This window comes from Balaenoptera ricei, chromosome 1 (genome assembly GCF_028023285.1).
Source record: "Balaenoptera ricei isolate mBalRic1 chromosome 1, mBalRic1.hap2, whole genome shotgun sequence".
Taxonomy (NCBI): Eukaryota; Metazoa; Chordata; class Mammalia; order Artiodactyla; family Balaenopteridae; genus Balaenoptera; species Balaenoptera ricei.
In genome coordinates, this window is record NC_082639.1 from 32,636,677 (window position 1) to 32,739,679 (window position 103,003).

The following is a 103,003-nucleotide window of genomic DNA, read 5'->3' on the forward strand; positions in this document are numbered from 1 at the left end:
TTGCGGTGGCTTCTCTTGTTGCAGAGCATGGGCTCTAGGCACGCGGGCTTCAGTAGTTGTGGCACGCGGGCTTCAGTAGTTGTGGCACACGGGCTCTAGAGCGCAGACTCAGTAGTTGTGGCACACGGGCTTAGTTGCTCTGCGGCATGTGGGATCTTCCCAGACCAGGGCTCGAACCCGTGTCTCTGCATTGGCAGGTGGATTCTTAACCACTGCACCACCATGGAAGCCCCCATGATGCTATTTCTATCATTATTCCATTTTAAAGGTCTGAGACACAAAAAAATTAAGAGACATCTAAGTGCAGAGCCAGAATTTGTATGCATATTTTAAAAATATATATTACTTATTATTTTTCTTGTCTTAGAGAAGGGTCATGTTGAATGATTTGATTTCAAATGTATTGTTTGAGCAAATTAATCAAAGATCATTTTATACAGCTGAGTGATACTGGGTCATTAAAGATGTTGTGACTGCATAGTATTTGTTGAATTATTTTTTCTCCATGAATAGGATAAAGCAATCCTATCAAGAACCACTAAACTCCTCATAGCTCTGAAAAGGTCTTTGGAACAAACACTAACGACAGATAAGCTCTCTTTTCCAATGTAATAGCCTTGGGGAAAGTGGACCTGGAGGGTTATTGAGCCTGATCTCTTATGGGTAGAAACAGGGGTGGGAGATCTCATAAAATACTGTCTTGGGCTTTTCAACATTCTTTGTTACAGGGATCCAGCACCAGTAAGGCATGTCTCAAAAGGGTCCCGAATTTCACATCTGTGGCTAGTCACGAGCTTTCTAAGGAGACTCTTGAATTATAAGAATGTGTACCAGAGAATACCCTGGCGGTCCAGTGGTTAGGACTCGGTGCTTTCACTGCCATTGCCCACCTGGGTTTGATCCCTGGTTGGGGAACTAAGGTCCTGCAAGCTGCGTGGCATGGCAAAGAAAAAAAAAGGACTCCCCTGGTGGTCCTGTGGCTAAGACTCTGAGCTCCCAATGCAGGGGCCCCGGGTGTGATCCCTGGTCAGGGAACTAGATCCCACATGCCGCAACTAAGAGTTCGTGTGCCTCAACTATAGATTCCCACATGCCACAACTAAAGATCCTGCATGCTGCAGCTAAGACCCAGCACAGCCAAATAAATAAATAAATAAATATTAAAAAAAAAAAAAGAATGTGTACCATTTCTTTCCATAGAAAAATATTTTTTTGATTTTTTTTTTATGTAAAAAAATCATCCTGTGGACTTCCCTGGTGGCAGTGGTTAAGAATCCGCCTGCCAGTGCAGGGGACACAGGTTCGAGCCCTGGTCTGGGAAGATCCCACATGCCGCGAAGCATGCCACAAAGCAACTAAGCCCGTGTGCCACAACTACTGAGCCTGCGCTCTAGAGCCTGTGAGCCACAACTACTGAGCTTGCAAGCCACAGCTACTGAAGCCCATGCACCTAGAGCCCATGCTCCACAACAAGAGAAGCCACCACAGTGAGGAGCCTGTGCACTGCAATGAAGAGTAGCCCCAGCTCGCCACAACTAGAGAAAGCCTGTGTGCAGCAACAAAGACCCAACGCAGCCAAAAATTTTTTTTAAAATAATAATTAATTAATTAATTTTAAAAATTATCCTGAAATTCATATAGAATCTCAAGGGATCCCCAATAGCTAAAACAATCTTGAAAAAGAAGAACAAAATTGTAGGTCTCACAGTTCCTGATTTCAAAGCTAATCCAAAGCTACAGTAATCAAAAGAGTGTGGTACTGGCATAAAGACAGACATATGGGCCAATGGACAAGAATAGAGTGCCCAGAAAAAAACCCTTGCATATATGGTCAAATGATTTTTGATAAGAATGGCAAGTCCACTGGATGGGGAGAGGTCATGCTGGAGGCTCTAGGGGAGAATCTGTTCCTTACCTCTTCCAGCTTCTGGTGGCTGCTGATATTCCTTGCCTTGTGGTTACACCCCTCCAGTCTCTCCCTCCTGCCTTGTCATCTTCTTCCATGTTATCCTTCTCCACCTCTTTCTTAAAAGGACACTTGTGATTGCATTTACAGTCCACCTAGATAACCCAGGATAATCTCCCTATCTCAAGATCCATAACTTAATCACATCTGCAAAGATCTTTTTTCCATATACAGTAACATTTACAGGTTCCAAAGATTAGAACCTGATATCTGTGGGGGCCATTATTTAGCTTACTACCTCCTCATTCTTTGACCACTTCCTTTCTTTAATGAGGAACCAGTAACATGCTTTACTGCCCCAGTCATGGGATCAGCTGTTTCTCCAGAAGTTTTTGTTCCTTTTTAGTGAAGAATGATATTTGAAAGTCAAAATGTAGATGCTAGGTGGGCTTATTGCTACTAGGGTGTCATTCTTGTACGTCCTTTCACTAGGACTAGGAAATAGGACACCAACTAGGAAATAACGTATGGGTACACACACACACATACACATACATACACACATACATATTGTGTGCATTCTGAAGTGTTGGGCTGGAGTCAGCTTGTATAGCCAAAAGCCAATAGTTAAATATTCAGGAATTCTGTGAGTGACTGTTAAACTAATGGCAGTTTGAATAAGCTATGGTGGGAATATTTATACCATGGAAATCAGCAAACATTACAAATCAGTGGGTTTTTTTCTTTTTTCTTTAAAATCAATGTTTTTTTTAAATGAGAAAGCCACTTTACCAGCACACTACTACATATGTATCACACACACATACCCTCTCCCTCTTTATACATAATATTTGATATTATATATGTAAGTATACACACACACACAGATACACACACACACATACATACACCCACTGGGCTCACACCTCTACCTCTAATTCTAGTCCAACATCACACAGTTTGTTCTAGTCTTTCCTGTTTCTATATTTGTAACTATCTTCTCCAGTAGTAAGAAACCTGACTCCCATTATTCTCAGTATATTGACTGACTTACTCACTTTCCTGACTGCACGAACCATCTCCTTGGCCCTGTCTCCGCTGACACTGACCAAGACAACTGCCTCCTTTGCCCTGAGCATGAGGGCCATTTATCTGGCCCTGGACCTACTGGTTCTGACAGACCTTTCAAGCTATACCTAAGCCCCAGCCCTGCCAGCCCAGACCATCGGAATTGCCTCCTTGGCCTGGGCCCCACCTGCCCTAAACTCACCAGCCAAATCTTGACCTTAGCTCCTCATATTTCCTTCTTTGTCTACTCTTCCCATTAAAAATGCTTATTTCCCTATTGTTTTTAAGTGCATGGTGACAAGCCATCAATTTGACTCAGTCATGTGGGTTGCCATCTGGGACATGCTTATAAATAATAAAACATTATTTATTATTTATCTGAACTGGAAATCTAACTGATGTCCTGCATTTTTATTTGCCAAAATCTGGCAATCCTAGTTAGAGAGAACTACAAATAAGCTTCCTTTAATCCTGAAACACCATCTATAACTCAAGACTTCCCTGCCCACGCTGGGCTCCTAGCTCTTCCTATACTGAGTTCTTTCCACCTCACACTTCTGCTTCAAAGGCACAAGGTGTGCCCCTTTCTACGCTTACTTTCTGTACCACACCTTTTCTCTACGCTTGACCTGCACATATTGCTTTTTCTCCCCTCCAAAGAGCTGTCAGAGTTACAGACAGTTGCACACAGTTTAGTCTACAACTAGAGAGTTTAGTTTACTAATTAGTTCATGTGTTTTTATCTCGGAATACTCATAAAGGAGATGCCATCCTCCAGAAAGCTTTACATAGTTAGCCAGTAATTTGTACACCCACGGCATTCTTTTCATTCCTCTACCAGTATTTTTATCTTCTGTTAACCAAAATTTTAGAAACAAAGACCTGATTGAAATGAAAAGGTGTTTGTTTGTGGTTTGTTAGGACTGCAGCCCAGGAGACACAGATTCAAGAAGCACTTGAATTGTGTTCCACCGAACTACAAAATGAGGGAGGCTTATAAAGGCCAAAACTGCAAGGTTACAGTTAGTTACATGAGTTGTTTATCAAGAATTATAATTGGAGCTGGCAAGCAGTAAGGGTACTTGTTAAGTAAGGATTGGTTGGGATCAGAAATGGTTGCATAGTTACAAGGGAGACCTTGAGACCATAAGGTTGCAGCTGGCAGGTGTTGTTCCGAATACAGCTGGTAGTGTTCTTGGGTCTAGTATGGTTCAGAGAAAGTTCAAGTTCTCAGTGGTGCAGAGAGGTGTCTGAGACCAGATCCTCAATGGCCACCTGACTTCATTTTTGTATGCCTGAACTGTGATTACCCCCATTATAATTTCAATTTGTCATCACTTCTTATATTGAAGACTATCTATTTTATATGTTTGTTGTGGAATTATCTCCAGAGTAGACTGTTCAGTGAAAAAATAAAATAAAATAAGGAGAAGAACTAGAATAAAGGGAATAAAGCTACTGTATGCAAAGCTGTGAATAAAGTATCTCTGAAGGGAATAAAGCTACTGTATGCAAAGCTGTGAATAAAGTATCTCTGAAGGGATAAAAATAAACTGTTTTGCAGTGGTGACTTTCAAGGAGGGAAACTATGAAACTGAGAGACAGGGATGTGAGGGAGACACTTTTACTATCTATTCTTTTGTACTAATTTTAAAAACTAAGTGCATATTTTAATTATTCAAAAATATTTAATTTGGCGGGGTGGCGGGGGGGGGATTCCCTGGCCATCCAGTAGTTGGGACTTCCACTGCAGGGGACATGGGTTTGATCCCTGGTTAGGGAACTAAGGTTGCGCATGCCGCGTGGTGAGGCCAAGAAAAAGAGAAAAATATAATTTTTTAAAGGCGAAATTATCTTCTTATGTAGGTGTGCCCCTCCTTAGACAGTAAGCTACTGCTTGAGGTCAGGGACCATGTCCATTTCAATTTGTACTCCAAGAGCCCAGCACTGTGTCTAGGACAGAGTCATAATTTTGGCTCTTTATACGTATATAAAAATAGCCTTCCCCCCACTGATTCATTTCCATTGTATTACTGATATTACCTCAGTTAAATTAAACTGTATTAAATTATTTAATGTCAAACATAAAAATTAATGAATAATAAAAATGATAAATTTCAAATTCAATTATTAAACTAATTTAAATGACATAACTGTTAAAATATAAAGCCTATAAAAACACTGGAATTTTTTAAAAATTAGCTCTATTGAGAATTGGACACAAACAATAAAACACCCATTTAAGTGGGTTTGATGAATTCTGACAAAGGTATGTACACATGTAATAACCACAATCAAGAGATAAAAAATTTCTGTTACCCCAAAAAGTTCTGGGTCCCCCTTCTCAATCAATTTTAACCTCCCACCCTTGGCCACTGGCAACCACTGAATAATCACATTACCATCTATTAATAGATTTCAAATATATTTAACTAAACACATTTAATTTATTAACAGGAAGTCTGTATTTTGCTATTAAATCAAAAAGCAAATGCTGGCCCCCACACACAAAAAAATGCATAGTTTGACCATGTTCTTGTTTCAATTCATTTTTTTTTCTCATTCTTTATGAGAGAGTAAATTTGTCATGTGGCATAAGAAGGAAAAGTGGAAAGGCTGCTGTATCTTCAAGAGCAATAATAACAATTGCCGTTTATTGAGCATCTAATATGCACCAGGCACCATACTGACACTTTACATGAATCCATTTTCTCATTCCATCCTCACAGCCACCCTAACAGCTGGGTATTCATTATTAAAATCATTTTGCGTGTGGCTTAGAAGTACCGCTGACCTAAACTAAGTATGGTTAACACAAATGTATCACACATTTAACAATACCCCAAATCTCCAAGCTCTAAACAACCCAACACATACTTAAGTAGCAGTAAATCCAGTTAAACCAGGTGTCCTCCCTAGTTCTCAGAAATAACCAGAACTACCACTGTCACTCTGTGGCTCAAGGATTGCTGATCTTGTCCAAGTCTGTGCTGCCCTTTCCTTGACCAGTGACCGTTTCACCTCTGGCCCACTGTCTACGCTGGAGCCAACTCCCACAGGGCTGTGCTGGAGCCCTCCTACCTCTCCAGGGTGTGAGGGTTGCTCACAAAGATTCTCCAGTAGTCCTGGGATTCTGAATCCACTATCCCAGAAACACAGATCTTCTAGGGGGCAGTGTAGATTTACTCTTTGGGCTGACCTAAGGAGGTAGCTCTGCACAAGTTGAAATTCAAGTTCACATAAAAGATGAAGCTTGAGGCTCAGAGAAGTTAAAAATCTTGGTCAAGATCACCAGCTGGTCAGCAACAGAACTAGGATTCAATCTCAATCTGCCTGACTTTCAGACAACGACTGCTTTTCACTCTGTTGGGCTATCTTCCTGACCATTCTTTAGACTAAAGGGAAAAGGACATAGCAAGTAAGGAGTAATTAAATAAATATATGCGGAGCAACTGCTCTGTGCCAGGCCCCAATCTATGATGTGAACAAAAGAGAAAAGACAGAACTTGTGAGGAGAAATGTTCTTTGGGGAGAACCAGGTCTCAGTTAAAGCAGAGAGGAGACTGATGCGCTAGGGGATTTTGCTGATGAAAAATTACAAGTTCCATGCATTGTAACCCATTCAATCACTCATGAAATATTCAAGCTCACAATGGCCTGGAGCTGTGTTAGGTGCTGAGATGGAGAGGGGAACAAACAGATATGAACACTGTCTGCAAGTTTACAGTCTCGTGGAGGGGGAGGGATAAACAAATAAATGAACACTCACATGTATAATTACAGATTGTGGTAAGTGCTATGAAGGGAAAAGAACAGGTTGCTAGAAGAGAGAAAAGAAAGGAACCTACTTTAAAAGAAGAACCCCAAAGATTGAGAAGGCACTGGACAGGTGAAGAATGTTTCAGAGAGAACAACAAGTACAAAGGCCCTGAGGTAATAAAAAATGAGGGCTTGAGGAGTTGAAGGAAGGCCAGTGTAGCTGGGGCTGCTCAACCATCACTGGATGATACTGTGTCTCAGTTCCATTTAGTGCAAGTGGGAGGGAGTTCCAGGAAGAGGTGACAGATTGAGCAAAGACACAAAGGCAGGAAAACTATAAAGTGCGGTGGAGTGGTGACATGTTTGGGGAGCTAACAAGCAACTCCGTGCTCTTAGGAGTAGCAAGCGGTTGAACTTAAAAGCCAGGTTGAGTATTTCTTTTCTATTTGAAGCAAGAAGGGGCTAACATGTTTAAGCAATGGAGGTAAATTTAAGAAGATGGTCAGGGAGTAAGTGGATGACCTGGAAACAGCGATATCCCTTGGAGCGCTCTTGCAATAGCCCAAGCAAGAGGAAAGTAAGACTTGCCTAAGGGTAGGTGGTACAATGAAGGAACTGCCCCTTCCTTATATCCAACAGATATAAAATTCCCCAAAAGGAAGAGCAAAGAAGCGTTCTCCAGGGGAAATCTCTGGCAGGAGGGAAAAGGTTGAAACAGTGTCTGTGAGGTTTTCAGAGTTTCCACCTCCTTTGGAGGTTCTCTACCTTTGAGGCCCCTGACTCTTCATCAAAACACAGCAACAAAGCCTCCTAGCAAGGAATACCTAAGTTCCTGGGGGTCCTGTGAGCTGATGAGAGCAAGTCCAAAGGAGAGGGCCTGGGAAGGAGTGGTGACAGTCTTGGGGTATAATCACTCAAAAGGAGGTTCTAGGGTATAAATACTGCTACCTCACGTGGCAGCTACTCCCTCCCACCAAGCTCTTCTTAGACCTTTAGAAGATATGTTCTCCTTCCCTGGGCATGGCTAAGTGGAAATAGGTCAGACATGGGTGGAAGAAAATTTCCTATGGACAAATTGGTAGGATTTGGCATCTAACCTGATTAGATTTTGAGGAAAGGAAAGAGAGAATAGAAAATAATTATGAGAGAAGCCTGGTTGTTGGAACAGGGGTGATTTAAGATCTTCTAGCTGCCTTTACACTGATTCTTACCCTCCGTAAGCAACCTTCTGATGCTAATATTTTTCCCAAGCCAACTTTTCTATAGGTATGCCATTACATTTCTTAGGATAAATTAGTAAATTGGGCTCTTGTGATTTAATCACCACCTAGGTGGAATGACAGAATCAAGTTCTTGAATTTGCAAGTCAGAAATTCTAGCCTGGGACTTCCCTGGTGGCACAGTGGTTAAGAGTTCGCCTGCCGGTGTGGGGGACGCGAGTTTGATCCCTGGTCCAGGAAGATCCCACATGCCATGGAGCAACTAAGCCCGTCCGCCACAACTACTGAGCCCGTGCGTCACAACTACTGAAGCCCGCGCACCTAGAGCCTGTGCTCCGCAGCAAGAGAAGCCACCACAATGAGAAGCCTGCGCGCTGCAACGAAGAGTAGCCCCTGCTCGCCGCAACTAGAGAAAGCACACGTGCAGCAACCTCACATCCCCTTATAGCACAACCCCATTTTTATGCCCTTTTTCACAGAAAAATTTTCTCAAAGGGGTTAATTCTCCCCACCCTATCCCTTTGCTTTTCACTTCTTCTTGAATTAATTCTTCAACCCTCTCTAGTCAGGGTCCATACCAGACAGCCACAGAAACTTCTGTAGTCAAGGTTATCAACAATACTCATGATGTCGTATCAAATGATCACTTTCTGTCCTCATCTTACCCAAACTCTTGTTAACGGTCTACACCGCTGACTATTCTCTTCCTGCTACTTTATTCTTTTGTCCTCAGAAATATCACATTCCTCTGGTTTTCCCTCCACCTCTTTGGTTGCTTCTTCTCAACATTCTTTGCTGGCTGGATCCTATTCTTCTGACATGTCGATCTTGGAGTGGTCCAGGACTCTCTTTTTTCTGTTTGAGGTCACAAACTGTCAACTCATCACCCAAACTGAACTCACAGGTGGGTATTATATGTCCTGCAGTTTTTAAAATGGGGAATTGTGTTTAAGAAAAAACAAAACAAGCCCATATTTCCAATTTCTCTTGGAGAATTAGAAGATCTAGCAAAATAGGGTTTGCATTCTCACACTGCTGTAATTTGCTGGAGCTGAGTACCTTCTGCCTGGGTCATTTCTTTTTGTGTGTGTGGTTTAAACAGCAGAAATTTATTTTCTCACAGTTATAGAGTCTTTAAACCCAAGATCAAGATGTCAGCAGGATTGGTTTCTTCTGAGGCCTCTCTCCTTGGCTTCCAGATGGTCACCTTCTCACTGTGTCCTCACATGGTCTTTCATCTGTGCACATGGATCCCTGGTGCCTGTGCATCCAAATTTCCTCTTCTTATAAAGACACTGGTCAGATTGGGTTAATATCATGCTTTGTAACAGTCAGATTGAATTAGTACCCTAACAACCTCACTTTGACTTAATTGTCTCTTTAAAGGCTCTGTCTTCAAAAACAGTAACATTCTGAGTTACTGGGGGTTAGGGTTTCAACATTATCAATTTTAGGGGGCAAAATTCAGCCCATAACATCTTTATGATCTTTGTTGATTATAAAAGTAATCCATGCTTTTTTTAAATCAAATTATACAGAAATGTGTAAGTAGAAAGCCAAAGTCTCCTGTCATCTCACTTCTCATGACAATATCTCCCAACAGTTAGGCATAATCAGTGTTTCTTGAAAGAATGAGTGAGTGAACATGGGGTGGGCTTCATATTACACCTGAAAAAAATGAGGCACCGAAGAGGCTAAGCAACTTTTTCTAGGTTATAAAACTTGTTAATGAAAAGAGAACCAGGACTTCCTTGGTGGTGTAGTGGTTAAGAATCCACCTGCCGATTCAGGGGACAGGGTTCGAGCCCTGGTCCGGGACATCCCACATGCCGCAGAGCAACTAAGCCCGTTCGCCACAACTACTGAGCCTGAGCGCCACAACTACTGAAGGCTGTGCACCTAGAACCCATGCTCCGCAACAAGAGAAGCCACCGCAATGAGAAGCTCGCGCACTGCAACAAAGAGTAGCCCCCGCTCGCCACAACTAGAGAAAGCCCACGCACAGCAACGAAGACCCAATGTAGCCAAAAAATAACTAAATAAAATAAATTAAAAAAAAAAAGCGAACCATACCCAGTTCTACTAATTTCTCATCCAACGTTCTTTCTACTATCTTATGCTACTCCTTTTTTATATTTGTTGTAATTTTTGAATAAAGACGTGTTCCTCATTTTTAATGTTAAAGTGGGTAAGTTGAAGATTTTATATTTCTCTTTAAAAGTTACCAAACTTGGGAATTCCCTGGCGTGCCTGGGTCATTCCTTAACCAGTTCACTACTTCCAAACATCTGATATCCAGACAGCTTTACTCATTTAGGTCACCTGTCTAAGTCATGTAGGAATATGAGCTTATGATGCCTGATTTACCTTTCCCCAGGTAATCTCATCTAGTCCCACTTAAATACCATAAACTTTTACATTTTCTTCTTTTGTTTAACAAATATTGATTGCCCGCATGCCAGGAACTACCTTACCAGACACTAGGGATATAGCATTGAGTAAAATAAGTTATCCTACTTTCAAAGAACTTACCTTCTAGCAGGTGAGGCACACAAAATAGTGATAATGTAAAGCCAATTAATATGAACAAAATGAAAAGAGAGCAAGGGATAGAGAAGGCTATTTTAGACAGGGTCATCTGCCCCTGTGAGGTCATACTTGAACCTGAACGAAATGAAAAAAAGGAAGGATTCCCCAGAGAGAGGAAACAGTAGGTACAAAAGTCATGGAGCTTGTCTGTCTTGTTTAAGAATGGCAAGGTCAGTGTGTGGCTGGAGCCCAATGAGTGAGGTGAAGTGGTGGGAAGAGCATTTGGAGAGGTAACAGGGCAAATACAGATAGGACTTTGTAGGTTCTGGTAAGGATGATGGGGAGCCACTAGAATGTTCTGAGCAGGGGGGAGTGACATGATCTGAACTATGTTTTGTTTTGTTTTTAATTTATTTTGGTTGCACTGGGTCTTAGTTGTGTCCGGCAGGCTCCTTAGTTGTGGCTTACCAGCTCCTTTAGTTGTGGCATGTGTACTCCTTAGTTGTGGCTCATGGGTTCCTTAGTTGTGGCATGCGAACTCTTAGTTGCAGCATGCATATGGGATCTAGTTCCCTGACCGGGGATCAAACCCGTGTCCCGTGTATTGGAAGGTGGATTCTTCACCACTGCACCACCAGGGAAGTCCCTGAACTATGTTTTAAAAGGAGTTATGTGGCTATCCTGTGGAGAACTGACTGGAGGAGGGCAAGAATAGAAATAGCTGGTTCACTGAAAAGGTTATTACCTAAGTTTAGATGGGAGGTATTAGTGGAGGGGTCTAGGGTGCTATATCTTGAGGAGGTGAGAAAGGGTCAGATTTGAGAATATATTTTCAATTTAGACCTGGGATTAGCTATGGAGTGTGAGAAAATGGAGTTGAGCACGAATCCAACGTCTTTGGCTTAAGCACCTGAATGAATAGAGGGGTCACTTACTGAGAGAGGAGCAGTTTTGACATGTTTTCTTGTGAGATGACTACTAGATTGCCAAAGGAGATAGTTAGGGGGCAGAGGCTGGATTCCAGGGCAGTGGTGATAGCATGTCCACCTCTATTATTTGTAGGGCCTGGAAGCATGAGCATAAATGGAGGCACACACACCATATGTCTAACTATTTAGAGTTATAACCAAGCTAACAACACACTCTTAGATAAAACACGTTCTATCCCTCTAACTTAATAAATGCACCGTTACAACCATGAAATTATAAAAGATACATTACAAAACTGTAATATTTTTGTGTGTGTGACTGAAAATTGGCAAAATATCAAAGATGACTGAATTTAATTTTTATACATTTCTGGGTGCTCTATTGATCGGCCAGGGATTTTTTAAAATGTAAATTTATTTATTTTATTTATTTATTTTTGGCTGCATTGGCTTGCTGCGAGCGGGCTTTCTCTAGTTGCAGCGAGCGGGGGCTACTCTCGGTTGTGGTGCGCGGGCTTCGCATTGCGGTGGCTTCTCTTGTTGCGGAGCACGGGCTCTAGGCGCGCAGGCTTCAGTAGTTGTGGCACGCGGGCTCAGTAGTTGTGGCTCACAGACTCTAGAGCACAGGCTCAGTAGTTGTGGCGCTCAGGCTTAGCTGCTCCGCGGCATGTGGGATCTTCCCGGACCAGGGCTCGAACCTGTGTCCCCTGCATTGGCAGGTGGATTCTTAACCATGGCGCCACCAGGGAAGTCCATGTGCATCTTTAATTTTACTAAGTATTACACATTCTTCTCCTAAATGATGTACCAATTTATACTTCCACCAGCAGTACATAAGTTCCATTTTCCTAACTCCTAACACATGGTACTAATTTAAAATTTCTGCCAATCTGATGGGTATGAAATTATATCTCACTGTTGTTTTAATTTGTACTTTGATAGTTACAGTAAAGTTAAATATCTTGTCATGGGTTTATTGGCCATTTGGGTTTCTTTTTTTGGTGATCTACCTCAATAACCTTTCTCTACTTTTCTATTGGATTGTTTGCTTTTTTCCTTTTGATTTTGGGAACTTCTTGGGATACTAATCCTTTGATGGCTATATATATGGTGAATATTGTCTAGTCTTTGGCTTGTCGTTGTGTGCCATCTTTTAAAACTTCTGTTATTACAGAATTAACATATTTTAATGCAGTAAAACTAACAATATTTTGCCTTATGGTGTGTGCTTTTTGGATCTTATTTAAGAAATTCTTCTCTATTTTGATATCATAAAGATATTTATATTTTCAATTTAATTTTTTTTTTCCCTTTTGGAAAAAAATATTCCAGCGCCATTTATTGAAAAGTTCACCCTTTACCTACTGACTTGTAATGCCCTCTCTATTATAAACCACGTTCCCATGGGCTAGTCTTCATTTCGGCCTCACAACCTCCACAGGCTTGCTTATTTTTCCTCTACTGGGGATGCTTCCCTTTAACGCTCTTCTCAGGGCTGCATCTCTCTCGTTCTTCAGATCGCAGCTCAAATGTCATTCCCCCATAACTAGATTATATCTACAAGTATGTCCGTCTCGGTGACCCCACGACTCCAAAAGGTCTGGAAGAACTGCAGTGGGCAGAAGCCCCCGGTCAGCTGTTGCCAGGCTGTTGCCCAGGCGGCTGTTGTGGAGGCCGCGGAGGGGAGGAGCACCCCGAGTTCCAGTGACGGAATCCAACGGGCGCCGGCGGCGCCCAGGGGTGCGTCACAGAGCGCGGTCGACCGGGGGCGGGCCCAGGTCTGAGTCACGTGGCTTGGTTGCCTACGCGCTGCTGGGCCGTGGGAAGATGGCGGACGGAAAGGGAGACGCCGCCGCCGCCGCCGGGGCTGGGGCTGAGGCTCCGGCGGGAGTCGGAGCCGGAGACGGAACCGAGACAGAGTCCATGGCTCGGGGTCATAGCCCTGCATCTCCGGCGCCGGGAGTCTCAGGGCTGCGGCCGTGTCTGTGGCAGCTGGAGACAGAGCTGAGGGAGCAGGAGGTGTCGGAGGTCTCATCTTTGAACTACTGCCGGAGCTTCTGCCAGGTGAGGGGCGGACTGGCTGGCTGAGGGCGGCGGGGCGGGGAGGCCAGGGGAAGAGGCCCCAGACCCGTTGCTGCAGCCGGGGCCGGACTGAAAGGCGCCACCTCCATGTCTTGCCGCGCCCCCGGGCCGGGAAGGCCCAGTTCGGAAGCCCGACCGCTGGCCCCCCTCAGCCACTGCCCGACTTCGGCCACCGCCAGGGCGGGTTGCGCTGGGTTAGACTGAGAGCCCGAAGGGCGCCGGCAGCTCCCTGGAAGGGCCGTGCCCTGTCGTCGTTGCCTGTCCCCCCGGCTGGTGGTTGGAGCGCCATTGCCTCCTGAGGGATTGATTGCTCGTTCCTTCCCGGAGATGTTTTTTTGAGTAGAGTGCAGATCTCCAGATTGGAAAACCTGGGTTTTCCTAAATAATCCGGAGATATATGTTGGGGCCAGAGACTTATGTTTGGAGTCAACGTCTTCTGGGCCCCTAAAAGGTATGACAGTTGGCTTTGAAAGGCGTCTAGGGCTTTCTGCTTAAGGATTGTGGAGCTGGTTGGTTGTTTGGTTTTTGCTGCCTTTGGGGGGGGGGCATCAAAGCTGTTTTATCGCCTCTTCTATATTCCTTTGAGAATTGTGCTGCCAGAAATGAGGCTCGTGATCCTTGTAGTGGTTATTAGGCGCTTTGAGTAGAAGAGGATTGGGAAAGATGAGGAGTGTGGTCTCTTTTGGCAGTTCTGTCACCATTTCTGTGCCGTAGTAGGTCCTAAACCTATGATTACGTATTTCTTGGTATGCTTAGTTTCGTTTCCAGGATCACGCTGAGATTTTTCTTTATAAATTTAAAGATGTGCCATTATTATTTCTACGTCTGCTTGTTTGTTCTAATCAGGTTTTGGAGCCGCCCCTCTGCTTCTCACCTGGTGCACCTTAGAAAATGCAAAATAATCGTTGGCACTTGGGCTCTTAATGAGTAGTTGAGTGTGCTGAATAAATTGCGGTGTTCCAAAGTTATAATTTTGTGGGACAATTTGCTCTGTTGGTCCGGAGAAGAATCAGAAATGACTTGATTGAATGTTTTTCTCCCTCCTCTCTGCTGAGCCAGAAGCACTTCATCTCTGAATGGATTTTGTCCTTGCTAATCTTTTCCATACATTGTATCACTCCAGTTTTTATGTCTATAATCCTCAACCTTTCCCTGAACTCTTAAGTACTAAGATGTTCTTTGCTTCTTCACTAGCAGTGAACATTCTTAGTACACATATTTACTCTACAAACTTTTACTGACTCCATAGGATGGTGCCAAACACTTTACCAAGTGCTGAGGAAACATAAATAAGACTGCACTTACCCTCGATGAGCTTACGGTTGGGAGGCGGTAGTGGAAATAACAGTATTGCCAATGCAGTTTTGGTAATGATGGAAGAGGAGGCGTTGTAGAAATACTGGGAGAGGCCAATTTAGATGGGGTGGCCTGGGAAGGCCCTATGGCTGAAGGGATGAAAATGAGTCTTGAATATCGGGGAAGGGGGTGGTATTCCAGTGTCAAAGGTAGAGATGAGAAGGAAAACAGTGCTGTGGGAGAAGAGGGAGCTAATTGGACCCGGATTAGTGAGGAGGAGAGCAGAAAAACTTGGTTTTGGGTAAGCCTCCTAAGCTTGCGTTGTCTTCCTAGAAGAATAGCAAGAATGGATATAACCCATCAAATTGAAGCTTGTCAGAGGATAACATATATATATATTCTGCTTTATGCCTACTGCTGGCAGCTCTGATGTTATTTTAACTGAATTTTAATGTATTGAGTCTTAGTGATACTTAGATATGTGAGGGCACAGAAGAATTTTAAAAAGAAAGTACTTTTGTAATTTGTCTTTTTTATGAAGTTCTTTTTTTTGGCCTGAAATTTTCCCAAAACAATTTTTTGCACTAATAAAATAAAAGGAGTATCTGTGACGGTATGTTGTAATAGAAAGCACATTGGATTGCAAGTTAGTTGGGTCTTAATTGTGACTCTGCCACTTACTAGCTAATAACCTGGGACAAACTATGACTGTGAGATTATGTTTTGTTTTCTGACCTTTATATTGTAGTGCTTTATACGAACAGTAGACAGAAAGTTTATATTCAACTCTTCACAGTATTTATCACAATATTTTTGTCACATTTTCCCCATAGCCCAGATAAAATCAATAGGGTATTCTTTCTTACCAGATACAGAAAAGTTTTTAAAAATTTTATGATGAAGTAGGAATAATTTCACTATACAAATTTGGTTGAATAGCTTTTGGTTTCACATTTGAAAGGCAGAATAAAATTTATTCATCTACTGATTGTGTGTGTGTGCCTGACCTTGCATTAAGTGCTGGAGATAGGAGCCTGTCCTGCAGGAGCACCTAATGAATGTGTAGAGAGATGTAGTTGTATTACATTATCATAAAGGCCTGACCTGTACTCTCTGGGATGCTTAACTGCCACAAAATTATTTCCATCATGTGTTTAGTATAGAGATATTGTCTTAAGGACTTATACTGTGCCAAGTAGATCCCTCCTGCAACAGGCTGGGACCGTATTCTCTCTAGCTCTTGCAGCACTTAAAAGAAATGGCTCTGTCTTTGGAATTGCACCAAATCAAGAAATAAACTAACATATGAAAGGATAGAGAAGCTTGTTTCATTCTGGGCATGTTTTCAATTTTCAGAAGTTTGTGAAGATGATCAAAATGAAACTTCAGAAGTAATAGTTACTAAGAAAATGATATTTAGATGAAGTTGTAGTCAGTGAAAATTTGTATTCAGTGATTATGGGATGTGTGTGTGTGTGTGTGTGTGTGTGTGTGTGTGTGTGTGTGTTTTCTTCCCCTTCCCTCAGTTCCTTTTCTGAAAACATTGTCTGCCAGACAGACAGTGTGGATAAGATTAACTCCAGAAAACAGTCTTTCTTTGTTTTGCTGAAAAATTGATGATATCCTCTCAAATTCTTGCTATATTTTGGGAACCCAGATTCCTGAAGTTTTCCAACTGGTTGTTGTATTTGTAACACAAATTTTGAACACTTTTAAAGTAGACTTCATTAACAACTTGAAATTATACTTTGAGACTATCAAGCATAGTTTTATGAGTAAACTTTGTTTGTTTATGAGACACTTTGAGTTCTGGAACTAACAGTGACTTTGTAGATTTTTAAGTGTTAAATTAGGTAAGTACTGAATGTATTTCATTTTTCCCTAGATTAGTGATTGAGTTCAGAGGGTCTAAATCAGATGGGCATACTGGCTTTACATTTAAACTAGCTGTGTGACCTTGGCGCATGTTATTTTCTTTAAACCTTAGTTTTCTCATTTGCAAATGGAATAATAACAGTACTTACTGTTCTCTATGTAAATACACTGTTGTGTGGACTAAATAAAACAATCTCTGTAAAAAACAGTGACCTCAGAATTATCTGAGTTATCCAGATTTCTTGGAATAAAAAGTCTTAACAGCCTTGCCCCCAGCTTACTTTTCAGCTCTTACCTAGCCTATCCCATCACCCCAGTTCTACTGTTACTTATTCAGGAGTACTTTACTTGGAGTTCATGGATCAAAGTGGGATCTCAGTTACTCCTATGATTAAATTTTGCCTGTGAATTTCCAGGTGCATTATTTTGGAAAAGATAATCTTAATTTTCATTGGATTCTTCAAGATCCAAGACACATGTTAGGTTTTCAGTAAATATTTCCCAAGTGACTGATCTACAAAAGGATGGAATTACTACTTTAACAAAAGCTCAGCTCATTAAGCATTTTTATGTCTTTCCCTTTCATTGTGCTGTTCTATCCTTTTCTCTCATTTTCTGCATGGCAAGTTTTCCTTCTCTAGGGCCCAGTGCAAATGTCACCTTGTCTGTGAAGCTTTCTTTGATTTTACTAGATAGATTTCCTCTTAGTTGTTTGTGTTCTTTTGACACTTTGCACACACCTATGGTTTTAACTCCTTTCCTTGCTGTCACCGTCTTAGTTCAGGCTTCATAATGTCTTTTTGCAGCAGCTCGTCACTGATCTTTCTTGCCTTCTTACTGGCCTTATCAGCAATGCATTTTGGTGTTCCTTTTAAATTATAAACATAATCTTGTTAGTCACTTTATTCCCTAAAATTCTTCAATGGTTTTTTCCCCAAAGGCAAGATAAAATTCACACTTATCAGCCTGGCATGCAAAGCCTTTTAGGATCTGGACTTGCTCTACCCCTTACACCCAACTTTTTTTTTTTGTCTACCTTCATCCCAGTGTGCATCTCTCAGTCCACTTGATTAACCCGAGTCACCCCTTCCTCATCTGCTTATTTATCCTTTAAGACCTGGCTCAAATAATACGTTTTTTAGAGCATTTTCTGATTTCAGCAGACAGAATGAGGTGATTCTTTCACTTAGAATATGTACTCCAGTAGCATCTTGTACATCAGCATGGTACCTGAATGTTTTTGTCCATGTTTATCTCTTGTATTGACTAGTAAGCCAACGAGTCTTTGTTGTATACCTGGTACCTAGCAATTAATACAATGCCTGGCCCACAAAACTAATCTGTTGAATGAATTACATTGTAGGAACTTCATAATATACTCAAGACATGAGTACTTCCAAAGAAACACCTAATGTAAAATCTAGTATGTTAAAAGGCAGTTTTACCATAAGAAATTCCTGTAAAGGAACAGGATAGGAGATTTTGGTCATTTCTTCGAGACAATACTTGTCAACTTAGCTTACATTCATATAATAAATATAATAAAATACACATTTACATGTGTGGGTTGAGGGCTAGTGTTGATGGAGGGAGAAAATAGGAGGCATTACATAGTATTGAGGAAGAGTTACCAGTCTAATAGGACAACAGTTTGGAGATGTTGAGATAGGGAGGATCAGTCTTCCTAACTCCTTGAGGTTGTTGGCCATGAAGACTCTTGAGCATTACCTCTTTCATTTATTTTTACCTTTTTCAATTATTTATTTTAAAGGGCTTTTATTAAATGCATTAGCTTTTCTTCTTGTGCTGCCTTCTCCTGGGAGAGGTCTAAATAGGAACTAAATGACAGTTATAACAGCAAAAGCCAGCTTTTCAGTGTGTGTAACCAAAACATATTATAAATGTGACCTGTGAAGCAGAACTTTGGGTGCTGTTATTTACTGTGGTACCACCCAGTCTCTTGTACTGTGGCCCCTAGTGACTTCTGTGTCTACCTGTGGATCATGCTTTTCTGAACAATGTTAGTTAAAAAATCTAGATAGAACACACCACTTATTTCAAGACTGCAAAGGCATTGGCAAACTAAAATGTGCTTTGTTTTCATTCAGTTCTAGACATCTGTCATCTCTCCCAGAGGTCTTCTTTGACTATCTTATCTAAAACAGCACTTCCCCATCTTCTTTCGACTCCTTAACACTGCTTTATATTTCTTTTAATCACTGACTCTGTCTGATACGTGTATTTGTCTGTATCCCCACCTGGAATGTAAGCATTATGAGGGTGTTTATTGTTTTGTTTACCCAGTGCCTAGACTAGTCCCTGGCACTTAATGGCTACTCAATCAGTATTTATTGATCTTTCATCTCCTTCCTTCCATAAATCCCTGACTAGACTTCTTAAGAGTAATAAGCAAGACTTTAGCTTATCTTTATCAAGAAATAGGAACATTTCTTGTCAACAGGTTTATGCTGCTTCCTATTAGGGATCAGGTCTTATTGTTCTTTGTATCTTGATTAACTAAGAGTAGAACCTCATTTTAATTTTATTTATATTTTCTAAGAACTTCTCCTGGTTGCTTATATTCCACAAATATTTAAAGTAATGAATTTTTCAGCAAGCTTTCTTAGCCAGATTGAAGCATTTATTTTGGATATGATTGACATCATACTCTAAAACCCAAACATAGATTGCAAGATGGTATAAAAAATAGATTCCTCAAACTTTCATTGCTGACATAAGCCAACATAGAAACCATATGAAAAAATAGAAGGATATTTAATTTATTGAGCATCTTTTGTGTGCCAGGCACTTGGGTAAGTGGTGGTATTTTCCTTTTACAGGTAGAAAACTGAGACCCAGGGAAATTACGAAACTTTCCCAGGATTACACAGCTGTGGCGAAGTCTTTGACTCCAGAGCCCATGCTGTTTTTCTTATATCAGCATTTCCTAAATTATGTTTTGTTCCATGAAATATATGTATTCATAAGCATTTCTTGAAATAAGGATTATTTGTTCATATAAGTTGGGAAAATGTTGGGATAAACGTTTTTTGTTGTTGTTGTTTTTTAATTAATTAATTTATTTTTGACTGCGTTGGATCCTCGTTGCTGCACGCGGTCCCCCTCTAGCTGCGGTGTCTTTGCCGCAGTGCGTGGGCCCCTCAGTGTGGTGGCTTCTCCTGTTACGGAGCACGGGCTCCAGGCAAGCGGGCTCAGTAGTCGTGGCTCGCGGGCTCTGGAGCGCAGGCTCAGTAGTTGTGGCGCACGGGCCCAGCTGCTCCGCGACATGTGGGATCTTCCCGGACCAGGGACCGAACCCGTGTCCCCTGCATTAGCAGGCGGACTCTCAACCACTGCGCCACCAGGGCAGTCCCTAAACGTTTTTTTAATATGACACATTATGACTCTTCTAGAGAGACATTTAAATATTGTACAACATTTGCCAAAATTAAGGTGTCTAAAACATTTAACATTTGGGAGATTGGGATTGACACATATACACTATTTATACCATGTATAAAATAGATAACTAATGAGAACATACTGTATAGCCCAGGGAACTCTACTTAATGCACTGTGGGGACCTAAATGGGAAGGAAATCCGAAAAAGAGGGGATATGTGTATATGTATAGCTGATTCATTTTGCTGTACAGTGGAAACTAACACAACATTGTAAAGCAACTATACTCCAATAAAAATTAATTAAAAAAAATAAATGAAACATTTTGCCATGTTCTAAACCTTATATCAGCCGCCAAATCGCATGCTTTACTTTCATTATAGTAAAGCAAATTACTGTGGTGAAGAGTTGGTGGCTTTATGTTTCTGCACACCACCGAGTTTTGATTTCCTGGTTTTAGCCTAAACATGACTGAGGTTTTTTTTTTTTTTCCTTTTTGGCTGCATTGGGTCTTTGTTGCTGTGCGTGGGCTTTCTCTAGTTGCGGCGAGCAGAGGCTACTCTTTGTTGCAGTGTGCGAGCTTCTCATTGTGGTGGCTTCTCTTGTTGTGGAGCATGGGCTCTAGGTGTGCAGGCTTCAGTAGTTGTGGCTCATGGGCTCTAGGGAGCAGGCTCAGTAGTTGTGGCACATGTGCTTAGTTGTTCCACGGCATGTGGGATCTTCCCGGACCAGGGCTCGAACCTATGTCCTGGGCACTGGCAGGCGGATTCTTAACCACGGGGCCATCAGGGAAGTCCCAAAACCTTCAACACTCTTAATTTAAAAACTTTTTAAACTGTAAAAGCTATGCTCAAGGCAGAATATATGAAGCTACAGAAAGGTTTAAGGGAAAAGTGGAAGCCCTTTTTTGCCTTCAGTTTCTCCAGTCACTCCCCAGAGCAGTTAGTGGTGTCTTGTGTGTTCTTAAAAATTAAAATGCACACTCTTCTGCAATTTACATTTTAATTAATTTTTGAAAAGATTTAGTTATTTTTTTTTATTTAATTTATTTTTGGCTGCGTCGGGTCATAGTTGTAGCACTTGGGATCTTCCTTGAGGCATGCAGGATCTTTTGTTGTGGCACGTGGGCTCTTCGTTGTGGTGCACAAGCTTCTCTCTAGTTGTGGTGTGCGGGTTTTGTCTTCTCTAGTTGTGGCACGCAGTCTCCAGGGCGCATGAGCTCTGTAGTTTGCAGCACGTGGGCTCTAGTTGAGGCACACAAGCTCGGTAGTTGTGGCGCACAGGCTTAGTTGCCCCGTGGCATGTGGGATCTTAGCTCCCTGACTAGGGATAGAATTCGCATCCCCTGCATTGATTGTAAGGCGGATTCTTTATCACTGGACCACCAGGGAAGTCCCTACATTTTGATTTAATATACCGAGGACAACTTTCTGTATCAGTACATGTTGAACATTACCATAGTTAAATAATTTGTATTCTTTTTTGTTGTTACCACAAATAATGTTGAAGTGAACAACCTTAAACATTAAGCATTATTTATATCCATAGCATAAATTCCTGGCATTGACATTACAGTACTGGACTAAAGAGAGTGTTTTTTTAAAATTTTGATAGATACTGGCCTACGAGAAGTTGAGTATGTACTTCCACCAATAGTGTTATGGAGTCCCTGTTTCTCTATATCCTTGCCAACCCTGGTATTACTAAACTTTTAAATATTTGCCCATCTGATAGTGGCAGATAATTGCTATCACACTATTAATTTGTATTTTAACAGCATTTAAAAAAATTTATATATTTATTTATTTTGGCTGAGCCAGGTCTTAGTTGTGGCACACAGGATCTTCGTTGTGGCATGCGGGATCTTTAGTTGTGGCACGTTGGCTTCGTAGTTGCGGCATACGTGCTTCTTAGTTGCAGCATGTGAACACTTAGTTGCGGCATGCATGCGGGATCTAGTTCCCCAACCAGGGATTGAACCTGGACCCCTGCATTGGGAGCACAGAGTCTTACCCACTGGACCACCAGGGAAGTCCTTGTTACTTTTTCATGTGTATTAGATATTTACTTTTTTTTTCCTGTGAGGTTTGTCTTTCCCTTTTTTTTTTTTTTAACATACTTCTGTTTTAAAATGTTATTATTTAAAAGTCATTAAAATTTGGTTGTGTCTAATCATCCAGTGTGACCTTGTAATCTTAAGATTCCATGCTGCTTTGAGGTTCTCAAGAAGCAGAACATACTACAGAGAGTTAGTTGCAGCCTAACCTGAGGCCATCAGAATGTATGATACAATTTAGTGATTGATTGTTGCTGTGAGAGATTTGTCAGTGTACTCATTTCCGACAAACATTTATTGATCGTTACTGCTTTGGGGAGATTTGGGAATCTTTGGGAAGACTGAGTCATAGCTGAATAAATGGAGAGACCCTAGTGCTTTACATTAGCTAACTTTTTCTTATGTTGTTATCTTTATATGTTTTCAAATAAAGTGTCACTGAATGGATGTATTACCTTGCACCAAATCAGTTTGTTATGGGGCCTCAAATTACTGCTTAAATGAGATGACCTTTTAGGTGTGATTCCCTTCCAAAACTACATAAGTCTATTGGGAAACATTTGCTAAGGATTATTTTCTAAGTCATCTCCAAACATTTGCCTTGTGTATCCTTATTGAAATAAATAAATTTTAAATGTTTTATTTATGCAGTACCAGTATATAAATTACAAGCAAACACAGAAGTATAAAAGGGATGAGACTTTTAAAACTAATTTAAATAAAAGTTTCAATATTATATTTCTGCCCCTTGGTGGGTTATCATTTACACCTTTAGGGTAAATGCCCATCCCAGTGGAAACCACTCTACTAATTTGAGCTGAAATTATTTGTTTACATTAGTTGTTATGCTCACTATCCTTATTTGGCTCTTTCCTTCATAATGAAAGCTTGATTTTGGTAAATGAAAATGTTAAACCTAGAGCAAATTATCCCATGAAGTTCTAACAGTAAATGTGGGTAAAACATCATGTTTCGTCAGTATTATGTTTTATTGTCTTATGAAATGGAGAACATATACAATAGAAAGTACATTTGAAGTCAAGAGGTTTCACTTTAAATCCTCATTCCAACACTTTTGTGATCTTAAGCCTTGCCGTGGGTCTATATTCTTGTCTATAAAATTGGGGGTAATAGAAAGCTACCCCGTAGGTGGTTGTGAGGATCAAATGGGACAATATTACAGTACCCTTAGCATAGTTTTTGGTAGCAGCAGATAGGTACCCAGCGTGTCCATTTCTTTATTTCCTTTCTATACTGAATATTGTTTTAAAGAAGTATTTCATGTAGCGTGGTTTTCCTCCATTTTCCTGTCAATGTAGAGCTCACTGAAAGAAAAAAGTTTCCTAAATGCTTTCAGAGCATTTGCTAACATAGTTTTAGATTCAGAGAGCCTATGATGAGTTTTGTAGACTGGAAGTGTAATTTACAGAAAATTTCTATTACATTGAAGCAATATGAATGCCTTTTGGGGTTTATAGTAGGTATAATGCGTTTGACCTGTTGCAACTAATAGATCATTCTATATGAAATATTTTTTATTCATTTGGCTGTTGGCTTTAACTTGGTTTATTGTTTGGCATTTAAATTATGTGTTTCATTTTATTGAAATGTGCATATATCAAAAGTGATTTGAATTTGTAACATGTTGGATTTGAGTTCTTGGGAAAAAGTTGGCCATGTTTTCATGAAATTGTAGAATCTTATGTTTGGGGGAAGAACTTTGGAGGTTATCTGCCCTATTCCCTTTCCAGCTTAAAACTTGTAAGTTAGAAACTCCCCCTCAGTCGAGGATGTGAGCTGAGGATCAGAATAATTATATCAATATTGTGTGATGTTATATGACAGTTGTAATATCAAAGTTCTGAACTTTGGCATATCTACTTACTATCAAGCAAAATTCAGGATTATCATTGTAATCTGACGTGAGCACCTTTCTAAAAAATACTGTGATCTTAAGCATTTTCTTTTTAAAATTCCCACAAGTGCAGTTTGGTCAACATTATGCTGCTTTCCTCCTTTACAAGGTTTGAAGGAAGCAGTGAGAATTTGGAGTTCAATCTACTTAGTTGAATTTGTCTTAGTATACAGGCATATTTCATGCTAATCAAAGATATGTATCAGAAAAATTGTCTTAATCAAACTTCAAAAATAAGTTAGCATATCCTTTAATAATTGGGCAAAGAATTAAAAGCAAATAATTACAAAATACCTGTTATTTGCTACTTGGGGTTCTGGTCTACAGTGAGCTTATTGTCTAGTGGAGAAGATAAATATTAAGCAGTTTTTCCTGTTATATATGCTTATTGGTACAATAGAGCAGTAGTCAGTGTTTGATGGTTATATGTATTTATCTGCCTTCCAACTAGTTTGTCCTTAGGTAACGCGAACATAAGTAAAACAGTTCCCTTGACTAACTATTGCATAGTAATTTTGAGGTCTAACATAAATGGTTTTGAGTAAGCAACATTATTGCTCTTTCCAATTGTTATAGATTATAAAGAAATGATTTTCCATGCCACTTTTCTATAATCAGCTTCATTAGTGTTTGTTGCCAAACTGAAAATTTGAAGCAAGTGTATGGTGTATGGTTAAGAAGGGAAGACCCTACTAATTTAAGGGAGAGAAGGAATGCCAGGAATCCATCTTGGACTAGATGAGGGCTTTTATAAGATATTTTAGATTTGGAAATGCCAAAAAATAAGTACCCTTTGAACATCCCAGAGCCATAAAACATTTGAGCCCAGGAGATTATTACAAAGAATTAGAAAGCTTTTGTTTATGTATATAAGGCATATGTACCAAATTGTATTTATCGGGGTTATTTGGCGATAGAGAGTAGGGGTAGAATTAGATGGAACACAGGTGTGATCTTTCACTTCTTTGTTGCATAGAAAATTTTAAAGTGGTGGAATTATGAGTGGATTTTCCCTTTTCGGTGTATTTCAGTATTTTTTCAGATAAAATTTAAACAGGCAAAAAGGTAGTACTATATGTATTGGTATGAAAGGATATCCAAGATCTGTTGTTTTAGAAACAGTTAGAAAACTATATAGTATCCCATTTTATAAAGCAATGATGTATAGAAAAAGTTTTGAAAGACAGTTACTAAAGTGTTATCATTTGTTGCATTTCAGTGAAGAATAAGTGGGACATTCACTTTATGTTTCTTGTGTTTTTGTACGGTTTGTACTTATATATTACCCTTTTAAATTAATTTTCATTTTATCAACTATTGTTTCAGTACTTGTCTTTGCTTCTTTCCTTTGGTAGATACTATTTCCTGGTCCTCCTGTCTTTGTCTTGTTTTACTCCCCTATTTGGGGTGTGAGGAGTTACCCTCCAGTAGCTTCCTGAGGAGGTTTCCCCTCTCTTTTGTGTTAGTTAGGCTGGGTATAGGAATCTAGGTTGAAAATCCGTTTTGCTCAGAACTTTGAAGGGTATGTTACTTTTCAAAAAACTCAAATATTTCCAACATACAGGTAGTAAAGTGCACGCTAAAATGAACACAACCTAAGAAACAAAATAATTGAAGCTACCTGTGTACCCTGTTACAGACATCATCTACCTCCCACCATCATCCTGATTTTGATATTTAATCTCTCCTCCATCTCTTTACTTTGTATTTGTGTATTTTAATATAATGTGTAATATTATTTCTTATGTTTTCCAGCTTTGCTTAAATGATGTACTGTATGTATTCTTCTTAAGCTTTTTGAATTCAACATAATGTTTCTAAGGTGTATCTAGTATGTATGTATACTTTTTGATATGTATAGTCTTTTTTTTAAAAGTATTTATTTATTTATTTATGGCTGTGTTGGGTCTTCGTCTCTGTGCGAGGGCTTTCTCTAGCTGTGGCAAGTGGGGGCCACTCTTCATCGCGGTGCGCGGGCCTCTCACCATCGTGGCCTCCCTTGTTGTGGAGCACAGGCTCCAGACGTGCAGGCTCAGTAATTGTGGCTCACGGGCCCAGCTGCTCTGCGGCACGTGGGATCTTCCCAGACCAGGGCTCGAACCCGTGTCCCCTGCATTGGCAGGCAGATTCTCAACCACTGTGCCACCAGGGAAGCCCTGGTATGTATAGTCTTGATACATTCATTTTTCACTGGTGTGTAGTATTTCATTATGTAAATATATCACAGTTCATTTGTCCATTCTTTTACTGATCGATTTAGAGGCATTTACATTAACTGCTGGGGTAGGTATCTTTTCCTTATATGTTTATACATGGGTGCAAGAATTTCTTTTAGGGTATATGCTTACAGTGGAATTGCTAGCTTCATATATAAGCCTATCTTCAACTATAATAAATACTGCCAAGTTACTCTCCAAAGTATTTGTAGCAGTTTATGCAGTTATCAGTGTATGAAAGTTACCATTGCCCTTCATTCTTGCCAATACTTGGTATAGTCGACAGTTTAATTGTAGCTGTTCTGGCGGATAGACTGTGGTATCTCATTGTGGTTTTAATTTTTTTTTCTGTTTACTTGTGAGGAGTTGCTTATCTTTTTGGTTATATTTATTGCTATTCAGATTTCCTCTTTTCTGAATTACTTTTTCCCAGTTTTTGCTCATTTTTCATTTGGGTTTTCTTTTTCTTAACAGTTTTTATGAAATTATATTCTAGACATGAATTCTTTGTTGGTCATTACTTTGGAATTATCTTTTCTTCTGTTTATCTTTTCATTTTTTATATTGTTATTTTTAATGTAATTTTTAAACTTTTTAAAATTTTATTTATTTTTGGCTGCATTGGTCTTCGTTGCTGCACGCGGGCTTTCTCTGGTTGCGGCAAGCGGGGGCTATTCGTTGCGATGCAGTGGCTTCCCTTGTTGTGGAGCACGGGCTCTAGGCATGCGGGCTTCAGTTGTTGTGGCACACAGGCTCAGTAGTTGTGGCTCGCGGGCTTAGTTGCTCCGCAGCATGTGGGATCTTCCCAGACCAGGGCTTGAACCCGTGTCCCCTGCATTGGCAGGAGGATTCTTAACCACTGTGCCACCAGGGAAGTCCCTTATATTATTTTTATGTACAGAATTTTTACACTTTATTGCAGTAAAAATAGTAAATCTGACAATTGAAATGTAAAATTTATTTTAATTCCTTTTATGATTTTGTGCATTTTGTGGAGCATTGTGTTTTTTTAAAAAAAGCTTTATTGAGGTATAATTGACATACAGTAAACTGCTCATATTTAAAATGAACAATTTGATAAGCTTTGGCGTATCTGTGTACCCATGAAACCATAATCAAGATAACAAATACATCCATCACTCCTAGAACTTTCTTTCTACTACCATTGTATTTCCTCTTTCTTACTTTCCTCCCGTACATAACCTTCCATCCTCACTCAGCTATGCTGCTTTCTTTCTATATAGATTATATTGCATTTTTAGAATTTTACATAAATAAATCTGTAAGTCTCTTTTTGGTTTCTTTCAGTATAATTATTTTGAAATTCTTTTATGTTGTTGTATATATTAATAATTAATTTCTTTCATTGCTGAGTATTCATTGTATAGCTTTATCATGATTTGTTTATTCACCTGTTGGTATATTTGGCTTGTTTCCAGTTTTTAGCTAATACAGACAAAGCTGCTATGAACATTCATGTGTAAGTCTTTGTGAGAACAAACGCCTTCTCTTTCTCTTGGGTAAATATCTGGAATGGCTGGGTCACATGTCAGGTTTTTGAGAGTAGTTGTATCATTTTACATTCCTACCAACAATGTATGAGAGTTCTAGTTTTCCACCTCCTGATCAACACTTGGTATGGCCAGTCTTTTTAGTTTTAGCCATTCTAAAATTAGTGGCAGCTCATTGTGGTTCTCATTTGCCTTTCCCTAATGACTTCTGTTGAGTATCTTTTCATGTGCTTAGTTACCAACCATATATCTTTTTTGAGAATGTATCTTTTCAACTCTTGCTCATTTGAAGAAATTGGATTGTTTGTTTTCTTACTGTTGAGTTTTGAGGGGTGTATGTGTGTGTTTCTGGACCCAAGTCCTTTATGCAATATATTCTTCTTCTTTTTTTCCTTTTTTAAATGTTGTGACTTAGGTGGCAAAGGGTAGACAGATTGGGGATGGTGATTTGTATCACTTTTAAGTTACACACATTCTGCCTCTGGTTCACTTGGGATCTCTGGAGGGAACACCCTTGGCTGTGACACAGATTCCATTGTGTTGATGTGGGCATGGAGAAAGCCTGAGGTGCTCTCCACCAGCTTAGAAGGAGCAGATCATGACAAGGATGAACTGAGGCAGAACAACATGGTGGCAGACACACATGTGGACAGAACTGTTCTAAACTCATGAGAGACACTATCAAGAACTTCAAGGAAAAACTGGGTGAGACATTAACAGGAACAAAAAGTCCTGCATTACTAGATGGGCATAAGAGCAGCCAAGCCATGGCTTGTTGGCATGTATTCTCCTAGGCTGTGGTTTGTCTTTTTATTCTCTTAACAGTGTCTTTTGAAGGACACAGGTCCTTAATTTTGATAAAGTTCAGTTTATTAACTTGTTCTTTTATTTTTTTTATTAATTAATTAATTTTATTTATTTCTAACTGTGTTGGGTCTTCATTGCTGCGCGCGGGCTTTCTCTAGTTGTGGTGAGCAGGGGCTACTCTTTGTTGTGGTGCACAGGCTTCTCATTGAGGTGGCTTCTCTTGTTGCAGAGCACAGGCTCTAGGGTGCGCGGGCTTCAGTAGTTGTGGCACACAGGCTCAGTAGTTGTGGCTCGCGGGCCCTAGAGCACTGGCTCAGTAGTTGTGGCGCACGGACACATGAAGTATCATGAAGCTTTTCCACTGTTTTCTTCCAAGAGTTTTATGATTTTAGCTCTTAGATCTATTTTTTCCTTTTTTCTTTTCTTTTTTTAGTTGAAGTGTAGTTGATTTACAATCTTGGGTTAGTTTTAGGTGTACAGCAAAATTATTGTTATATATATATTTTTCAGATTATTTTCCATTATAGGTTATTACAAGATATTGCATATAGTTTCCTGTGATATACAGTAAATCCTTGTTGCTTATCTGTTTTTTTGGTTTTGTTTTGTTTTTTAATTTATTTAATTTATTTATTTTTGGCTGCGTTGGGTCTTCGTTGCGGTGTGCAGGCTTCTCATTGCAGTGGCTTCTCTTGTTGCGGAGCCTGGGCTCTAAGCCCATGGGCTTCAGTAGTTGTGGCGCACGGGCTTACTTGCCTCGCGGCATGTGGGATCTTCCCGGACCAGGGCTCGAACCAGTGTCCCCTGCATTGGCAGGCGGATTCTTAACCACTGCGCCACCAGGGAAGCCCTGCTTATCTGTTTTATATGTAGCAGTTTGTATCTGTTAATCCCATAGTACTCCTAATTTATGCCCCCCTTCCACTTTGGTAACCATAAGTTTGTTTTCTATGTCTGAGTCTGTTTCTGTTTCGTATATAGATTCATTTTTATTATTTTTTAGATTCCCCATATAAGTGATATCATGTGATATTTGTCTTTCTCTGTCTGACTGACTTCATTTAGTATGATATTCTCTAGGTCCATCCATGTTGCTGCAAATGACAATATTTCATTCTATTTTATGACTATGTAATATTCCATTGTGTGTGGTGTGTGTGTGTGTATACACACACACACACATACCACATCTTCTTAAGCCAATTGTCTCTTGGTGGGCGCTTGGGTTGTTTCCATCTTGGGTATTGTGAATAATGCTGTTATGAACATTGGGGTACATGTATCTTTTCAAATCAGAGTTTTTGTCTGTTCAGGATATATGCCCAGAGGTGGAATTGCTGGATGATATGGTAGCTTTATTTTTAGTTTTTAAAGGAATCTTCATGCTTTTTTCCATAGTGGCTGCACCAGTTTATGTTCCCACCAACAGTGTAGGAGGGTTCCTTTTTCTCCACGTTCTGTCCAGCATTTGTTATTTGTAGACTTTTTGATGATAGCCATTCTGACTGATGTGAGGTGATATCTCATTGTGGTTTTGATTTGCGTTCTTCTGATAATTAGTGATGTTGAGTATCTTTTCATGTGCCTGTTGGTCATCTGTGTGTCTTTTTGGAGAGATGTCTGTTTAGATCTTCTGCCCATTTTTTATTGGATTGTTTGGTTCTTTGATACTGAGTTGTAGGTATATTTTGGATATTAACCCCTTGTCAGTCACATCATTTGCAAATATTTTCTCCCGTTCCATAAGTTGTCTTTTCGTTTTGTTGGTGGTTTTGTTTGCTGTGCAAAAGTTTTTAAGTTTCATTAGGTCCCATTTGTTTATTTTTGCTTTTATTTCTTTTGCCTTTGCAGTCTGATGTTAGATCTATTTTGAGCTAATTTATGGTATAAGGTAAGAGTCTAATTCTTTTGCATATGGATATTCAATTTTCCCAACACCGTTTGTTGAAAAGACTGTCCTTTCCCCCACTGAAAGGTCTTGGCACCCTGGAAAATCATTTGACCATATATGCGAGGGTTTATTTCTGGACTCTTTTATTTCATTGGTCTGTGTGTCCGTCTTTACTCGAGTACACACTGCTTTGATTACTGTAGCTTTGTAGTAAATTTTGAAATCAGAAAGTATCAGATCTACAACTTCATTCTTCTTTTTCAAGTTTGTTTTGGCAGTTCAAGGTCCCTTGAGATCCTCTGTTAATTTTAGGATGGATTTTTCTATTTCTGCCCCCCAAAAAAGTCATTGGGATTTTGATAGGGATTGCATTGAATCTGTGGGTTGCTTTGTATAGTATTGACATCTTAACAGTATTGTCTTCCAATTCGTGGACATTTTCATGACATGTCTTGCCATTTATTTGTGTCTTCTTTAATATCTCTCATCAAGTTTTTTTAATATATACATTTATTGATTGATTGCTTGCTACTGCACTGGGTCTTCGTGGCTGTGCACGGGCTTTCTCTAGTTGCTGCGAGTGGGGGCTACTCTTCATTGTGGTGTGCTGCCTTCTCCTTGCAGTGGCTTCTGTTGTTGCGGAGCACACGCTCTAGGCGCGCGGGCTTCAGTAGTTGTGGCACTCGGGCTCAGTAGTTGTGGCTCGCGGACTCTAGAGCACAGGCTCAGTAGTTGTGGCGCACGGGCTTAGTTGCTCTGCGGCATGTGGGATCTTCCCGGACCAGGGCTCGAACCCGTGTCCCCTGCATTGGCAGGTGGATTCTTAACCCTGTGCCACCAGGGAAGCCCTCTCATCAAGTTTTAATAGTTTTCAGTGTGCAAGTCTTTTACTTCCTTGGTTTATTCCTGTTTTTTTGATGCGATTGTAAATGGAATAGTTAACTTCCTTTTCAGATTATTTATTGTTAGTGTATAAAACCACAACTGAGGGAATTCCCTGGCAGTCCAGTGGTTAGGACTCTGTGCTTTCATTGCTGTGGGCCCGGGTTTGATCCCTGGTTGTGGAACTAAGATTCTGCAAGCTGTGCGGCGTGGCCAAAAACAAAAAACAAAAAACACAACTGGTTTTTGTATGTTGATTTTGTATCCTGCAACTTTGCTGAACTTGTTTATATGAATAGTTTTTTGGGTGTGGAATATTTAATATTTTATATATGTAAAATCATGTCATCTGCAAACAGTGATACTTGTACTTTTCTTTCCAATTTGGATGCCTTTTATTTCTTTTTCTTGCCTAATTGCTCTCACTAGGACTTCCAGTACTGTATTGAATAGAAGTGGTGAATGTGGATATCCTTCTTCCTGACCTTAAAGGAAAAGCTTTTAGTCTTTCACCATTGAGTATAATGTTACGGTTTTTCATTCATGGACTATATTATGTGGAGGTAATTTTCTTCTACTCCTAGTTTGTTGAGTGTTTGGTTTTGTTTTTTTTTTTAATCATGCATGAAAGGTTGTTGAATTTTTCAAACACTCTTTCTGCATCAGTGGAGGTGATCATGTGAGGTTTTTTCCCTTCATGCTCTTAATGTGGTGTAGTACACTAATTGATTTTTATATGCTTTACCATCCTTGCATTCCAGGAATAAATCCCACTTGGTCATAGTGTATAATCCATTTTAATATGCCATTGAATTCAGTTTGCTAGTATTTTGTTGATGATTTTTGTATCAGTCTTCATAAGGCATATGGATCTGTAGTTTTCTTTACTTGTAGTCTTTGTCTGGCTTTTGTATCAAGGTAATGCTGGCCTCATAGAATGAGTTAGGATGTAGTCCCTCTTCAGTTTTTTGGGAAGATTAACTGTTGATGCTGTTCTCATCCAAGCTCTCTTCCTTACTGTTATTGATAACTGAAATGAAGATACCATATGGGTGCTGTAAAAGAAACATGAAAATTTTTATTCAACCACAGTAGTAATGAAAGGATTATAAATTGAATAAACAAAATAATGTATTTCCCTTATCCAGTTGACCCTCAAAAAGTTGTATTTAGGTTGTAATGTACAATAATTATGACAGTTCCTCAATCTGTCACTATCTTACATAAATAATAGGAATGTAAATTGGAACAAATTTTCTGGTGCAGAATTTGGTACTATGTAAAGTCTTAAGAATTATGCATCCTTTGACCCAGCAATTCCATTTATAGAACATTGTCCTAAATATTATATATAATAATGCAGAGTTAGAAACCATCATGCCCAGAAACAGGGACTTGAGTAATAAACTGTGATACACACGTGAACTATAAAAATACTGATGTTGAAGAAAATTTTACAAGACAATGTATAGTTTGAGTCCATTAAAATACTGCTATTTACGCATTAAAAACCTCTCTAACTTAATATTACCTGTTAACAGTGGTCTACTTTTGGGTAGTGATAGTGTAGATTGTGGACATTTTAATTTTTACTTCTCTATTGATCTGTATTTTTTAAACAATAAAGGATATTAATTTTATGAAAAAACAGCAAAAGATATTTTTGAAAATGAAATGAAGTTAGAAAGCATAGTTAAATCCCATGACAGAATCACTATCTAAAAATAATCTTGGTAGGCTGGGATGATGAACTGAATCCAGGATAGATGAATAGGTAGGTAGATAGAGTAATAAGTCAGTCATATTTCTGGATTTTAAAAAAACAACTGTAACCAATATAGAAAGTGTGAGGTGGGGCCTAATAGCAACATATGTAAAAGACTTAAAAGTTGTAATTTACTCTAGCCACTTTCTGAATGTAAGCAGCCAGCTGTTCTCTTCCCATTCCATCTCACACCCAGCTTAGTCTCTTCTAGGAAAACCTCCCGTGCTTCCTCACCAACGAATGTAAAGTATTGTCACTGTTTGCCCTATCTGTTCTATTGGTCTTTTCTGACTTTGTTCAGGTTACTGTCTACTTGGAGTCCTGTTCCCCTCACTTTTGCATTTTCAAACTTGACGCGTACCTCAGAAATCCAGCTCAAGTGCTACCCCCTGCTGGAAGTCTATCTGTCATAGTGCAATCATATTTTACTCAAATTTATGTAGTTCTGGGAATTTCACGAGTTGAGAAATTAAAATCAATAAGATTTCTCGCTTTATGTGCAAAATTTGAAATAATGAAAATCCTCCTCTATTAAAAGTCATATAATTTCCTGTTGCCATAGGACGTGCAGCTTTAACAGGTACCAGATATTTTTTGTCATTTCTTTGTGAACCACCGGCATTCTGAACTGTGGAGTGTCAATCAGCACTATTGCTGGAAAACTTTCCCCAGAAGCAGTCACTTTAAATGGAAATTAAATGTTGTAAACTCTCAGGAAGAAGGCCAGATGATGACCATGATGCTACTTGCTGTAAAAGATTAAAGTTAACACCTGGTGGGGGAAGTAGAGTTTTTTTTTTTTTTAATTATTTATTTATTTATTTATTTATTTATGGCTGTGTTGGGTCTTCGTTTCTGTGCGAGGGCTTTCTCCAGTTGCGGCGAGCGGGGGCCACTCTTCATTGCGGTGCGCAGGCCTCTCACTGTCACGGCCTCTCTTGTTGCGGAGCACAGGCTCCAGACGCGCAGGCTCAGTAGTTGTGGCTCACGGGCTTAGTTGCTCCGCGGCATGTGGGATCTTCCCAGACCAGGGCTCGAACCCGTGTCCCCTGCATCGGCAGGCAGACTCTCAACCACTGCGCCACCAGGGAAGCCCGGAAGTAGAGTTTTAAAACACACCTAAAACAGTTGTGAAATTGTGCATTCTGAAAAGTCTTGTAGCAAAGTAATTAAGTGTGGGCTCTGGAGTCAGATGACCCTAGTTCAAATCCTAACATTTACTACCAGGTGTCTTTTGGAAAATAACTTAATCTCTCTGTGCTTTGGTTTCCCCATTTAAAAAATGAGCTGATGATAAATCACCTAGCTCATCAGGTTGTTGTATTAAATGTTCATAGCATGTAAAGCTCTTAGGAAGATACCTAGTGCATACTGTGTGCTCAAAAATATTAACTATGGTTATTCCACTGGAAAAATTAGTCTTGAACCATTTGAGTTTTAAATTGGAATGCATCCCTGCATAAAATATGACCATCATGAAGAAAAAAATTCTCCTTCCTTGATAGTTTCAGAGAATAGTCAGGATGCTACCAACCTCTTTGAAACCATGTAGTAAGGAATGTATGAAACCATGTAGTGAGGAATATAGATAGAATTGGGATAGGGAAGAGATTCTTTCCTTCAATGTAAACATAATAATACTTATTAAAGAAAATTTGGGAAGAATTTCAGAAAATTATAAAAATGGTAGAAAATTGTTTATAATCCTACTACTACTCCAGTGCTAATAACCATATTAGCTGAGTTCCTTCTAGTTTTTTTCCCTGTGCATTAATTTTTTGTGTGTACAAATACGTTATGACTACAACACATACACAGAACTGGAGGATATTTAGCCTAGAGAAGTAAACTGTTGTAGCATTCCAGGTGAGGGATGTTGGGGGCCTGGTCTAGGTCGCTGGCTGTAGAAATCAAAGCATAAGATCACAGACAAAGGTATTTCTGCAGTTGAATCAGCAAACTTCGGTGTGGTGGTTTCAAAGACAGGTTTTTTTAGCTCTGGCTCCTGAAAAGAAGCAGATGGAACATAGGAGGAAGAACATATTTGCTGGGGAAGATGTTTGTTTTCAACATGTTGAATTTTAGATTTGACTAGGACATCCAGATGGAAATGTCTAACAGGCATTTGAGGTATACAGCAAGGACTTGAGAGATAATCTGCCTGGGATATGAATGAGAGCACCCCAGTAAGAATGTTTAAAATAATCAAAAATGGTACCTGATTGGGCTAATTTATCTGACCTCTCAGTGTATTTAGTTCTTTAAGGACAGGATAAGAGTCTTCATCTCTAGTACCCAGCACAGTATTGCCACATAGTAAGCTTTTGTAGCGTAAATGAATTTACTGAAACAAAGAGAAGAGGCCATTAATTTGGTCTCTGAAGAATGCCAGTGAACTTGAGGGAGTCATAGTTATCATTTATTGCCCCTTTCTTATTCAATTTTGTTGGTGTCTAAAATTTAAATGTCTAAAAAAAATAAGAGACTTCCACTTTACTTTTCTGCTTCTGATGGAATTTTGTTTACATGAGGTACTTAAAATGTCATTTGGATGGCTATAATTCATTCATTTTAATCTTGCATTTTTTAAAAAGATGATAATGAAGATTGTTCCAGTGATTCTTCCAATGTCCAGAGTATGCTCATAGTGGACATGTTAAGGACACCTTAATGTGATTAACATGTAAGGGGGAAAAGATTTAGGAATATAAAAAATATATAAATCAGTATAGGGAAAAATGTAAACATAAATAGTCATGGGGTATTGAATCTTTGAAATTGTGTAACTTGTTGGGAGTCTTAATGGAATGTCTGTGTCAGAAGATACTAGATTGGTGGCAGGAGCTTCTGAGTGGGAAGGTGGACTGTGGAAAGAATAACCTCATCTGTATGTACTGTGCCCTTCTCTTTGCATACTTTAGCCAGTAGTGGGTTAATTTGCATGTGTGGTTTCAACTATCATGCTGTGTTGACTCATTCTGAAAGCTCCACGAGGATAGGCCCCCATCTCTTTCCCCCCAGTACCTAGCTCCTTACTAGAGTAGGCTATCAAAAAATATTTGTCAAGTGAATAGAATGATGAGTTTATTCAGTAAAATGGTAAATTTATTCAGTAAACATTTGATGAGACTTGAATGTCCTATCAAGATGGAAGGGGGTAGAAGAGTGTTAGGCCTGTAAAGATTGATAAGATAAATCTGACCTCAGGAGCATAAAATCTGGTACTGAATATAAATTTGTAAAGCCCTCTGGTTTTCAGATTAGCCAATGCAGACCGTAAGTAATTTGCTGACCTAAAACAATTTCTTTCTGACATAGATTTTTTTTTTTTTTTTTTTTTTTTAAATTTAACACAACACTTTATTTATTTATTTATTTATTTTTGGCTGTGCTGGGTCTTCGGTTCGCGCGAGGGCTTTCTCTAGTTGCGGCAAGCGGGGGCCACTCTTCATCGCGGTGCGGGGACCGCTCTTCATCGCGGTGCGCGGGCCTTTCACTATCGCGGCCCCTCCCGTTGCGGGGCACAGGCCCCAGACGCGCAGGCTCAGTAGTTGTGGCTCACGGGCCCAGCCGCTCCGCGGCATGTGGGATCTTCCCAGACCAGGGCTCGAACCCGTGTCCCCTGCATTAGCAGGCAGATAGATTCTCAACCACTGCGCCACCAGGGAAGCCCCTCTGACATAGATTTTAATAAATTTCTTAAGAGAGATTATGTGAAATGTTATTTACGTAACTGATAAGTACACGATTCTGTGTTCCTTCTCTTCACTGTTTTAGCTAGAAAGGATTGGTGTGGGGTCAGTTTTATGATCCTCTGTTATTATTGTTTTTTTCTTATTTTACTAAAATTTGGGATTTGATTAGATGGGGATATAATGCTTTTCTGAAAATAACAGAAAGAGCCCACTTCTCTAGAGTGACTGTGATAAAGCAGCAAGATACTGAATTGAAATGGGTGTACTAATATAGCTTAACTGGCTTGATCATTCAAGTATGCAAAGATCAGATAATCCAATGTGTTAGTTAAGAGAGCTTTTACTGTATATGGTATAATGGTTGATCATATATTTCCCTGTTAAGTTTGTTTGTTTGTTTGTTTTAAATAATCAAGACCAGTCAGTTCTTAATTATCAGAACAGATATAGGGACTGTTATTGTGAAAACTGCAGAAAAAACTGCAGAAGATCAGTGGACTCCTGCAGTGCCACCACAGTTATTTGTAGTTTGCTAAGCAGAAAAATCAGAAGACAGGAAGTTAGAAGAAATTATTATTGAAGTAGCCTTAACTCCCTAGCCCAGTTAGAATGTGTGTTCTAGGGGGGGAAAGTTGCACAATTCAAGTCTTAACCTAATGACATATATCAGTTAAGCATAAGCAAAACCTATTCAGTTGTTAGAGGAAAGAAATATATTAATAGTAGGGAGAGCAACTTTGTGGAACCTAGAAAGAGAGACCCCAAACAAGAATTTGGCAGATTTTCCACACTGTCCAGAGAGAACAGAAGCCAGCTTTCTGTCGTCATTTGAACACATGTAATTTATCAGGCTTTATTGTGGTTGTGTTTTCCTTTGTTTTAGATTTTAAACTCACCAGATAATCTCTTATATCAAAGTATGGGGAATGGGACCTCTTACATCAAAGTATGGGGAATGGGGACCCTAGGTGGTAATATGACTGCCCCCCATTGTAAACAAATAAACTGGCATTTGGCATGTATATTAGTTTTTGAAATAAACTTCATTAAAAATAAAAACCTCAACCTTTTATAAATTGGTAAGTATAAATTAAGCCTAATAAGTTCTACGTGTGTAGAAAAAAGAGCTGAGAGGGCTACACTCAGCAATAAGTCTCTTGTGTAAGTCAGGGATCATATTCTTATCCTTGTATACCCAGTGTATTGGCACATGGTTGGTGTTCAATTTAATGTTGTATTAATGAAACATTACTGAATTTCAGAGATGGTAACTCCAGACCTCTAGTGAGAACAGCTATAGGCGTTTTATGGCTTTATTCTTAGATTTATTCTCATGTCAAAAGAGCAGTTCTGCCTTTTCTTTAACTCAGCAGAAACAGTTCATTAAGTGATGAAAATAGAATCCTCTAAACAAACCAGAGCCTAAAAAGGCAAATAAAAGGTGTATGCATCTGTTAGACAAAAAGGAAGGGGTAGTGCATTTGAGAACAAAGATAGTCTTGTTTGTTTCATTGTCTTTATTTTTTTTTAAATAATTAAAACTCTAACTTTATTTTTTAGACCTTATTGCAATATGCAAGCAGCAAGAATGCATCAGAACATATTGTGTATCTTCTGGAGGTATATCGACTTGCCATCCAAAGCTTTGCCAGTGCTCGCCCGTATTTAACTACTGAATGCGAAGATGTCCTCTTAGTGCTTGGCAGATTAGTACTGTAAGTTTAAGAACTTAAATCCCTCTTAAAATTGAGTATTTTTGGTTGTAATGTTTGCCTGACTTCTCTTTACTATGGCATCACACTGTTCAAAGCAACATCAGGGTCATACCTTTGAATGAAATTTCCTTTGCTCTGAGCACTTTATATTCACATTTTCAGGAGATAAAGTATAAGTGAAGCTCCAGCCAAGCAACATAATCTTTAATTGCCTTGAGTCTCTTTTCCTACTCAGGCTTAGAATGATGCATTTTCTCTCTGTCCTTAGGAATAGATCAAGTGAAGTGACAAGAGTATCTGGAAGCTGTGGTGGTCTTTGAGGAACACTTTGGGGGGAAACACTGTGAAATTCTTCAATACAATTATATTATTTGAACTAAGAATTATACTAGCAGAAAATATCAGGGTACAGTATAAGATTACCACCCCAAGGGTCCATGATAATCTAGCTGCTATTTTAGTATTTGGCTGCCTAATAGCAGAGTTACACCTTTAATGTATTTATTTGCAAATTGAAAAAATACAACAGCTGTTAGTTTTCAGTTGTGGAATCACCTTGATTCAGTTTGCAGATTGTTTGGTGGGATAAATTCTAGTCTGGGTGGTCCATTTTATTTTTCTCTGGTCTTAACATGTTTTCCTTCCTATTTTCCCAAACCCCAAACCTCTAACTTTATACTTTTTTTTTGCAACATAAACATTCCTGGTTTTATAATCCCATTATTCCTCCTCTGAAGCCTCATAGTTTTTCTTTTTTCTCTTTTTTAAAGTTGAAAAGTTAATATAACAATGTTGAATGAAACTTTGAAGAGTGAAAAGCAAATTTAAAATGGTCTAAATAAATGTAAAATGTATATTCAGTATCACTGTCATACTGTACTTGATTATGACTATAACCACCGTTATATACTGACTTAGTTATTCATATTCTAGGAGTTGTTTTGAATTACTGCTTTCAGTGTCTGAAAGTGAACTGCCATGTGAAGCCTGGGTACTCTTCCTTCAGTCTTTACAGGTGAGTTGATGTGGCCTCAAAAAAGGTCTCTGTTTAGGTATTCAAGACACGTAGTTAATTTCTCCCAGCAAACTAAAATTGGAAACTTAGAACAAAAACAAATTCATTATATATTGGTAGTAAGTTCATGAAATGAGAAGGAGGCCTTCCAGATGAAGGGAGTGTGCTAAAAGTTGTTGTTTTTTTCCCTATCATTTGGTTTTGTTAGCCTTTACATAGCTTAGAAATCAACAAAAAAAGTTTTCATTCTTCAGAAACAAAGTTTTAGGCAGAATAAAGCTATTAAAAATGTAAAATTGTATATGTTTATAAGGTAGCAGTATTTGCTTCATTGATAGTACACTTATCTAGTAATTTCCCCCTAACACTTCAGGGACTTACAATGCTAAGTCTCTTAAACCGTCAAAATAGTCATCAGAGATTCTGTGCATGCATTTTTCTTACAGGAGAGCTACGTTGGCTCCTATATTGGCTTGATTATCAGAATTCTTAGATGAGCAGATCAGAAATTAGCAAGTTGGGGAGGGGAGGGTAAGGTAGGAGGAAAAACAATAGGAAGCAAATTTGCCTGTTACCAGTAGAGGTAGAAAAACTATTTAAAGAAAATAGACATAATAAGTAAATAGCTACCATTCATTTATTATCATTAATTATGTACCAAACAGTACTCTACATTGTTTTTACATTTTGTATCTTTTAATCAAATTGCAAACCTTATACCGTAGAGATCATTTGAATCTCCATTTATAAATGGGGAGACAGGCATAGAGAGGTGAATTAGCTTGCCCAAAGTTACACCTAGATTTATACCTAGAGCTTGCTTTGTTTGACTGCTTCCTCGAGGACACAAACTCCATAGTAGCCTGCACCTGTTTCATGAAGGCATACGTAAAGATTTGCATGTTAACAGACACACCTCGTTATCTGGAAATTTCTTTCCTCTAGGATAAAAAATCCAAAATGAAATGATACAATGTTAATCTTTAGATTTTCTGTTTGAGGAGAAGAATTCTTTGTCATGTTCTTGGCCTGATTTAATCCCTATAATGTCCTAACTCTTCACATATTCATACAGCTGCTGTTAAAATCATCTTTCATGCAGAGCATATTGATTTTGTCATTCGGCCTGCCAGTAATTTTGTCCTGGCATACGACATTCTAGAAGGGCAAGTGTACTTATTCTTATTAAGGCTGTTACTGTTATTATTAGTAGTATCCTTTGAAGAGAGAATACTCTCATATTTCTTCGTTCTTTTCTTAGATCGTATGCCTGAATAAAATATTTGCCTTCCCTCCGACCTGTGTAACTTTGCCCGGTATTTATCAGACATTTAGGATATATATATTCACATTTCTGAATATGTGTTTAATAAATGCAGTAGAGGTACAGATAAATACAAGACATGGTCCCTGTAGAAATCTGAAACATAAAACCTTGAGGTTTTCTTATTTTAGGTGATAAATGGATAAGGCAGCAGGTAGTTTTGAGGATACTTTTGGTAAGAGAATAGTTTTACAAGAGCAGGCCACAGAGAGCATTCTCAACCACTGTTTACAGCTTGTGTAACCCTTCCAGACCTTTTCTTTATGGATATAAAAATATGTTCTGAAATGAAATTTTAAATAAAGAAAAATGAGATCCTGTTTTTTTGCAACTTTTTTTAACTTAATGATTTTAACATGGACATGTATCTAGGATTGCATATGTAGCTCTCCCTTGATGACTGCCTGGGATTCTGTTATGTGGTTGCACCATAAATTATTTGGCCAAATCTCTTTGCTGTTTATTGTAAACAGTGCTAGAGTGAACATCTTGTGCTAGTATTTATGTATTGTAGATTTCAAGATAGTTTTACCTTAAAAAAGAAACAAATCTAAGTTTTTAAATTACTTTTAAAATTCCATCATAGTTTTTAAGGACTATTTAATGTTATTTTTTATTTTTTTAAAGTGCCTTCCTCCCTGCCTCCCTCCCTCCCTTCCTTCATTCCTTCCTTCTTCTCTCTTCATTCATTCATTCATTTATTCATTCATTGGCTGCACTGTGAGGCTTGTGGGATCTTACTTCCCTGACCAGGGATTGAACCCATGCCCCCTGCAGTGGAAACGCAGAGTCCTAACCACTGGACCACCAGAGATTCCCTAATGTTTTTAAAAGTAACTTTGCTATAATATATATATGTGTATGTGTATATATATGTAATAAAGGATTACACATCATTCTTACTCAGAATAAACTGTATTTTGAACAGATGAAAAATTAGAAAATTGTTTTTGTTTTTAACCCAAACAGTGGCTTTTTATTTTAGTTGCTATGTATCATGGGGGTGACAGTGTTCTGCTAAAGTGTAATGGTATAGGTCTGTTAGGTATTACAAATATGGTAACCAGACACAGCACATTCTGACATAGAATCTTCATCTTCACTGCAAAGTAAATGCCTGTTGTCCTAAGTTAAGTAAAAAGAAGCCTGAGGACAGGTCAAGCCATTTCAAGCCATTAAAGGAAAATTATAGCATTTAAATATTGCTGTTAGTTAACTGTTAATTGGAAATATCACTTTCTGTGTCAGTTTTATATTTTAAACCCTTTCTTAGCAGAAGATAACTCAGTATATGGTGTGTGTGTGTGTGTGTGTGTGCGTGCGTGTGTGTGTGTGTGTGTGTGTGCGCGCGTGCGTGTGTGTGTGTGTATTAAAACCCTGTCATTCTGACATGAAAATTAAGGGGAAAAAAGCGAACTTTATTTTTTATATTTCACTTAGGTGAATATAAGATTATAGTCTTAGGTCTGTGAACATTTTTAACCTATATTTTATTTTCCAAAGAAATACTGCTACCAGTGAAAGCTTATGTTCCTTGAGAATTTCAGCAGTCTAAACTAAGGGAAAACAAGTTAAAATTTTAGAATATGGAAACAACCAATAATCCTCACTAGTAATAAAGGACAGTGAGATATATGCTTAATCATTTATGTCACGTTAAACTTCTGACCCCTTACCTCCCCGCCCTTTGTGTTTATAAGTATTTTAAAGAATAAACTATTGGCAATTATATTTTGTTTGTTTTCTGAGGAGATAGAATGACAGCTAATAACTTACATTTCCATGACTTTTAGCTAGAGCCATCTATCATTTTTTTGTGTACTTTTTTTTTTTTTTTTTTTAATTTTTTGGCTGCGCAGCATGTGAGATCACAGTTCCCCCACCAGGGATTGAACCCACGCCCCCTGCATTGGAAGCACAGAGTCCCAACTGCTGGACCGCCAGGGAAGTCCCTGGAGCCATCTATCATTTTAAAAGTCCTTTTTTTTTTTTAAAGCGATCTTTCTCTGTTTCTTCCCAAGAGTTACCACTTTTTTTTTTTTAATTAATAGCTACTTTATTTATTTATTTATTTTTAGCTGTGTTGGGTCTTTGTTTCATGCGAGGACTTTCTCTAGTTGAGGCAAGCGTGGGCCACTCTTCATCGCGGTGCGTGGGCCTCTCACTATCGCGGCCCCTCCCGTTGCGGGGCACAGGCTCCAGACGCGCAGGCTCAGTAGTTGTGGCTTACGGGCCCAGTTGCTCCGTGGCATGTGGGATCTTCCCAGACCAGGGCTCGAACCCGTGTCCCCTGCATTAGCAGGCAGATTCTCAACCACTGCGCCACCAGGGAAACCCAAAAGTCCTTTGATAGAAGAATTTAAACAATTAAAAAGATATATAACAATAGATGTCATTAAGTCATACTTCTTTTAGAAGGAATAGGTTGCCTGTGTGAATACTGCAGAATCTTTTTAAAAGAAATCTGTGCCAGTGGCCTTAAAATGATTGAGTAATTCAAGGATGTAAATTAAATTGTGATAATTTTACCTAGGAGAATTCAGGAAAACATTTTAAAGGTACTCTTTAACTTAGTGAAAATGCCCTAGTTTCATTTTTTAAAAAGCAGCAACAGAATTTCACAAAACTTTGATAGTTTTTTTTCTGCTTATTTATTTTTAGGAAATCCAAGATATAGGTCTTTTCATAGACATTCAGATATATTGAAAGGGCAAAATGACTTTTTATATTGCCTGTTTTCTGGATATGCTTTTTTTTTTTTTAAGGAGTCACATGATGCATTATTGGAATTTGGGAATAATAACCTACAAATACTGGTTCATGTTACCAAGGAGGGGGTGTGGAAAAACCCTGTTCTTCTTAAAATTCTGTCTCAACAGCCAGTAGAAACAGAAGAAGGTAAGCTTAAAACTATACTGACTATTGAAGGAGGATTTAGTTCTAAGAGAATTAAAATTTTTTTCTGGGTTAAAATTTTGTGAATTTCACCTGTGTATCTATAGCCAATCATTCTCTTATCCTTTGAATAGTAAAAACTAACCATTAGCACTTAATGTTTTGCTTAAGGATTCTTAAATATTTATGTAGTGTTTTAAAAGTATCCCTTTATACTTGTTTTTAAATGTTGCATTGACTGACAATGTTTATACAGAGTTCCTGAGATAGAAATCAATAATCTGCTTCCAGTCCTTGGTATTTAGTAGAGCTTTGCTTATAATGATATTTTGTTTACTGGTTACTACAGCTGAGGATTATGAAAAAAAATTACTTCTTATTTTAAATTTATGAAACATTGGAATTTAGCATTTTTATAGAGATATGCAAAGAAAGAAAATTCTTACAAAGTTGTCAGTTTAAGTCCAGAAGATTTATGGATTTGAGTTGACATAGTTGACATTTGCATTTTAGACACACAAAATATCTCATTTTATATGTCCAACAATTATGATTTCATTTGCTTTAAGTTAGTGGAAAGTTAAAAAGGATCACGTTCTGTTTTAAGTATGTTTCTGGAATAAGAATGAGTTTCAGAACAGTTTTTATTTACACTTTAGATAGATCTTTTTTAAATTTTTATTTTATTTAAAAATTTTTTTAAAATTTATTTTTGGCTGCATTGGATCTTTGTTGCTGCACGCGGGCTTTCTCTAGTTGCGGCGAGCAGGGGCTACTCTTCGTTACGGTGCATGGGCTTCTCATTGTGGTGGCTTCTCTTGTTGCAGAGCATGGGCTCTAGGCGTGTGGGCTTCAGTAGTTGTGGCACGGAGGCTCAGCAGTTGTGGCTCGCGGGCTCTAGAGCGCAGGCTCAGTAGTTGTGGTGCACGGGCTTAGTTGCTCCACGGCATGTGGGATCTTCCCGGACCAGGGCTCGAACTCGTGTCCCCTGCATTGGGAGGTGGATTCTTAACCACTGTGCCACCAGGGAAGTCCCATTTTTGATAGATCTTTAGTTCAGGTCTCAGGACAGATCTTTTGAATGTTGATATCTTAAAATATTCCAGTTAGCTTATTCATTCACCAAGTTTGATAACCTATTGTATACATGCTGTTTGGGTTTTTCTGTATGGTCAGAAGATTGATAATAAGAGTGTTTAGATTTTCTCTTGGTCCCTTTCCTCTGGTAATTCTACTGCTTATCAGTTATACTGACAAGAAAAAAAAATGAATAAGGAGAATAGCTGTTAAATAGAAAATAGATTGATATTTATTGTTTTCTGTTGAGGTTCCCAGTAAATGGCATCCTTTTGTAAATGTAGGCAGGTGGAGGCTAAATTATTGCCTTTATTATTATTAAAAGTTGTTAGAGGACAGAGCCAAATAGTTGCAAAAGGATCCCAGAATTAGGCAGATCCCAGTCCAGATAAGGCTTCAGGAGTGAAGAATGCATGACCTTTGTAGATAGGCCCAAACCCCAGAGGGAAAAGATGGAGTTGCATTAAATGTCCCCAATTTATTTTCCCCAATGTACTAATCAAATATATCCCCCCCCACCCCAGGAGTTAACGGTACTCAATTTCTTTTCACATAGAAAAAATCAAGAAATGGGGAGAAGCACTGTTTACCTAATATCCCATGGTATCCTATATATTCAATAAAGATTAAGTAAGTACCCACTATCTATAAACTCTGAATGGGTATAGGTTACCTACATATGTAAGGAATTTTTCTGAGAACCACAGTATAAGTGGTGAGCAGCCTGTTGCCTGCTTACTTCTGCAACTGGCCCTTACTAATTTCAGGTCAACAGATTTAGAAAGCCTCCTTTATAGCTCCATTGTCCTTGCAGCCCAGATATCAACATATTTGATGCTAGAAAGCAGTGACTATCATTTCATTAATTGCCTTTTTTCAATAACATAGTAATCAGAAGCATAAAAGTACAAAGTGTTTAGCCTCCAAGTAACTCAGTATTGCTTTTTGGTTTAGTTTTTTGAATTAAAAAAAATAAGTGTATAAGATTTTTATTTTTCCTGCCACGAATTCTTGAATTTTGTAACCCCGTCCCCACCAAAAACCAGTTATTACTGAAGTATGTAATAAGTACCAGCTGTTGACACTTCTGCCTGGCATGATCAGCAGGGAAATGAGCAGGTCCTCCCACCCAGGTATCAAACGCCTTTCTACCCCAGGTCACCCCGGCAGCCTACCACAAAACATAGGGCTGGCAGGACCAAACCCAGCCCCACTGATGGTTCCTGACTTGAGCCCCAGTGCCCACAAACCACCCCTGGTTCCAATGGTGATGGCAGCAGCCCACAGCCCTAAAGACCTCAGGCCCATCAACCTTGGAGACCCCCCTTCCACTGTTCTAGAGTGGTTCCAACTAGAGGAAACCCAGAGCTACCATCTGGTATCTGCCAGTTTTTCCAGCTGACCTGTGCCCTACCCAGTTCCCTCCTCCCCTCCTTAATTCATGACATCAAAGCACTGGCTTTTCCCCATTTTCCTTGAGACTCAGGAGAGCCAAAGCAGCAGCAGCCTTTTGTTCTTTTTTTTCTCTCCCTTACCAAGGGTTGAAGGAAGAGATCCATCCTAATTGTTCAGAGGTACTAACTTCCTCCCCTAAATCAAGCTGAGAAGGAACCAGCCAGCTCTTAATTCTTCCTGGTTGTTTTTCTTTCCCACCCCAGTTCATTTTTTCCCTTCTACCACCTACCTCTGAAGCCATTTTATGAATTGTCATGTGCCACCTGAGCCTTCAGTAAAAACAAAAACACTCTTTTCTGTTAAAAAAGAAAAAAAAATTTTAGCTGGACCTTAAATGTTACCATTTTTTACATGTTGAAGTATATATGAGGTAAACTGTCATGATGTTTGCACCTTACTTTTAAGTGGCTGAGAAAAAGAAAAGCTAGATAAAGAAATATGGCAAAACAGTTCAGTTGTTGAATCTAGATGGAGGAGAGGGTATATGATTAAACTTTTTTTTTGTATTAAAATGTTTAGAAAAAATAATACACAGAAGGGATCACAGTTGGGAGTGAGACATCTTAGTGTACACTTCATTATGTCATTTTAAATATTGAAATGTATGGATGGATTTCCTTTTTAAAAATACAGTTAAGTATTGATTTTAACATAACTTAAAATGATTTTTAAAATGCAAGTTTGATCTGTGTGTTAAAAATTGATATAGTGGTTTAACTGTGGCTGTAATATGTTGAGTAAAATAGTTTTAACTCATAGAAATAATAGCTACGATTTATAGAGTGCCTACTCTGTGATGGGCACAGTATTAGTGCTTTCTATCTCCTGTAATCCATTAAGCAGGCAAGAGATTACACATGCCCAAGGCCGTGTAGTTAAAACTGTGGAGGCAGGATCTGAGCCCAGATGAGGAGATATCTAAAAGTTTTTGTTTGTTTGTTTGTTTGTTTTTTAAAGTCATGTTCCTTGCTTTATTTATTTATTTATTTATTTATTTATTTTGGCTGTGTTGGGTCTTCGTTTCTGTGTGAGGACTTTCTCCAGTTGCGGCAAGCGGGGGCCACTCTTCATCGCGGTGCGCGGGCCTCTCACTGTCGCGGACTCTCTTGTTGCGGAGCACAGGCTCCAGATGCGCAGACTCAGTAATTGTGGCTCACGGGCCTAGTTGCTCCGCGGCACGTGGGATCTTCCCAGACCAGGGCTTGAACCCGTGTCCCCTGCATTGGCAGGCAGATTCTCAACCACTGCGCCACCAAGGAAGCCCTAAAAGGTTTTGATTGATTAAAGTGATAACCATTGGTTGCTAAATACATGGTTTTATTAAACATCTGTAATATATAAAGCATTGTGCTTAGTGCTGTAGGGAATACAAAAGTTAACAAGGCATGGTATTTGTACACAAATTGCTGACAGTGTAATAAGGGGGATATCAGGGACAAATAATAGCAAGTAGTATTGAGCATTTACTCTGCCTGGCCCTGTGCTCAGTGTCTTACTTGCATTCTGGTATTTCGTTTATGATTCTTTCATCTCTTTGGGGTAGATATTACTAACCTTTTCATAGATGAAGAAACTTGAGGCTCAGACAGGTCTACTAATTTGTCCAAGGGCCTCACAGCTAGTATATGTGAGAGTCATGATTCAACCTCAGTTTTGTGATTCCACAACCTGAGATCTTAACCTTCATACACTCTAATCATTTATTATTGCACTTAAAGAGAAAACTAAGTGTGGTAAAAGTAGTAAAATGCTGTGGGAATTTAGAAGGGGGTGGGTTGTATAGATAACATGCCTGTTTTCAGGTGTGAGATTTGTGAAAATGCATACAACTTGGTAGAGCAGATAAATAGAGCATAATCTGATATTAACCAGTTCAGGATGTAGGGGACAGATGTGGCAGGAAATAATATGGAGGAACGAGGTTGGAGAGAATTTAAAAAATAATTGCTAGGACACAGTAACTAAGTTGATTTCCTTAGGAAAGGAGTTGGCAAGGAAGGATAATGCCAAAATTTCATTTCTTTATGATTGAGAGAATACCATTACTGAAAATAGAAGTAAGGAACGAGAAGCTATTTGAGATATGATTGTGAGTTCATTTTGTGGAATTTAGTGCTTGTGGGACTAAAATAGGGAAAAGTCCAAATGCAAATGATCTATTTTCTGTCCATGCCTTTTGACCTTGACTGTGTATTAGAGTATCTATGGAATTTAAAACCAAAACACACACACACACCCCCAAGGTCCAGGCTCTACCTGCTAAACCAAAATCTCCAGGGTTGGAGCTCTGGAATACAGACCTTTCTGAAGTGCCACAGGAAACGGGCACCTTCCACCTATAAGTGCTGGGAGTGTAAATTGGTACAATCTCTGGAGATTAATTTGGCAGTAATTTCATTTATAGGAATTTTTGCTATAGATACAGTCGTGCATGTGTGAAATGGCCTCTGTACAGGACTGTAAATTGTAGCATTATTGACAGTTGTCAAAGATTGGAAACAACTTGCAAGTGTATCAGGAGGGGATTGGTTAAATTAATTATATCCCTACAGTGGAACAATACTTATTTGTTAAAAGTATTGAGGTAGCTCTCAATGTACAGTGATGTGATAGAATGACCCGTATGATATAGTAAGTGGGAAAAGAAATATGTCTTCTGTACTAAGAATGTTTCTGGAAGGATAAACAAAAAATTGGAAATGATTATTGTTTCTTGGGGAGAGAGACTAAGGGACTGGAGTCAGAGTAGAACGGAGACAACTTTTAACTGTATACCTTTTGGTGTGCCTTTTGAATTTTGTGTCATTTGCATATATGGTGTTACCTATTTTTTTAAAAAGAGAATTTTAAAATCTCTACAGTTGATTCTGATATGTAGTTAAGATTGGGCCAGTGGTCTCTCCCTCCCCTCCCCACCATCCCGGTGGTTTATCATTAATATTAATGATTTCTATTCCACATGTGGCCTGTAGACCTAGTAGCATGGCTCTTACCTGAGAGGCTTATTAGAAAAGCACAGTCTCAGGTCCCATCCCAGACCTACTGAATTAGCATCTACATTTTACTACGATTCCCGCAGTGGTTCAGAAGGCACTTTCAAGTTTAAGAAACACTGTTTTAGGTGAACCATCTAACGCAGTTTGTTTGCTTGCCACTCATCTTGACATGTATATTCCCACCTCTGTTCTTTAAATAATACTGTGTAACGATGCCACACACTTGGTAAGTATTTACTATTTATAAATCGAGGGCTTGTCCAGAACACTGTACAAATCGGTGTTCAGGTGCTTAATATTGAGTACTGCTCAGAGCAGCATTTTCCAAAGTGTGTACTGAACCAGGAACGTAGATTTTACGTTGTGCTAATGATATGTGTAAAAGGGTTCTCTGGTCAAATCAGTTTGGGAAACATTGGGTTAAATAAAAGTGAACAGTTTTCTTCATTGCAGGACTGTTCAGAGATTTGACCAAGGAATCCTTTTTTTTTCTAGGACTATCTCTCAGGTCTTTTGGTCGGTGGAACACACTTTGAGAAATGCCTGGTTTAGAGGAAAGACCACCACTGGCTTTGGAATCCTTGGCAAGTTACCTAATTTCTCTGAGTATTAATTTTCCTAACCTTAAACTGGGGATAACAATACTTGCCTTGGTGGTGGTGTGAAGAATAAATGAGAGGTATATAAAAACAGTCAGCTTAAAGCTTGGTACCTCATAAGTGTACAAGTGGTAGTTGTTAATATTACACAGGATACTTGCCTTTTTGCCTTGTACTTATGTTTATAGTTCATTTCATTCTTCCTTACTATCCTTATCAGAAAGTGAGGGAGGAGAAGGTGAAAGAATGAATTTTGATGAAATGTTAGTAGTAGCTTTATTAAAAGGTATGGTATTCAAAATAAAACTACTTAGTAATGTGGGAATAATTAGCAACATTAATTTATTTTGCTCTTTGCTCTGTTAGATGAGTACTGAGATCAGAATAAACTTCCAGTTATATCAGCTGACTTTTTGTCCACTAAAAACAAGCAACAACAAAAGATATCAAACTTTCATCTTTACAACCTTGACATGTTATGTGGTATGTTATCAAACTGTTTTATTTTTCCTTTTTTCTAGTCAATAAATTGATTGCACAAGAAGGACCTTTCTTTCTGCAAATGCGAATAAAACATTTGTTGAAATCTAACTGCATCCCCCAGGCTACTGCTTTATCAAAACTATGTGCAGAATCTAAAGAAATTTCAAATGTGTCATCTTTTCAGCAAGCCTATATCACGTGCTTATGTTCCATTCTTCCTAATGAAGATGCTATTAAGGAGGTAAGTAAAGCAAATAACTGCTGTTGTCATTCACACTAACTATGAATTTAATAGATTTTAATAATTGTATGCCAGGCTGAAACCAAAGACTCATTTTTTTTCAGGCTATGAAAAGTACCATTTTAATTGTATATTTAACTGTTCAACAGATTGGATATAAAGTTATGTCTTGTAGGTGGATTTGAAAAGTAGATAATTAAAGAATATGCAGATGAATGTTTATGTATTTGGGTGATGGTTTGCTTTGAAATCTTTAAATATGAAAGTTGCTTTTTCTTCTTAAGCTAATGATTTCCCTCTGGGAAATGTGGAAATTATTAATACTGGTGTCAAGAGATAAACTAAAGAGAATGTCAGTTAACTTTATTTAAGTTAGTTTATATATTTAACTCTGTAAGCAGAGAGGTGTAGGACTTTAGAAACCATGAATACATTTTGAACAATGATTAAGCAGACAAACAGGGTTTTTTTTTTTTTAACCTGAATCATTGTTTTCCTTAGAAAAGTTGGAATTAGTTTTCTCTAAGAGTTTTTGATAAATTATACAGAGAAAATGAGGAATTCCAAGGCTATATTCCATCATCTACCTTTAATTCTCTTACCTGCCATTCAAGTCTTACACATGGATTCTCATTTTACCTCTACACTGAACTTTCTTATTAAATGTAGGAATCCCAAGGATCTGGTTCTATGCTGTAGTAATTCTTAACCTTTTATGACAATTTCAGCTGTAAATATCTTACTCTCCAAATGAAACTCTCCACCTTTACACTTCACTCCCTTTAATATTCAGACTCCACCAGGACCAACAGTCTATCAGTCTGATCAGCTTTTCACTCTCCTTACTTTGCTTTTCCATAGTCAATCATTATTAGCACTCCTTTGCATACACCCTCAATTCCTCTGCTGGTCTCTCCCTTAATTGTACTTATTTGACTAACCTGTATCCTCATTATCCCTACACCTCCACCTGTTTTGTATCTTTACCTGCGCCAGTGGGGCCAAACTTAGGTGGAGAATAACCTGGCAACTGATTTTACTTTAATTCAGTCACTCTGTGTTTCTTTAGTTCATTCACTCTCCCACTCTCTTAGATTACTATTTCATACTTTTTCCTTTTTCTTTAAACCTATGCTACAATACCTTCTGTCCCATCTCTGTCTCCACTGATGAACTTTCTTCCTATTTCTCTGAGGAAACTGGGACAGTTGGAAGAGAATTTCCATGACATCTATTCACCTACCTGCATTTATGCATTTACACCTTCTCTTCTGTTACTAAGGATAAACTATATCTATTTTCCCCTGCTAAGGCCAACAATCCCCTTGACTTCAGTATCAGATCCCATCTGCGCTTGCCCCCTCAAGTATAATGCTGCAGCAGTTTTCCCTTTCTCTACTGCATTTATCAATTTCCCCCTCTGCTGTAACTATCTCATCAGCATTTATGCTGTTAGTTCTTCCATTTTTAAAAGAGAAAGACTTCTTCCAGCTACCACCCCATTTCTCTCCTGCCCTTTCAGTGTAATTTCTTGAATCATTGTCTGAATTTACTGTTTAACATTTTTCTCCTTGAATGTATTCTAATATGGCATTGACTTGTGCCAGTCCACCACATCACTAAATCCACCTGCAAAAGCGGTTCTAAGAGGGAGGTTTATAACATCCTCAGGAAACAAGAAAAATCTCAAATAAACAACCTAACCTTACACCTAAAGGAACTAAAACAAAAACAAAAACCAACAAAACCCAAAGTTAGTAGTAGGGAAGAAATCATAAAGAATCAGAGGAGAAGTAAATGAGGGACTTCCCTGGTGGCATAGTGGTTAAGAATCTGCATTCCAGTGCAGGGGACGCAGGTTTGATCCCTGGTCAGGGATCTAGATCCCACATGCATGCCACAACTAAGAGTTCATGTGCTGCAGCTAAGAAGCCCACGAGCTGAAACTAAGGAGCCCACCTGCAGCAACTAAGACCCGGCACAACCCAAATAAAAATAAATAAATGAAATGAAGATTAAAAAAACAATAGAAAACATCAGTGAAACTTTCAATGAGCTGGTTCTTTGAAAAAATAAACAAAATTGATAACTTTTAGCCAGACTCATCAAGAAAAAAAGAGGGCCCAAATCAATAAATTCAGATATGGAAAAGAAGTCACAACTGACACCAGAGAAATACAAAAGATCATAAAAAATTACTACAGACAGCTATATGCCAATAAAATGGACAACCTGGAAGAAATGGACAGATTCCTAGAAATTTACCATCTCCCAAGACTGAACCAGGAAGAAATAGAAAATATGAACAGACCAATTACCAGTAATGAAGTTGAATCAGTAATTTAAAAAACTCCTAACAAACAAAAGCCCAGGACCAGATGGCTTCACAGTTGAATTTACCAAACATTTAGAGAAGAGTTAACACCTATCCTCCTCAAACTGTTCCAGAAACTTGTAGAGGAAAGAATACTTCAAACTCATTACATGAGGCCAACATCACCCTGATACTAAAACCAGATAAAGACACCACGGGGCTTCCCTGGTGGCGCAGTGGTTGAGAATCTGCCTGCTAATGCGGGGGACACGGGTTCGGGCCCTGGTCTGGGAAGATCCCACATGCCACGGAGCAGCTGGGCCCGTGAGCCACAACTACTGAGCCTGCGCGTCTGGAGCCTGTGCCCCGCGACGGGAGGGGCCGCGATAGTGAAAGGCCCGCGCACCGCGATGAAGAGCGGTCCCTGCACCGCGATGAAGAGTGGCCCCCACTTGCCTCAACTAGAGAAAGCCCTCGCATGAACCGAAGACCCAACACAGCCAAAAATAAAATAAAATAAATAAATAAAGTAGCTATAAAAAAAAAAAAAAAAAAGAAAAGTGCTTTAAAAAAAAAAAAAAAAAAAAAGACACCACGAAAAAAGAAAATTACAGGCTAATACCACTGATGAACATACATGTAAAAATTCCCAAAAAAACATTAGCAAACTGAATTCAACAATACGTTAAAAGGATCATGCACCAAGATCAAGTGGGATTTATCCCAGGGATGCATGTATGGTTCAGTATTCACAAATCAATCAGTGTGACACACAACATTAAATTGAAGAATAAAAATTATATGTTTATCTCAATAGATGCAGAAAAGGCTTTTGACAGAATTCAACATCCATGTATGATAAAAACTCTCAAAAAGTGTGTATAGAGGGAACATACCTCAACATAACAAGGGCCATATCTGACAAGCCTACAGCTAGCATCATACTCGGTGGTGGAAAGCTGAAAGCATTTCCTCTAAGATCACAAACAAGACAAGGATGTTCACTCTCACCACTTTTATTCACCATAGTATTGGAAGTCCTAGCCAAGGCAGTCAGACAAGAAAAAGAAATAAAAAGAATCCAGATTGGAAAGGAAGAAGTAAAACTGTCACTGTTTGCAGATGACATGATATTATATGTAGAAAATCCTAAAGACAGGATACAAAATCTGTTGCACTTCTATACACTAATGTGAACTATCAGAGAAATTAAGAAAACAATCCCATTTACAATTGCATCAAAAAGAGTAAAGTACCTAGGAATAAATCTAACTATGGAAGAAAATACCTGTACTTCAAAAACTGTAAGACACCAATGAAAGAAATTGAAGATGACACAAACAGGTGGAAAGATATACTGTGTTCATGGATTGGAAGAATTAATATTGTTAAAATGACCATACCCAAGGCAATCTACAGATAAAGTGCAAACCCTATCAAATGCCAGTGGCACTTTTCATAGAACTAGAACAAAGAATTCTAAAATTTGTATGGAAACATGAAAGATCCCGAGTAGCCAAACCAATCTTGAGAAAGAAGAACAAAGCTGGAGGTATCATGTTCCCTGACTTCAGACTACACTACAAAGCCACAGTAATCGAAACAGTGTGATACTGGCACAAAAAAAGACACCTAAATCAATGGAGCAGAATAGAGAGCCCAGAAATTAACCCACACTTATATGGTCAATTAATCTATGACAAAGGAGGCAAGAATATACAGTGGGGAAAAGACAGCCTCTTCAGTAAATGATGTTGTGGCGCATGGGCTTAGTTGTTCCGCGGCATGTGGGATCTTCCCAGACCAGGGCTCGAACCCATGTCCCCTGCATTGGCAGGTGGATTCTTAACCACTGCGCCACCAGGGAAGCCCCATCAGGGAACTTTGAATCAAAACTACAATGAGGTATAACCTCACACCTGTCAGAATGGCTGTTATCAAAAAGACAACAAATAACAAGTGTTGACGAGGATGTGGAGAAAAGGGAACCCTCATGCACTGGTGGTGGGAATGTAAATTGGCACAGCCACTATGGAGTCAGTGTGGAGGTTCCTCAAAAAACTAAAAATAGAACTACCATACGATCCAGCAGTTCTACTCCTGGGTATTTATCTGAAGAAAACCAAAACACTAATTAGAAAAGATATATGCACCCCTATGTTCATAGCAGCATTATTTACAATAGCCAAGATGTGAAGCAGCCTAAGTTGATGAATGGATAAAGAAGATGTGAGATATATATATATATATATATATATATATATATATATATATCTCACATTGTGTGTGTATACATATATGTGTACGTATACATATATGCAATGGAATATTACTCAGCCATAAAAAGGAACGAAATCTTGCCTTTTGCAGCATGGATGGACCTAGAGGGTATTATGCTAAGTGAAATAAATCAGACAGAGAAAGACAAATGCTGTATGATTTCATTTATATGTGAAGTCTAAATAAACAAAACAAGTGAACAAACTTAAAATAGAAACAGAGTTCTAGATGCAGAGAACAAACAGGTGTTTGCCAGAGGAGAGTGGGCAGGGAGGAGGAAAGAAATAGATGGGTGAGATTAAGAGGTACAAACTTCCAGTTGCAAAATATATGAGTCATGTGTATGAAATATATAGTATGGGGAATACAGTCAATAACTATGTAATATCTTTGTATAGTGACATAGCATAACTAGACTTATTGTGGTGATCAGTTTGAAATGTATAGAAACATTGAATCACTGTGTTGTGAAACAGGAACTAACATACTGTTGTAGGTCAATTATACTTCAAAAGCAAACAATGTCATAGAAAAAGATCAGATTTGTGGTTACCAGAGGTGAGGAGTGGAGTGACGGGGAGTTGGATGAAAGCAGTCAGAAAGTACAAACTTCTAGTTAATAAGATAAGTAAGTACCGGGATTGTAATGTACAACATGATAAATATAGTTAACACTGCTCTATGTTACATATGAAAGTTGTTAAAAGAGTCAATCCTAAGAGTTCCCATCACAAGAAAAAAGTTTTTTTTCTATCTCTTTAATTTTGTGTCTATACGAGATGATGGATGCTCACTAAACTTATTGTGATAATGGCCTCAAGATGTATGTAAGCCAAATCATTATGCTGTACACCTTAAACTTATACTGTGCTGCATGTCAATGTTATCTCAATACAACTGGAAGAAAAAAATCCAACGATGACTTCCCAGTTTTCACCTTACTCCATCTGACTTATTAACTCTGTCTTTTAAACTTTTAACAGATTTTTCCACTTGGCTTCTAGGGTACTGTACTCTCTTGGTTTTCTGTCTACCTGGCTGATTGATCTTTCTCATTTCTACTTGCTCTTCCTCCTCCTCTCTCTGATGATTGAATGTTATGTTACTCTAGGACTCTTTTTGTGTCTTCTCTTTTCTATTTACACATATTCCCTCGGTGATCTCATTTAGGCTCACGGTCTTAAATGCCAATTATGGCCTGAATCCCAGATGTTTTATCTGCAGCTCAGTCCTCTCCTCTGAGCTCCAGACTCATATATTCAACTGCCTAATCACTATCTCGACTTGCATGGCTAATGGCATCTTAAACTTAACATGTCCATAACTAAGCTCCTGATATTCCTGGTATTAGGGCTTTGTTTTGTTTTTATGAGCTTTCCTCTAAATGAAGTCAATTGTAAAACAACTATACTCCAATAAAAATTAATTTAAAAAAAGACAATAGTTAAATAAAAATTAATGAAAGAATAAGAATAAATATAAATGAAGTCAATTGCCTTCCAACTATATTCTCATTGTTGGAGGGGGAGGAGGCGGGTAGAGAATAACCAGCTACCACTTTTTTGAGCTTTTACCATGTATTAGGCACTATGCTAAATGCTATGTATACACTGTCACATTTAGTTCTCACAACTCTTAGGTAGCTCCATTTTGGTAAGGAAGTGAGGCTCAGATTAAGTAATATGTTCATGGTTATAAAACTTAAAGTAGATAAGCTGAGATTCAAACCTGAGTTTGGTGTACTACCACTAATATTATATTAAAGATATAGGATGATAAATACTATTCTAGGTGGTGTATACCTAAGTGTCTATATGTCATATGCTGTCTTAGGCATTGGAGATACAAAGATGAATCTAGAAGCCTTTGAGCTGGTGTACTTGCTTTCACTCTTGCCTTCTACATTTTATTTTTCCCCAAAGTAGCCAGAATAATCTCTAAAACTTAAATCAGGCCATGTCACTTCCTTGATCAGAACCACTCAATAGCTTTCTGTCTTGCTCAGAATAAATCCAGAAGTCTTTATATTCTGTGTGCCATGGCCCCTGACTACTTGTCTAACCATCTCTGACTATATCTTGTACAACTTAATGCTCACTCCTCTCCAGCCCTCTTGTCTTTGCTGTTGTTTGAACAAGCCAAACATATTCCTACCTTAGAGTTTTGCCTTAGATCACTCCCTGGAATGCCCTGCCACAAGATAGTTTGGAAAGCTCATTCCCTTACATCATTCACATCTCTCCTTAATATTGCCATATCAGAAAGACCTTCCTCACTGTCCCACCTAAAATAATACCCTATCTCCCCGTACTCAGTCTTGCTTTTCTTTAAGAAATATCTCCTGTAAATTATTATAAATGTATACAAATCCATCTAAAATGGCCCCCATCACTCTCTGCCCCCTTACCTACCTGTTTTTTTATTTACAGTACATACCACTACTTCTGGACGTAATGTTTGCTTATTCTCTGTTTCCTCCCACTAGATTGAAAACATTGTAAGGACAGGGATGTAAGTTTGTCCATTGCTGTATCTCTACATCCTAGACAAATACGTAGCCACATAGTAGGGATTAAATATAAGCCTGTAAATTTATTTGTTTGCAATGTTGGGAAGGGTAAGGAGATGGGAGACTGCTTACCTCTAATAACAGCTGCAATATCATGTGTTTGGGAAGCTTATTCAGAATAAGATGGAGTAATGGTTATTCTCAGCACCTAATATATGCCAAAAGAATTCAGAAGAAGCAAAAATGCTAGATCTTGGATTTGATTCCTCTTTCTCCTATAACAATAACAACTTTTCCTTTAATCTCTCAACCTTTGTTTATTTAAAACCTATTTTGTTTTTAGCATTGTATTAGGCATTGGCAAATACATAAGGGTGTACATGGCCTAGTTTGGTTGCCAGAAACAGTAATAGGAAGATAAGTACTAAGCCATATGATAGTGCCTCTAAATTCCGTAGAAGTGTAGAGGTAGAGAATATCTTTGTGGACTGGCGTATAAGGCTTTATAAAAATTGATCCTTGAGTTGGACCTTGAAATAATGGTGGGGTTTAGGTAGGTAGAAAGAATGGTTTGGGGATAACTGACTGTGGTAGTAAAGGCACAGAAATGAATATGCACTTTGTAGGGAACCACTAGGGAACACCTTGCCTGGGTCAGAGAGTGGATGTTTAGATCTTGTGAGAAATAAGACCTGTTGGGTGGGGAAAAGTAAGGCCTTGGAAACTCCAGTGCATTTGAACTTAGATTCAATGCAGTAGAAATTAGGAAGGTTTTGAAGATAGGAAGTGAAATGACTGAAACGGTGTTTTAGGAAGCATAGACAGAAAGAGTATATATTAGATTTAGGAGAAGAGATTGGAGTTAGCAAGAGGAGAGAGGATGGGACTTGCTGACAGGACAAAAATAAGGGATAATGTGCAGAGATCTCTTCAAGAGACTCATAAGACCTGGGAGACTGGAAGAATGGGGGTGCTCTGCTACTGACAAGAATGGCAAAGAAGAGGGGGGTATGGGAGAACAGGGAGGATATGGGATGCTTTGTACAGGATCTTTCCTGGTTTATTAATAACAAATCAAGAAAACAGGATTTCTTCCTGAAGTTATAGAATTAATTCCTTTCAACAAATTTGTGGAGAATGCAAGGAACCTGGGTTATTGGAAATGTGATCTGATTTACTATGGTCTGTGGATCAAATCTACCCGGCTACTTGTTTTTGTAAATAAAGTTTTACTGGAACACAGTCACGCCTATTTGTTTATTGTTTATGACTGGTCTTGCTCTACTATGGCAGAGCTGAATAGCTGTAACCAAGACCATCTGGCCCACACAGTTGAAAATATTTTCTGTCTGGGTGTTTACAAAAAATATTTGCTGACCTTTGCTATGCAAGATTCAGATTTCCTAGTATATTACAACCATTAAATATCATTTAGTCTAACCTTCCATGATTTACCAATGGTGAGACTGAGGCCAAGAGGTAATGTTTCCAAGGCCCTACCTTCATTAAGCTAATTATTAAGTCCAAGCCCAGGCTAGAACACAGATCTCCTGGCTCGCTGGCCAGCTCTCTTTACACTGTACAACTTACTTCTAGTTGGTAAACACTGATGAGTCATGTTCTAACAGGAAACATTTTGGTGGTATTTTCATTCCATTCATAGTTATACATTTATGTATAGGTGCAACTTAAAATATTTTTATAATGATTGGGATTCATTTGTTAAATATGTCAGTGTGACAACATTTGGCACACATCATAAAATTATTTTAAAAGGAACACTAGTACCATCATAATTAGTCTCTTATCCAGTGATGCTTTCTTTTGCAAGTGAGAGCAGAATAAAATCTTTAAAAATTTGCTTTGGGGAAGGACCAGTGAATCACTAGATGTTCATTAATTGGAGTTTAAAATCAGCACATGTTCTAAGGCAGCAAAGTTATAACACAACATTTGCCATCTACTTCAGCTGTGTTCAGGAGAAGAGTCAAATTAACTTGAGTAACAACTGGGAATAAAAGTACTTATATTTTGGCACCTGCGGGTATCACAATAATGGGTGTGTGTAATAGGAAACCTCTGCTGGGGAAGATTTAGCCAGACACGCACAATTAAGATTAATTGATGGGGTCAGCTTGAAAGCCAGAATTCAGAACCCAAAATTTAGAACTCCATGGAATCCTCAAGTTCTAGGTTGTAAATACCTTATTTAGAATTGGATAAGATGACACTGTTATTAATTTTACATATGAAAGGATTTTTTAAAAAATATTTTAAAAAATATTTATTTATTCATTCGTTTGCCTGCACCAGGTCTTAGCCGCGGCACAGGCGATCTTTGTTGCCGCGCGAGGGATCTTCATTGTGGTGTGTGGGATCCCCAGCTGCAGCGTGCCAGCTCCTAGTTGTGGCATGCGGGATCTAGTTCCCTGACCAGGGATCGATCCCGGGCCCCCTGCATTGGGAGTGTGGAGTCTTTAACCACTGACCGCCAGGGAAGTCCTTTTACATATGAAAGGATTTTAAGGAAAGTTACAGACTTGGCCATGGCCTAGTGTCGCAAGTGGATGTTTCCTATGTGTATATTTTTTATTACTGAAAGAGGAGATTCTTTGCAAAGGTCAAGTTTCCCACATATAGTATAAAGGATAACGATGTTTTAAACATGAAGCAGTTCTATTATTATGAAGAGCAAGTAATCTGTCTGCAGAGTTCTTGGCACAGATAAAGAAGTGGTTCATTTCAGTCTTGATCCCTGAATGAACTGCATCTTCAGTGTCTAATGTGGTTACAAGGCTTGCTTCTTCTCTTGATGAGGAAAGGAAAAGACAAACAGGACCCAGTTTACTCACCAGTCTAACACTGTTGGGAATTGACACAGTCACTAGGTATATAAATGATAAACAGAGCAAATACACTTAAACAGGACCCATTGGGAATCCAGTTTGGGAGTAGAAGAAACAGTAAACAACAGCATAGAGATTCGAGATGTACCTTTTTTTTTTAATTTTTATTTATTTATGTATTTATCTTTGGCTGCGTTGGGTCTTCGTTGCTGCGCACGGGTTTCCTCTAGTTGCGGCAAGCGGGGGCTACTCTTTGTTGCGGTGCACGGGCTTCTCATTGCGGTGGCTTCTCTTGTTGCAGAGCAAAGGCTCTAGGCCCGCAGGCTTCAGTAGTTGTGGCGCACGGGCTTAGTTGCTCCGCGGCATGCGGGATCTTCCCGGACCAGGGCTCGAACCTGTGTCCCCTGCATTGGCAGGCGGATTCTTAATCAATGCGCCACCGAGGAAGTCCCCAGATGTACCATAAATAAGAAGATTAAGATGGATCCCGAACAAGGAATAATAAAGTGTATAATTAAAATTAAAATCGATAATATTACTTTATGTATCCTTATGGTCATATGGTGAATGAGATGTACTTTCAGAAAATACACTAAAGGTAGAAAGCCTGTATGAAGAAGTGGAAGATTTGCCTATTTAAGTATTTTATCTCCGAAAGCAGAGTTCTTTTAAATAGCTTTGAAGAGACATCTTCCTAAAACTTAGTATATATTTGGATCTCACCTCTGCTGTTACTTTCATGGGTTATGTGTGGGTATTTTGGTTGATATATGATTATATTGGAGAGGTCATCATGGAGAGTTAGACACAGTCATGTTCAAGAATTCAGTAGGACAATTCAGGCTTCTCTCAGATACTCAGAGTCATAGGATTTAACTAGAAGCATCAGTGACCATTTATTTCTTTAGGAAACATACAAGTGACCACTCGATAGCATAGTGTTGGTCTGTGGTATTGCTGCAGTTTAAAAGAAACCTGGTTTTTAGAAGCACAACCTTTTTTCCAGGTGATGTCTATGAACCTAACGGGGATGATTCTCTCAAAAGTAGACCCAGGGTTACATGAAATGGAGGCTTGCTAAGTGACTCCTCCCTTTCTCCTACTCAGGGATGCAAGTGAGAGAAATCTTATTATGTGGATAACTTCCACTTTGATTCCTTTTTGAAAAGACCATTTACCAGCTTGTTTTTTAAAATCCATTATTAGGAATAAATTATTTGCATTATACGCCGGAACTGATCAGGAAAATACTAGATTGAAAACCATAGTCCTAGAGAAAGGTAAATGTTAAAATATTCCAGTAATGGCACTGGCCAGAATACTAGTTTACCTTGGTTAGCCTAAGCATGAAGATAACTTAAGACAAATAAGCCATCTCTACCCACCTTCTCTTATGCCAGTTGGCTACCTGTTGTACCATTGCTGTTTAACTCGCTGATTATTATGAAAGCCTTCTAATTGCATCTGTTCTTGTCCCCAAAATTCATTCTCTGCAATAGCCGAGGTGATCTTTTTTCTTTCTTAAATAAAATTAGGCATTTTATTTTGAGATAATATTAGATTCAGATGTTATTGTAAGAAATAATACACGCATGCCTTCCAGTCATTTAATATATATTCACTGGAGACTGTGTTAGGCACTAGGAATACAGAGGTGAAAAGACACAAGGGAGAGCAAAAGCAGACAGTATTCACACAATGTGAGGCTTGGGGAAAGGTCTGTGCTGGAAATTGAGTTCCAAGTTATCAGCATTTAAAACCAGAGAGTGGAGGGCATTAACTTTTTCAGAACTCTGGAAATTAACTAAAGGCTTACCATAATCCTAGGAAGTTTTATTCAAGAAAAATGCATGAATCTCAGAACAGTGAGCTTGGTGGCATTTTAACTTGCCCTACTTCTCATTTCCCTCTCCCTAGCTTCACAGTAACCTTGAAAACCAGCAGCCTAGCAGCCACCCGAGGAAGCAGAATGGTTTTGGAACTCTGCAAAAGCCCATCCCCACAGAATTGTCACTATTTGACCTACTTGTGGCAACTTTCTGAAAAGCTGTGTTCTCAGGATTTGTCTTTATTTGACTCAGAGCTCACTCCACCAAAAGTTCTGTCCCGGGGCATTTATCAAAAATAATGATTGGTACTTGTTTAACATGACAGTTGTCTGAGGAGGAATTACCAGTTGGGCTTAACAAAAGACTGACAAAAAAATTAAAAAGAAAAACTGGGATATAAGATATCCATAGAGGACTTTGAAAACCTCTGATATATTCCTAGTACTCTGGAAGGTAACACAAATGTATAGTGCTGTATGTCTGCCAAGGAATGACCTGAGAAGGCTTTAATCCCTCACCTCTTGGTTACCTTGAGGCTTCGCACAAGTAGGAAATGAAGGGCAGGTTAGAGCTGTAAACTGCCTACTGAAATATTGAAAGGATTCCCCAACACACACACACAGCTGCTTGGCAAAAGCAGAGAGACTTGCTTGTTCAAGGCATTTAAGCAGCATATTCAACATCTTGAATTAAGCTAACCAAGCAGAGACTGTAGTGGCCACACATGACAAAGAATACAGGCTTTACAGAATTATTCCAAGAAAGTCAGTAAACAAACAGTAACAATAATAAACCCCAAAGAGGTGAAAGATTCTGATTTCCAGAGTTGCCACAATATATTATTTAAAATATCCACTTATCATTATAAAGAAATATGGTAGTCCATACACACGGAAAAAGGCAGCCAACAGAAACTTAGGATGCCCAGGTGCTGGATTTACTAGAAAAGGAACTTTAAATCAGTTATTGCAAATACACTCAATTCGTGGTAGTTATGTTCTATATAGTCACTGCAAACACTGAGTTAGCTTATACTGAATCCATTGCTCCTAGGGGAAATACAAGGTTAGGTTCCTGCAAGCCTCTGGTCACATAATTTTTGTCAACTGATCAATACATAACCTTGTTTTATGTGCGCTTCTGTTTAAAGATACCTTATTTAATTTATATTATTGATTTATTAACATTGAACTCATAGCCAACTGCAGTGTAACTCATGCCTGCATGAAACTTATTTAACACATGTATTTTCTCCATAAGGCACATCACAGTCTCTTGCACTTAGGAAATTAGGCAGCACTTTGGCACTACAACTAGGGGCTGTTCTAAACAGTGAAATCACCAATGAAAAATACAAAAACATTAAAGAGTGGCACTAAATAGAACATGAAAAAGATACTTGTTACAGTATGAGAACTGAAACAAAAAGGCAGAGCAACACCTTGTTTGACCTTAGCTGGGAACATGCTCAAGAGAGGATTCAAATTTTTTGCCATTATATGCATGTTCATGAATGACTGTGATAGCACTGTGAGTATTGAATTTTGGGGTTAAAAATAAATTTCATCAAGTAGGCTAATTTATAAGTACAGAATCTGCAAATAATGAAGATTAACTGTATATTCAAAGAACTAAAGCAACTAAAGAAAAGTATGAGAAAAATGTCTCAAGACGTAGACAATAGCAGTAAAGAAATAGAAAAAAAGAACCAAATAGAGATTGTGGAGTGAAAAAGTACAATAATTGAAATTAATTCACTGAAGAGGCTCAACATCAGATTTGAATTAGCAGAAGGAAGAATTAGCAAACTTAAAAGAAAGAAGTCGATTGAGATTACTCAATCTGAGGAACAAAAGAGCCCCAAAATACATGAGCTGGCGTTGAAGGGGGAAATAGACAATTCAAATATAATAGTTGGAGACTTTAATACCCCACTTTCAATAGTGGATAAACCAACTAGACAACAAGGAAATGGAAGGCTTGAGCAGTACTATAAACCAACTAGACCTAGCAGACATTTATAGAATACTCTATCCAAGAGCAGCAGAATATACATTCTTCTCAAATGCACATGGAACGTTCTCCAGGATAGACATATGTTAGGCCATAAAACAAACCTTGATAAATTTAAAAGGATTGAAATCATACAAAGTATGTTTTTTGGCCACAATGGAATGAAATTAGAAATCAGTAGCAGAAGGAAATTTGGGAAAGTCACAGATATGTGGAGATCAAACAACACCTCAAAATAAGCAATTGATCAAAGAAAAAAAACGGGAAGTTAGAAAACACATTGGGATGAATGATGAAAACACAACATATTGAAATTTATGGGATGCAACTAAAGCAGCACTTAGGGGAAATTTACAGTTGTAAAATGTCAATCTTAAAAAGAGAAGGATCTTGGGAGTTCCCTGGTGGCCTAGTGGTTAAGATTCTGGGCTTTTACTGCTGTGGCCCAGGTTCAATCCCTGGTCGGAGAACTAAGATGCCCCTGCAAGCTGCGCAGTGTGGCCAAAAAAAAAAAAAAAAGATCTCAAATTAATAACCATCTGTCCTAAAAGACTAGCAAGAAGAGCAAACTAAACCCAAAGCTAGCAGAAAGAAGGAGATAATAAATGATTAGAGTATAAATAAATGAAATAGAGAATACAAAATCAATAGCAAAAAGTAATAAAAGTTTGTTTTTAAAGATCAACAAAATTGATAAACTTTTAGTTAGACTGAACATGAAAAAAAGAATACTCAAATTACTAAAATCAGGAATGAAAGAGAGGACATGACTACTGATATTACAGGAATCAAAAGGATTATAAGAGCATACCATGAACAACTATACACCAAAATGTTAGATTTACTTAGATGAAATGGACAACTCTTAGAATGAAACAAACTACTGAAATTAACTCAGAAAGAAATAGAAAAACTGAATATACCACGACTAGTAAAGAGATCGAGTAGGTAATTTAAAAACTTCCCACAAAGAGAAGCCCACACCCACATGGCTTCACTGGTCAATTGTACAAAACATATACAGAAGAATTTACACCAGTCCCTCGCAAAGTCTTCCAGAAAATAAAAGAGGAGGGAATCCTTCCAAACTCATGCAGTGAGGCCATTATTATCCTGATAACCAAAACCAGACTAACATATCAAGAGAAAGAGAGGTACAGACCAATATCTGTAACAAATATGGATGCAAAAATCCTCAACAAAACCCAGCAAAACAAATCCAGCAATATAGAAAAAGGAGTACTGTCTGCACTCTGTATCCATGGGTTCCGCCTCCAACTGTGGATTGAAAATATTCAGGGGGAAAATTTCCAGAAAGTTCCAGAAAGCAAAACTTGAATTTGCACCCTCCAACAACTACTTACATAGCATTTACATTGTATTAGGTATTATAAGTATTCTTGAAGTGATTTAAAGTATACAGAAGGATGTGCATAGGTTATATGTAAATACTGTGCCATAGAATAAAGGACAAAAGCTACATGTTTGTCACAAGAGACAGAAGAAGCATTTAACTAGATCCTACACCCTTTCGTGTTAAAAACACTCAGCAAACTAGAAATAAGCTGGAAACTTCCTCACCCTGATAAAGAGCATTTGTGAAAACCCACAGCTGACGTAATACTTAGTGATGAAAGATTGAGGGGTTTTCCCCAAAGATCAGGGACAAAACAAGAATGTCTGCTTTTGACACTTGTGCTGGAAGTTTAGCCAGAGCAGTTAGGCAAGAAAATAGCTAAAAGGCATCTAGATTGGAAAGGAAGATGTATAAGTATTTCTAATTGCATATATCACGATCTTGTATATAAATGATCCTAGTAAGATCAATATACAAAAATCATTTTTATTTATATACATCTAACAATGAACAGTACAAAAAATGTAAGGAAACAATCCCATGTATGATAGCATCAAAAAGAATAAAATATTTAGAATAAATTTTTAAAAAGAAGTACAAAACTTGTTTGTATACTGAAGACTTTAAAACATTGTTGAAAGAAACTAAGTAAATGGAACAACATCCATGTTGTTGGGCCAGAAGACAGTATTGTTAAGATGGCAGTACTCCCCAAATTGATCCTCAGATTCAATGCTATCTCTGTCAAAATTCTACCTTCCTCTCTTGCAGAAATTGATAAGATGATCATAAAATTCATGTGGAAATTCAAGGGACCCTGGATAACCAAAACAGTCTTGTAAAAAGAACAAAGTAGGAGGACTCACTTCTTTATTTCAAAGCTCACTAAAAACTTTCAGTAATCAGGCTGGTGTTTTCCTGGCAAAAGGGTAGGCGAAAAGATCAATAGACTAAAATTGAAAGTCCAGAAATAGGACTTCCTTGGTGGTCCAGTGGTTAAGACTCTGCTTCCAATGCAGGGAGCATGGGTTTGATCCCTGGTTGGGGAAGTTCCGCGTACTGTGTGGCGCAGCCAAAGAAAAAAAGAGAGAGAGTCCAGAAATAAGCCCTCACACTTACAGCCAGTTGATTTTCTACATGGATGCCAAGATAATTCAATGGGGGAAAGAATAATCTTTTCAGTAGTTGGTTCTTTAACAAATGGATATCTACTTGTAGCAGAATGAAGTTTGACCCTTAATACCACACGTAGAGATTAACTCCAAATGAATCATAGACTTAAATGTAATAGCTAAAACTGTAACATGTTAGAAGAAAATATAGGAATAAATCTTAAGACCCTGGATTAGGCAGTTGTTTCTTATATGTGACACCAAAAACACAGGTGACAAAAGGAAAAGTAAATAGGACTTCATCCAACTTTGTGTGTCAAAGTCAAGAAAGTGAAAAGTTGACCCACAGAAGGGGAGAAAATATTTGCAAACCATATATGTGTAATATAATCTGATAAAGGACTTGAGCCCAGAATACATGTAGAACTCTTTAAAAATCAGTAATCAAAAGACAAATAATTTAATTTTTTAAATGATCAAAGGGTTTTTTTAATCATTAGATTTTTTTTTTTGGAGCAGTTTTAGGTTTACAGAAAAATTGAGTGGAAAGTACAGAGTTCCCGTATGTTCTCCCTCACCCCCAGAGTCACCTATTGACGTCTTGCGGTTGGTGTGTTAGATTCGTTACAGTAGGTGAGCCAGTACATTATTATTTACTAAAATCCATAGTTTACATTAGGCTTCACTTTTGGTGGTGTACATTCTATGGCTTTTGACAAACGTATAATGACATGTATCTACCATCACAGTATCATATAGAATAGTGTCACTGCCCTAAAGATTTCCTATACTCTGCCTATTCATCCCTCACTCTCTCCTCTCATGCCCCTGGCAACCACTGATCTTTTTACTGCTTCCATAGTTTTACCTTTTCCGGAATATTACGTAGTTGGAATCATATAGTATGTAGCCTTTTCAGATTGGCTTCAGATTGGCATTAAAGGTTCTTCCATGTTTTTGTCTCTGTCTCTCTTTTTCCCGAGTTATTATCAAACTCATATTGCCCTTATTTAATTTTTTTAAACCAACCAAAGTCCATGGTTAGGGTTCAGTCTTTGTGCTGTGCATTCTGTAATCTGCAATTCTCAGGAGTCTAATCCTGCTGTTTATTGTGTGTGCTGACATTTTCTGGAGTGGCTTGTTTATTTGTGCTTTTTATAGTTTGGGATTGTGAGCCTCAGTTTTGGTGGATTGAGTGGGGGTAGGGAATACTTTATGTCTGAGAATTCTCATAGGCCTTAGTTAGCATATATCTCTATAAATCATTTTTACGTTTGCTTCTGCCAGGTGATTTAAAGATATTACCAGCCAGAATCTTCTTTTTATTTGTTTTTCTCAGTTTGGGTTTTTTAGACAATAGAATAGTATTATATCAGACTCCAAGTTTGAATGAGGAAAGATTATAAATTCTCAAAATTTTTTTGATCCCACAAGAACCCAGGTTGAGATGGACAAATACATTTTCCTGTTATATCCCTGCCCCCCCGCCCACCTTTTTTTAGTCTACACTTTCTCTGAGTTTTTAGCTCTTCAGGGGTTCCAACTTTATGCCAGAGGGTTCAGTGCCAACTTCTCAGGTTCAGGCTTTATCATCTCCTAACACGACTTGTAAAACCCAAGCCTCTTAGTGAAATTACCTACAACCCAGCAAGTTAAGGCAGTTGTCCATTCACACTTAAACTTCTTTCTTGAGTTTTCAGCTATGTATTTAGGAAACATATTTGTTGTGTTTTATCCAGGATTTCTAAGTGCTTTGCCACAGGAGAATTTTAAGCCATTATTCTTGTTAAGTCCAACTCTTTGTTTTTATTCCTTATTCAGCACCAGGGCTGGCAGGAAAGTATGTAACCATTATATATGAAATTCATAGGGTAAGGTGGTATGTTTTCATCTTTGACCCCTGAGTTCCCAGCATTAGCCACTTCTTGTCTTTATCCTAAAAATTTTTGATTCTGGTAAATTCAAATGTCATTGATAGTGCTTATGCATGATTTATATTTTTGTATCATTAAGCTTATCAGACTTTCGTTATGAGGTAGACCTTGATAAGGAAAGATCTGAAGGGACTGGTGAGGATTTGAAAGAGGCTTAAGGTGAGAACATGGTGTGAAATGAATGAGCCTGAATAGTCTTTCACATGCTTCTGAGTTCTTGGCTGGTTCTGCTCACTATCCATTCATTTCAATTCAGTAAATGTTTATTGACTACCCTTGGACATAAAACAGTCACTGTTTTCCTAGCCTTCAAAGAGCACACAGTAATAAGGTATTATCATTTCCACTGTTAAAGCATCTCACTGTAGCATAGTAGCTAAGAGTATGGAGTCTGGAGCCAGACCATCTGGGGTAGATCTGGGGATGTTTATGTAAATTTGTAGAACAGTACCTGATATATAGTAATGCTGTATAAGATTTAGAAGTATTATTATCATTAGTATTACTTTTTCACTGCCTTTTTTTTTCTTCTTCACATCTCCTTATTGCTCTCTCTGCCTGGACAGTCAGCTTACCCTCTCCTGTCTATCTTGTGGACTGATAAAAACTCTTGCTTAAGTCACACCCGAATATTAGGGTAAAAGAACAGATATACAATCAACACAATCCAACCTTTCTTTAAAATAGGTACATATTTGCAGTAGTCATGTTTTGTTTGCTATACAGTTAGTGTGTATAGACAGAATACTGGAGTAAAACTCACATTGGTTATTATTGAGTTGTAAGATCTAAGGCTAATTTTTATTCTCTATATTTTTCAGGTTTTCTATTATAAACATTTTTATAATCAGGAGAAATCTAATAAACAGAAGTTAATCAAACTAAAAACTATACTGATTTCAAGTCATTCCTTTCAGATATATATCCAGAAAGCCTTGCCAGTCTTACAGATCTTACCATGTTGATAAAATGAGAAATACAATAAAAGTTATTTGAAATGGATAAAAAATATTCTAGAAATATAAGTTGTGTGTTATTTCCATTCTGATTTATATGTCTGGCATAGAGAGCTTCTCATGCTATTTCTCAGCTTGGAGATGTTATATTGCTGCCAAAATGGAATTTTAGAATTCTTGGTTTTCAGCAGGAGCGTTAACATGGTGTGGATGGTAGGTGGTGGTTGTTCTGGAACAGCTGGTTTTACTTGCTGTGGAATTCTCACTTTGGTCCTTCAATCAGTACAATTTTAAGTGGTTCTGTGGTGAGCATTTCCTCTCTGGATGACCCTTCTGATTCATTCAGCTATGGGTGAGGATATGGTTGTTTAGGGCATCAGTAAAATTCCATCTTCATAATGTATGATTTTATTTTTTTCCCTGAAACCTGAGTTTAACTTTAATTATGTTTAGGCTTTAACAACTTAACTTTCCCTCCCAATACTCGTTAGATACAAATTTACATCGAGTGATTTTGCATCTGAGAGTGATCTTTTGAAATACTTTCTAGTATTCTTAAGGTTCACTTTCTTTTTTATTTTTTCTTTTTAAAATTTATATATTTTGTGAAAACAATTTTTTTGTCTAGCATTTTATTTATACTTTTAATGAAAACAATTTTTAACAGCACTTTTAAAGTGCTTCCTTTTTGCCAATCCCTTTTTTTTCTTTTTATTAATTTAATTTTATTTATTTTTGGCTGTGCTGGGTCTTCATTGCTGTGCGCGGGCTTTTTCTAGTTGTGGCGAGCGGGGGCTACTCTTCATTGCGGTGCGCCAGCTTCTCATTGCGGTGGCTTCTCTTGTTGCGGAGCGTGGGCTCTAGGCGCGTGGGCTTCAGTAGTTGTGGCTCGCGGACTCTAGAGCGCAGGCTCAGTAGTTGTGGTGCACGGGCTTAGTTGCTCTGTGGCGTGTGGGATCATCCCGGACCAGGGCTGGAACCCGTGTCCCCTGCATTGGCAGGCAGATTCTTAACCACTGCACCACTAGGGAAATCCCACCAATCCCTTTTAAAACATATTTTTTTTAGACTTAACTCTAATAGGTACACATAGCACATTTTTAGAAATTGAGGTATAATTGACATATATTAGTTTTAGTTGTGCATCGTGATTCAGTACTTGTATATATTGTGAAATGATCATCACAATAAAGCTAGATAACATCTGTCACCATACATAGTTACAAAAACTTTTTTTCTTGTGATGAGAACTTTTAAGATAAACTCTCAGCAAGTTTCAGATATGCAATATGGTATTATTAACTATAGTCACTGTGCTGTACTGAAACATGTTAAAAATTCTTATAACTATGAGGAAGGTTCTGTTATTCCCATTTTAAAGATGAGGAAACTGAGGCACTAAGTTACTGAGAAGTTATGTAACTTATCCAGGATCACACAGCTAGTAGCTATAGAGCTGGGAAGAGAATGTATACAGTCTGGTTCTACAATAATTGCTTTTAACCACTGCACTACACTGCTTATTATGTCATTGCATTATCTTTCCGAAGATTAGAAAACACAGTATTAAATAAGTTTCACTTTTTCAACACAAACTTTTTACCTTTAAATTAAACTTGATTCATTTATTCCATTTATCAGCACGTATTTACTGAGTGTCTTCTATGTTCCAGACACTGTGATAAGTGCTGAGTTTTGAACAAGATGTACATAATCCTGACCACATGGATTTTATATTCTAGCAGAGAAGACATGCTAATAAGTTGTTCAACTAATGATTGAATTGCAGTTGTGGTAAATGCTACAAAGGAGAATTTGAGAGTAGAGTTTTTGCCAGGGATTCTAACGTGCTTTTAGCAGTTAGGGAAGGATTCAGTGAGAAAATGGCATTTGAGCTAAGCTGAGAAAGAAGCCTTTCTGTGCCTACCTGAGGGTATAACTAAAATTAGAGACTTAGAACCACCAGAGTGGTTCTGCATAGCACTCTGGAAGGAGATGAGCTAAACTCTGTATGCCTCATTTGCCCTGATGCACACTTCATTTGTCCTGAAAGTATCACTGTTTTGTATATTTGGTGCCTAGTATAATTGACATTTATAATGCTGACACAGTCATGAAATAGACTATGTTCTTCATATTCTGTTTATTAAGACAGGGAAATGATAAAATAGAGAGTGAGAAAGGGTCTTCAGAAGTCTTAATCTACTGTTTTACCACTATACAAAAAGAGCCCCGGAAAATTCTACTGATTTGCCCAGAGGTTGGTTGTTTTTGTTTTTTTTTTTTAAATTCCTATAAATAGTGTAAATGAAAAAGATGTGTTTCTAAAAGTGTTTTAGTTGTGTGAAAAACTCAGTTATACAAAATAGTTTTTCCTTAATTACATGAGAAAATGATATGTTGATATAGTATTTATATTTAAAACAGTTTCTCAGCTGGCCTCCTTTAGCCCTACTGGGAGTAAGGGTAAGCTTGTTATTTTTCTGTCTATAACTAGAGTGACTTGAATTAAATTGAAAAAGAAAGAAAGAAACAAAAAACAGGGAAAAAAAAGTTGATGGTACTTCAGGTGAAAATAACCTGAAGTTATACATAATTTGATTCTTTTACATAGTAACAATGTTCATGAGTAATTTTTTTAACTGTACAAAAATGTTTTATCTGTGTTGGGACTGCAGTGGAACTTCCTCATAGCATCTGTTCTCTTCTCTGTTTAATAATTTCTTATATGAAATTTTTATTCCAGAAGACTCAGCTATTAGTAGAAGAAAATTATATATCCCTAATTCTTGCCTCATCAATTACCAAAGATAGAAAATGTTATAAAGAAGCTTCATGTTATATAACAAAGTTTACAGAAAAGTCACCATTTTCTTTTTGACTTAGTCATCTCATTTTTGATAGATTGCAAAGGTCGACTGCAAGGAGGTACTAGACATCATATGTAATCTGGAATCCGAGGGTCAGGATAACACAGCATTTGTTCTTTGTACGACTTATCTTACCCAGCAGCTCCAAACTGCAAGTGTATATTGTTCTTGGTAAGTATATTTAGTTTTTATTCCCTTTATTTGTTAGTACATAGTATATAGCATTTAGGGTTTATGTAAAATGTTGGTTTATTTCAAACTTAAAGACTAAGCAGATTAAATGATGACATGAGAATTAAATCTTTCTTAAAAGCTAAACCATTTAATTAAAAATATTATTGGTTTAATCTTTTCCAGGAGAGTCCAAAAATAAAGAAAGAGTAAAAAGTCTGAGCTCCTCTTGATTATTCCATGGAGAGTTGTCTGTTAACTTCAATATATATCTTCTTCTTTGAAGATAAAATTATGGCAGTATAAACCAAATTGGTGTTAGGTTGTTTTCCTTTACATTTATTACATCTTCTGATAGTCACTTTTCCCCTCTTATTTGGAAACTCACTAATTATCTAGGTTTCTAGGTCAAACTTGCACTAGAGAAGGAAACCCATTTGAATTGTAATCTTTTTTTGCAACTTTGGTACTGTTTAGCACAATTGCATTATTTGGTTTTAATTCAATTTATATCTTGTTTGCCTACAGAGTACTTAGTTGCTAAAAAGGACACAGTAAGTGTAACCCTTTGTTCTTTCATCCTAACTGTATGAAACTGTTTAGGACAGCAGGACAAATGTGGTACACAGGAAACCTCTAAAATGCAAGACTCTATCTATAAGTATCAGATTCGTGGTATGGAAAACGCTGTAAGAGATTAGAGAAGGGTTGCTCACTGTACACCAGTGTTTAAGGAAGTTGTCAGGGAGGAGGTAGAATTTGAGCTTTAATTCAAAGAATGGGTTGGATTTGCATAACCTTGATTAGAGGAGCTTCTAAGAATGACTTGAAGTTGGAAGTAAGCATTTTGTTTATAGGAAAACCTAATAAAACCTTTCATATACTTCAGCCCTTATTGATCTCCCTCTGGAGCATCTGTGTATATCTATAAAGTTTTATAGTTATTAGCACTTTTTATGTTGCTGTATTTCTTTTTATTTACTAATTTTTATAGAAATACTATTTGAGTTCCTTAAATTCTCTCTCCCAATCCTCCTAATAATCATCGTACAGATAAGGCAGTGGAGGATCAACGGGATCTGAGAAGTCTTATAATTGCCCACAGTCTCAGAGCTAAAGGGGTAGAGGGTAAAGCCCAGGCATTTCGACCCCTAATACAGTGCTTTTCTTCTGTGCAGTTGTTTTCTTGGCACAGGGACAGAATTCACATCGCAGTCTTCTACCAAGTCCTCTGTGCCAGACTTATATCTCCTCTGAGAAAGGAGATACTAGGATAGGGGCTTAAATATCATTGTGGGCATTCTGTTAGCTAACCAAAAAAAAAGGTGCTAAAAGTAAAAAGAATTTTAGCAGAGCAGTGAGATTTTTGATCACTATCAAGTAGAAGAATTTGTTTTTCATGCATTAGAGATTAGAGATTTAACCTCAGTAAAGCAGATGTATTTACTTGTGGAATAACCCCCATTTTTTCTTTTTACAGTTGTTTTCTTTGCCTATAATGAAAAAATATCTGCTAGCTATAGCGAGGCTTTTAGGGCAAAGAATACATTAAATCACATATGGGATGTGTTACAGATTATAAAGTGTTTTTCAAACTATAGTCACACAGTTCTTTTAATATTCTTGATATAGCTTCCCTTTTTTTTAGTGAGTCTAGGATTAACGCTGTTCTCCTGCAGCAGGAAAGGATTAAAAGGGATTTCCCTCTTATTGGCCTCCTGAGGAGCTATAATGAGTAAAGGAGAGGAAAGAAAATCTTAAATCACTTCACATTTTGTTAAAAGTAAGCTTCTTCCGAGCAATTCAGAGGGAAATAGAATATAAAATTTTAGAATTTTAAAACATTTTTTTCGCCCTTCTGTTGTTTTCAAAGGCTTTGGGGGTGGGTGGGTGGGGAGGCGGTGGTAGTGGGATATTGGAGTTAGCATAGCCATAACATAAAAACAGTGAATTTTACTAAGGAAAATGAGTCCCAGGAATTCTGTTCAAATAGGATAGATTCTTTTGTTGTGCTAGAGGTGTCCTCTGTTGAAGACAGTAGGCTATATGGGAGTATTTGTCTAGAAAAGAAAAAAAATTTTTATTACTTGGTATTTTATTGATGACAATAAAGTTGGAATATGATAATAAAAGCAGTCACTTATTTTAAATACACATATTAGAATTTATTAAGTGTCATTCTCGAATTTGGTCACCAGTGAAGATATTTGAAAGGTAAACTATGTAACTATCACCCAAAACAGTTTTTTATTCTTTTAGAAATTTCCTTCAGAGACATTTACAGATTACAATAAAATATATCTTATTACTTTATAGCAATTACCATATTACTGATCTCAAAAGGTATATCACTCAGCTTATTCATTAAGCTTAACCCCAAAAGATTTTTGGCTATTTGCAAAAATCAAAGAAGTGCTGGAGGAATGAGTTCCCTATATATGTCTAGCAATGGTAACATAATTAGAGTAGCCATGCACGTGAGAAAGATAACCCTTTTGAATGGGACAGTGTACATACAGATGTGTAATTGCTACTGCTTCTTTAAAAATAAAATGATACCTTTAAGTTGAACCTTAAACCTCCACACTAAGCTTTCAGTGAGTATTTGATAGGTTGACCTTTGGTTTCTGTAACACCTCTGAGCTTTAAATCTTTTATGTTGTATATTTGTGTTTCTTCAGATGTAATTTCGTGTCGCTTCTCTCCCAACTAGACTGTGATATACCAGGGTCGTCATGTAGTCTAATTTACAGTTCAGTCCCCAGCACCTGGCGAAGACCAGATCCAGATATCCATTCATGTTTTATTTAACTGAATTTTTTAGAGGAAAAATGAAGTCATGAGAATCATCTATATTTGCAGGAGCCCTCTTTAGGGAGTGGTCATTCCTTAATTCCACAAAGTTTTCTTTGCCTCATTTCTAAAATACCTAAATTCTGGATCACAGTGTGACATTGTGGGCCTCCTGCTTTGCACAAACAGTGCAGTTTAAGGTTCTTGCTTGGTAGCTAGATGTCTGCCAAAATGTGTTTCCTACTATTAATAGAACTAAATATCCTTTCCAATTTTTATGAATTTGTATATAATTTGTTGTCTTGAGGTAGGTGGTGGGCTAATTTGAGTGTGCAGTAAATCATCTGAACATTGGAAGCATCCATACAGTAGAATCATTTTCAGTATATTCTTTAATGGTTGTCCATTTTTTTAAAAATCACATCATTGTAGTGGTTGAAGAAGTATTGTCCTAGTGCATGTATGATCCAGGAGGCTATAAGTTGCTGTTGGTGGTTTCATTGTTCCAGTGTGCAGATTTGAATGGACGATTAAAGTGACATCTTGGCGTTCTCACTAGTAGTCCACCGGTTTTCATGGTGTCAGGCCTGTTTGTATGTTTGGGTGGGTAATAGTTTTAGTTTGTTTTGGTAATAGTTTTAAATCGCTCAATTGTAACTGTGGAAATAAGTGTACAAATATAAAATACATGATAGAAATGTTCTTTTTTGATCATGGTTATTTGGAGTTAAGTTAACTTAACTCTAGTTAACTAGAGTTTGAAATATTTAATTTGGAATAAATCAAGCCCTAGACATTCTGATTTTTTTAAAAAAATCATTTTGAGAGACTTTAATTCTCAACGTACCTTTTATCACTTTATCAGATTTGCCTAACTTTAAACTTGTACCTAGTTGGTGAATTTTAGATAGTAGATATCCTTTACCCTTTATCTTCATAATCAGGTTTTACTAGCTTTGATAATTTTGTTCTTTTCAAATAGCATAGATTTCACATATATTTTGGTAGGTACTTCTTTTATCTCGGAGCATATGTAATTCTCCATTTCCTTTGTTATTCAGAATTTTGCATTATTCTCTAAAGTTTTATTAGTAACATGCTTACATGTGAATGAAGCAGTCTTCGAAGTTTAAAAGTGAACAGTCATCCCAATTACTTGCCTGCCTGGTAGCTATTTTCAAAGCTGGCCTATCTCAGTTTTTACTTTTTCTGGTTAGGAAAGCAATGCTAGTCACCAACACAAATATTTAAAGGCATTTTAAGTTAATTTTACTTGTTATATATAGCTCAAATTTTCCATCATTAAATATTATAAGCTTTAATCATATATGTCTTTTGAGACATATATTTATTTCAGTCTTTGAAGCGAGTTTTATATCTACGTAAGAATTTTACCATATGGGAATCCCAGTTACCTCCTTAAAAGTATAAGAAAATACGTTCTGTTAAACATGTTTGTTTTTAAATCTATTATAAAAAGAGGTGTATTCATTTCTTAAGCTTTGGATTTGTACCGTTTCCTGGAATAGTCTGTGTTAATAGCAATAATAGGATATTAGTGTTCTAAAACTGGCTCGTGAAAATAATATTATTTTTTAATGGAAATCATTTAACAAATACACAGTATCCATTGAGGTTGTACAGAAAAGAGTTACTTTAAAAAAATTTTTTTAATAAATTTATTTATTTTATTTTTGGCTGCGTTGGGTCTTCGTTGCTGCGCAAGGGCTTTCTCTAGTTGCAGCGAGCGGGGGCTACTCTTCATTGCAGTGCGCGGGCTTCTCGTTGCGGTGGCTTCTCTTGTTGCGGAGCACGGGCTCTAGGTGTGCAGGCTTCAGTAGTTGTGGCGCACAAGCTTGGTTGCTCTGAGGCATGTGGGATCTTCCCAGACGAGGGCTCAAACCCGTGTCCCCTTCATTGGCAGGTGGATTCTTAACCACTGCCCCACCAGGGAAGTCCCCAGAGTTACGTTTTTTAAAGTGATAACATTCTCTTCTGTTTTGCTAAGGAACTTTCCTTGAATTCACATTTCATATTAACATTAGCATTTCTATTCTGGGCATTTGTTGAGTTTCTAGTGCTTTTGCTTTACAGTTTTCTCTTAGCCCATTCAGTACTTTTATCTAACTTATTCTTTTCAAGCTTTTCTTTGTTTTCATAATGAATATTTGTGGGATTCTTATATTTTAGCCATTTCCAAGAGTGCCATTTTAATAATTTTATTAGTAATATTTAAGATATTATCGTTCCAAGATACAGGCCTAAGTAGCATCATGACATTTTAGAGATGGAAAGGGCCCATGAGGGTAACGTGGTGAAGTACCATACCATTAGAATATTTCATAGTTGTATACACTTTGTTGGCAGCATATTGATGTCTGATGATCCTTGCCCACTAGGACAGGGCTTAATTCAGTCAGTATAATTACCAATGTAAGGGGTAAAACCTTTTGGAACAAGATGGGATCTAAGTAAGTCTTTGAAAGTGTCAGCATAAAGGAAGTAGTCTTTTGTTTTTATTTTTCCCAGGTACAAAGAAGAAAGAAGTGGGGGAATTTTCAAGGAGGATTCTTCTTAATAATTTTACTAGTTTGAGAGGAAGCAGAATATAGACATTTTTTTTCTTCTAGTTTTTATTTACTGTCACCTTTTTTTCACAAACCAAAAATTGGGGTAGCAAATACCAGTTGCTTTAAATGTTTTACCGTAATCTTTCTTTTTATAGGGAATTGACCCTCTTTTGGAGTAAACTGCAAAGAAGAATCGATCCTTCTATAGACACTTTTTTGGAGCGCTGTCGTCAGTTTGGTGTCATAGCTAAAACACAGCAGCATTTATTTTGCCTGATTAGAGTTATACAAACTGAAGTGAGTAATTTATGCTTTTTATGCTGATTGTTGTGGAGGGAAGAAATGAGTGGGGAGATAACTTCTCAGGCAACTCCTTTTAAATAAGGGAAAATGAGAAATAATGGGGTTTAATAAGGTTATGGAATGGGACATATCTAGCTGTTTCTACAGACTTACTTCCTAGGAATCTACAATTTTTTTTCATGGGAAATAGTGATTGACTTGACAGACCACTGGAGGAAGGAAAGATTATGTTTCTTGGTTGTCACCTCAACCACCCTATATCTGCTTTTCCTAGAACAGCGTTCTATATTTTATACAGGCATGTTTGTTTGCAAATTAACATAATAATTATAAATAAAGAAAGTAAAATTGTATTTTTCAGCTCCTTGAGGATAGAGTGATAGATTCTCTAGGTTTTGGAGTAACAGAACAGTTCCAGAATCGACTGTACACAAATTATAAACTTCTGTGCAAATTAGGAAACAAGTTAGGTTTTTTTCGTTTTTTGTTTTTCTTAAAGAAATAAATATTTCCTAAAATGAAATGAAGTGCCTTGTTTTTTTAGTTCAGTCCCATAAATGTATGCTAAGACTGCCAGTCTGGAGATTTGAGATGATTCTTATGCTATGTTCTGTTTCTGTTTTGTTTTTAATACCTACTCATGACTGAGGTCTCTATATACCCATATATGTAATGGTTTATGTGTATGTTTTATGGGTTACATCTTTGACAACATCCAGGGATTGTTTATACTAAAGTCAAGGCACAGTTGTATCTTTGATACCTCACATCTCCTTTAATGTAACCTTCCATATCCTATACTTTATTTGAAATACGTGTATCTAGCCTTCTCCAGTGAAGATAGGAAAAGGTAAAAGTTGTCAGAAGCAAATTCATGGTCAGATAAGCTAGGTGATAATTATTTCTAATCACTGCAAATGAAGTTGTGTCTCCTATCTCAGAGAGAACATGTTCAAGTAATTACAAAACTTGCCTTGTTTAAAAAAAATTAGTGGTACAACTGGCCTTTAAAAAGTTGTGTTCTTTTTTTTTTCCAATCTTTAAGGGAAGTATGAGTTTTCTGTTGCTGCATAACAGATTACCACAACTTAGCACTTCAGTTAACACCCATTTATTAGCTCACAGTTTTGTAGGGCAGAAGTCCAGCACAGTGTGGCACGGTTCACTGCTCAGTATCACAAGGCTGAAATTGAGGTGTTGGCCAGGCTGAGTTTTTATCTGGAGGCTCTGTGGAAAATCCACTTTTAAGCTCATTTTTATTGTTGACAGAATTCAGTTCCTTTCAGTTGTAGGGCTGAAGTCCTCATTTTCTTGCTGGCTGTCAGCCATGGTCTGTTTTCAGCTCCTAGAAGCCACCCTCATGCCATGCCTTCATTTTCAATCCAGCAAAGGCACTAGGAATTCTTCAAATCTGACCTCCTCTACTTCTGACTTCCAGATCTAGATTTAAAGGGCTTGAGTGATTAGGTCAGGTCTAGGTAATCCACTTGTCTTAAGATCAGTGGATTTGAGGCTTTAATTACATCTGCAAAGTCCCTTTTGCCATGTAACGTAACGTAATTATAGGAATGATATTTATAGGTTCTGCTTATACTCAAAGCAAGGAGATTATACAAAAGTGAAGGTCAGTGGGGGTCATCTTAGATTTCTGTTTACCTCAAGGAACCACAAAAAATGGGAAAGCTGCTAGAGGATTAGGGAAGGTGGGCTTCTGACACAGACCAAGGAATTTGCTGTCCATTTGTATAACCAGAACCCATTTCTTTTTCATCTCAGTCTAGGACATTTTCCACTGTAATCCTTGTTTATATTTGTCCTGAAGGGTAGGAAAGATCTGGACTGGTAGGTGGAAGGGGAGTGAGTGTGGAATTCTTTTCAAATTGAGAGACTTACCTCTAGCTTTTTAAAAGAGAGGTGATCTAACCTGTATCAGTTGGGATCTAATTCTACTGTGAATGGTAGATATCCCACAGTGATAGTGGTGTAAAGAAGATAGAAGTTTCTCCCTCTCCTATACAGGTAGATAACCCAGGTAGACAGGCCAGGGTTGCTCTCATGGCTCCACATATCAGAAACCCAGGTTCCTTTTATCTGCTGTTAACACTTAGCTTCCATCTCATATTCCAATCCCAGCTATAACGTCTCCATTCCAGATAGCAAGAAGTGGAGTGGAGAGCAAACCACACTACAACACACCTTTTCCCCCACTCCTTGCAACACACACACACACACACTCACATCTGGCTGCAGGGGAGAGCTAGGAGATAAGTTGATTATTTGATTATTCCAGGTGACTTTGTAACCAGATAAAACCAGGTGTTCTGTTTTTATAAAAGAAGAGGTGAAACGATATTAGCACAACTAGCAACCAGTCACATAGCCCTTGGGAAGGAAAAGGTTAATGATGCTGAAAAGCTTTTGTGGGCGTTGGGTCTCTTGTGGAAGGAGGGCCTTGTAATAGAACTTCCTTATTTTCTGGGCTTCAGTTTTCTATAAACAAAGAGCTTAAACCAAATGATCAATTAAAAGTGCTCAGAGTTGTTAAATTTTGATTCTGTGACTTGAGAAAGTCATATTGGAAGGGATGACTTTAGAGAATCTAGGGTCTCTCTCAAGATTTTAAAAATAGTATGACAAGAAAGGATGTGGATGTGGTTATATTTGAAGTAGAAGGCATAGGAAGAGGGATAATCTTGAAGCCAGTTTATTTGGCCTTAGGGCCCTTCTTGGTGGAACACATAAGTAGTACTGTTTGGCAAAACATGACGTTGTTTAGTTTAATCCCTTCTCTTTAGTAATAAAGAAGCTGAAAATTAGAGATGCGTGACTTTTAAGGATCTAGACCATGGGTATCTTGACAAATGGCATAATGTGATGTAAGGTTATCATTTGTAAGTCAGAGCACAGAGGACTTGGAGAAAGTCTGTTAAGTTTTAAAATCATAGGTTCTCAACAAGTTACTTAACCCCCTTGGAAGACTGTGAGATAAAGAGCAAAGAATGTCTTTTCTTTCTTAAACAGCCTAATCTAGTTGAAATGGTAAAATTTTGTGAAATCATTAAGAACACTTTTCAAAAAAAAAAAATAACTACCATTATACATTCTGAACAGATATACCAAGAAGTTACTTGTTAAAGGAGTGATGAATAAATTAGAATTAGGATATGGAATGTGAAGCTGAATTTTGAAGAAACTGATAGATATGGATAATTTGATAAGTTTTAAACCAGGAAACTGAAGAAGTGCCTTGGCATATTGTATCAGGGGCACATGGGATATAGCCAAGTCAATTAACTTTGGAGTTGGTATAGAGTGTAAAGTGGTTAAGACTCAGACACTGGGAAAACATGCTTTAAGTTTAAATTCTTGCTCCTCTGCTCACTAGCTGGTGACATTGGGCAACTAATTTTCTGAGCCTTGGTTTCTTCATCTATAAAATGAGGAGGATGTATGCAAAAAGTTTATTTAGAATAGTGCCTAGGATGTAGTAAGGAGTCTGTAAATTGATGGCAATTATTTCTTTGTGTTCTCAACATTTAGAATGGTGCCCAACGAGAATAATTGCTTAGCGAATTGATGTTTGAACAGTGGAATTTATCCTCAAATATTTTACATGGGGTTCTGTTGAATATTTACTATGTGCCAACATTGTAATACTCATTTTGTGTTACCTTATTTCATTTTTATAACAACATTAGGAGGAAAATCCAGTACTGCCACTATAATTATCATTGTACAGATGAGGAAACTGAGGCTTAGAGGAGTTAAAAACTTCTCACTGTAGTGAAGCTGGGGTTCAAAGTCAGTCAAAGTCATACTCAAAATTCTGTGCTCTTAAGTACCGTATTTTAAGCCACTCTGCCATAAGATCCTGCTTTTCTTGGTTTATATTATTTTCACGCACCCTTTCAGCCTCTCACATGAAAGAATCATCTTAAATGCACTTGCCTTTTATCATATACGACCAGATCTTTTTTGTGATTTTTGACTGATTTCTGAGAACCTGCTGCTATAGAGAAATTTTCTGTTGTTTTTCCATGGGAAACTGAGATTTCAGTACACCTGTAACTATAGAGTATTAATTCTTTTAGGAGGAAATGGAAAGGATCATTTATTCTAAGCCTTGAGGTTTGAAAACACTCAATTGTTCATGACATATGAGTTTTTTAAATTGAATTCAATCTTAGACTCACTTTTATACATGTGTTTCCTCTTGCACCCATTTATTTAAGCCCTATCCTTCCTGCCCAGCTTGAGACAATTCTTTTTTGAATCCTTGAGTGACCTTATTTATCCTGAGCTCCTTTGAATTTATGTGCCTTTATACATTTTGCACACAGATAAATTCCTTGAGGGTTAAGGACTGCTTTAATATGCAGTGCCTTATAAAGTTGGATACTCTATAAATGTACATTGTTGTTGTTCATGGTTGTAACATCTAATCCAGTCCTTTGCATGTTGAAAGAAGGAGGATCTAAATGTAACTTGCAGGAAGAAAGATTTAAGATAAAATTTAAGAACTTTAAGTTTTAAGAAGTAAGTGTGTGTGTGTGTGTGTGTGTGTGTATCTTATCAGTGAAAGTTATGTAATGTTTCCAAACTGGGAAAAAAAACCTTTTCTTCCCTATTTTTCTTAACAGGCACAAGATGCTGGTCTTGGGGTGTCGATTTTACTGTGTGTCAGAGCTCTTCAACTCAGATCAAGTGAGGATGAAGAAATGAAGGCATCAGTTTGTAAAACAATTGCTTGTCTTTTACCAGAAGATTTAGAAGTCAGACGAGCCTGTCAGCTTACAGAATTCTTAATTGAACCCAGTTTGGATGGATTTAATATGTTGGAAGAACTGTATTCCCAGCCAGATCAAAAATTTGATGAAGAAAATGCACCAGTTCCGAATTCTCTCCGATGTGAGCTTTTACTAGCTTTAAAAGCCCACTGGCCTTTTGATCCTGAATTTTGGGACTGGAAAACTTTAAAACGACACTGCCACCAACTTCTAGGACAAGAAGCCTCAGATTCTGATGATGACCTAAGTGGCTATGAACTGTCTATTAATGACACAGATGTTTTAGAGTCATTTCTTAGTGATTACGAGGAAAGTAAAGAAGATAAACAATATAGAAGAAGAGATTTGACAGATCAGCATAAGGAGAAAAGAGACAAAAAACCCATTGGTTCTTCTGAAAGATACCAGAGATGGCTTCAGTATAAATTTTTCTGTTTGTTATGTAAGCGGGAATGTATAGAGGCCAGGATTCTTCATCATTCTAAGATGCATATGGAAGATGGAATTTACACCTGTCCGGTTTGTATTAAAAAATTCAAGAGAAAAGAAATATTTGTTCCTCATGTGATGGAACATGTTAAAATGCCACCAAGCAGAAGGGACCGCTCTAGAAAGAAATTACTGTTGAAAGGCTCTCAAAAGGGAGTTTGTCCCAAGAGCCCTTCTGCAGCCCTGGAGCAAGGTCAGTCATTGAATGAACAAGCCAAAGGAGAGTCACATGAATATGTTACATTCAGCAAATTAGAAGATTGCCACCTGCAAGACAGAGATTTGTACCCATGTCCTGGCACAGACTGTTCCCGTGTGTTTAAGCAGTTTAAATACTTAAGTGTGCATCTTAAAGCTGAACACCAAAATAACGATGAAAATGCCAAGCACTACTTAGATATGAAAAATAGAAGAGAGAAGTGTACTTACTGTCGACGACATTTCATGTCTGCTTTTCACCTGCGAGAGCATGAACAAGTGCATTGTGGTCCTCAGCCTTATATGTGTGTATCTATAGATTGCTATGCTAGGTTTGGATCAGTGAATGAACTGCTTAACCATAAACAAAAACATGATGATCTGCGTTATAAATGTGAATTAAATGGCTGTAATATTGTTTTCAGTGACTTGGGACAGCTTTACCACCATGAAGCACAACACTTTAGGGATGCATCTTACACATGCAACTTTGTTGGCTGTAAAAAGTTCTATTATTCCAAAATTGAATACCAGAATCACCTCTCAATGCATAATGTTGAAAGTTCAAATGGAGCTGTGAAGAAATCAGTGAAACTTGAGCCTGCAGCAGGGGAAAAGCAAGATTGTATTGATCAGCCCCATCTACTTGACCAAGCTGATAAATCACATTTACCAGAGGATCTTCTTTTCTGTGCAGGATCAGCTAGTTCTCAAATAGAAACTGCAGAAAATCTGAAAGAAAACAGTGACAGTAATTCTAGTGATCAATTAAGTCATAGCTCTTCAGCTTCCATGAATGAAGAGTTAATTGACACACTGGATCACTCTGAAACCATGCAGGATATATTATTGTCTCACGAGAAAGTCTTTGTGCCCTCCGGTTTAAAAGAAAAATGTTCCAATGTGGCAGTTTGTTTTGATGGTACTAAGTTTACCTGTGGTTTTGATGGCTGTGGTTCCACGTACAAAAACGCAAGAGGCATGCAGAAGCATCTAAGGAAGGTTCATCCATACCATTTCAAACCCAAAAAGGTAAAGACAAAAGATCTCTTTCCCTGTTTGGGTAATGAACATAATCCAACAACTGAAAAGTTTGATACAGAACCTAAACCTAGCTCAGACACAAACAGTGACTCCCCAGATGAAGGTCTAGATCACAATATTCATACTAAATGTAAACGAGAACATCAGGGTTATTCCTCAGAAGCCTCCATTTGTGCTTCTAAAAGGCCGTGTACAGAGGATACCATGTTGGAACTTCTGTTACGCTTGAAGCATTTAAGCTTGAAAAACTCAATAACACATGGATCTTTCTCAGGGTCATTGCAGGGGTACCCATCCAGTGGTGCTAAGTCTCTTCAAGCGGTGTCACCTACAATCTCAGACCTTAATTTTCAGAATCAAGATGAAAATATGCCAAGTCAGTACCTGGCACAGCTGGCAGCCAAGCCTTTTTTCTGTGAGCTTCAAGGATGCAAATATGAATTTGTGACCAGAGAGGCTTTGTTAATGCATTATCTTAAAAAACATAATTATTCAAAAGAAAAAGTCCTTCAGCTAACCATGTTTCAACATCGGTATTCCCCGTTCCAGTGTCATATCTGCCAAAGGTCATTTACGAGAAAAACACACCTTAGGATTCATTATAAAAACAAACATCAAATTGGCAGCGACAGAGTAACTCAAAAACTGTTAGATAATGAAAAATGTGATCATGAAGGCCCATGCTCAGTAGACAGGTTGAAAGGTGATTGTTCCATGGAACTTGGAGGTGATCCCAACAGTAACTCTCAGAAGCCACACTGTCATTCTAAAAAGGATGAATGCAGTTCAGAAACAGATTTGGAGTCATCCTGCGAAGAAACAGAAAGTAAAACATCTGATATTTCATCACCAATAAGTAGCCATAGAGAAGAAGGAGAAGGAAGAGAGGGGAGAGGTAGCAGGAGAACTGTTGCCAAAGGAAATCTCTGCTATATTTTGAATAAATACCACAAACCATTCCATTGTATCCATAAAACTTGCAACTCCTCATTCACTAATCTAAAAGGCTTGATTCGCCATTACAGGACTGTACATCAATACAACAAAGAACAGTTATGTTTAGAGAAAGACAAAGCGAGAACCAAAAGGGAACTTGTCAAATGCAAAAAGATATTTGCTTGCAAATATAAGGAATGTAACAAACGTTTCCTGTGTTCCAAAGCTCTTGCTAAGCACTGTAGTGACTCTCATAACCTAGACCACATTGAAGAGCCGAAAGTGCTTTCTGAAGCTGAGTCAGTGGCCAGGTTTTCCTGTAACCAGCCTCAGTGCCCTGCTGTTTTTTATACATTCAGCAAGTTGAAGCACCACTTGATGGAACAGCATAATATTGAAGGAGAAATACATTCAGATTATGAAATTCATTGTGATCTTAATGGCTGTGGCCAGATTTTCACCCATCGCAGTAATTATTCTCAACATGTGTATTATCGACATAAGGACTATTATGATGATCTGTTTAGAAGCCAGAAAGTGGCAAATGAAAGGCTACTAAGGAGTGAAAAGGTGTGTCAAACAACTCACACTCAGGGGCATGAACATCAGACTACGAGGAGATCGTTTAATGCTAAGGCTAAAAAATGTGGCTTAATCAAAGAAAAGAAAGCTCCGATTAGTTTTAAAACAAGAGCTGAAGCCCTCCATATGTGTGTGGAGCATTCTGAGCACACGCAGTACCCTTGCATGGTTCAAGGATGCTTATCTGTGGTAAAGTTGGAGAGCAGCATAGTGAGGCATTACAAACGTACCCATCAGATGAGTAGTGCCTATTTAGAGCAACAGATGGAAAATCTTGTCGTTTGTGTTAAGTACGGTACCAAAATTAAGGAGGAGCCCCCTTCTGAAGCAGAGCCCTGTATAAAGAAAGAAGAAGATAGAAGCTGTGAATCAGAGCTCACAAAGCACAGCCATTCCCCAGGTGACAGTAGCATACCTGTCCAGACCGCCGATTCCCTTTATCCAGGTGAAAGGGATGGAGGTCAGAAAGGATGTACAGAAAGCAACCCAGTTTTTGATGCAGATACTCTGCTCTACAGAGGAACTTTGAAATGTAACCATAGTCCAGAAACCACTTCTTTGGAACAATGTAATACAGTTCAGCCTCCTCCTTGTAAAATAGAAAATTCCATTCCTAATCCTGATGGGACTGAAAGTGGGACTTATTTCACAAGTTTCCAGCTGCCTTTACCAAGGATCAAAGACTCAGAAACCGGGCAGCAAAGTTCAGGGCAAGAAAACACTGTAAAAAATTCAACCCATGTCCCAAAAGAGAATTTTAGGAAGCATCCACATCCCAGGTCATTTGATTTGAAGACTTACAAACCTATGGGATTTGAATCTTCATTTCTGAAATTTATTCAGGAAAGTGAAGAGAAAGAAGATGATTTTGATGATTGGGAGCCTTCAGAGCACTTACCATTAAGTAATTCTTCACAACCCGGTAATGACTTAACAGGGAGTGTTATGGCAAATAATATGGTGAATGACAATGACCCTGAAGTTGACATACCTCATTCTTCCAGTGACTCTGCAATTCATGAGAACCTGACTGCAATCCCACCTTTAATAGTAGCTGAGACGACAACAGTTCCTCCCTTGGAAAACCTGAGGGTTGTATTGGACAAAGCATTAACAGACTGTGGAGAACTTGCCTTAAAACAGCTTCATTATCTTCGGCCAGTGGTTGTCCTTGAAAGATCTAAGTTTTCCACACCAATTTTAGAGTTGTTTCCAACAAAAAAGACAGATGAGCTTTGTGTAGGAAGTTCCTAAATAGCAATTTTGTTTTAGAAACAGACTGGCTCCAACACTGCAACATGGGGACAATTGCCAACTCGAACAAAGGCTGAGAACCAGCCACACCATTGTTTAGGGTAGAATAGGCTGTGTATTTACATGAATGTATAATATCTATGTCAGCAGTATTGGCTGAGTCCATTAGCTCTCCAGTTGGTTTATTGATTGGGTTTTTTTTTGTTTGTTTATTAAAAAAAAATGGAACTGTATTCTTGTTTGGTGCTAATTAATACATCAAAATATATTGGGGCTTCCTTTTTCAAATTAAGTGTGCATGATTGTATATGGAACAAATACTAAGATCCCAGGGTGGGAGGGCTAGGGAAAGGGATATGTTCTTACTTGACTTGAATGTGCACCTGAGGGTGCTCTGTGTAATATATTGTACACTACAGCATCTTATATTTTTTGAGTTGAGTTTCAATAAATTACAATTTTTCACCCATTTTTTGTTTAGTCATAATGAGTTTTCATGCCACACATAAATTGGAATTGCACTTATATTTTCTGGAATGTGCACTTATATTTTACCCCAGTAGTTTTTTGTTTCTTATTAACCAAACCATTCAGATCAAGCTTCTTTTTGAATGACTATTGTCTTAAAATTTTTGTGGAAAGAAAATTCCGAGATAGAATAATTAGCTCTGGGAGTCAAGATAGCTCCCAGAAGAGGATGTCCAGGAGTTGTCCAGGTAGAAAGGAGAGCGTATGCCGAACATAATGTGAAGGGCACAGCAAATTCAGAGATGTAAAGTCATGTTTCCAGGCAACTACAAATAATTTGATAGGCTGGCAGTAAAAGGGGAGCACTGGAGCAGATGAGATTATTGTAGAGATAGGCAGGAACCAAACCATGAACACTAAGGACTTTGGACTTGAGTCCATAGGCAGCTGAGAGCCTTTGAAGAATTTTAAACAAAACAGTCATATTAATAATCTATAGATCACTTGAAATGAGTGTGATTTGAGGGGCTGAGAATGGAAACAGTAGATATTAAGACTATTGAAGTAATTGAGGCAAACTTGGTGAGAGTCTGTACTGACAACTGCAGTAGAGGGATGAGTAGATGAAATTGAAAAATTCAAGAGGATTATTGGATGTTGGAGGGTGAAGGAAACGTTTTGAGGAAAACTTAAGGTTCAGTAGTGATAAAGCCAATTGAGGTGGGACTACAAAAGGAAGAAATGGATTTGGGGGAAGAGGATGGAATGTATTCTTATAAATACAGAAGCTTTATTCTCTGTTCCTTTTAAAGTTTTCAGCCACTTTCATTAGCTAGCAATGAAACGACTCATACTCCTAATATCCCTCTCTTATGCCTCTGGTTAAGATTTTAAGATCTTTTCTCTGACCCTTAAACCTTGTTTTATCAGCTCTTCAGGGATTTCATTCTGCCACCTCCTCACCCTAAGAGTCTAAAGCACCCCCCAAGCCCAAGTCATTTCTTGGCTCAGATCCTAGTAGGTAACAGGATTCTCAAACAAGATTCTGTTGAAAGAAAAAGTGACAGAGTGGAACATCTTAGAGGTTGAGGTCACTACTGACTCCTTTGGGATCTTTGGCTAATTTCTTCTGTGGGCTTCAGTTTCCTAACTTACGAAGTGAGGAGGTGTACGTGATCATTTTGAAAGGTCCTTATCTGTGATCTGAGCATGAGAAATAACCAGTGGCCTCATTTAAAGAATTCCTAATACTAGAGATTTTTAGATCAGAACAAGAGAAAGCTGCTAATTTGTTTAAGACAACTATATCCAGCCGAAAAAAAAATTGTAAAAATTTAAAAATAAAGGGGAGGGCTTCCCTGGTGGCGCAGTGGTTAAGAATCCGCCTGTCAGTGCAGGGGACACGGGTTTGAGCCCTGGTCCAGGAAGATCCCACATGCCGTGGAGCAACTAAGCCAGTGAGCCACAACTACAGAGCCTGCGCCCTAGAACCTGCGAGCCACAACTACTGAGCCCATGCACCACAACTACTGAAGCCCGAACACCTGGAGCCCGTGCTCTGCAACGAGAAGCCACTGCAATGAGAAGCCCGCGCACCGCAACAAAGAGTAGCCTCGGCTCGCTGCAACTAGAGAAAGCCTGCACACAGCAATGAAGACTCAACGCAGCCAAAAATAAATTTTTTAAATAAATAAATAAATAATAAAATGGAATTCCTTGGTCGTCCAGTGGGTAGGGCTCTGCACTCCCACTGCAGGGGGCAGTTTCGATCCCTGGTCAGGGAACTAAGATCCTGCATGCCGCCCAGTTCGGCCAAAATAAAATAGACAACTATATCCTTTCAACCACCTCTGACTCCTACCTCCTGAAAGGAACAAGTGAGTCCATTTGCAGTGGAACCAAACCCTAATTTTCAGAACCCAATTGAAAGTTTGCTTTAAGATGACCCTAAGATCATTTTCTGTTCCAGTTGTAGTGGCTTGCTTCGTTTGATCTTTATTGAAGACAATGTTCTGTTAAAAACCAGCATGTGTGATTATATGATAATATAGAAGATCAGAGGGTTATTTTTGAAGTTTTTAGTACTGTCATTTTTACTTGATGTCTCTTTGGGGTTTGTCCCCAACCCCTGACACAGACCTGGAAGCACTGAGTTTGTGCCTCCTAAAATGATAGGTGGAAGTCGAGAATGCCAGACACTTTGATTCTTGAATTTTACCCAGAATTCTCTTGCTTCCGTGTTTCCCCATGTTCAAGAGCACATGTGTGAAAGAGAGTGAGTGGGGAGTAATGGAGAAGAAAGGTTTTGATTAGCCTTCCTAGGGATTTCATCCCTAACCTATCCTCTCGGTCCCAGGTTACCTACTTTTGACCTGCACTGCGAAGGACAGTCACTGGAGAACAGAGTCATTAGCCAAATATTTAAAGATAATTCCAGATGTTTTGGGAGATTAACAAAGCAGATTTGTGACAGGATCTGCCATCATGGAGCTTTAGTGTGAAAGCGGGGGTAACTTACACGTTCTAATCCAAGTGTGGCCGTGGGTCAGCAGCATGGGCATCACCTAGGAGCTTGTGCAAAATGTAGAATGTCAAGTCCAGACCTCCTGGTCCAAAATCTGCATTTCAGTAAGATCTCCAGATGATTCATAGGCACAGAAAAGTTCTAGAAGCAGTGGCCCAGAATACGAAGTGGGAAGTGCTGTGAGAATGCAGGATAATTACACTTTATTTTTTTAGCACTTTACATAAAATTATCTTGTTGAATTTTCATAACAGCATGAAGTCAGTACTGTTAGTATTCTTATTTGACAGATAAAAACTTAAGAGAGGGATGAAGTGTCTTGCCTAGCTGATAAAAGCTAGGAAGAGGTGGAGCCCAGTTTCCAATCTCATCTGACTGGAAAAATATCAGGGAGGGGAACTTAATGTGAAGGAAGAAGGGTGGAAAGTGGCAGGTGGTATTTAAAGTACCAAAAATACCACAGTTCTGTAATTAAGCTGTATTTTTTGTGAAAGTGAGTAGTGGGAGATAAAGTTTGAAGCATAGGTAAAAGCCAGGTCATGCAGATCCAACTCCAGTCATACGTCCAGTGTTGACAGTTACTCATGTGAGAAAGAGGTGGAAAGGAGAAACTATTGTTTCTGTGAATATCATGTGACCTATGAAAAAGTCAGTTTTTCTTTGGGAAAGAAACTTCTGAAAGTCAGAAAAGTTGCTTGGTCCCCTCTTCACCCCCATGGTCGACTGTGAGGCCTCGCGGCTTTATACTCCAGATTCGGGACACAGCCTCCAATTATGTACAGCTGAGTCTGCAAAGAGTGGCCCACTGTGCTAGCAGGCCTGCCTTGTCTACACTTGCAGAAATATAGTCTGTGACGGCCTGCATTTGGAGGCCTGAACCTCTCTGAGGAAGTAACTGGGATAGTCAGGAGATTTAAAAACCTGTCAACCTGTATTTGGCAGGTTTAGCCTGGAAAAGAGAAGACAAGAGGCATAGGAAAGCTATAGCCAAATATTTACTAAGCACACACCTTCTGCCAGCTCCTGGGGAGAATGTTGAACATGACAGGGTAAGTTTCCTGCATCCTGGAGATTAGAGTCTAGTCAGGAAGACAGACATTAAACAAAACACTACAAATAATTAGTTAAATAAAAGTGCTACAAAAGATGCCCTGACTGAGGGAACCAAAAAAGAGGACAGGAAAATCTTCCTTAAAGGAAGCAGTGTTTAAACCTGAAGAAATAATAGGAGTTAGGATAATCCAATTATGTGCCAAGGCTTTGTGGTACAACAGCTTGGTGTGTTAGTGACATTGACAAATCTAGTAGAGCTATAGAGTTAAGAGAATAAAAGGGAAAGGGGTAGGAGAGAAGATTGGATAGGTCAGCAGGAGCCAGGTATTTTAGTGCCTATAACCATGGTCTAGATTTTGGATTTCGTTTGAAAGACAATGAAGAACCTAGTGAAGGTTTGAAAGTAGGCACTGCATAAAGCATAAGTTGCAGTGTAAGCCAAGAAGTCCTAATAGGGCACAATGTGGAAGTGACTGAGGGATGGATGGATGGATGACACTAAAGGTGGGCTGAGGTACCTTGCATGGTGATAAAGTCATCATTGGAGGTGTTCAGGTGTCCGAGAGGGGAGTCAAACAATAAATGGGTTTTCAGACTAGATTCTCTTTGAGGGACTTTATACTATTGAGATCCACAATACCTTGCATTTGGTCATAAACATCACTATAAATAATAGTTGCCCTCTTTTACACAAATTATCGAATTCTCATTATAGTAGCCCTACAAGGTAGGAATTACTCTCACTTTAACAATGAAGATATTGAGCCTCAAGTTAAGTAACCTGCCCAAGGTAACAAAGTTAGTGAATAGTACAGCCAAAATTTGAACCCAGATCCATTATACTCCCAAAGGCCTATCCTCTTAACAGCTACTCTATAAAGCTTCTATAGAAATGAGTACACAAATACGGTAATAGGCACTTGATGATTGAACAGTTTAGGCTATAAAGATATTTGGAATTCTTCTAGGGGACTTTGTATTTACTTAAAAATATTCGAATGCCTGCTAAGCACCAAGCACTAGGGATACAGTAGTCAATAAAATGGACATGGTCCCTGTCTTCCTTGAGTTTACAATAGTCAGGGAAGATACATTAAACCCAAAATTGCACAAATAACCTTAATCGTGTTAAGTGCTTTGAAAGTAAAGTCTAAGGTGCCATGTAACAGGGGGATCTCATCTAGTATAGGAAGTCTTGGGTAATGATTCAGTTGTCACAACCATATTTTTCTCCAAAAAGTTTTTGGTTATCATTCTTTATGGTTTCTGACCTAGGTTTAACTTGTTATATAGTAAAACCCCAAGTCTTATCTGAGTAATTTGTATTCCTTTCTAGAAAAGATTCTGGTTGTGGTCAGTCACTAGCTGACTATGGGTTTAACATCATTAGCAGTCGCTCCTAAATCAGTAGGTCATTTCGCCCTGACATGGTACTATATATCCAACAACATTCTAGACTCCACTTTCTGGATGTGTCCCTGACATCTCAAGCAACTTGCCATACCTCTGCTTCCTGCAAGAACAAAACAGTTATTCTTTCTCCACCAGGCTTCCCTATTCATTTTCTTTCTTTCAGTCAACCAGATGAACAAATCAGAATAGCGTCAGACAATATTTTTCTAGAAGTTGTCATAACTGACCCTTTCTCTCCTTACTTACCATGCCCCTCCCCTCCTCTTGGTGCAAACCCTCTTTTGGATTCTTGCTGTCTTGGTAACTGATCTCACAATTTATATTATACGCTTGTGTGTGAACTACCTTTTTTCATGTAAGATTTTTGGGAACAGACCTTATATTTTATACTTTCATACCTCCTTGTTGAGTAGATAGGTACTAGTCAGTAAATAATGGATTTGATAACATGGCATATAGGTTATGGTACAGCATGCTACTGTTTACAAAGTGCTTAGGAAATTATACCATTTGTTCCTAATATAAATCTTATGAAGGAGATGTAAACAGATGAGCAAAATGAGGCTCAAATATGTCAAAAGCTTTTCCAAAGATCACGATTTCTAAGCAGTAGTGACATATGAAAAAGGAAATGCTACAAAATGATCCAGTAATAACCTCCCTCCACATTTACCAAGTAAACTATTCGCTCTTTAGGAAAGCCCTTTTTAGATCCTGTCTCCTCTAATCTCCACTTAACCTCGGTTTTCTCAGTTGAATTGTGAAAATAATTGCTCTCCATCCCATGGATTGTTGGAAATGTTCTATACACTGTTTAAGAGGGTAACCACTAGCCACATGTGGCTACTTAAATTTACATTTAATAAAATGTAAAATTCAGTTCCCCAGCCACACTGTCCACATTTCAAGTGACTAGTGGCTTCCATGTTGGACAGAGCAAATACAGAACATTTCCATCATTGCAGAAAGTTCTGTTGGACAGTGCTGTGTTAGAGCTAGGACTTGCCGAAGATTAGAGAGAGTGCTGTGACTGAACTGAAAACTCAGGCCACTGTCTGCTTGATTTTGAGTGAGAAGGTTCAGTGGGTGAGTGGGAAACAAGCTGAGATTCAGAACAGTGATATCACAAAGCACGGCTCACAATGGCTTCAGAACTGGACTCCCAGACCACTCTTCCTAACTCGTATCTAGGTTCCTAAAGCCTCTGCATACGCAGTTCCTGGAGCTGCTGTTATATTAAAATGTCACCTTTGTCTTCTATCTGGGACATCATAATAGATTATCTCTCTCTGAGCTCGATATGGAATTATCTACAAGCAACTTTTCTGGGAGAGACTAGTGTGCCTCAGCAAACAAATTTGGGGCTACTAGATAATCTTGCTCCGGCTGTGCAAGTTATCCTGGGGATTTCCTTTTTGATTTTGTTGGGAATAGGAGTATATGCCTTATGGAAACGAAGTGTTCAGTCAATTCAGGTTATACTCTTTTGTTACAGAGAAATTTAAATAGTTTTACATTGAAATTTGGTCAGTTTTCTCCCATATGGCTGCCACCCAGTTTTAAGGCCATGCAGATAAACCAAAGTGAACCTTTGTCTCTGAAGTTGGTTGAAACTACGTTATCCTTAAAAACTTCCATCAGTTAGGTTTTTGGCATAAAAATGGTCTTTCTCACAATGATCTTTGGCTTGTCTTATAGTGAAACACATTAAAGAAGTTCATAATCTGAGAAGGCAGCCTTACCTCCAAATTTATTTGATCATATATTTGTATTCATCTTTGAGTGTCTAACCGTGTGCCAGACACCGTGTGGAGTACCTCTTATAGAATAGCACTGCAAGTAGAAGTGGGATCTTGGGTTTCGCCTTTCTGTTCTTACTGTGCCTTTGCTCTGTAACTGATGAGGAAGCATGTGTATTTATTTAGTCATCACAATGAATATACGGGGGCTCTTTTTGGGAATAGGAGTACAATTGTTTGGGATCATGAAAAACATTTAGGATTTTACATACCTCTGTTTAATTACCAATAATAGCTATATTGACAATATAGTTAAAATGCTTTGAGAATCGCAACAATTCCATGAAATAGAGGTTATTTTCACATGACGAACAAGGAAACTGAGGTGCATTGAGGTTCAGCCTAAATTTAAGGAGATGGGATTTAAAAAGGGCTGTGTTAAAGGGTGACTGGTTTACTTGATAAATGCTGAGATAAGTTATTACTGGATTATTTTGTAGCATTCACTTATTTTCATGTCACTACTGTTGAGAAATCAGTCACATGCATTCTCTTAACCTCTCAAAACCTTGCATGGTAGGCAGGGCAGGGTTATTATCTCCACTTTGTAGGTGAGGGAACTTGGTTATCACTGACCCAAGGTGACATAGATTGTAAAAGCTGGCAAAGCTGAGATTTGAACCCAATTTTTAGGATTCTAAATTAAATTCTTCTCCAAAAATCTCATTTAATATAGTCCAAATGACCTAAATCCCCAACAGGGATTTGTGTGTCTACATATTCATATACATGTATTTCAATTAGAATATAGAAGAATAGAAGGCAAAACACCAAACTCTTATCTGTACTTCTGGGTTCTGCTCTTGTTTGGTTATTGTTTAATTCAATCAGAAAGATGAATTCGCAGCCCTCCAGACACCTCAGCCAAGAAAAAGAGGTAGTATAACAGAGTGATTAATAAGCTCTGGAGTCAGACTACAGGGGCTTCTTCATTCTGTCACTTGCTGTGTGATCTGAGAGCAATCACTTAGCCTGTAAACCCCACTTTCCTTATCTGTGAAATTGGCTTGCTAACAGTGCCTCCCTCAGGGTTTTGGTGAGGATTAAAGGAGATCTTGTATGTATAAAGCCTAGCACACAGTAGTACTCAATAAGCAGTGCTAGTTATTATAAGGAAAAAAGATGATTTTTCTTTCTTTTCCTACCAGGACTCTGTCCTAGCACATTAAAAAAATTTTTTTTCTATGACCAGGAAATCCAGTGTTTCAGACCACTGTGTCCTAAGAGAATATACATGGAAATCAGAATTCCTGGATTCCAGTCCTGGCTCTACCATTTCCAAGTATATGACCTTGGACAATGACAGAGGCCAAACTGGAAGGCATCTAAATGGTTATCCAGCTCTGTTTTTTTCTACATACGTAGGTCCTGCATAGGGAAGGAAACTCCTAGCATAGAGCCTTGCATGAGGCGGACTTTCAGCAAACAGTATCTACTATTATAATCTTTATTAATTATATTAATTATAATAATCCCTGACCTGCCTACCACTCCATTCTGTGGTAAAGATCAAAAGACAAAATAGGTGTGAAGATGTTTTGTTAGAAGGCTTGGCATAGGAATGAGGGATTATTATTACTTTTAGAGTCGTCTTTTGTTTTTGCATCTACAGTAAACTGTGGCATTTCACATGAATAAACAAGTAACGTTCAACTTCTGTTTTATTTTAGAAAATATTGTTGTTTGCAATCACACTCTACAAACTTTACAAGAAAGGCTCAGATTTTTTTCAGGCTTTGCTGGTCCACCCAGAAGGGAATGGTCTCCCATTTCAAGACAGTAATATCTTCTTATCTTTGGGTCTGCAAGAGAAAATTCTGAAAAAACTTCAGACAGTGGAAAACAAAATGAAGAACCTGGAAGGGATGATCATTTCCCAAAAAGCTGCCACAAAGAGAGATTGCTCCTCTGAGCACTACTGCAGCTGCTCCGACTGCCAGAGTCCCTTGCTTACATCAGGGTTTACATCCACATCTGAAATGTGATGGACTCCAATGTTTTCCAGAAAAGCACTGTTTCCCTCATGTGTGCAGTGGTGTATCAATAAAGAGAGAGAACTATATTGAAATTACCCAGCCAGGACTGGCTCTCTATTCAGCAGGGCCCAGCTCCCACTTGTGTGTGTGGTGGGGTTACGTGGGGGATCATGGTGGTTAAAAATGTCTGAGATTGTGGTGCCCACTTGGCAGGCTGGAGACCCTAAGCAGCCATATAGAAAGAATCATGGGAGTGGGAAAAGAAGGGAGAGTGGTCAGGGATGTGGCCTTGAGCTCCATGCTGAAGAGGTTGGATTCGATATAATAAAAACAGCAAGAAAGTGCTGTTAAGGGTGATGCTGTGGACTGTCCTATAGAGAGGGAGGCTGGCTCTTGTGCTGGTTTTTAGCCTAAAGGTAAATATGTGGCCTGGAGTCTCCCTGCATTAATTATTCAGAGGTGGGCAAGGGTGGGGCTGGACATAAAGGAGATTGTTTGATTTTATCCAACTTTTTCTTTTTAAACATTCTATTAATTAATTTATTTATTTATTTTTGGCTGTGTTGGGTCTTCATTTCTGTGCGAGGGCTTTCTCTAGTTGCGGCCACTCTTCATCGCGGTGCGCGGGCCTCTCACTATCGCGGCCTCTCTTGTTGCGGAGCACAGGCTCCAGATGCGCAGGCTCAGTAGTTGTGGCTCACGGGCCTAGTTGCTCCGTGGCATGTGGGATCTTCTCAGACCAGGGCTCGAACCCGTGTCCCCTGCATCGGCAGGCAGATTCTCAACCACTGCACCACCAGGGAAGTCCTATCCAACTTTTACTAATTCTTTTACTAATTCTCTGTGCTAAGAAAGCATTGTGATCATCCTTGGGAATCTATTCTGAGTGCTTCTGGAGCACTCAGTTTGGTTGGTTGGACAGGTCATTTCAGAACAAGGAATTATAAAAATAATACAGGGAATTCCCTGGCGGTCCAGTGGTTAGGACCCCGCGCTTTCACTGCCGAGGTCGTGGGTTCAATCCCTGGTCAGGGAACTAAGATCCCGCAAGCCGTGCAGCCAAAAAAAAAAAAAAAAAAGATAATACAGAACAAGGGTCATATCTTAACTTAGGTGAATTCTCCTCATGTGAATGCTAGCTTAGCAGGGAGGGAAGAAGGGAAGGAGGCACCTACCTGCCATTCCACTCAGTGAGTGTGTCCCCTGATGAGAAAGATGGCGTACTGGGGAGATGGTGGTAGACGGTCGTCTCAGTGGGTCTCAGATTCCACAAGCCTTATAGTGTGTGCATTTTGCCACAGTAAACGTGATTACAGTCATTGAAACAGTTTGTAACCATCTGACACCTAAATGAAATACTTTATAAACAGTGATTTGTTGCCATGCTGGAGGAAAACGGGCTGCCTTGTTCCACAGGAGACAACACAGCAGTCTCCCAAGTGATGCCGAACAGAGCCCTGTGGGGTTCCCGGGCATGGAGGGTGTTTTGTCCCTCATTTCTTGTAGGCAAGATTCCAGCCTCCATGACCTTCCCTGAGTTCCAAAGGGCAGATTCGAACAGTTGCTAATCTAGGGAGGAGCAGCCAGGAAACCACCTGAGGCAAGATTAAAGGGACCAGAGAAGCTCATCAAGATTAGGAGACCACCAGAGACCCTTCACACACGCTAATCCTGTCAGCAACCCCACCCTTTTGAAACTGTGCAGAAGAAAGAAGAATGCAAGACTTGTCGCTGCCTTGATCCTTACCACATACCTCTGACCGCTACCCCGGACTGTATAACCTCTCCCTATTCCCCAGTGAGGGGGGCACAGTTCTTGAGGCACTAGCCTGCTGTGTTCCCTCTCTGCCTGGCAAAGAAATAAAGCCACTCTTTCTTTCTCCTCCATAGCTCTGTCTCTGTATTTCTGTTTGGCGTTGGTGTACAGAGAACCAAGGTTTTGGCATGACAAGTGACATCTTCCTAAGGGATTTCTGCAGGTAATTCTGATCATAATTTTTGTCCAGTGCATGGGAGTTAAAATGCGACTCCTGAATAAAGATGAGACTTCACTGTGTAGTGCAAAAACAGGCTGGTGAATACAGGGCGGGGCCAGGAAAGCCTTGGCAGAGGAGATGACACTGAGTTGTCCCATAAGGGGTTACACAGGCAGACACTGAAATGGAAAGTATTCCTGCTGGTGGGCTTACCACAGAGCCATGTGAAAAAGAGGATGGCTTACTTGGAGGGCAAGGAGAGTTTCAGGGTGACTGAGAACTGCCTATTTCCAGAGCGACAATGAAGGATTTTGGCTTCAGGGAAGGACACACTAACCTCATCCTCAAATCAGCTTTAATTTATGATGTGAACAGAACAGACGGGAGTTATCAACAATGTGCATTATCTGACAGTGTAGGTGGGAAGGTTTTTAACTGTGCTGCTGAAGGAGTGCCATGCAATCTTTTAAAGTCAGTGTCTCGATTTTTTGTGCTAAATTTCAGTGCCTTCATGCATAGTTCCACTCTTCTTGTCTTGGTTACCGCTCTGGGGTATATCAAAGGAAAGTGTCAGAAGAAGGCCTAGAAGAGTAGAGTGATGTCAGGTAATGAAGGGCCTTAAAGTTCATGCCATACTGTTGGGAATGGCCCAGTGAAGGTTTTTAAACAGGGGAGTAACATAGATTTGGTAGTCTGTGTGGGAGACAGAGGATAGAATGAGCTAGATGCAAAAGAAACTGATGAGGTTGAAACAGGAGGGAAGGGGGCAGGGCACAACCTTTAAAAGAATGACGTAGCCCGAGGACACGACATAAACTGATTAGAAACAAAGAGGTCCAAGATGGCAGACAAGTCGACTTCCACTAGACCTTGAGCCTCAGTATACACTCATTGTAATACAGCGTGATAAATGACACACCCAGAGGTGCCATGACTGTTCCAAGGCCGACCATAAAGGTCAAAAAGTGCTCCACAACAAGAGAAGCCACTGCAATGAGAAGCCCGCGCACCTCAATGAAGAGTAGCCCCCGCTCGCCACAACCAGAGAAAGCCTGCATGCAGCAACGAAGACCCAACGCAGCCAAAAATAAAAATTAATAAATAAATTAATTAATTAAAAAAAAAATACAATAAGGTATCGCCTCACACCAGTTAGAATGGGCATCATCAGAAAATCTACAAACAACAAATGCTGGAGAGGGTGTGGAGAAAAGGGAACCCTCTTGCACTGTTGGTGGGAATGTAAATTGATACAGCCACTATGGAGAACAATAAGGAGGTTCCTTAAAAAACTAAAAATAGAATTACCATATGATCCAGCAAGCCCACTACTGGGCATATACCCAGAGAAAACCGTAATTCAAAAAGACACATGCACCCCAATGTTCATTGCAGCACTATTTACAATAGCCAGGTCATGGAAGCAACCTAAATGCCCATCGACAGACGAATGGATAAAGAAGATGTGGTACATATATAAAATGGAATATTACTTAGCCATAAAAAGGAACGAAATTGAGTCATTTGTTGAGACATGGATGGATCTAGAGACTGTCATACAGAGTGAAGTAAGTCAGAAAGAGAAAAACAAATATCGTATATTAACGCATGTATGTGCAACCTAGAAAAATGGTACAGATGAACCGGTTTGCAGGGCAGAAGTTGAAACACAGATGTAGAGAACAAACGTATGGACACCAAGGGGGGAAAGTGGTGTGGGTGGGTGGTGGTGGTGTGCTGAATTGGGCGATTGGGATTGACATGTATACACTGATGTGTATAAAATGATGACTAATAAGAACCTGCTGTATAAAAAAATAAATAAAATAAAATACAAAAATTAAAAAAAAAAAAGTGGGCAGTGGCCCAATTCCTGAAAATCCCCACCCCTTCCCCAAAATAGCTGGAATTCTCCTCCCACTCATTAGCCTATGAAATTACCCACCCCTATAACAACTGACAACCCCATACCCTGGGGCCACTCTCACCTTCTGAGATGGCCCACACTGTCTGTGGAGCCTGTTTCTCCCTAAATAAATCCACTTCTTACCTATCACTTTGTCTCTCACTGAATTCTTTCTGCGATGAGACATCAAGAACCTGAGCTTCATTAAGTCCTGAGACCAGGTGTGATCTCAGTTAAAAGACCGTGGGTTTGAGAGAGGAACCAAGATGGCAGAGTAGAAGGACGTGCTCTCACTCCCTCTTGCGAGAACACCAGAATCACAACTAGTGGCTGGACAATCATTGACAGGAAGACACTGGAACTCACCAAAAAAGATACCCCACATCAAAAGACAAAGGAGAAGCCACAATGAGACGGTAGGAGGGGCGCAATCACAGTAAAATCAAATCCCATAACTGGTGGGTGGGTGACTCACAGACTGGCGAACACTTATACCACAGAAGTCCACCCACTGGAGTGAAGGTTCTGAGGCCCATGTCAGGTTCCCAACCTGGGGGTGTGGCAAGGGGAGGAGGAATTCATAGAGAATCAGATTTTGAAGCCTAGTGGGAATTGATTGCAGGGCTTCGACAGGACTGGGGGAAACAGAGACCCCACTCTTGGAGGGCACACACAAAGTAGTGTGCACATTGGGACCCAGGGGAAGGAGCAGTGAACCCAGGGGAGACTGAACCAGACCTACCTGCTAGTGTTGGAAGGTCTCCTGCAGAGGCAGGGGGTGGCTCTGTTTCACCTTGGGGACAAGGACACTGGCAGCAGAAGTTCTGGGAAGTACTCCTTGGCGTGAGCACTCCCAGAGTCTGTCATTAGCCCCACCAAAGAGCCCAGGTAGGCTCCAATGTTAGGTTGCCTCAGGCAAAACTACCAACAGGGAGGGAACCCAGCCCCACCCATCAACAGTCAAGTGGATTAAAGCTTTACTGAGCTCTGACCACCACAGCAACAGTCAGCTCTACCCACCACCAGAGCCTCCCATGAAGCCTCTTAGATAGCCTCAACCACCAGAGGGCAGACAGCAGAAGCAAGAAAAACTACAATTCTGCAGCCTATGGAACAAAAACCACATTCACAGAAAGATAGACAAGATGAAAAGGCAAATGGCTATGCACCAGACGAAGGAACAAGATAAAACCCCAGAAAAACAACTAAATGAAGTGGAGATAGGCAACCTTCCAGAAAAAGAATTCAGAATAATGATAGTGACGATGATCCAGGACCCTGGAATAAGAATGGAGGCAAAGATCGAGAAGATGCAAGAAATGTTTAACAAAGACCTAGAAGAATTAAAGAACAAACAAACAGAGATGAACAATACAATAAATGAAATGAAAACTACACTAGAAGGAATCAATAGCAGAATAACTGAGGCAGAAGAACGGATAAGTGACCGGGAAGACAGAATGGTGGAATTCACTGCTGCGGAACAGACTAAAGAAAAAAGAATGAAAAGAAATGAAGACAGCCTAAGAGACCTCTGGGACAACATTAAACGCAACAACATTCGCATTATAGGGGTCCCAGAAGGAGAAGTGAGAGAGAAAGGACCAGAGAAAATATTTGAAGAGATTATAGTCGAAAACTTCCCTAACATGGGAAAGGAAATAGCCACCCAAGTCCAGGAAGCACAGGGAGTCCCATACAGGATAAACCCAAGGAGAAACACGCCAAGACACATAGTAATCAAATTGGAAAAAATTAAAGACCAAGAAAAATTATTGAAAGCAACCAGGGAAAAACGACAAATAACATACAAGGGGACTCCCATAAGGTTAACAGCTGATTTCTCACCAGAAACTCTACAAGCCAGAAGGGAGTGGCATGATATACTTAAAGTGATGAAAGGGAAGAACCTACAACCAAGATTACTCTACCCGGCAAGGATCTCATTTAGATTCGATGGAGAAATCAAAAGCTTTACAGACAAGCAAAAGCTAAGAGAATTCAGCACCACCAAACCAGCTCTACAACAAATGCTAAAGGAACTTCTCTACGTGGGAAACACAAGAGAAGAAAAGGACCTGCAAAAACAAACCCAAAACAATTAAGAAAATGGTCATAGGAACATACATATCGATAAT

General features: G+C 38.6%; 2 protein-coding genes across 3 annotated transcripts; both read left to right on the forward strand.

Moving 5' to 3' along the window:
- The first annotated feature begins 13,231 nt into the window (after positions 1 to 13,231).
- On the forward strand, positions 13,232 to 88,195 carry RLF (RLF zinc finger). Of its 2 annotated transcripts, XM_059919761.1 has the most exons (8): positions 13,232 to 13,475; positions 38,364 to 38,518; positions 39,452 to 39,533; positions 43,623 to 43,755; positions 50,401 to 50,603; positions 72,658 to 72,794; positions 78,313 to 78,454; positions 83,101 to 88,195. In XM_059919761.1, the coding sequence occupies exons 1-8, from the start codon at positions 13,239 to 13,241 to the stop codon at positions 87,748 to 87,750; spliced, it is 5,739 nt and encodes a 1,912-aa protein (XP_059775744.1). In that variant the 5' UTR covers positions 13,232 to 13,238; the 3' UTR covers positions 87,751 to 88,195. The 2 variants fall into 2 exon arrangements, with proteins under 2 accessions (XP_059775744.1, XP_059775751.1); XM_059919768.1 differs by lacking the exons at positions 13,232 to 13,475; positions 38,364 to 38,518; positions 43,623 to 43,755 and having other exon boundaries at positions 39,482 to 39,533.
- A 6,254-nt stretch (positions 88,196 to 94,449) lies between these two features.
- On the forward strand, positions 94,450 to 97,418 carry TMCO2 (transmembrane and coiled-coil domains 2). The gene is made up of 2 exons (XM_059897323.1): positions 94,450 to 94,683; positions 96,678 to 97,418. Exons 1-2 carry the CDS (start codon positions 94,450 to 94,452, stop codon positions 96,990 to 96,992), a joined length of 549 nt encoding a protein of 182 aa, XP_059753306.1. The 3' UTR covers positions 96,993 to 97,418.
- The last annotated feature ends 5,585 nt before the right edge of the window (positions 97,419 to 103,003 follow it).

Coding starts and splice junctions, on each gene's coding strand:
- TMCO2 (XM_059897323.1), top strand. CDS start 94,450: ATGTCACCTTTGTCTTCTATCTGGGACATCATAATAGATTATCTCTCT. Junction 94,684..96,677: donor GAAGTGTTCAGTCAATTCAG/GTTATACTCTTT, acceptor GTTTTATTTTAG/AAAATATTGTTGTTTGCAAT.
- RLF (XM_059919761.1), top strand. CDS start 13,239: ATGGCGGACGGAAAGGGAGACGCCGCCGCCGCCGCCGGGGCTGGGGCT. Junction 38,519..39,451: donor GTGCTTGGCAGATTAGTACT/GTAAGTTTAAGA, acceptor TTCATATTCTAG/GAGTTGTTTTGAATTACTGC. Junction 39,534..43,622: donor TCTTCCTTCAGTCTTTACAG/GTGAGTTGATGT, acceptor TTTTTTTTTAAG/GAGTCACATGATGCATTATT.